The sequence below is a fragment of the Manis javanica genome, chromosome 12 (assembly GCF_040802235.1).
Source record: "Manis javanica isolate MJ-LG chromosome 12, MJ_LKY, whole genome shotgun sequence".
In the NCBI taxonomy this organism is placed as follows: domain Eukaryota; kingdom Metazoa; phylum Chordata; class Mammalia; order Pholidota; family Manidae; genus Manis; species Manis javanica.
The window spans coordinates 52,412,949-52,557,127 of record NC_133167.1 but is presented as its reverse complement, the minus strand read 5'-3'; the positions used below and the strand labels follow the sequence as shown (position 1 = coordinate 52,557,127).

The window sequence follows — 144,179 nt, the reverse complement described above, 5'->3', positions numbered from 1 at the left end:
TGTACATCTGTATAGCTGTCAGGAACTTGGTTTCAGAAGGAATCACACAATGGTACAGTTTGTAACATAGCTAAGCACGTGGCGCCATCTTCGGGGCAGCTTGTTAAAAAGTTAATAAAACCGTCAGACCGGAGAGGCAAGCTTCCGCCCTCAGAACATTGTTCTGTGCAGCATGACGCCCTGTTGTTTGATCAAGAGAAGCTGAAAAAACATTTCTGCCAACTCCAGTTGTGTGACCAAATCCTTCTCTTTCCAAGTACTATAGTTTATCACAGGATATAGGAAAGATGGTGCCTGATTTTCCTTTGAAATCATTCCAGTTTGGAAGTGTCTGTGAGCTTGTCAATGAGCTCTGCTGTGGAAAAGCCTAGAAAAGAAATTAAGGCAGCACCACTTGAGGTTTCCTACCACGGTGCTCAGATTCTCCAGGGCTTTTCCAATGTCATACATTTATATTCCTCAGTAGGTATAGCCTAATATTCATTTAGTGTATAGCCAAGTGGAATTCCTACGCATTTGTAACAGAGATAGTTTGCATAAATATAAAAATTAGAAAAAGAATTTGCCAGATTTTGTACCAAATAGTTGGTTCAGGAAATGTAGTATCATAGATTTATATGATCTCCACTTAAAAAATAAAAGGTTGTAAATGAGAAATCAATGTTGTACCCATAGCTAAGTACATAAGAAGGAATAATACAGCTCACAAGATGACTTGTTTAAAAAATCCTCTTAGCCGTGAATTATTCTTATCTGAGCAGAGTTTGGATATAAAAACATATGCATATATATGTTTATCAGGATATATTTGCCACCTTCATCACAGGACGCACTGTTTAACCTACACTGAACATTTAGCAGTTTCGTGAATAACTCCATAAACATCTTGGCTTCTAGACGGAAGCAAATGGTCTCTGCCATCTTGCAGCATCCTGCTCAAAAGTGAGCTTTCTTCCTAGACTGCTCTCATTAAAAACGCATGTCTTTTAGTTGAGGAATTTTAAGTCCCAGAGTGAAATGTGGAAGAAGTAAGACATTAAACTAAATTCCATGTCTCGATAAATGGGGGCCCAGGCTACCCCATAACTGATGGGTTTGGATTTCCTGGGTTCCAAATTGGGTTTATGGGGGATGAGGAGAAGGGTGGGACATACAGGACGTGTGGCCAGTAACTGTATCTAACAGTAATTATGTGTTTACAATGGGCTGAGTGCTTTACATGGATTATTTCATCTAATCCTCATAACCTATGGGTGCTTTTCATTATGGTGGATACTCTCATTATCATCTGTGTTCTACAGATCAGGAAGCTGAAGTTTAGAGAATTTAAAATAATTTGTCCCAGGGTCACACTGTCCAAAGCTATGGAAATACATTCTAATCCAGGCATTCTCTCACCAGAACACACCAGCTCAGCCAAAACCTCATACTGAGACAGAGACTGGGTTTAGACAGAGTAGGCGAGGACCCCCGGAAAAGGCAAAGCAGGATAAGTACAGTCAGAGCAATGTAACAATATGCAAGGAAACCCCCTACCAAAACTGCAGGTTAAACATTAAGCTCTACAGTCATTCTTCAGTGAGATCAGTTAACATTCCCCAGATAAAGGAAAGTAGCCCATGTTTTTTATTATGCTAATCATTTATAATCATGTGTAAGATTCACTTTAGCATGCTAAAAGGCCCAGGCTTATGTGCTGTTTTTCCTCCTTTAGACCTGATCAGGTGATTTGCAACTTGGGCAATTAATAATGGCAGGCAAGCCCAGCCATAAGCCAACATAGTAAAAGCAAGAAAGATTCCACCTTAGATTGCCTTTTAAACTCTTTTAGTGAACAGACAATAACTCACTCAGCCCACCTTGAGGGCAGGGCAGGCAGTCTTGATTGATGATTGATATGCTCGCAGACCAAAAAGCTGCTATTCTGGGAAAGAAATCTGCAGTAAATTTCTTATGTTAATTTTGCAGAATTATCTGGAAGACTGATGAGAAAAGAGACATAATGTCTCCTCAAGGATGAATATCCTAGGACCACTTAACAGGTCCACACCCCTAGCACTTTATCACATTATAAAACCCTTAGACAGTGCACGACCATGGACTCTCTTGTGCCCTCCTGGTGTGAGCCAGAAGCTCTGTGCTCTCGCTTTATCTCTAAATAAAAGCCTCTCCCTTACTCTGCTACTTTGAGCGTTTGTGAAATTCATTCTTAGATGCCATGAACAAGAACCCTGACATTAATACTATCTACCCCTTAATGGGAAAAATTTCCCCAAAGGGAAAAATATCATTAATCAAGAACCAAGCTAATAGTCTGAGCAAAAGCTTCACAGACTAGAGGGCTCAGAATTGAGGGCAGAGGCAGAACCTGGAGTGACTCCCTGAGGTGCAAAAGGTCCTCCCACTTCTTGATCAGTTACAGAGTCTTGGCATTTCCTGGGTGGAGAAGTCTGGGGCAGAATGCAACCAAGTAGGGGCTTGAGACTTCTGAGGATGAGTTTGGAAGACACTGTGTCTTGCAGAGATGAGAGGGTGCAGAACCAAGGAGTTCACTGTTATCTTCTTCACATTTTGTTCTAGGATAAAGCCTAGAGATAAAGAGACATGGTCCCTGAAAATAGAAACCCCTGTACGATTATGTTCACAAAACACATTTAGTACACTGAACTGGAGCAGAAATAGGTAACATACTTCACCCCACTCAGTCTGGTGGAGGTTGGTGCACAGAGCATGGAGCGGGCATAGCTGAGGCCTGCTAAGAAGCCAGCTGGCAACCCCAGGGGTTGGCCAGCACCCAGGCAGAGCCAGCCTCAGGAATGGGCCTAGAGCTTGGAGTCTGAAGCCCTGATTTCAGGCTGAGCGCTGTCACTGACAGTGATAAGGGCAATTCATATAAATTGTCTGATCTTTCATTTACTCAGGTGAAAAATGGCAGTGATAACTACTGTATGGGATTGGTGGGATATCAAAGAAACAATATGTGTGAAACAGTGTAAACTGTACTACTATTGGAGCAGTTTGTATGTGCTAGACATTGGGAATAGAAAATTAAGATAACACCCTTGCTTTCAAGGAGGAGTTTACAATCTAAAGACATAAATGCTGGTTATATTTAGTATCACAAGCCCCACCTTCTTCTAATTACCTTTCTTATCCCTCCATTTGGATATTGTCTTAGTTTGAGTTTCCTCAAAAGCAGACCCTGAGATGAGGGTTTGAGTGCAAAGAGCTTATAGAGGTACAAGGCAATACAGGTGAGGTGTGGACTGATATAGGAAAGGAAAGATCATCAACATAGGGTGTGTTAGTGAGCCAGCTACCACTTCAGGCTACCTGGAGATACTGCAAATCATGGTTCAGAGGTTTTCTACTTAAGGAATGGGAGAGCTAGAGTATTTTTGGACCAATTTTCATCTATTCTTAGTTGAAGATTTCTTTGACAGAGTGTGAATATCTTGGCACTTTTGGTTTGCCCAGAGTACAGGCAGAGTGCTCACACCAGCATCAAGAAAAGGCCTTGGGGAAACAAATGGGGACACTGACAGTGGGAAGATGGTTGGAGCACAACAAAGTCATGAAAAAGAGACAAAGATGTGGGCAGGCCACTGACAGCATCCACAGAGTTGGCGCATTGTGTCCAAGCGTGCCTGGATGGATTCACTCACTCCCCAGCACCCAAGGCAAACCACGGGAGGAGATTCTTTCAATGCTTAGCACTGTAAAGGAAGGGGACATGGAGGTTAAAGGCATGCTTACACATTCTAATGACAGCATTGACTCATGAACTATTGTGCTTCGTCAGACATTGGTAGAGCTGTGTAGGTCAACACAACTATTGCTTCACTGATGAACTTTCTGTGATGATGGAAATATTCTGTACCTATACTGTCTAATACAGTAGCCATTAGTGACATGTGCTGGCAGTAATGGGAACTGCATTTTTACTTTTACTTAATTTTAATTAATTTAAATACTTACATGTGGCTAGTGACTACCCTATTAGACAACAGAATTTCAGATTAAATTATGTTTTGTTCACAAGAAATTGGTCAGGGATCATCCTAATTTTCTTTATTAAGGGTAAAGGTAAATCAAGAATATTACATGGCTAAGTGTTAAAACATATATTCAATTGAGCTGAGTCACAACCAAATATCACCATCCTAATTAGAAATTTGGGATGCAGCAACAAATGGGAGGTCTTATCAACATTTGTTATAAAAATGTGTTATAAAATGTTTAGTGGTCAAGTTTCAGAAGTTTGACTGAATAATACAGATACAATAGCTAAGCAGCTCTGATGCATATTAATGATTCTAAATGAATGGACTGAGTTGGTATAGGAGCGATACATTTTGGGGCACATGATTTTTCTTTATAACTTTTCCCTCATGTCTCATTAAATACACCTTTTATTATTATTTTAGTTTCTATAAACACTTATGGACTCAAATCAATATAGCATATTTTACAGTTACTGATACACTCCTTCAACAGATTAATTATAGTATATTTTCCCTTTTAACTATTTGAAAGCTTTTAATAATTGTTTCTGTACATTTTTTATTTTTTTTTATTTTGGTATCATTAATATACACTTACATAAGCAGCATTGTGGTTATTAGATTCCCCCATTATCAAGTCCCCACCACATACCCCATTACAGTCACCGTCCATTAGCAAATTAAGATGCTATAGAGTCACTACTTGTCTTCTCTGTGCTATACTGCCTTCCCTGTGCCCCGCCTACATTATGTGCGCTATTCATAATGCCCCTTTTTCCCCTTATCGCTCCCTTCCCACCCATCCCCTCCAGTCCCTTTCTCTTTGGTAACTGTTAGTCCATTCTTGGGTTCTGTGAGTCTGCTGCTGTTTTGTTCCTTCAGTTTTTTCTTTGTTCTTATGCTCCACAGATGAGGGAAATCATTTGGTACTTGTCTTTCTCCACCTGGCTTATTTCACTGAGCATAATACCCTCTAGTTGCATCCATGTTGTTGCAAATGGTAGGATTTATTTTCTTCTTAGGGTTGAAAATTATTCCATTGTGTATATGTACCACATCTTCTTTATCCATTCATCTACTCTGTACATTATTAATAGCTTCCAGAATCATAATTTTTATTGCTGTATTCTGTTTTGACATGTGTTTCTGCAATGTGAATCAGCACATGTGTGACTGGATTGGGGAATGATGTTATCTTCTAGGTCACATTGGTTTACATGGGATTTTTCCCAGCATGTTAATGTTTTGTACCACTGTGTAGCAGCAGCTGAATATGAAGTGCATTAATAGAGCTGAACATCACAGGCTGGGTTGCACTGTCTGCTGGTTTATCCACAGTCCCTCTCGGCTCCATCTGGCTTCATGCTCTCTAAGAGGTGCTTATGGTTTGGTTCTCCCTGAGCTCCATGTATTTTGTCCTCATCTCTGTAACTCTGGAGCACCAGCCTTTCCACAAGCTAGCTTCATTTGGTTTTTATGCAAGTGTTTTCTAATGCAAGGTCCTAATTATACAGTAGTATTTCTTTATTTATTAGTCATGTAATAGCTTTTAATACAACCATGCTACATTTTTATTTAGGAACATTATTGCTATTTGTTAGCACATCATTATAAAGTTTCACATGTTTGAGTGGAAATCTCATGTGTTTTGAGTGGCTTGACCTTGATGCTATTTTGCCCATAAACCCTATTGTTTTTAGTGTGTGACTTTGTAAGTTCAAGCTGGTTTTTCTTTTTACAGGAATACACATGTTGCATAGAGGCAAAAATATGTGTACATTGATTCTTCAGTTGAATGAGAGAAGAGTAGCCAGAACAAATCCATAAAGAGACCTGGATTCCAAACTGCATCTAGAATGATTATCTGTGTTTGAAAGTGAATATTCATATGTGAACAATATTTCAAGAAATATGCTTTGTCTCTTTGCTTATATTACTGATTTTGCTAAGCCAGTTATACATGATGGTAACTTTGTGACAATCACTGGTCACACACAAGTCCTGGGATGCCAGAAATGATAGTGAAGGTGGTTATATGATCTTCCAAAGATCTAGGACAAAGACAAAGGGAAGTGTAGGTTTTGGTTGAATACCTAGACCTAAGGTGAAGTTCCATGTCTCTCTTAGAAAGAAGAAATGTGCTTTGGACTTTATAAACCCTATACATAATTTCTTTGAGATTTTGGTATGTGGGTTCTTTAGGTACTAAAAAGCCGGAAGAATGTGTCACACTTCCTCCTAGCCCCATCTAGTGGGCCTCTTTTCTGACTGACTATAATTCCCCTTCTTAGAAAAAGGATTAATAAAAGTCATGTCCATGCTCTGGAGTTAGAGTGCTTCTCTCCTAGACAAAGGAAGTCTGCTACTAAGTGGTACATATGGAGTTGTTCTTTATGTGTGTGTTTTCAGGAAGGCAGTGTAAAGATCAATTCATATATACCCACATCATTTTAGTGCCCTTAAAGTATTTTTTTTTTCAAAGAAAGAAATTACATCCCTTAAAATATATGTGCATTAGTAGACACACAGAAACTGAGAAGAGACTGTTGGTTACCATGGGGGAGCAGTTGGAGTGGGTGGAGAGATGGAGGGGGATAAAGGGGCACAAGAATTCTCAATCGTAATACAAGTTAATCACAGGGATGGTGGTACACATGGAGAATACAAAATGATTCTGTAACATCTTCCTATGTTGATGGATAGTAACCACTCTAGAGGGGGTGAGGATTTAATAATATGGGTACCTGCTAAACCACTGTGTTGTATATTTGAAACCAGCATAAGATTGTGTATCAATAACACTTCAATAAAAAATAAATAAAATATATGTGCATTAATTTGAGTTATACACTTGTAACTGCCTGCCATCAAAATGGGAGTTTCTCACTTCCCATATAACTCAGGATTGCTGCCCAGAAACAAACAGGAGAAGACAAGCCACATTCAAAGCTTGATGCAAAATGTTTTCCAGGTTGGCATCCGCTGCCCCAGACGACCCTTGCAGATCTGGTGTTTGGAGACTGTGCTCCTCATTACTGTATTTTGGGGAAAGCAGGCTCTGGTGCCAGACTCTCTGGGCTCTAAGCTAGGTTCTATTACTTCCAGGCTGTGTGACCTTGGTAAGTTATTTAGTATTTTTGCCTCAAATTTCTCATTTTTAAAGTAGGGATAAAATAATTCCTATTACGTGGAGCTACTGGGAGGATTAAACGTGATGCATGCAGTGTAATTAGTTTAGGGCCTAGCATATAATAAATAGTGCTTGGTGCATGTTAGGCTTCATGATGACGTTCTTTGAGTTTTTCTTTTCCAAATTATAAGTGGAATCACGACTATAAAACAGTTAGCACTGTAAAGAGGCTCCCAGCTGAAAAAGCACAGAACGCTGTCCCTGCCAGAGTCACAAGTGAGGTGATCAATCACAGTGAAGAGGTCACACTGGTCCCCAGAATTGGTTGGCTACTTCTTCTCTGGAGCAGAGTGTCTGACCGTATGGACAAGAGGATGTTTCACATGACTGGGTGGGAATTTCTATCAAAGAGAATATGGGAAGTAATTCAGCTAATAGCTGTAAGCTGTCAATATGCAATCAGGCATCACCAGTGACTTTGGCCTCTTTCATGAACAAACACTTTTATATTCTTTTTTCCATAACCTGTCTATTTTCTGCATACATTCATGCAGCAGTACACCATACAAGGACAGGATGTCTACAACTACATGTTGAGAATGGAGGCTCTGGCTTCAGAATTCCTGGCTCTTCCATGAACCAGCTGTGTGACGCTGGCAGGTTGCCAAGTGCCCTGTGTCTTGGTTTTCTCATCTATATAACAGAGATAATAATGATCCTTTCTGCACAGGTTATGAGAACTATACAATTTAATTGACATAAAATACACAGTGTCTTGTGTGTAATAACTATTCAATAAATGACAGCTATTAATTATTTTAGATTTTCATTTCATTTTTAACTATTTAAAAATAATCTACCATTTTACATGAAAGTAAATATCACCTTATATCCATAGACCCTGCTATGAGTGTTAGGTCATACATTTGAAAATTAATGGAAGTGGCAATAAAGAACCAGAGAAAAGCAAGTTTCCATTGCCATTTAGTTTGAAGAAGCTTACTGGACAGGAATCTCTGCAGCTCTTAGAAAGAGAAAGTACATAACTTGGTGGTCTTGGAAGCAAAGTAGAGAGAGAGAGAGGAAGAGGGAGTTGAGAGAGAGATAGTGAATGAAATAAAAGGTGAGTAGGTTTACTTTTGTGGAAGAGAAAGATGGATAGTTAGGGGAGAAAAACAAAAGATAGATGGTTGCGGGCTATCACAGGAACACTATTAAAACTATTAGTTATGATAGTACTTGCTGCTATAGTACAAAAAACACTGATCAGTGGCTCAACACAAAAAAAGTATTTCTTGCTCACGTCACAATCCAGGAAGTGGTTCCTGGTTTAGCAACTCGCTTCTGGTGGTGTTTTGGGATTCAAGCCTCTCCAATCTGTGGATCCACTATCTTCAACACATAGATCCCAGGGTCACACTGTGGAGACTTCTGTTCCACCCAACCAGAATAGGAAATATTGGCTTGTGTGGAATACTGGAGGTGGGAGGTTTTCATGGGTTGGGCTTGGAAGTGGTGCTTACTTTAGCTCACATTTCAGTAGGCAGAATTCAGCCTCATGGCCATCCATACCTACATCTAACTGATGCTTAAAAGGAAATGACATGGGTTTTGAAACCCATCACAGCCTCTGCCTTAAAAACACTTGTTGAGTAAAATGACAATATCACCTTTCTTAATACACACCAATACACATTCATAATCTAACTGCAAACAATAGAAAACTAAACTGTACCTAGAAATTCAGGGACAAAAGAACTGAATCTACTTCAAATTACCATAAAAATCTGTGGATTTGTTTTTATGCAAATCAAAATCATCTTCTCCAGAAATCCCGTCCTTGAGTAAGTTATAAGAAGAATAGTTAATACTGAGTTCTTAATCTGTGTGGGGCACTGTAATAAGTGTGAAAAGAGGCATTTTATATGTACTATCCACTTCATTTATCTTTACTATACTACTGTGAGGAGGGAATTATAATTTTTAGTTTATGAAGAACTGAATCCCAAGAAAGGTCCTGACTTGTCACAAAGATAGTAAGTGGTGGGGTAGAGATTCAAACACAGGTTTTACTACCAAACCTTTCAGACTCTACTGCCTCCTGGGACCTCTGATCACTTCTCAATTCAGAATTCCTTGCATATACTCACTTGGGGCTCCCACGAGGCTCTCTGCAAATTTGGGGGTATATATTGACCTATAAGTTGCATCAGTTAATTATTGCTGTGTAACTTACACAGACTCCCCAAGTGCAGGGGCTTACAGCAAGAATAACTTGTTATTTCTCATAATTCTGGATAGTTTGACTGGATGGCTCTTCTTTTCTACTTGGTATTAGCTGGACTCACTCAGGAAGCTGCACCCACCTCGTGGCTGGGCTAGCCAGAGGATGAGAAGGCCTCTCTCACATGCAGGGGCCTGGGGGGGATCAGCTGTAACACCTCAGTGCTCCTGCACATGTCCCCACTCTCATGGTTTTTTCTCCTCTGGGACTTGTCTCCACATGGCCTCTTTCTAGAGAGAGAGCCTGGACTTCCTTACTTTAATTTCAGATGCTCACCCACCTGTCTGAGCTGAAATATGGAGCCTTTCTGCTGATTTGAGTCTGAAATGATGAATAATACACTTGGAATTTAGGAAAAATAATGATTTAATATTGTCCAACAAATGAATAACCATATGAAAAGAGTCTACTGAAATAAGATCTTTGTCCATTTCATTGGCTGTCTCTAAGAAGAAAATGAAATTGCCTAGGGCACACATAATAAGTATGTTGGTTCTAATACTATCTATTCTAATACTAGGTGGATATAGGTTTAACCCTAGGCATGCAGTAGGGTATCATCATATACATATACTTCTTCACTACTTTTTATGGGGTATTGGCTAGGTGAGACACACACACACACACGCACACACACACACTACATACTTGTCAAATCAATATGTAAGATGAAAAATAAAAGAATAAAATTATACAAGCATAAAAGAATGAGACTGAATAGAAATCAGCTGTTAGGTGATCTTATCAGCAAAACACAGAGATGGTTCTAGGGAAAGTGAAATAGCTCAGTTAAATTTACCTTGCCTTTCTTTGTATTAGATATCCTGGAAGAGACACTCATGTATGGTTTGCTGAACTCAGAGTAACACCTTTTCTCTTTCATTCAGGCTTCTTTCTTTGTTAAGGTCTCTCTAAGTAGAAAATGACAAAAATTTGTGACGGTTACATGGAAAAGCAAAGGCCTGGGGCATATTGTTGGAAAGATAAAGACTGTTCACTTGGGAGTTCTCTGTTCCTTTATTACCTGAGAAAAGATGGAGTAGTAATTGACATGTGGTGCTTGACAGATGTTGACAAGGGAAAAACATGTAACTAAGCCCCTTGGAGTTTTAGCAAAGGATGATTATGATGCCTGTCTCCATGTTCCATAACCTCAAGAGTACAATCAAATTCCCCCCCTTATCCTAGGTGCCAAGCAGACATCTATGCAGATGTTATAGGACTGTATCAGCATCTGGCCAAAGAATAGAATTCTCTCATCTCACATAAAGGGCATACACAATAGAGAGCAATGAACATGGAGTGAGTGCTTTGATATATTCTATTGTTAATCTTTTGTGAAACAGATTGATTGCTGTGGAGAAAGAATTCACTCCAAATTTTTCTTTTTCACTGTCAGAGCTTGTACGTGGGCATGCACCAAAACATTCAACAATTTATTGTTTTGCTTCAAATTTGTATCCATATTTTACTTGATACATTAACTAGGATGATAGGAATATTAACAATATGCTATTAGAATAGCACTGCATAAGAATAAGAATTAGGTTTAGAAAGGAAATATTTTCTCCATATTTGCCAAACATCCAGATGAAACATTGAAAGACTGTCAGTTTGCAGATGTTCTAACTATCCAGATGTCATGGAGAGAAGATATTTGGCAACAAATGAAACTTTCTTTTTTCATGCATGTGTTACTCTAGTTCCATTTTGTATAAAACTGTAGAATAGTGGGAATTACAAGCATATTTTAATTTTAAAAAATAAAAGTAGGGCAACATGTGTAAGAACATCAATTTTATTTTTCTTTTTAGTACATCAGCAGTAGTAAACTGAGAATACCTAGGGTTTTAGTGAAAGAGATTTGTTCCTGATAAACAAAATATCAGAAGGAACTGATTTCAGTACACCCTGCATTCTTTCCCTCACTTTACATTACTCCATATGTTAAAAGTATGGCTAAATAATAATGTGAGATTTGTTTGTTTTCTCCTTGTATTTTCCAGTTTCCCCTTAACTCCATATTCACTCCAGCAGCAGGTTCTGTGGGTCATTAGCAGAGATAAATTTCATATCAAAGTGAAAAGCATGAATAGCCCTAAGACTTCCTGAATTTGTTTTCCAGCAGTGTAAAATTCAAAGAAAGAAGTCCAGTTAATATACAGAAAATAGAAACGTGCTTGTTCTTGCACACCCAAGTTTGTGGACTGATACACACACTGAAATTGAACAGTGCACTCAGAGATTATGTTATCATGACTGTATTAGTCAGCTAGGTGAGCTAACATGTACTTAGGAAACATCAAGTACAAAATCTCCTTGTAACAGCAAAGGGTTATTTCTCTCTCATATTCTGCCCTGGGTCTTCTTTACTGGAAATCCAAGCTGAAGAACCCCGTCCGGGATACTGGCTCTCTTATGGCAAATGAGAAAAATAGCAATGATGGATCACACAGTGGTTCTTAAGGCTCCTGCTTGGAAGTGGCCTGTATCACTTTTACTAACATATCATTGGACAAAGTGAGTCACATGGCCAGGCCTGATATCTTTGGTTAGGAAATATAATCCTGTCACTGGGAAGGGCTCCACTGGGAGGCAATGAATATTTTTATCTCAGTACAACTTACTGCAATTATCATATTAAACACACATAGTGCTTAATTGTGCAGATCACTGGGTTAGATGTGTCAAAATAGTTATTCATTTAGGGTACTTTACCTTTGAGAGATTATAAAAAATGAGACACAACACTAATTCAGACAGATAGAAAACACAATGAGAATAGTTGAACAGTTGTGTGTATTTCCAGATAGGTATGTGGCATTGTGCTTATAAATCAGTCATACAGAGAATAAGAATAAATCTGAATTGAGGAAATTGATCTCCATCTAGTCTAAATGGGAAAAATTTGTGGCAGAGCTTCTGTTTGAATGCGGGGAGACAATAAATAATGTGTCTATATTAATGGTAACTAGTATTTGTGTGTCCTTTTACAATTTATAAGTGTTATTTAATACTTCCAGTGACCCTCTGAGGAAGATCACAGGCTCAGGTTAAATGGTTGCTCTGTTTTCAAAGTAAGTGTCAGAATCACGATTTAAGCAAACTGCTCTTACTCTACGTGTTGTCTGCTTTACATGCTGAAAAAGATTAGTGAGGAAAATCAGTAAGTGTGCCTTGGGAGATGTGCTAAAATGGGGCTATAAACTGGAAGCAAGTAGCCATAGCTTAACGCAGTAGTCTATTGGTGGGGTTCCCTTTGGAAAGAAATGTGAAGTGAAATCACCTGGACTATACCATCTCAAGTATTTTTAAGCCCTTAACTGGTGATATGGAAAGAAGCACAAGGATTTACTTAAGAAATACTTATTGATGACCTACAAACTGGATTATAGAAGAGGAGGGGTACTGCTGACACAGATTGTGGGTATGAAAGAACTTACTTGGGCCTCAAAGTTAAATGTAAAGTCACCTTGAATATTTAATCTTATTTTCTATCTCCTACATTCAAATCCCTTAGTCTAGGAGGATATTCAGTGGGAAATGTATCCTTGGTTCTCTCTGGAGAAGGATCTTATGGCTCCTATCATTGGTGAAAAGAGGCAGAGTACCAGCCTTACTAACAAGGGTGATGCTGTCTGTTTATAGTAAGAGATGAAGGGAAGACAGTGAGATACAGCAGTGGATTTGTGTTCTGTTAGTTCAGATCTTCTGAAAAGAGGTCACTAGGATAAGGTTAGACATGCAAGAGATTTATTTGGTGAAAAACCCAGGAAGGATAAAGGGGAGGAGCAGGCAAAGGTGGAGAGTATCAGAATGTTGATGGGTGTAGCACTCCTTGATTATGCATTCTAAATTCCTACACACTCAGCTGTCACCTTGGAATGTCTGAGTGCCTTATCTAGTGGTGTTACCTGAATCTTTATTCCTCAAAAGTCTCAGCCTTTGCAATCACATATTTTTCAAACCAGGTTGCAGCACAGGTCTGTCAATTGTTATATTGGGGCAAAAAGGGATCACTCGGTGCCCTACTGGATCACCTGGGATCCACACATATTTCCTCCCTGACCCCATTACCTGAAATCAGCCCTATCTCCTACTATTTATCAAGGTAAATTACCCTGATAGTGACCTGCCACAGTGATTTTTCTTCTGGCCTGCTGGTCCATGGTGCCTTGGTAGCAGCCATAGATTATAGCTCAGTGAGACCCTTTCATATTCCCTAAAATGAGTGTTCTCTCTTTGAAGAGAAGTACCTCTAACCTTGTAAAGTTCACAGCTATGAGAAGCAAAATCCCACAGAATGTCATTGGGAGGATGAAAAGCCAATCCTACTTCCAGTTGTTAGTTCCCAGAACCATCTATTCTTCCTATTAGGAGCACAGCACCATGTAGAAGTTTCTGATTTAATGCACACACTGCATACCAATGGATAGAACACTGTTCCTTGCAGAGGACCAACCCTGAGTTGAAGCTTCATTCATGCCCTAAAAAGGTTGTGGAAGATGGAGGCGTGAGAGGTAAGACAGAGGCCTCCTCCTAAAACTGCATATAATATGAAAATATAATTAATACAACTAATCCTGAAAGAGCAACAGGAAAGAGGATGACACCAAACTGCATACACCTGAAGAAAAGAATAAACCTTACGGAACAGGGTAATGTACCAAAGCCATAGCCCGGTGGGACCCAAGCCCTTCCCCCATCCCAGCTCACCAGCAGGAGGAAGAGAAACAGAGTGGGGAGGAAGTGGAGGCCTGGGACTGCTGAATACCTAACTCCAGAGATCTGCTTTGGGAGCACAAACCTACATTTCATGGTGCTTTCATGGTACTCTTGTGATTAGGGGGTTGGAAAGCTAAGACCGGCAGAATACCTGGAGAGACTGAGATTCTAGCCACTTGTGGAAAGGCGGGATACATATCTGGCTGCTCTGGGACAAAAGAAAGGCAAGCTTTCTAACAGCAAGACTTCCTAACAGCAAGAGGGCTGCTAAAGGGGCAAAGATTGCACAGAGCTTACTGCTCAGGAGAAAGGACAGGTAGAAAAACTTGGGTGCACTCTATATAGCAGGTTGGGAACTTTCACCATCTTCAGGCACTCCAGCTCCCTGGCTGGCTACACAGCTCCAAGGACCCCCTCTGTGATACACAGCCTACTGTGCCTTTCTCCTGGCCAGCCCCAACTGGCTCGCAAACCGGCAAAACCCACCCTGGTGTTAGGCCAGCCAAAGGGAAGCCCCATCTACAGCAACTGCAAATGCAAAGCATAGAGGCATATACCTATGCGCTTGGCCCACTGGTTCTGGCAGTGGAGACAGGCACAGCAGCTGGGAAGCAGGAAACTGCTCTTTCCTTCCTCCAGGCACCAATACCACTCCCCTGCAACACCCAACATTGCCTCAGGGGCTGAGCAGCTCCAGAGAGTAGAGCTTCAGGGCACTAGAGGGTGCCATATACAAATACAAAACACTTTGAACCAAAATTATGAATACAACACCTGAGAAAGACTCAAATGAAATCAACCTTCTGAATCTTCCTGAAAGGGAGTTCAAAATAAAAATCATTAACATGCTCATGGAGGTACAGAAAAATATTCAAGATCTCAGGAATGAATTCCGGTTGGAGATTCAAATGTTATGGAACAGAATATCAGAAATGAAACATACAATGGAAGGTTTAAAAGCAGATTATATTTCGTGGAGGAGAAGAAAAATGAAATAGAAATTGGAGAAGAGTAATACAAAGAAGCTGAGGCACAGAGAGAAAGAAAAAAGGATCTCTAAGAATGAAAGAATATTGAGAGAAATGTGTGACCAATCCAAAGGGAAAAATATTCACATTACAGGGCTACCAGAAGAAGGAGAGAGAGAGAAAGGGATAGAAAGTGTCTTTGAGGAGGTAATTGCTGGAAACTTCCCCAATCTGGGGAAGGAGATAGTCTCTCAGGCCACAGATCTCCCAATACAAGGGACTCCAGGAAGACAACACCAAAACATGTAGTAATTAAGATGGCAAATCAAGGAAAAGGACAAACTATTAAAAGCAGCCAGAGAGAGAAAAAAGATCACATACAAAGGAAAGCCCATCAGGCTATCATCAGACTTCTCAGCAGAAATCTTACAGGCCAGAAGAGGGTGGTATGATATATTTAATGCAAAGTAGCAGAAGGGCCCCGATCCAAGAACACTTTACCTGGAAAGATTATCATTTAAATTTGAAGGAGAGATTAGATGATCTCCAAATAAACAAAAGCTGAGAGAATTTAGCTCCCACAAACCATCTCTACAGTGTATTTTGGAGGGAATGCTAGAGATGGAAGTGTTCCTAAGGTTTAGTAGCTGTCACCAGAGGTAATAAAACCACAGTGAAGAAAATAGAACAGTTAATTACTAAGCAAATGCAAAATTAAACCACCTACCCCCAAATTCAGTCAATGGATAAACAAAGAGTACAAAATATGATACCTAATGTATAAAGATTGGAGGAGGAAGAAAAAGGAGGAGAAAAAAGAACCTTTAGATTTTGTGTGTAATAGCATACTAAGTGAGTTAAGTTAGACTTAGATAGTAAGGAAGTTAACTTTGAACCTTTGGTAACCACACATCTAAAGCCTGCGATGGCAATAAGTACATACCTATTGATAATCACCCTAAATGTAAATAGTCAGAATGCACCAATCAAAAGACAGAGTCACTGAATGGATTAAAAAAAAAAAAGACCCATCTATATGCTGCCTACAAGAGACTCACTTCAAATCCAAAGACATGCACAGACTAAAAGTGAAGGGATGGAAAAAGATATTTCATGCAACTAATAGGGAGGAAAAAGGAGATGTTGCAGTACTTGTATCAGACAAAATAGACGTCAAAACAAAGAGAGTCACAAGAGACAAAGAAGGACATTACATAATGATAAAGGAGTCAATCCAACAAGAAGATAAACCATTACAAATATCTATACACCTAACGGAGTAGCACCTACATCTGTGAAACAAATACTAACAGAATTGAAAAGGGAAGTAGAATGCAATGCATTCATTCTAGGAATCTTCAACACTCCACTCACTCCAAAGGGCAGATCAAACAGACAGAAAATAAGTAAGGAGACAGAAGCATTGAACAACACACTAGAACAGATGGACCTAACAGATATCTACAGAACTCTACACCCAAAAGCAGCAGAATACACATTCTTCTCAGGTGCACATGGAACATTTTCAAGAAAAAAATCATATACTAGGCCTTAAAAAGAGCCTCAGTAAATTCAAAAAGATTGAAATTGTACCAACCAGTTTCTCAGACCACAAGGTATGAAACTAGAAATAAATTATGCAAAGAAAATGAAAAATCCCACAAACACATGGAGGCTTCACAACATGCTCCTAAATAACCAATGGATCAACAACCAAAAACAAACAGAGATCAAGCAATATAATGACTACAGTAATTCAACACCTCAAAATCTGTAGGACGCAGTGAAGCCCACCTAAGAAGAAAGTATATTGCAATACAGGCTTACCTCAGGAAAGAAGAACAATCCAATATGAACAGTCTAAACTCACAATTAACAAAATTAGAAAAAGAAGAACAAATGAGACCCAAAGTCAGTAGAACGAGGGACATAACAAAGATTAAAGCATAAATAAATAAAATTGAGAAAAATAAAACAATAGAATCAATGAAAGCAAGAGTTGGTTCTTCGAGAAAATAAACAAAATAGATAAATACTGAGGCAGACTTAAAAGAAAAAAAGAGAGTCTACACACATAAACAGAATCAGAAATGAGAAAGGAAAAATCACTACAAACACCACAGAAATACAAAGAATTATTAGAGGTTATTATGAAAAATTATATGCTGAGGAATGATCTCAAGATGGTGGCATGAGTAGGGTGGCGGAAATCTCCTCCCAAAATCATATATGTTTTTGAAAATACAACTATTCCTAAAAGAGATACCAGAAGATACAGTACAACAGCCAGGCTGCATCTACATCTGCAAGAACTCAGCATCTCATGGAAAAGGGTAAGATACAAATCCGTGACCTGGTGGAACCCAAGCACTCCCCCCACCCCAGCTCACCAGTGGGAGGAAAAGAATCAGAATGAGGAGGGAGTGGAAGCACAGGACTGCTAAATAACCATCCCTAGTAATCTGCACTGGGAGCACAGACACATATTGCATGGTGTACTGGATATTAGAGAAATGGAAAAGTAAAGTCTGCAATGGAGACTGTGAGTGAGTCCCAAAAGCCGGCTCCCCTGGGACAAAAGGAAAGCAGTTGTTTTTAAAAGTCTTAAAGGGACAAGGGCTCAATAGCTGGACAAAATCATCTCAGCACACTCATCCCAGTAGGCTGGGAATCTTGAGGAACTTCAGGCTGCCTAACCCCCTGGGGGGTAAAGCAGCCCCGAAGCCCCGCACAGTGATAAGCAGCCTGCCATTCATTCCCCCTGGCTAGCGTTGCAAGCAATCCTGGTGACTGGCCACAGTTGTGGAGCAGCCAGAGAACAGCCCCGCCCACAGCAACCACACAGTCTCCTTCCAGCATGCAGGTAACTGGGACAGACCCAGAGGCTGCCACCGGCATGCAACTGCCCAGTACAGAGGAAACCGGAGCAAGGTCTGGCAGGCAAGAAGGGGCGCCATTCTCGCAGAACACACCCAGCATGTTTGCTAACCCCTGCAGTGTGCTAGGCTATCCTGAGGGCTGCCCCTCCCATGGAAGCTCAGGAGATTATCCCAGAGACTGCTCCTGGTGTGCAGGTAGATGCACAGGCAGTGGAGAAGGGCAAGGTGACCAACAAGAAGGAAGGGACTTTGATGTCCCAGCTGATACACACACCACCTGCCTGCGACAACTTCTATCACCATGAAAAGGCAGAAGAATCTGGTTGAGTCAAAAATCACTCAGACAACCCCAGAGAGAGGGCCTGGTAAGATACATATAACCAATCTTCTTGAAAAAGAATTCAAAATAAAAGTCATAACCATGCTGATGGACCTGCAAAGAAATATGCAAGAACTAAGGGATGAAGTCTGGAGGGAGATAACAGAAATGAAATAATCGACAGAAGGTTTTAAAAGCAGACTGGATGACGTGCAACAGACTATTAACAGAATAGAAATCAGAGAACAGGAATACAGAGAAGCTGAGGCAGAGAGAGATAAAAGGATCTCTAGGAATGAAAGAATATTAAGAGAACTGTGTGACCAATCCAAACAGAACAATATTTGCATAATAGGGGTGCCAGAAGAAGAGAGAGGAAAAGGGATAGAAAGTGTCTTTGAAGAAATAATTGCTGAAAACTTCCCCAAGCTGGGAAAGGAAATAGTCTCTCAGACCATGGAAGCCTACAGATCTCCCAACACAAGGGACCCAAGGAGGACAACACCAAAATATATAATAATTAAAATGGCAAAGATCAAAGACAAGGACAGAGTATTAAAGGCAGCCAGAGAGAGAAAAAAGATCACATACAAAGGAAAACCCATCAGGCTATCATCAGACTTTTCAGCAGAAACCTTAAAAGACAGAAGAGAATGGCATGATATATTTAATGCAATGAAATAGAAGGCCTTGAACCAAGAATACTGTATCAAGCACAGTTATCATTTAAATTGGAAGGATGGATTAAACAATTTCCAGACAAGCAAAAGTTGAGGGAATTTGCCTCTCACAAACCACCTCTACAGGGTATTTTAGAGGGACTGCTCTAGATGGAAGTACTCATAAGGCTAAACAGATGTCACCAGAGAAAATCAAGTCACAGCAAAGAAAGCAGACCAACCAAATACTAACTAAAGGCAAAAAATAAAATCAACTATCCACAAAAGCAGTCAAAGGAAACACAAAAGAGTACAGAATAAAATACCTAACATATAAAGAATGGAGGGGGAAGAATAAGAAGGAAGAGAAATAAAGAATATTAGACTGTGTTTATAATAGCTTAATAAGAGAGTTAAGTTAGATGGTTAGATAGTAAAAAAGCTACCCTTGAACCTTTGGTAACCACGAATCCAAAGCCTGCAATGGCAAAAAGTACATATCTATCAATAATCACCCTAAATGTAAATGGACTGAATGCACCAATCAAAAGACACAGTAATAGAATGGATAAAAAGCAAGACCCATCTATATGCTATTTATGAGAGACTCACCTCAAACTCAAAGATATACACAGACTAAAAGTGAAGGGATGGAAAAAGGTATTTCATGCAAACAATAGGGAGAGAAAAGCAGGTGTTGCAGTAATTGTATCAGACAAAACAGACTTCAAAACAAAGAAAGTAACAAGAGACAAAGAAGGACATAACACAATGACAAAAGGGTCAGTACAACAAGAGGATTTAACCATTATAAATATCTATGCACCCAACACAGGAGCACCATCATATGTGAAACAAATATTAACAGAATTAAAGTAGGAAATAGAATGCAATGCATTCATTTTAGGAGACTTCAACACACCACTCACTCCAAAGGACAGATCAAATAGACAGCAAATAAGTAAGGACACAGAGGCACTGAGCAACACACTAGAACAGATGGACCTAACAGACATCTACAGAACTCTACAACCAAAAGCAGCAGATACACATTCTTCTCAAGTGCACATGGAACATTTTCCAGAATAGAGCACATACTAGGCCACAAAAAGAACCTCAGTAAATCCAAAAAGATTGAAATTCTACCAACCAACTTCTCAGATCACAAAGGTATAAAACTAGAAATAATTGTACAAAGAAAACAGAAAGGCTCACAAACACATGGAGGCTTAACAACGTGCTCCTAAATAATCAATGGATCAATGACCAAATTAAAACAGAGATCAAGCAGTATATGGAGACAAATGACAACAACAGCACAAAGTCCCAACTTCTGTGGAATGTAGAGAAGGCAGTTCTAACAGCAAAGTATATAACAATCCAGACCTATTTAAAGAAGGCAGAACGATCCCAAATGAATAGTCTAAAGTCACAATTATTGAAACTGGAAAAAGAAGAACAAATGAGGCCCAAAGTCAGCAGAAGAAGGGACATAATAAAAATGAGAGAAGAAATAAATAAAATTGAGAAGAATAAAACAATAGAAAAATCAGTGAAACTAAGAGCTGGTTCTTTGAGAAAATAAAATAGAAAAAATCCTTAGCCAGACTTATTAAGAGAAAAAGAGAATCTACACACATAAACAGAATCAGAAATGAGAAAGGAAGAATCACAACAGACCCCACAGAGATACAAAGAATTATTAGAGAATACTATGAAAATCTATATGCTAACAAGCTGGAAAACCTAGAAGAAATGGAAAACTTCCTAGGAAAACACAACCATCCAAGACAGACAAAGGAAGAAACAGAAAATCTAAACATACCAATTACCAGCAAGGAAATTGAATCGGTAATCAAAAAACTACCCTAAAAAAATTGCCAGGCCAGATGGGTTCACCACATCAGACATATAGAGAAGACATAATACCCATTCTCCTTAAAGTTTTCCAAAAAATAGAAGAAGAGGGAATACTTCCAAACTCTTTCTACGACATCTGCATCGCTCTAATAAAAAAACCAGGCAAAGACACCACCAAAAAAGAAAATTACAAACCAATATCCCTGATGAACATAGATGCAAAAATACTCAACAAAATATGGCAAACCAAATTCAAAAATACATCAAGAGGATCATATGCCATGAGCAAGTGGAATTCATCTCAGGAATGCAAGGATGGTACAACATTAGAAAATCCATTAACATCACCCACCACATCAACAAAAAGAAGGACAAAAACCACATAATCACCTCCATAGATACCAAATAAGCATTCAACAAAATTCAACATCCATTCATGATAAAAAATCTCAACAAAATGGGTATAGAGGGAAAGTACCTCAACATAATAAAGGCCATATATGACAAACCCACAGCCAACATCATACCTAACAGTGAGAAGCTGAAAGCTTTTCCTCTGACATTGGGAACAAGACAGGGATGCCGACTCTCCCCACTGTTATTCAACATAGTACTGGAGGTTCTAGCCACGGCAATCAGACAAAACAAAGAAATACAAGGCATCCAGATTAGTAAAGAAGAAGTCAAACTGTTGCTATTTGCAATGACATGATATTGTACACAAAAAACCCTTAAGACTCCACTCCAAAACTACTAGAACTAATATCTGAATTCAGCAAAGTTGCAGGATACTAAATTAATAGGAAGAAATCTGTTGCTTTCCTATACACTAATGATGAGCTAGCAGAAAGAGAAATTAGGAAAACAATTCCATTCACAATTGCATTAAAAAGAATAAAATACCTAGGAATAAACCTAACCAAGGAAGTGAAAGGCATATACTCTGAAAACTACAAGACACTCGTGAGAGAAATTAAAGGAGGTACCAATAAATGGAAACATATCCCGTGCTTAGGGATAGGAATAATTAATATTGCCAAAATGGCCATCCTGCCTAAAGCAATCTACAGATTCAATGCAATTCTTATCAAAATACCAACAGCATTCTTCAATGAACTAGAGCAAATCATTCTAAAATTCATATGGAACCACAAAAGACCCTGAATAGCCAAAGCAATCCTGAGAAGGAAGAAAAAAGCTGGGGGGATTATGCTCCCCAACTTCAAGCTCTACTACAAAGCCACAGTAATTAATACAATTTGGTACTGGCATAAGAACAGACCCATAGACCAATGAAACAGACTAGAGAGCCCTGATATAAACCCAACTATGTATGGTCATTAATATATGAAAGAGGGGCCATGAACATAGAATGGGGAAATGACAGCCTCTTCAACAGCTAGTGTTGGCAAAACTGGACAGCTACATGCAAGAGAATGAAACTGGATTATTGTTTATCCCCATACACAAAAGTAAACTCGAAATGGATCAAAAACTTGAATGTAAGTCATGAAACCATAAAACTCTTAGAAGACAACATAGGCAAAAATCTCCTGAATGTAAGTATGAGCAACTTCTTCCTGAACACATCTCCTCGAGCAAGGGAAACAAAAGCAAAAATGAACACATGGGACTATGTCAAACTAAAAAGTTTCTTTATGGCAAAGGACATCATCAACAGGACAAAAAGGCATCCTACAGTATGGGAGAATATATTCATAAATGACATATCCGATAAGGGTTAACATCCAAAATATATAAAGAACTCACATGCCTCAACACCCAAAAAGCAAATAACCCGATTAAAAAATGGGCAGAGGATATGAACAGACACTTCTTCAAAGAAGAAATTCAGATGGCCAACAGACACATGAAAAGATGCTCCACATTGCTAATCATCAGAGAAATGCAAATTACAACCACAATGAGATATCACCTCACACCAGTAAGGATGGCCAGCATCAAAAAGACTAAGAACAACAAATGCTGGCGAGGATGTGGAGAAAGGGGAACCCTCCTACACTGCTGGTGGGAATGTAAGCTAATTCAACCATTGTGGAAAGCAATATGGAGGTTCCTCAAAAAACTAAAAATAGAAATACCATTTGACTCCGGAATTCCACTCATAGGAATTTACCCAAAGAAATAATTTCTCATATTCAAAAAGATATATGCACCCCTATGTTTACTGTAGCACTATTTAAAATAGCTAAGATATGGAAGCAACCTAAGTGTCCATCAGTAGATGAATGGATAAAGAAGAGGTGGTACATATACACAATGGAATACTACTCAGCCATAAGAAACAAATTCTGCAATTTGCAACAACATGGATGGAGCTAGAGGATATTATGCTCAGTGAAATAAGCCAGGCAGATAAAGACAAGTACCAAATGATTTATCTCACTTGTGGAGCATAACAACAAAACAAAACTGAAGGGTAAAATAGCAGCAGACTCACAGACTTCAAGAAGGGATTAGTGGTTACCAAGGGGGAGGGGGGTGGGAAGGCGGGTGGGTAGGGAGGGAGAAGGGGATTGAGGGGTATTATGTTTAGTACATATAGTGTGTGGGGGGGGTCACAGGGAAGACAGTGTAGCACAGAGAAGGCAAACAGTGAGTCTGTGGCATCTTCCTACACTGATGGGACAGTGACTGCATTGGGGTATGGGTGGGGACTTGATAATATGGGTAAATGTAGTAACCACATTGTTTTTTCATGTGAAACCTTCATAAAAGTGTATATCAATAATACCTTTATAAAAAAAACAGACTTTAGAAAAAATCTGGAAACATTGTGATTCTCCAAATAATGAATCTGCTGATTGATTTTCTTTAAAAATTTGAACTATATCCTACTTTTTAACCAACTGATAATCTGAAATAGAGGACTTCTAATTTACAATGTTTTGACATAAACATTTTATTTATTTAATGTTAAAGTTGGTCATGCAGGAGTTGTTTGATTTGTGAATGAGCTTCACTATAAGGATTCTGTTATAAATGGGATTCCCTACTATACTCACACCAAAGGTGCTTTCTGTTTCAGAAACTCAACTGTACTTGGCAAAACTATATGATTGAAACCACTGAAATACATTTCTTCAACAGAAAATAATTGTAAGAGTTTCTTGCTCATCAGTTGCCACCACTACAGCTTTTCAAGGAATATGAGTCTGGCACATTAGATCTGGTGGTGATTGTTCACAAAGACAGGACACAGATATAGGATATGTGGGGGAAGTAAGGGGATCCCAAAGAGTGACTAAATGAATTTATATGTCAACTTGTAGAAAATACAATACTGAGTTTTCCAATCCAGGAACGTAGAATGGCTCTCCATTTATTTAGATCTTATACCATGCCTCTCAGCAATATTTTACAGTTTTGAATGCATAAGTCTTCAAATGCTTTCATTAGCTTAATTGTAAATATTTTATTCTTTTTGATGCTATGGTGAATTAAATTGTTTTCTTAACTTCATTTTCAGGTATTTCATTGCTACTAAATAGAAATATGACTGATTTTGTATATTGATCTTGTATTCTGCAAACTTGTTTAAATCATTTGTTAGTTCTCATATTTCTCTTATGGATTTTGACCATATCCAGGTCATCATGTCATATGAAGATATTCCTGTCCTCTGAAGATATTTGGACTGCTTCCTTTCCAATCTGTATGTTTTTGTTTTTGGCCTTAGTGCACCAGCTGGAATCTCCAATAAAATGTGGAATAGAGGTGGAAAAAAAAAAAAAAAAGAAGGTTGTTCCAGCACTTTCTGAGGCTCACCTGCTTCTAGATGGTGTGGTATCTGATAAGATTAGTGGATTTCATAGTATGTACTGTACCTCATTTACTCTGAAGTGGTTCTCCTGATTGGATATTATGTTTTCAAGGATCCATGCCTATGGATTAAGGAATTGCATGTCTCTAAATAGCAGTGCTGGCTGAGACTGCAGGCCGAAAAGGCAAACCTAAACTTGGAATAGGTATCGTCATCACTGTGAACCACAGTCCTTTCTAGGGCAGAAGGAGCCCAATCTAGCCAACTTGCCATGAAGTGACCAGTTAGCCTCATTGAGAAATAGTATCATTCCAGGGGCTCAGTGTTGAAATTCAGAGGCAGCAGTAGTTACATTGACTTTTAAATGGAAGTCCATGCTGGTAGGCTCATAAACAGCCTCTATCACTATGACTGTGGCCACTCCATTCATGTATCCACATTTCGGTTCTGGGAGAGCCAATGACAAAGGATGGCTAACATCAATCAGGCAAGTCACTGCATCAGCTTAGTTGTTTGATGCCTCTTTAGTGGTCGATGCTTTCTAGTGGTCATTAACATGTAATACAAAAATTCCATACTGGCCCCTCCCTATGTCCATTTATATGCCACTCCTCACACTTGCCTCTCATTTTCTAGTCCTTTTCCTTTCGAGCCCTTGACAATTGGCTACTGCCCAGGAATCTCTCTCTGTCCTCACCTCGGGCCACTTCCTCTTGCACATCAAAAGATTTTTCCTCTCCACTGTCTTTTAAGGCCGCCCCATCACTGCCCATTTCCAGCTTGCCCCCATATCAAACTATGTCATACTTTGGCTCCATGCTACATGGTTCCCTCAGTCCTGGGCCTATCTATAGTATATATGCCCGAAGCATGAAACATGTCTTGAGAGGTTTTTTAAAATGATCCTGCTCATGTTGTACCATCTAAGTTATGCATTTTCTGTTTTTGTCCTCAACTTTTACATTTATTGATGCCTCAACAACTAGACTCATATATTCTAACCAATAAACAAGACAAATACATATTCCAAGGTGCCAAACTTGGCAATATTCAGGAATATCTTATCTACATGTATATTTGCATCTATTCTAAGCTTTTAAAAAAGTAAGTATATACAAGTCCAATCCTTGACTGCATAAATATCTTTCTCATTGTTTTCCTATAACAACTTCCATCCAGAAAAGCAAGTAACTGAAATCATATTCTCCAGTTAGTAAAGGGATGTCATTGTCATGCTTTTAATTATACAACAAACCATGACTGGACAATCAACAATTTCTGTGATACAGGAATGTTTTTAAGAATTAGAGCTGTTGAAACATGGCTGTACGCAGTTACCTTCATGTAATTCAGACTGTTGTTTGCAAGAGCAATTTCTGGATTGTCCCTGAATGCAGTAACAGGAAGAAGTAGAAATTAAGGGAGGCAAATTTTGATTTAATAGAAATAAAAGTTTTGTAGCAAAGCTATACAAAACTGGAATGGTTGTATTTGAAGGTAGTGAGTGGTCAAGGAAGGGTTAAACATTGGTGTGTCTAACAGACTATTGAATAAGTTTTAGGAAAATTTTAGAGAGAATTCATGGACTAGGTAGGGAGAATTAGAAGAATCACCTCTGAAACAATCTAAATATGCAGCACAACATAGTGAAAAGAGCATAGGCTTAAGCCAAAACCTAGTAGCAATGTCAACTTTGTCAAATGATGTCATTTTCTCCCCTATAAATGGGAATAATAATATGACTTGTCTTGAAGGGTTTTGTGAAGCTCTAATATAATAAGAATATGTGTCTAATAAAATATCTAGCGCATAGCTGTATTCAACGAAATTTCTTATTATGCCCTGATTTTATGTAGTTAAACTTTATGAAACTGGTTTTTTTTACCTTTTTCATCTATAAAAATGAACTTTTTAATCTATAGAAGTGGTTACATGTGATTTAACCTGATATTATTAACAAAACTAGATACAATTAAATTCCATTTCCTAAGATGTCTAAGATTCTAAGATTCAGATTTAGGATCTGATATTTATAGTCTTTGATTTATAAAGATTCTTTATTGCTTTATCAAAAAAGAAAAAAGAAACTTAGCTTCGTGATTTAAAGGTGAGAAGGTTTTTTTTGTTTCCATGCAGTTCCAAACGGTTAGGCTGACCTCTAATCTAGGGCTTATATCTTAAGTGCAAAATTGTTGGATTAGGTAGAAATCTCAAACCCCTGTGGTCTGGAAGCCCATGTCATAAGCTCATGGGGGGGCATGTATGCATAGAGAAGTCATTATATATTCCATACCTCGGTCATATACTCTGACAATTAAAGCAGATTGCCAAGGAGAAATTAGGCAACCATGTTAACTCATGCTGTCCTTGTCACCTTGTTCTCTGGAAGTAGCTAAGAATGAGGGTGGTGGGGAGAATGAATTGATATTTCTGTAAATCAGTGAATCTCTCAATTGTGGCACAGTTTCAGCAAATGTTGGAATGTTAGTATTTGTATTCCACCATAGTTTAAAATTGCAGTTTTCTATTATAAATACTTTCTGCTACTGAAGTCATGTGGGTACACTTGGAGTATATGCATAGATGTATTTTAAAGCAATCTATTTCCTGACATAAGTGTTTTAGTACTTTAATTATAACTCATCAAGAAAAACCATATATTTACCTGTCTGTTGATCACAATTTCTAAATTGAGGAAGAAAAAATGTGAATGCCAGCTGTACTTAAAAGAAATAACAATAATTTACTTATCCAAGAAAATTACAGAGTATACATAATAAGCTTTGGTGGATAATGCTCAGTAAACCAATTGGATATATCAGTTACATGATTATTCTAGAAGTTACACTTCTAACTACTCATATTAAAACAAACAAACCAAAAGGTTCCCACTACCTTGATTTTTGCATATATAGAGAGAGTGAGAGAGAGAGAGACAGATGGTAACAAATCACAATATACATCATTGGAATGTCAAAATGAAAATGGGTTTGTTTTTACATGATAAATACTTAGGTACAGGTCTGAACCCTAGAAAGAGTTTCTGTTTCCAGCAGAGGGGAGCAGATCAAGCTTGAAACAATGTTTAAAAATTGCCCAGAGATCAAAGTAGAGTCTCACAAAGTCCTATGAATCAACGTCAGGGTCATAGCCTAGGAATAGGAGAGGGAAAACCACGCCAGGAAACCAAAACCAGAGCAGCCACTTGTCAGTCTAGGAACATGGCAGATGGTTGAAGTCAGAAGTCATATTAGCAACTAAAAGAACCAAGGTCCAAACCACAAGGCAGAAATTATGAGAATAACATAACTGGGCTAAAACCCCTGCTGGGAATGGAAGCCGAGCAGAGGTTCCTAGTAAGAACTCAAAGGGCAGTTGCTGATAAACAGACTTTTTTTGTTTCCTGCCCTTTAAAAAAGGCAACAGGAGATAGTTGATGTCTGTGCCTCTCTGGCATGGTCAGATTAGAGGCAAGTGTGGGCTGACTGAGAGTTTGTACCTGTCCAACAAGATCAGGAGACTTTCTGATTCTCTAGAGGTCAGAATGTGAGGGTGAAGACAAATCAGAGGAAATGAGACTGAACAGTCTTGAACTAACTCATCTTGGTCAAGAAACTTTTTCTGCAGGATTTCCTTATTTCAGGACAGGAGAAAGAGAACCAGGGATTTGAATTGCTATGCACAGTTACGTGCTGACTTCCTCCTCCCCCCCTTCCTTCTTCTTTCTCTTCCTCAGCCACTTCCTCCCCCTCCCCTTCTTCTAAACAACACTTCCTGTATTGTCTAGTTAGTGGCATTAAGGACTGGAATCAGTTCTCTCTTCAAGGAAGGGAGAGTATTGGGCCTGTTTATCCCCTTGATTCAAACCAATGGGAGAGAAACAAGTGAAGGAAAAAAATTGTTTAATTGGGTAGTTTGTAGTTTTGAAAAACCCTGTAATCCATGTCTGTATTACATTAAGAACACTTAGTTTTCCTTAGCCCCCCATCTTCATGATTTTCCACTCCTATCCTTACCATTTGCAGAGTTTAAGCCACAAACGGAGAGGCATCTAAGCCCGTGGCCTTCCGGGATACTAACAACATGCATGCTCTGAGATCCAGCCAGTGGGCTCCCAACATATCAACAAGTGGCACTTCTAACATTTCCCCTCAGTGATGGTATTAAGCTAATGATTGTCTCCATCAGGAAGCTTTTTTAAGATGATATCAAAATTTTCCTCTTCCTAACTCCTCTTACTGCTCACTCCCATGGTTATCTCTTTGTGCACTGGAAAACAATACCAACCCCCTCCTTGGTGTGCTATTTCTAGGCCTATTTAGTCAGTCTATGTAATCAGATGGTTTATATTTAGCTCCTCTTAAGCTGCTTCCATTAGTCATTCAAACTCAGTGTCTTAGTCATTTGATTGTTGGTGGGTTGGTTGACTGATTTTCAGTGTATGATCCTTGGCTAAGAATGAACATAGCATTTCCAGGGACAGCTCATAAGGGTGGGGTCAGACACTTCAGTCTATAGACTGAAATTATTTTACATATTACTTGGAAATTAATCTCAGTTTTCATTCTTTTTCAACCCCTAGCTCCTTTAGCCTTGCATAGTTTTGACTTCTTCCTATCAATGATACCTTCCCATCTGGGAGAATAGTTTATATGGTATGCTGCTATCCCAAAAACTTAGCCCATGTCTGAAAGTCAAGACATACTTGATAAATGAATGAGTAAATGAAATGTTTTAAACATTACTGGTAAGAATTGTTGCTGAATTTTTTTTTTCTGGATTTACGAGATGCTTCTATTTTTCTCCTAATTTTTTCTTTAATACCTCTTAGTGTTCTACTTCAATTTATGTATGTTATTAATTAGACTATTAGAGTATAATCTCATGTACAAGCATTTATGTGCATATTTCTGAATAAAATTTATGGAGCCACATGACTGGACGTGATTCTTCACAGAGGATTTCTGGCCTAGTAAGTGACTTAGAAATTGTCTAGGCAGGTTCCAACCTTTTTTAGACCTGAAACCTGACACCTGACAAGAGGGTAAGGCTTTTCAGATTACAGGAGATCTAATTTAAAAGTTTTCTACCATAGTTTTCTCTTTTGTTCACATTTTATTCTTTGTGCTGGATATGACACCATGACTTGTAATGGTTAACTCTTTCATATCTCTCAATAATACATTTTTTTCTTCTATTTGAAAATGTAGCTCCTGTTTATAAAGGGCAATTCTCCGTCTGACTCAAATTCTGCAAACTGCTGACTCTCTGGCAACCCACTGCTGATTCCCGAGGTTTCCCAGTTGAAACTCATAATTCTAGAGTTTGAAGTTGACTTCTTAAGAGTTTTGAGACCCATTATAGGTCAATAATCAGCACCTGTTTGTGGTCATTACTGTGGTCTCTTTTCTGCAAATAACTATTTTCCTTGGTGTATTTGCCGTTTTACTTCTGCATGGAATTTTGAGGGTGGTCACATGGTGGCGCTGTAGTTAATCGCTTGGTTTTCTTGTGCATTTTTTTTCTATTGCCGCCTTTGTTTTTTAATTGAAGTTACATGAAATATATGCATTTTTAAAATTCTGCTGCAAGTGAAATGATATAATGACTCTTGACTTCTAGATTAATTTTAAATACTAGAAACACTGTAAAAACAGACACTTGCTAATAACCATCATTATCGTAATAGCTCCAAGCATAATTTACCAACATTAACCAAGTGATTAAAATCCATCATGAGTTTAATTTGAAAAGATTTAAGTTCCTTTGTAATAAGTGGCTAATGATATTAGCTTCATCATGTGAGACCAAAACTTATCATTATATGCCTCTATTTCTATTGTTTGATAGAAACCCACTTTTGTTAACATAGGCCATTCTATGTCTATTGTTTACCAAGCACATGGGGTTCCCTATGTTAATACTGAATTGGGCCATATGGTGTACCACGTACAGGCAATCACTTCTCTTTTATGGTCCTGCTTTTTGATAATTTATTATTTGACAAGTCAAGTGACCTTAACAGAAGTTAAGATTGATTACCACGGTCAGTAAAACCTGTAGAGAAGGGGAAATGTTCTAGTTTTATGACTTATTTTTATCAAAATTAGATATCATACTGTAATGATCAGATTTTTTGATATATTTTCATAACTTTGTAATAATGCCTTTTAAAAGTCTCTAATCTAAATTTTAGTAATAATTGTCCAGAAATAGACTGTTCCAACTGACAAAAAACAAAGAAAAATATTCAATGCTAATTTTTTTTTCCCACAAGGAACCTGCCTCTGGACCTAAAATGTGCTCACCTCCTCAGGATTCTCTTTGGTGAATCAGGAACATAGTCTGGACCTTGAATAGTACACTGTCTAGCAGATACCCTACAAGGATAATGATCTTACTTCCAAAATTCTTTAAGAAAATCAGAAGAGGGAAAAAAACTCACAACCACCACCCAAACAAACAAAGAGACTGTGGCAAACATGGAAGGAAAAAAAAACATATTTCTTAACGGGTCCTGGCTCCTTTCCCAAAGTTTTCCCCAACGGAAGCAACCAAGTAAATATCTCTCACTGACTGATGGTAGAGATCAGCCTTTCAGGGCTCACTAATGAATTTTGATCTTTATGACTATGTTAGCTGTTTACTTCTCAAAACAGGTCAACATTGTTATTCCCATTTTTCATAGAGCCAGAGATCCAAGATGGAAAATGAACATGCCCAAGATTGTTTAGTGAGTGGGTAGAAGGCATGTCAGTTGGCCAATAAAATACTAATGTGAATAGTAAATACTTGCTCTCTAATCAGTTTCTTTCAACTGTTTCAAAACTAGTTGTTTGGGATGCTAGCTGTGAGTAAGCCAGAAGGTTTGGAGAGCTAGGGATAGTTAAAAAAAATTTTTCCCAAGGAAAATCAGATAACTTAAAACTCATACATAGAATGTACTATAATATTTTAATGCAGTAAAAATCACAAATCTTGAGTCAAATTATGAGATTTGGTAGTTTCACTGAGTTTAAGCTATTGTTTCATTCATTCACTCTCTCAATTTATTTAAAATACCTGTGGAGGAACTATTCTATATGTTTATAGAATATTAGGCATTCTAGAAAGTTAAGTATTGCCAGGGTGAACCCTCTAATGATTTATAATACTGTAATTCCTTCCCTAAGTATCTGTGTTACATCCCTGAATAACATCTTTAGTTAAGAATAAAGGCAAAATATGTAATTTAGCAGCAGCTATTAGAATGGAAGCAACAATAAGAGAGAATCTAGACAAGGAAACTGAATCCCAGAAAAGTAAAATTACTTATTCAGTATCTCATATCTAGGCCATGGCAAAGAGAAGTTGAATACAAGTGTTTCAGAGTTCACCCCATTATACAATACTGTTTCCCAAAGACCTTTTAAATATCTCCTCTGTATATACAAAAAATGAACTTTTACTTCCAAACCTCATACACTTCATACATAGAGTGTATGCTGAGATAGATTTTTTTTATCTGAGGCATTAAGTAATAGAATTTAATAGTGATTTATGTTTGTATTAATGTCCATCTCAATATAAACTATACAGTGAAATTTCATATGACTTAATGACATAAAAAATGTACTCTCTGGGTTTTACGGAGCTTCAATGATGACCCTAATGCTTTCATGGACTGAAAATTTTCCCTTTTCAAATACAGGAGATGTATTATTCCTAATAAAATCATGTTTTAAAAAGTGCTTTGGGTGTCACTGCTATTGTTTGAAAATTCATTGCTCTAGTTATTTTAGCACCTTTTGGTCAAAAAAGTTTACAAGTTCCACACTTGAAGTTTTGTAGTTTTCTTTCTTGCTTGCTAAGGTGTCTTAAATAATTATTTTGATGTTTTTAAATAGTTTAAATAATGGATGATGATTATGTAAAAATAGTACTAATACAAAACCCAGAGTCTGCGCCTCAAAATGGAGGCTCATGAGAGACAGACAGGTGTCCAGCTGCTGGCCCATCGAAGCTTGCGTGTAATGGTCTGACCACTTATCTGCTTAATTTCCTGCTAGCCAGACATGATCACATCAATTTCCTTTACAAGCAACTATTACACAGTTACAACTTCAGGGGTAAGCGAAGTCATTTTAGACTCTGAACATATCAGGACCATGAGTTCATTGAACGTTTCCACCAGGCAGGAATAACACCTACCCTGTTTGGAAAGGTTAACTGTAAAGAGTGTGGAGCATGCAGACTGTGGAAGGTTATCTTACAAAACCTCAGAAATCTCAGAAATTAAACCATGTTTTTCGTTTTGTTTTATTTGGGTGTTTCATAGAGAGAAATTTTGCCAAGGAAAGAGGATTTAAGAAAAAAAATTTTAATTTCCAAAAAAAAAGGTTAACCCTTGTTTTTATGGCCATACATCTTCCCCCAGCCAGGGGTAAACATTATACCTCTATATTCATTCATTTCTTTTTCTTTTAACAATTCATTGCTTTTCTTGATTATTTTGCTTTATCTCGAGAGAAATTGCTACTTAAAATTGCCTGGATTTGAACATTGTATAAATGGATTCATATGCTCTCTTCTGTGATTTGTTCCCTTCACTCTGCATTAAGTTTCTAGGTTCATCCATGCTGACATATGAAGTGTGGGTCTTCCCTTTGCACCGTAGTATAATTCTCCATTGTATGACCAGTAAAATTCCTTTTCTACTCTATGACTAACTCTATATTCAAGTTGTTTCTAGCATTTTGTTTCTGTGAGCAAATCTTCTATACAGCATTCTTATAAATGTCTCCAGGTGCACACATGCAGCAGGTCTTCTAGGTTATAGGCCTAAGAATGAAATTGCTGGGGAAGAGATATTTTTTCCCAAAGTAATTGTTCCAATTACCTACTCACAGGTAATGGTTGAGAGCTTTGTTGCTCCAACTTTGCCAAAACTTGGTATTTTCCAACTTCAAAAATTTTTGACCAAACTTAAGAGTAAAGAATGGTATTTTCCTTGTGGTTTTAATTTGCATGTCTTTGATTTCTAACAAGATTACTTACGTTTTTTTGACCACTTTCCTATTGCATTATTCATCTTTTGCTATTGATTATAGATTTTCATTAAATATTCTGGATTGTAACCCTCTGTATTTTTCTTTTACTTAATGGTATGCATTATGAATAGATGCTCTTAATTTTAATACACTTAAAATGATCAATCAGATCCTTTATAATTTGTTCTCTTTCTATCAAAGAAATTTTTTCTTATTTGGAACTTAAAGATAAATTCTCTTTCCTTTTAAAGTTGCCGTTCTCACTTTCACTTCTAAGTTCTTAATTCACTTGGAATTGATTTTCAGGTATTATGTGAAGAAGGGGTCCATTTTTAAATCTCTATGGATAGCTAAATGTCCCATTTCATTCTACAACTTTGTGTCTTTTTGATATTTAAAAAATAACCTATAGGGTGAGAAACTAAAATAAATCTGATTTGTAGGAATTCAGCTTTTTCAAAGCTGGCAAATTTAGGGATAAAAGAAGCTAGGTAAAAGAAAAAAATGCCTTTATTGAATAATTCCTCATTTCCTCACTAACCTATATTACCAATTTGGTCATATATTGGATGTCCTTGTATGTGTGAATCTGTTTCTGGGTATTCTAAACTATTTCATCCACTTGCTTTAAAAAATATTGACTAGTTACTGTATAACAGGTAGTGCTCTGCATTCTGGGAACACAGCAGTGAACAATAACAAAAGAAATTCCTGCCTTTGTGTACTGTAAGCTATAGTGGGGAGACAGATAAATAAAGAGATGTACAAGTAAAATTTATACTATGTCAGAAGGTTATAAATAGCTATGAAGACACTAAAATAGAGAAGAGGAATGACAAGAGTGGTGGGGGTCGGGAAAGCAGACATGGCTAATTTATGTAAAAGCACTTAACGCTAAGATGGCATTTGAGCAGAAATCTGAAAGCGGTGAATTCAGGGACTGAGCTCTGTTACTGGCCATTATGATGATGATGTGCCATTAGCTCTTGGCCTATTTATCCATATCTGTGTTCATACTACACTGTCTGAATTTCTATAGCTTTGTAATAAATTCTGATGTTTACCTTGAGTCTGCTGTCTGTGAGTTCCTCTTCCACTAAGCTTGGTCTCTCCTTGACAGACCATTTACCCTCTCATTTAAATATGAGAATAAATTTGTCAACTCCTGCAACAAAACAAACAGGAACAAGAAAACTTGTTTGAATTTTAATTGTATCCACCTTGAATCTATAGATTAATTTGGGGAAGACTGACATCTTTATACCATTGAGTACCCCTAATCATGAATATGATACATCTTTCTATTTATTTGGCTCTTCTTTTATGACCTTCAACTTATTTTATAATTTTTTCCATAAAGGTTTTGCACATCTTTTCTTAGATTTATGCTAGATATTTTATAATTTTTGAGTAGTAAGTTAAAAATAACATAAAGTTTACCATTTTAACCATCTTTTAAGCATACAATTTGGCAGCATTAAGTATATTCACAATGTTATGCAGCTCTCACTACCTAGCTTCTTTTATCCCTATCTCAATGTTATCCACTATCCATTTCCAGAACTTTTTCATCATCCCTAAAAGAAACTCCATACTCATTTGATAATAACGCTCTATTGCCCCACCCCCAGACCCTGATAACCTCTAATAAATTTTCTGTCTCATGAATTTGCCTATTCTTGATACCTTATATAAGTGGAATCATACAATGTTTGTCCTTTTGTGTCTGGCTTATTTCATTTAGCCTATTTTCAAGGTTCATTCATTTGTAGCAGGTATCAGAATTTCATTCCTCTTTAAGGCTCAGTAACATTCCATTGAATGCATACACAACTTTTTTAAATGATCCATTCATCTGTCAATGGACTTTTCTGGGTTATTTCTATCTTTTGGATATTACAAATAAAGCTGCTATGAACTTTGTTTCCAGTATCTATTTGGAGTCTTTGCTTCCAGTTCATTTGGTTATATACCAGGAATGAAACTGCTGAGTCGTATGATAATATGTTTAAAGTTTTGAGGAACCACCAAACTGTTTTCCATAGCAGCTGAACTATTTCACATTTTCACTAGCAATGCAAGCAAGTCCCAGTCTCTCCACATTCTTCTCAATACTTGTTACTTTCTGGTTTTGTTATTGTTGTGGTGGTTTTGTTTTGTTTTTGATAATAGCCTCCCCAATGGGTGTTAAATGGTATCTTATTGTGATTTTGCTTTGCATTTCCCTAATGACTAGTGATGTTGAGCATCTTTTCATGTGGTTATTGGCCGCTTCTATATCTTGTTTGGAGAAATGGATATTCAAACCCTTTGTCCATTTTGTTAATTGGATTGATTTTGTTGTTGTTCTTGTTGTGATTGAATTATAGGAGTTCTTTACATATTCTAAGTATTAATCCCTTATTAAATGAGATATGTGATTTGGAAATATTTTTCCCATTCTATGGATTATCTTTTTTTTCACTCTTTTGATATCATCCTTTCATGCACACAAGGTTTTAGTTCTGACGAAATCTAATTTATCTATTCCCCGTCTGTTGACTATGCTTTTGGTGTCATAGCCAAGTAATCACTGACAAATAAAGTGTCATGAAGATTTTCTCCTCTTTTTTCTCAGAGTTTTGGTGTTTTTAGCTGAAAGAAAAATCTAGTTTAGATTTTTGATCCATTTTGAGCTAATTTTTATATATGGTATAAGGTAAAATTGGTATTTTAAAAAAAATAAAGCATTTTCTAACTGTAGTTAATATATGTATGCCAAGAAACACATTTTACTTTATTTCCCATATAACACATGGAAAAGTACAAAATCAATGTATATAGCTCAACAAATTTTCACAAAGTGAACACATCTGTGTAACCAACATCTAGATCAAGAAACAAGCTATTTAATAAGCACTCCAGAAGCCCTTCCCATGCCTTCTTTCAAAGATTACTAATACTACATATTATTTTAGATAGCTTTTTAAACTTAGAAAAATGTAATCACTTATATACTCTATAATCTGAGTTTTTTATGCTCAAAAATGTTTGTTAAGATTCATTCAATTGTTGCTTGCAGTTGTAGTACACTCCTAATAACTCTACAGTCTTTCTTTGTGTAAATATCAAACACTTTATATATCCATTTTACTGTTGGTGGGCATTTAGGTAGTTTCCAGTTTGGAGCTGTTGCACATAGTGCTGCTATGAATATTTATGTGTGTGTCCTTCAGTGAACATATATACTCATTTCGGTAGGTATATACCTAGAAGTGGAATAAATAGTCACAGTTATATATATGATCAGCATTACTATATATTACCAAAAGTTCCCAAAGGAATTGCCTGGCACACAGTTTTACTCCTTAAAAGAGTACAAAAAATAACTCCCTAGTGATAATTTCAGATTCTATAATAAGTAATTGGAGATAGGTAGGGAGTAGCATATTTCTGAACCAGGGGTCTTTCTAACTAATCTTACTCATAGCTGCTTGTAGAATCAGATGCCTGCCTATGATTAAAGCTCTGACATTTTCCTTTTTCGTTTTTGGGATTTGTGGGGGGGATGTGTGCTTCTGGAAATCTCCCTATCTGAGACTCTGACACTATTTAGGGAGATACGTAGGAAGGAAGGCCCATTCCTTAATTATAGAAACTTTCATGGGCTATGCGTACTGTCTCATGCCTTATTGCTAATGAAAAAAAGAATGTCTCAAATTTAAATTCTTTGCATTGTAGAATGAACATAATAGCTTTCTCTGCCAAGTTGTGTGGTAGAATTTAAAGCTTCATCCTTAGCATTTATGCCGTATGTAAAAATTACACTCTTTTCCCTAAAACATTATGCCACATTTTTGTTCATTTTTGCAGAGTACTAGGGTAGTCTGCATTTTTCTTTTCCATTTCTTCCTGACCCAAAGTTGGCATCTAAATGCCTTCTCTGATCCCCTTATCACTGCCACAATGCTTTCTTCCACCAGGATGTCGCAACTTTGACTTCTCTTGCCTCACTGCAGCCTGTGATTTGGCTGTGCTGGATCAGCAGTGACATTACCACCACTTTTGCTTCGGTGCCTGAAATCTTTGGTTATCAATGGAAGCATTGTGAGAAACTATACAGGGTCAAGACCCATTTAGCTCAGAGAGTTTGTATAGTATGTGGGTTGAGGATTCTCAAAGACCATGCTTCCTAGGATGTAAAGAGAACCTCAGATATTATGCTCAGTACTGCTATAAAACAATCAGTTTTATTACTCCTTGAGGGTTGGAGTAGAGAAGGAACTGATACAAAAACAAAAATAAATGACAAATACATTCTCTTTAATGATGTGTTACATCAGATAAAATTATCTGAGAACTAATTGTTCTTCATCTTGGCAGGCCAGTGAGTTTCAAATACACCTATTGAAATGATAGGAACGGAACAGCCCTGAAAGTATTAGAAGCTGCTTTTGATCAGTGGAATGTATTTGTTTCTTGTCCAGTTCTGAATGGGTAAGACAGATATAAAACTTGCAGACAACACTATCTTCAGAAACTGACCAGAATCCTAATTCTATAAAACTTCAGAGGCACCTTTTAATCTGAACTTTGACAAATAAGTCATTTTATAACTTTATCAGATCATTGTTCAGAGACTTTTCCCCATGGTTTTATAAAATACTAGACAATGGGTCTTATTATGGATAGATAACAAGCTACCTATATGTTTATATATGGAAGCCTGACACAAGACCCACCTGCTCTGAAATGCATCCTTTACCACTGGCCAAAAAGGGCCTGAAATTCCCAGCTTTTGAGACATTTCTTTGGTTTAAGATTTAATCTCCAAGAAGTTTCCACTAAAGGAGGTTGGCAGAAAGGAGAAGGCATCAGACCTAGCTGTCTCATGTCAAATTTACTAATCAGCACATGTCAGTGTAATGGGTTTGGGTAGAGGTGGCTTGGTTTTAGTTTTGTGTAATTTATTGGAATCACTAGTTGTCATCTTAGAAGCCAGAGAAGAATAATAAATAACAGAATAGGTTAGATGTAGTTCTTCCATCTGTTTAGAAATTTGTTCCACTTCTCCTTAGGGTAGTACTTACCCTAGAAATACAATCTTAAAGCAGGAAGAAATGTGGCACCCACAGAATAGAACCCAAGATGTGTCAGGGTCAGGAAGCAGGTGAGGACACATTTGCTGGGAAGGAGTGATAGAAGGCAATTAAAATCAACATTATAATAGTTTCAGGAAAGAATCCATAGAGAGAAGCACAGTGCCTGGATTTGGACAGGGTTGTGGTACATCAGACAAAATGCTAACATTGGCTTCTTTATATTGTTGCTAAATTGTCTTCCACGTCCAACCAACTTTAAGGTGAAACCTTATGAATGCCTTAGTGTACTGTGTGTTGAGTAATTGTGGGAACAATGAACTCATCATTTTTCTGAAGAGGCTTTTTATTGGTGCACTGCCCCAAATACTTAGAAAACAAATGTTCTAGTTTAGTATTTAGAGCCTGATCAAACTTTTGGAACATCTATAAAAAGTATAGCTACTTTTAAGACACTATTTTTCCCCTCTCTACTTTTACTCAAAAGTATTGATTAAACTTGCAAGGCAGATACAGAGGTGTGCTTTATGTAATGACTCTGAATTTGAATGCTGAGTTCAATATTTAAGTCTGTAAAGTGGGTTACTGGAACTCTCCAAGCCTTAACATATTACTGGGGTGGATTTACACTTATGTATAAGCTTCTGAGGCAAGAAAACATGTGGAGGCAAAAACGGGGTGTTGCCATCCAGAGCGCTGTCGTCATGATGCTTTGCCTCCTTGCTAGATACAGTACGGTTCTAATCTGTTGGCCATGGCATGCCTCATGTTGCATTTGAAGGGGTTGTTTTTTCCTGAGAGGGAAGGACAATCTTATTTTCCTGGGCAGAAGTTACAAATCTTGTTTTTTCTTACTACATTTTGCAATTATATTTCAATCTTTATACAAAGGGATTTTATAAGAGTCTCAATTAAATATATATAAGGAAAAAGTTTCATCTAACTCCATGACTCCTAAAAGATAAGAAGTATCTATGTAACTCATAATTTTGCTTCTTTCAAATAACTATAGTCACAACTGCATCTAGCTCTTTGGAAAAAGCCACTAAATAAATCTAATAAAGTTTAAAGTGCCTTACCATTCCATTTTATGCAGGGTTTATAAAGGAGCTTTAAACATTTCTGATGGACTATTCTGTACTTACAAATCTACCTTCCCCCCAAAAACTTTTTAGGAACTATAGTAAATCCATTCCAGGGAAAACTCAGATATTTAAATGAGATGTCTTTGGTTGAAAAAATGCATGTCAAATTTGATAATATCAGAGGTGGAAATTAATAAACAGAAATTTCTGTAGCCTAATAAACATATAATAGTTAAAGCAGCAAACAATTTCAGTAATCTCCTAAATTCCTATTTTACCTTTTTCAGTATATCTGTGAACATATCTGTCTAGCATAACTGGGTATAGGGAAGGAAACAGAAGCAAAAGTTCAGGACCTTTCCTAAGTTCTAAGTACTGACACTACTGTTTTTCTTTAAGCCTATGTACAAGACACACTGATTTTAAAAGTGAAGACTCGAAAATAGAAGGCACCATAAGATCCTCTTCTGGCCTGGGTATTTGATTGTGCATTTATATAAGAGAAAAAATTATCATGGACCTCGTTGAAGATGTATTTCCCTGTGGGTATGTTAACTATAAAGTTTCTGTCACCTATGATTGCTGGCAAATAGCGGTCTTGCCTTAGATTCATTACAGTGGTGTACATGTCATTTTGTAGTCATCCCCACATTACAGAATAACGGCTATTATTGAAAGAATGTGGCCAAACATCCATCTGTCATGACTTTCAGGGGCAGAAGGTGAAGTATGTGACATTGTTGCATGACATAGGTCAAATGACTTCCACAGAGTAAATGATGACAATAGAGCTCAGACTTTGGCTCTATCTTTTCACTATTCTACCTGAAGTCACATTTTCACTCTATAACTCTGGACTCACAGTATTTTACATTTCCAGAAAGATGCATGAAATGAAAAATTTAGGGCTCCCTGTACTCCCAGAGCTGATAATATGGCTCTGAAAAAGAGTCATTTATAATTTGACCCTGAGAACTGCATGGAGATTGGTCAAAGAAGGTTAATATAATATAATCTACCACTCATAGCATATCTGATCTCTTCTTAAATGATCTCCATTTCCAGTCTGTAAAATCCTACAGGAGAATTTGCTGCATAAGTTTACAATGTTATGCCTCTTTTAGTTTTATTAAGACTATCCCCTTTAGGCACCAAGGAAGACTCATTAATTCTCAAACTCCAGGAGAGAATGAACAAGTCCTATTTCAATCTGTTATTATACTTCATTATATCAGAGACTTCAATAATCTCATCTTTAAGTTCATGTTTTTGCTGTAAATAGTCCCCCTATTTATGGAGCTCCATACTCCACTGAGAGTTGAATGAACTCCCCTTTAGCACCTCTCTGACTCTGCATCAACCCAGAACACTGTGCCGATGACAGTTTAATCAGCCAAATAAGTTTAATGTATGTGAAACATATATAACAGCTTTCTTCAAAAAACTTTATAGGTGCCCCTATTTGGAAGGGGGGTGTTTACAGGGGAATGAGAGGGAAATGGAATGTAACATTTGGAGAGAAGAAGAGAGGAAGGAGGGACTTGGGAAGCCAGGTGGGAGAAAAGCAAGAACAGATAGGGAGAGAATGGCAAGCAGGACTGGGTGTGTGGTAGAGAAAGAAAAGCACAAGAAGTTAAAGACTGGGAAAATGGGGAGAACCAAGTTGTGTTCCTAAGGGCTGCAAGTGAAAGTAGAGAAAAAACACAAGCGTTTTCACTCATTCTTCTCTCAAAGGTGGAGTATATTTCACACAATACTAACTGCTGCCCCATCTTGGCTGAGTTCAGAGGTATTCATCTCCAAAATGTGTCATGGAACTTCCTGGATGAAGAGCACAACCTCTATCATGACAGTCTCTTGCTCTCAGCTTCCACTAGAGTTTTAATAAGGACGAGTGAGGGTGAGTGCGTGTGTGAGACCTACATTTTTAACTGTTTGAGGGCCAAACAATGGAATAGGAAACATCAGATTCTCCCAAAAAATACTGTCCAGTGAAAGATTTGGTACACTGGGTTTGGACTATAACAGCTCAAGTTTACTGAGCCCTGTGATTCAGGTATTATGCTTTCCTCTTCACAGAGATGATCTCAGTCATTAAATAAGATACACAGTTTTACAGACCTCAATTCTACAGATCAAGAAACTGAGGCTTAAAGAGTTTAAGTAACATTTCCCAGCTAGTAAGTGCTGGAGCCAGATTTTTGTATCTTTAAATGCAAACTCAATAAAGCGTACGTATTTGACTGATTTCTATCTAAGCCCTAGTACATAATCAAGAAAGAAGGCACAGGCAACATATGTTTGACAATTTTGTAATCAATTTTGACCATCTGTTCATTATTAGAAAGGGTATGGATTCTTTTTAATTACTCAGTGACCATGCCTACTGACACATTAACATCTTAATGAAACCAGTGGATTCCCTGACCCTTCTTGAGCAGAGTATTTACTATCTTTAGGAAGTCATTGGAGAATTAAAGAAGCCGTGTTATCTCTAACAAGAGCTTCTGAAAAAAGGGCCAGTTGAGATCAATACTTACAGGCCTAGTTCATTACACCCCTCATTTTATAACATCTCTAATGTCGTCATCTCAGGACAATTGACAACTCCATTCTTCATTGTAAAACTGTCCCTTTTCTCACTCACTTCATGAAGCCTGGCTGGGCATAGTGCTCCCATTGAATTCAAGAGAGACTTAATGCTGAGATCATTCTGAAGGGTGCAGAGTAAGGTTATAAGCTGGAACAACTCAATAAGCAGGAAGAGTTTGAATTTTGACTGGGAAAGTCTGCCATATTCTCTCATACTCAAACCTCTGCATAACACTTGTACACTGAAAACAATCTGTGCATGTTTTAAATTTATGATAGTAATGGTGTGTTCAATCTTTGCAAAGGAAAAAGAGAGAAAAAATTTTAAATGTCCAATGTTTTGCCATTGACAAAAAACTTTAAGTGCCACCATGAGGGGCATTATGTTAAGTGAAATAAGCCAGACAGAGAAAGACAAATAATGCATGCTATCACTGACATGTGGAATCTAAAACAAGTCACTAATAGAAACAGAGTAGAAAAGTCGTTGCCAAGGGCTCGACTAGGGAAGAGAAGTGGGGGCAATAGAGAGAGGTTGGTTAGAGTCCAAACTTTCAGCTACAAGATGAAAAAGGTTTGAGGATCTAATGTAAAACATGGTGACTGCAGTTGACAACAATGTTTTGTATAATTGAAATTTGGTGAGTAGAATTTAAATATTCTTATTATATATATGTATATGGTAATGGACATGTTAATTAACTAGATGGTGGGGATCCTTTCACAATGTATATCAAGTTACTATGCTGGACACTTTAAATATCTTACATTTTATTTTTCAATTGTACCTCAATAAAGCTGAGAAAAAAATAAAGTGCCATTACATCAATGTTGAAGTTTTTGAATCTGAATTTTCTCCTTGGGTCTGAAAAACTTTTAATGGCAAGAACACAGAATTGAGCAAGAAATAATCAAATAATCAAGGTGTTAACTCCCACAAAGTAGATTTGTCAGACCACCTTTCCTCTCTTGGCCCAATTCTGTTCATCTGTAGTACCAAGGATGCATTTATTCATTCATTTAATACAAATTTATTGAGTGCTTATTATGAACCAAGCCCTGTGCTAGATTTGGGATAGCAAGACTGTAAGAAATAGTCGTTTCTGTCTAGAAGCTTATATACTTGACTCTTGAACAACATGGGTTCGAACCAATGTGGGTCCCCTCATGTGCAGATTTTTTTCATTAAGTATACTGGAAATATTTTTTGGAGATTTGTGACAATTTGAAAAAACATTCTTTTCTCTAGTTTAGTTTATTGCAAGAGTACCGTATATAATATATGTAACATACAAAATATGTTATCAGTAAGGGTTCCTATCAACAGTAGGCTACTAGTTAAGTTTTGGGGTAATCAAAAGTTATATAGAGATTGTCCACCATGTGGGGGATCAGTGTCCCTATCTCCAAGTTATTCAAGGGTCAACTGTAGTTTACTTGGGAAAAAAGACAAGTAACTGTAGTTCTATAATTCTAGTGGTGAGTGCAATGATGGAAGTATACACAATATTTTATGGCAACACCTAAGAAAGGAACCCAGCCGAGGCATGGCTGGGAATATTCAAGCTTCCAGAGGAGATGAGTAAGACCTAACACAAGTCCTGGAAGGATGAAAACAGGTTTTCTAGGTAAAGAGAGGTGGGAAGGATGGAGCAAGGGCATTTCAAGGGTAAGGAACAATGTACAGACCTGAGGAGATGAGATCTGAGAGGAACAGTGATGACACACCTACAAGGAGCTCAGGTGGTGGGAGCTTCACAGTGTGCAGGCTGTGAATGTGTCCACCTACGTGTGCACCTTGGGGTGATCAAGGGAAGTGGGGAAAGATGGAGCTGCAAAGCTAATCAGGGACCAGTGGGTGAAGAACCTTGGTTTCCATGACTGTCTGACCCAACAGCAATGAGGAACTGGGACGGAGTTTTAAGGCAAGACTAACATAATTAGATGAATATTTTTAAAGGGCATTCTGGATAAAGGGTAGAGAATAATTTGTGGCAAGCAAACCTGGAGGCAAGCGGGTTGCACAGGAGGCTGTTGTATTGATCTGCGCTAGTGGTTCTCCAACTTGAATGAGCAATAGAAACACTTGAAGGGCTTGTTAAAATACTGATTGCAGGGCCATAGCTCCAGAGTTTCTGAATGGGTAAGTCTTTAGTATGACCTGAGAATGTGCATTTCTAACACGTTTTCAAGTGTTGCTAATTCTGCTCATCCAGGGACCACACTTTGAGGACCATTATTTGAGGCAATGTCCATTGCTAATTGTAAAATTCTGTGATTTTTCCTTACTAAAAACCAGTTTTTCTTTCAAAAATACATATTTTGGGAATAGTAATTCACATTCATTCTATCCAAAAGCATTTTTTAATAATATGAATATGGGCCTACTGATAAATCAAATTCCCTACTAGAATTTGTTGTTCTAAGGATCATTCTTACTCGTTTCCATTTTGTTTCTCCTATTTTTCTCAAGCTGAATTTTATTTGATACATCAGAGAAAAATATCATGGTACATCCAGTAATCTGCAACAGGATTAAAAAGCTGAAATGCCACTTCAGTTGACTAAATCCTTTGTCTGACTGAAATACAATAGACCAATTGAAAGTTGTTATATTTGGGCTCTGATTTTAGAAATGAAACCTTATAGAGGAAAAAAAGTGTATCTGCTTTAAAAGGATTAAAAAACTCACTCTTATTTTGAGGCTGGAAAAATAAAGAGGTTATAACTGTAAATTGCATACAAACTGGTAATCACAAATTTTTTTTCTTATCAAGTATCTAGGAAAGAACATTATATCAAAGAGGAACAATGACTCTTCAGAAAAAAAAAAAGGAACTCTGTTACTTTAGAAAAAGGCTTGCATGTCCCTAAGTCTCAGTATAACTGAAACAAAAAAGTTCTATGTTAAATTTTTCATCTAAAAGACAGTGAATTTGTAAAATGGCCAGGCTGCTTCTACTTAATAGTGGACTATTCATACTGCAGAATTATTTCAGCAACACACTGAGTCTTAGTGTTGAAACATATACCCATCTCATAAGGAAGATATGGTCAAAATAGTCAACATGCAATGATTTACTACATCATCTCTTAGGAGTTTACTTTCAGTGTGATTCTACATGAATTCTCTTTCTCTCATTAAGTAATACCTGAGGTGTGACCTCACCAATTCTTTTCTCTCTCAGAATCAGATGTGTTCTTCAGACAGTCTCTCCTCATTACACTTATCCAGAGTGTTCCAGTTAGTTTATTAACATCAATGCCCCTTGAAAATGCAAGAATGCCTCCATATTACTGAAAAATGTTAATCACCCAAATCTTAATAGAAAGCTAAGTGCAGCCAGAACAACTGATACAAGGGACAAATGAAACTGATGGCTTCATTTCAGGCTTTTTCTCTTTGCTGAGTAACTCTGTTGGTGAACTCACAACTGGGTTCACTATAAAGGACTGCAGCATCCCAAGTGGTGCGCCACAGTTGTAATTGCAGGACTCTGTGGCGCAGACTGCAGGAGATGAGCTCTTTAGAAACAAAGATCTGCATTGCCCGACAGTTTCTCTTCACTATAGAACAAAGAGCAGCAGCATAAATGAGTTACCACATAAACAAATTGGGCAATCACTAACACACAACGGAGTGTGTGTTCCTCAGCCAACATATACACCTCTGTGTATGCTGAACTTCTCTCCAGTATCTCCATCCTGTTCCTCGTGAAGATGAGCTTTGCTTCTCTGTACTCTCCTGGCCTCCAGTAGGTGGGCAAGGGCTGATTGGGTAACAGTAATTAATAATTGTTCCCCTCATCTTTCACCACATGCTCCCATCCCAGTCTCTTTTGCAACTACAGCAAGAGGTCAACACAGGCAATGACCTTGAATCAGAAGGTTAAGGCTTTGTTTCTATCCTAGTAGGAGAAGGACAGTAAAGCAAATTGTTCTTTAGGGTTCAAATACCAAAATGCTAGATACTGATTTTGTCTTTAAAGTCCTCTTTTGGTCCAACAGTAAATTAAGTTGGATTTTAGGCTAACTGACTTCTTGACTTCCAGATGTATATGAAAACAAATTACATACAGGGCTAGCAGCCAACTCTATTGGCAAAGTGATCAGAGGAGTACTGCAATTACGCAAATGACCAAAAGAAAAAAGAAGAGCACAACAAGATCTTATTTGCCTAATTTAGGTGGAGGAATTTTACCCCTTTTGCTATTTGCTGCTCTGGCTACACTCTCAGACTGGTTTAGTCTGTGTGGGCTGGATGGTGAAGAACAATGTTGAGGGCCTACAGGGATCAGGGTTCCAGAATGGACTTTCAGAAGATCATGAAATGGATTAAAAGCTTTTTCACACAAGCAAAAATTTAAACTGGTATTTATAAGCTAACATTGATCAAGGTTGGGGAAAAGCTACAAAGGAAACTTGTAAAGAATGACATTTAAATTAAGATTCTTTCATCTTTCCTCAACTCTTTTTATTGTATGTGAATCAAAGTCTTAAATTAAAACAACTTCTTTCATATCAGAAATTTGGTTGTGAATACGGAGCTTCCTAACCTGGAGGGTAACAGCTGACAAATGGGCTTGGTGGGATAAAAAGCCCAAGAAAATGATGGGCAGCTCTTCCTTAGGAATCTGTAGGGTGGAGAGAGCCCTGAAAATATGCCTTTACAGCTAAAACTGCCTGCCCTATACTACTGTGTAGACAATGGTTTGGCAACTTGGGAGTTTGAGGGCAGAGGAGAAACTTCAGTGTGGACCAAGTGTGGCTGATCAAAAGGGGTGACAGCAAGTGCTGTCTCTGCCATCGTAACAAAAAGAATCGCAGCATTATCTCCTCAAGTCAGTGGGACAAAGACCAGCGAGAGGGCTAAGCCCCTTGATTGCTATTAAACATTAGAATCATTGACTGGCAAGATCTCTTTAATAGTGACCGCTGTTATTTCCCAGGACCAACTGCCCTGGCTTTCTGCTTACCACGTGCTCGGGGCCTGTACAGAAAAGGGTCTGAGGCCAGGGGTCTCAGCTGGGAAACCCACACATCACCAGCTCTGACATGTGTGTCGCATGAGGCTACGGCCAGGGCAAGAATGGATGTGGGCTTTACCTCTCCTGGGAAACAAGGCGCTGGCTATGCTTCCCAGCCTCCATGGGAGGAAAGGACAGAGGCCCTGGCACTTTGAAACCTTAATCCTTCCCACTTGTTTACTTGACTCCAAGTTGCTGGGTAAAGTAGGTGCCCTGTGGAATTGCCTGCAAAGACTCCATCCCAGGAGCGGAGAGGAGCCGGAGGAGGCCACCAGCTTCAGCCTGCAGAGGACACGCAAGCCTTTTCTGTGTGTCTCCCATATAATAATATGGCAGGTCCTGTGGCAAAAAATTCCTCTAACTGTTCCACAACATGTCATGCCTGGGTGGGACTTTTGCCTAGCAGACAGTAACTGGAAATGAATTAACAGTAATTAACAAGAAGTGTTTCTGAAAGGGTTATCATAATATCACCCTGTGGCAAGTATAACATAGAAGCAAAGTACACAGAAAGTAAGGCTTACTCTTAATTTAACTACTAGCACTAGAGGCCACAGTGAAGGGACTTCCTACACTATGTTTATTTCAAGTGCTTGGTTGACAATGAACAATAAAAGGCCAACATAGGTAAGAATCAGTGTTTTTTTCCAGATATGTGCACAAGTATGGATTTGGGAGAACAGCCATTTGAGAGCTGAAGAGTCAGTATTTTCCTTGCTCTGTAGGTAAGCATAACCTACAGGTTAGCATCAGAGTTAAAAGGGAGAGAGGAGTTAATTTAGGTGGCTGTAAAGGTCCTCACTTCTTGAGGACAAGGTTTAATCAGTACCTTTCATAAGGTCTTATTTCTTGTCATTTTAAATCTTATTTTTACGTTTGCATGTTTGTTTCCTTTCCACTGGCCTCAACTCTGGAGCACTTTAAATCCAAGGTGAGAAAAAAGTAACTGTTGTAGATGTTACTAAACACAGTACTTCTAAACAACGTATTTGTCCTCTCTTATCTATAATAACTAAGGAGCACTTACTTTGTGTTCATGAAACACAGCACCATAAACATAAAATGGCATCTCCTTTATTACTTACTTTAGTTACTGCTAGTGGTTAATGTGCCAAGTGTTTAATTCTCTGCTTTCTCACAACTCTGAGGTTGGGTGCTGTTACTGCTATCCTACTTTAGAGAAGAAATGAAGGCAAGAAAAATTAAGGCCAGAGCTAATAAGGGATGGGGAGAGAATTAAAATTTGAATTTAGTTAGATATATGTATTTGAGTGTTATGACTTAAAAAACTGTTTTCCCTTCCGAAAGTTTTCATAGGTGATAAGTGTTAGCTTTCTTCTTATACTCAACCCCTTCTCTTTTCTATCCCTCTCCCCTAATAAAAAAGCCTGTGTTTACCAAGAAATGATATTTTAAATCAGAATCCATCTTACTTTTCAAATCATAGTTAATGATACCACCAGACTCTGTGAATAACTTTGCTGCACCTTTTGGTGTGACATAAATACTTTAATTATACTATTTATACAATAAGGTTGCCCAATGTAAACGGATCTGGTACCATATGGAGGAACAGTCTGCATGTGACATTAAACTTGCAGAGGTGGCAACTATACCACACTTGGAGAATGAGTCACAACTTAATGGGAAGGGCAGGAATGAAGGTGTTTTTATGTTGCATTCATTGTTCAACTAATTCCTCTTTTTTGATGTTTTCAGTGAAGCCAGGGCCACCCAGAAAGAGGAAGAGATAAAGCTTCTTAAAAGTGGGCCATAGATTTTATGTCTGCCAAATACATATAATGACACCTTTTCAATTGGCTATCTAATTGATCACTAAACTGTTTAGAGTGGGAGAAGATGTGAATATCTCTATTTAGGGGATAAGATAATTCAGGACTAATAGAGTTAAATAACTTGTCTTAAATTCTGTGAGGAGGCAAAAAACCAAAATGTCATTATTCATACTCTAAGCTTCGCCCTTATCAAACATTTCTAGGCAGCACCATAAAAATATCTTCCGATGGATTTTGAAACTACTAGGTTTCTTACTCTTCTAGCAAAAGTGAAGTTTTTACGCTCTAAAAAATCAAAGTCTCTTAGTTTAAATGGATAATTGGAAGATTGCTGCAGGCATCAACAGGCTCTTTTGTATTAAAAAATAGCTCCATACAAATAGTAAATAATTGGAGAGTTGAGGGGAGGCACTGTAGATCTGGTTTTTATTATTGCAGCTCGTGCCATGTTTCTATGTGAAAGAATATTGTAGTATTTCTCAAGTAAAAAAGAAATTCTTCAAAACAAAATCTTCCTTGTGTCTGTGCTGATCTTTAATAATAGGCATATGTGGTTGATGGCAGGAGGCCCTCAGGCTTTTACTGCTACCTAATCCCATAGGATTTGTCATGTTTTATTGGCTTTTCATTGGTTAGTCATTGTATGGCTTGGCACCATAGTGAAATTTCACATTTTTAGAAATAATAGGATGTGAACAAAGACCAAGTTTTTCTTTCTATTCTGTTATTCAATTTGCTCTGAGTACCTTAGGAAAAAAAAACCCTACATAGAACAAAGCAGCAGTAGACTCATAGTCACTGAGAAGTGACTAGTGGTTTCCAAGGAAGCAGGGTGGGGTGGAGGAGGGGTATGAAGGGGCACAATAATTTGCAATCACAATATAGGTTGATCACAGGGACTGCTGAACCACTGTGATGTACATTTGAAACCAACATAAGATTGCATATTAATGATACTTTAATTTAAAAACCATACATATTCATTCAATTACATATTCTCTCCTATACTAGTTCAGTTTCTTGGTCAGGGATATTATTATGTTCATGACTTAGATTTGAGGACTCTGGGGTAGGAGGAGAGATGTCACTGAAATCTCTAAAGGGAATAAGGATGGATTAGAAGCTTGCAGAAGAGAAGGAACAGAGGTGTTCATTAGAATGGGAATCAGATAACTGATTAGAATGATTTAGTAAGTCTGTAACATACTGAGGCTAGCTGCATGTGTGCATGTGTCTGTCACATGGCCTATTCTTTAGCGTGTAGGCTGTAGGCACTGAAACATTGGTACAGACAATGTACTTAGTACAATATAGGCTCTTAATAAAAGTTAGGAATCCCAACTTAGATTTATTTTAAAATAAAGTTGTTGTTTTTTTCCAGGTAGTCGGTTGATTTATTCTTTCCTCCACCTCAAAGAAAGGACCATAAAGAAAATATTCCACTCTTCTCTTACCTTCCCAAAGAAAACTTTTAAGAATAATAGTCCTTTGTTTTCTAGTTCTCTCTGACTTTAGGCAAGAACATTTCTCTTTCAATTTTATAATTAAAAAATGTTTGAATTTAGCACCTACTATGTACCAAACAATGTATAATTAGACTCTGGAAACAGAGAAAAATGTGCCCTGATATCTGAAAACCTACCATCTCAATAGTGGAAAAGATAGTTTGCTTTTAATATTTTAGATCATTAAAATTTAAGCATTATAAATTTTAGATTTAAATCTTTTGTTACCTTTGCATATTTTGAAGTTTTCTAGAAAAGGGATAAATGATATCTGAAGAATCCAGTGCTCCTATTTCTGATTTTGTCAATAACCAACTACAGTTTTGGTATCAATTATTTCTTCTTAGTTATTATTTATTGATTAGTTTTTCCTGGGCTCTGAACAAAAATGAATGTGACTTGTTGTAGAACTCAGTGTTTTAATTCCTGTGGTTTGTAACAAAGTAGCTCCAATACTAACCACAAGAAGCTGCAGCATCCTCCCTTAACTGGGAAGCAGCAAACATTAAATTCCCAGGAGTGAGCTTTTGAACATTTTACAAATGTCCAATATTTCATCAAGCTCTTCTGAATCCCAGCTATCCTTGTCAGCTATGAAACTATTGTCTGAGAACCCCAAGAGAGATGTAGTTTCCATCTCAACTTAGCCAGCTATTGCCAGAGCCTGGGAAGCAAGACAAATGTTTCTCAGCAGGTTCACCTTGAGGGTTTTGAGAAAAGAGAACGTGCTGATTTATATATAAATCATGATTTCCTAGAAATCCTGGCTCATTTCAGGCTATGTGCCTAAACAGTTGTTGAGTGGGCTTTTTTTGTGGGAAAGCATTAGGAAGGAGACTGGCATACATGGTTAAATTCCCTAATAGAACCAGATAGAAATTTAGACAGGTGAGGAAACAAAGAATTTCATTGTTGATGTGCTGATGCTGAAATGTATGCATTTAGTGCAGGTCTTCATTTGGTCTAAATTAATTTTCAGCACTCTGTCTAGGAGCCTTAATTTTTAGAACTATCTTTCAAAAACAAAGCAGAGACTAAATACCGCCACTTCTAGAAACCACAAGGAAAACATTTCTAGTCGTATGTTATGTGTTCTCTTCAGCTTGCTAATTGCATTTTAATTTGTGACTGAATTTGTCATGGACTGATTTCTGTATCCATGTACAAGAATTACTGGGTTTTTAAAAGTTTATGGATATTTTATCTTTTCCCCAAAGGAATTTAAGGCAGCTTATAAAATATGCTAATAAAGTTTTTCTATTTCAGGGCTGTGTCCCCAAGTGCCAGAAGTCCTTAGGATTTATTTTTAAATAATTACACAAAATGTGAAGTAACCTGAAGTAACAGATAAGCAGCAAAAATAAATTTTACTTTCTGTGCTGACTGTGCCCTGTTTTACCATCACAGTAATAAGCAAGAGGAGTCTGTCACCTGAAACTGGGCACATCTACCAGGCCAGCCAAAGTCAGTACAAGACTCCCAGGAGTGTTGTCAGAACGCCCAGGATTTCACCACCCCTGGGTGTTCACAGGGAAAGGAGGACACTGAAAGGTATGCAGCCAAATAGTAATTGTTAGATGTCATCTGCTGGGAAATAAGATAATTAAGTAATTGCTTTCAAGCCACAACTTACATATACTATAGCCTCTCTGGAAAATAACCCTTTAAGTGGACCAAGCCCATACTTGAGAGCATATGACTTTTTAGGATTCTGCAGTGTTTAGCATTTGAGACTGTAGTTTGGATACATTTCAAAGAAGCACAGCCAGAACTTGGCATTACTCAGAGTCTGACCAGCCAACCCAGACCCCTTTAGAAGGTGATTTTCCAGTCTGAATTTTTCAGCGCCTTGCTTCCCCACCTCCTATTTCCTTCTCCATTATGTTGTTTACATTCATGGCTTATTAGTGGTGCCAGCAGAAATGTTGGCTGAAAAAGTCAGGAAAAGCTCAATTAGTCCAAATTGAAGGTCACTAGGCATATAGATGGAAGATTTGAGGGGGAAGGAATTATGGTTTTATAGGAATTTTTTTAAATGCTTTCAGATTTTATTAATGTATATCTTTGGATCTTATTTATCAAAGAAGGATATTTCTGTGCTCTTCTCAACTTACAAAATGCTCAGGTGAATCCATTTTTTATGAGCATAGGCAGATACCCACTTTTCCCATAGTACCATCACTGATCTACACTTCTCCAAAGAGTTCCTCCACTTGCTTCTTTCCCAGTGACTTCTCAGCCCTCTGTGTCTGACTTCCTCTTTCATCATTGCATGCCTCAGCTCTCCCCAGGGTCACCAGTGATGTATTGATTGCTGAATCCAGCAGATGCTTTCAGTCCTCATCTTGCTGAGCCTCTGCTACATTGGTGCTGCGGGTGATTCCTTACTTCTTGAAACCCTCTTTCCCCCTAGTATTATTGAACCAGGAAACCTCTAAAACCTCCCAAGCAAGATTATGTACCCTTCCTTAGTGATCCTATAACGCTATTTCCACAAATGATACTGTGCTTTACTATATTACAAAATTATTAATTTTTAATGTGTCTGTTTCTACCACTTAATTATGGACTCTAAAGTCAGACTGCTGTGTATTAGTGTATTCTATGTGGCTTCCACCGTACCTTGCACATAATGGCCACTTAGCAAATGTTTGTTGACTGCAGGAAGGTTAAGTGTTGATTAGATATTGAAGTGTGCCTTACCTAAGACTCTCTCAGTACCAGTATTTCAATTTATCATTTTTAGATCTTTCAGTTCTTTATGATTCTTTCCAAGTGCTATCTATTTAAGATTCCTTAACCATTACTGCTCATTTAAAAAACTTTATACTAATCATTCCTGTAAATTTTAACTCTTAACTCTTCCTTTACATAGAGTTCTTTCAACGATTTTTTAGTTACACTTTTATAGAAAGTTGTATGTTCTCTTGCCAGCACCCTGGAAACTCCTGAGGAATAAAAAAAAGGAAAGCAAGCTCAACACACACCTCTAGTTCATGGACATGCCAAATTCCTTTTGGGATGATAAGTTGCTAAGCACCAAAGTACTTTTAACTCGTCATCCCCAGTGAATGAGAGGAAGAGGTGGTGTGGAAAGAACATCCTGTTTTGCAGAACCTCAATGACTAAAGTGTTGTCATTTCACCTTATTTTTTTTCCTCTTTAGTGCATCTGTTAATCTTATGCTGCCCCCAATACTACACAGTTAACTTAGGTCACTAAAATCCAGTTTATGCAAAGAAACAGGAACATAAGAAAAGCAAGGCAGTTTAAGTGACTCCTTGTTTCACAGCCCTGAGAAGTAACAGTAGCACACAGAACAGCCCTGGGTCTTCCACGCATCATCTTCCGGGTCCTGGAGATCCTTGCATGGTGGGATGCCAATCCTGATGACTCTTCATTTGCTCTCCTATCTAAATCACTGTATTACCAGAGACAATTTATTTCTATTTTTAAATGATACTTAGTTTGAAAACATCAACTAAGGAAGCAAATTTTCATTGATTACAATATGACATTCTATAAAAAGAGAGTTTTACTAGCAACCTGAATGCCTACTATGTATCACGCATGTAGTAATCACTTTATAAATGTTCTCTCACTTAACGTGCACAATAGCATTTTGAAATAAGATCCACTATCCCATGTTTAATATGTGGAAACCAAGGCTCAGAGGGCAAAAGTAACTGGCTTGAGATTAAACAGAGGGTAAGTACCTGAATTTAGATAAAACTTAAGTCTGTTTTTGTCTCAAGTACTCTAGAACTCCTTATTCTTTTTGCTAAAATATAGTTTGTTTAATTTGACTTTTACCACCATTTTGGACATTTTTAGTTTAATAAACTATACATTGAAAGTGTTCGGTGTGTTATTTCAAATTTTTGATTGAAGGGTACATTTATTACTATCAGAGTTTCAAATGTAAGAACTTGATAAATGTCAGCAATAATTAAATATAATATTTGTTATTTGTTTTAAGATATAAACAGATGGAGTTTTTTATGCACAAGAAAAGATGAGCAATATCTCTTGATTTCATGGGTCATATAACCTGTTTGAGTAAGTCAGTTCCTATGTTTGTTATGACAGTTTAGCAAGTTGATAGTCCTTATCTTTATGGCTCTTCAGCTGAACTTGATTTAGATCTATGAAATAAAAGGATTGGAAAGTACTAACCTCACACAGCTTACTTGTGAAACATATTATCAAACACATGAGAAAAATTACTTAGAGAAAACATGACATTGATCTTTAAGACCATTTAAAAATTCTATAGAATTTCAAAGTCTGCAGGATCCATATCTCTTCAAAAACTCACTCAGAGGAAGCAAGTCTTGAATTAGGAGACAAATATTGTTAACTAGGAACTCCAACCTGAAGGTTCCAAATCCTTGAATCTTCCTAATAAAAGAAACATGCCCTCTTAACATGAAATAGCTTTTTTGCTTTTTCCTCTTCTAATAAGGGAGATGATTTAAATTTGCTTAAAAAATGTTTTGGATTTTAGTAATTTTAATAAAAACATTTGACTAAATCCCTTCTTTGCCATTTTTTCAAGTTCATCTTGAGTATATAAGATTATCTTCTGAAATATTAGATTAAAATGTGATTATGTTTTCCTGCATATCATAATCTTTTAAAATTTTGGTTAGAAAAGATGAGAAATGAGCTTGTCTTTTCCTTATTAAAAATAAAAGATTTTTTTATTATGAGGCCATACCATTGTCACAACTTTCCAGAATTAAGTCAAGATTATATTTCAAATTGCAAAGAAAACATATCAGTGTAATACTTAGATCCAATCAAGTAGGCAGATAAAACTTTATGGGATATAACTATAGCAAGTTGTATAGTGCAAGAACAACTTTCGAGTTCACTTCAACCTAGCTGTGCTATATAAAAAGACAAAGGAGTCACTGAGAACTTAGCTGGGTTTCAAGCTCATAAAGCTGGCTCTCAATAGCGTGAGTCACTCAGAGATAAAGGCATCCAGTGATTTACTTGAATCATGCATTGCTGGCCTGAAAAAGATTCGGGAAATTAGCAGTGTCCTCACTTTTTGATGGCATGGCAAAAGAAAGGCTAATTCATGAAAAGGAGAACCCTCTTTCATTTGAGACTGGATTTCCTTCTAGCTCAAACACAAATGGCATTACTAATAACAAAGCAACAGGGTAGGAGGCTAGATGGAGATTGTGTGCCTTTAAGAACAGACTATCATTTTTTGAGCATAACTAAAGGGTAATCTGGGTAATTCTTAGTGTACAAATGGCCTCATTTGACAGACTATCCTTTCTTTTTTAAAGGGAGAGAGAGAACATCAATAAGAGTCCATTAATTTCCTAAGCAGCTGTGCTTTACAATGAACTTGACAGTTTCCATTTCTTTCCTGCGAATGATTTCTTGGCCTGGTTAGAATGTATGATTCAGGTGTGCGCAGATTCTTTGTAGAGTTTTAGGATGATGAAGTATGCTTACAATGAGGAAGATGAAGTATGCTTACAGTGAGGAAGTACATTATCCACCATCTTTTCTCTTTAAAGATGTTGGCAGTCTAGCTATAACCTGGCATAAATGAGGAACTGGGACATGCTAAATTGATCACAAACTCATCATCATGACACCAGATGGTATTTGTGACTTCTCCTCAATGTTGGCACTGCTTTCTGAATTCAGGAAAGTAGTCAGGGCACATGAGAATGGCACTTCGTGGTTCAGCCGGGCCCATGCATGGTTCTCTCACCAGTGGAGAAATGATATACACTGTATGCTGTATACAATGTATACCTCCTCAATGATGGAAGGAAAGAAATAGGAAATGTTGTTTTAATTCCAAGAAATTGTTAATTCCAGACTTCAAGGAAAGACCAGAGGTGATCAGTCATCTTCTCTGACCTGAATGCATGTATTTATCAGGTTATATCTGTACTGGCTGCAGACATGCCATTCGACTTCTTTGCCTGGTTCCCTATGCAGAAAGCACCAACCTGGTGTTGACAGCTGTTCTTGCCCCCCAGGTTGCTTTCTGGCTGAAAGTTGAAGGTGTTTCACTGGGTACTTAAAAGCAGCTCTTCTTTTTATCTTCTGGCTACCAATCTTCACAACATGTACGGCAATTGTTATTTCTCCTCCTCCATGTACTTACCCAAGGATTTGATTTCCAAATCTGGCCTTGGTTTCTCTCCCGCCTCAAACATCTCTCTCTAACTGGCATAGCCTCCTGATACTTGGATTAGAGGTGAACTCATTTTACAATCTGGTTTCTGCTAGTGTGCTCATATCATTCTTAGTTTAATAATAAACCTCTTCTGTTGTTGCTCTTAGCATAATTTGCAAATTACTTGCCAGAGCCGCCCTTACTGAATGTCTGTGACCTTATTGTCAAGAAAGGCTTGACGAGCAGAAGCTGCTGCCTGGGGGCTGGGATGTACTACCTCCTGCGCTTTCTCTCCAAACCTAAGCATTCTATCCAAACAAAAACTGGACTCAGTGAACATGTGACCCAAAGCTAGCTTGAAATGAAACTCTCCCAAAGATGAAAAACTTTACACATTAACTCCTGGTTTCACTCCATCTACTTGCAGTGCCTAAGACCACAAAGAGGGCCTTTTAAAAAGAACCAAAATAAACAGAGATGGCTCAAGCTATGGACTAAGGCAAACAAGCAACCAGGAGCCACAGATAGCATCAGATTAATTGCTGCTGAGTTCTGACAAAATGTAAGAAACTAAGACAATAGCTTAGTATTGTTTAAGTCAGTGACCCCACAGCCTTGCTAGTCTCCCTAGGGGATTTAGGGTATTTCAGTGTAAAGGGAATCAGTATTTGGATTCCAACCAGGCTGTCTATGACCAGAAGGAGCAGAAGAAGCTTATGTCTTCACTACAAAAAGACCTTGACAACAGAATGGGTCCTCTGTTACAAAGGTGTGGGATTCATCTTGATGTTTTTCTTACATCCATGCTTCTGGCTTTCCTACCAATAGTTTACTTAAACTATAATGTAAGACCGACCGAAAGGGGCACATAGTCAGATATTAACCTGAAGGCTTGCTTTCTTTCCCTGAGGAGATGAATTAACAATAAATCGTAACATGAATAGAGACTGAAAAACACCAGCTAATCACTGAGGTGGCTTTCCTTAAAAGGGCAGATATAAAGGGAAAATCCTCGTTTTTCAAAGTGGAGATGCTACCCAGGAAAGGGGAGACATTGGGAAGAGGGAAGTAGTGGAAAGATGGTGGTTCTGGCTCTGGGAGCTGGTAGTAAGGGCGAAGCAGATCAGATGGCTGTGGGTGAGAACTGAGGAGGCAGCTATAGATCCTTTGGGCTTTGGCCAGGCAGGCCATGAAAACACATGATGCCTATGAAGGGGATACCTTTCCCCAAAAACCTCCATGGCAGCCTCTGCTACAGGTCTAGTTGTGGCCATGGAAACAGTGGATTTGCCTCTGCCCTGTTCTGGGTCAAAGTTAAAAGATGGTGATTGGTGACACGTGCAGCACTTCCCCTTTCTTAACCCCATGTCTCCCCTGAGGGAGATCCCCAGCACCCAGCAGTCATGCAACATCCAAAGCAGCATCCAGCAGAGCAAGTACAATACTACCTTAAGTTGTCATGCTTAACACTTGGGGGTGACCAAGACTTGAAAGGGCTGTAACTCACAGGCCTGGCCTGCTCAGCTGGAAGAATCCATGGGGATAGCCTCACACACCAATGGGGGTGCCAAAGTACTTCCTATTACCTTCTTGAATATTTGCTTCCTTGGAGTAGAACCCCATCCTGGCCCCTGTGGTTGCTACAGACTCCAGGGTTTGCACTCAGCTTTGTATCACTTACTTACAACTCTCCAAGACAGATTCTTAAGCCACCAGCATCATTCTCCATTGTCAAGGCTTTGAGAGAGACCAAACCAGGCAATATTCCCCTTCCCCTGACTCCACCACTTCCCTAAGTATAGAGAACCCCTGGATTATAAGCAAGAAGGAACAGGAGCCTTGGATGAGGCATAGAAAGGACTTTTCTTGCAGGTGGAAGGTACATAAAGGACATTAGTTGTACACAGGGGTGATTAACTGATGGGGCCCTCAGGATATGGAACTTTTAATGCTAAAACCGGGTAAGTCCTGGGTGAACCAAAGTGAATTGGTCACCCTCTTGCACATAAAACTATATAGGAAATCACCTCATTTTCCATATATGTAATAAAATTTTAATTTGGAACTTGATTCAAATAGAGGCTGAAAACTCATGCTTGACAAATTATTGTAATAGGAATATTGGTGGAACACAATCAATTTAAGAGGAATAAAATAAAGTCTTCCATAAACACATACATATTAATACAGGTCTTCCAATTTACCACTGTCCTTAAGTTGTACTTAAAAGTGGGATTCAAGGCCTTCAACTGGATAGTACTATTAAAATAATTGTAATAATTATAACCAGGATTTATATAGTTCTATGTAACTTGGAAAAAACTTTAAATCCATTTTCTTATTTGGTCTTTACCCCAGTCTTGGTAATGTTACCTCCATTTACATTTTGTTGATGCAGAAAGTGAGGTTTAAAGAAGTTCAATAACTGGCAAACGGCCATCCAGCTAATAAATAACAGAGTAGGATCTCAAATGCAGGTCTGATTGACTTCAAAGTCTATGCTTTTAAATTCGTAAGCAATATACCAGTCAAAGGGAATAGTATAGTAAAGGTCCTGAGGGAGGTTAGTGAGAGCTTGACATTGTCAAGAAATGTAGAATGTGGTAAGCCATAAAGTTACAGAGTTTTGTGGGGTCCAGAAGGCAGTATGCCATGAGGGCCTTATTAAAGGGTTTGAACTCTAAAATAAGAGAATGGGATGATATTGAAACAGGTGAGTGAAGTGATTGTGGGGTAAAACTGCAACATTTCCAGAATCTCTCACCTGGCTTTAGTGCATCTCGATATCAATAGGTGTTTCCAAGGGGTGGAGAAAAGTAGACTTTTCCATATCAATAGGTAACTACAAGGGAGAGAGCATAACTGGACCCGACTGGGTGGGGTCCCTTTTCCTAGCAGCAGAAGTGGATGACTGCAAGCAACAGATGGGTTTCTCCCACTTTATTTCTCCCTTTGACTGATTTCACTTTCAAAGGTATTTTGCCCCAGGATTTTCCCCCCAGAGTTACAGTGATCAAACTTGCATTTAGGAAAGTTTCTGCTGTTGCTTTGTGAAAAATGAATCTGGGGAAGTCCGATAGGAAGCTCTTGAGGTTGTTCGAGCAGGCAAAGATGGTATCTTGGACTAGGACTGTGGCAGTGAAGGTGGAGACAAATAGATGGAAGGGAGAAATATTTAGAAGGTAGAATGAGTAGACTTGATTGGATTTGATGAGTAGGGGGTTGGAGATATCAAAGAAAACCTCAGACATACAAGGCCCCCGGGAGGACCAGCAGGACAGCTATCAGAATGCTGATCTTTCCAGGCATTACAATTCCAGAGTAACTCACGGACCTATAAGAACAGCCTGCTGTACATAGTGCTCAGGTATAGAATACCCATGAATGGAAACCACAAAGCAAAAATATCCTCTCCACCAGTGCAGGCCTCTCTCTGAACTTATTTTCAGAGCAGTCAGCTGAGAATTAGCCCTTGGAACCAGTTAAAATCTTGAAACCAACTAGTCTAGTGCTATTTACTGGAAATATGTTTTTTTAATTATCAGAATTCAATAATCTGATTATCAATCATCTACCAAACAATAATCTATTAAAACTGGAGCAAAAAAAAAAAAAAATACAGCTGGGGTGAGAACAAAAACTGCAGAAAAGTAAAACGGGTTTTGTCATTTTCCCTCAGAACGTTTTCTGGCTTTGGCCAGTAGAAGTGAATTAATATATGAATTTGTTTCTACCTCCATATTTTTTTACTTATGAAATTTGTTCCTTCCCACTTCCCCTATGGTAAGTTGAATAGTGTCCCCATGAATTCATCTCCACCTAGAACTTCAGAATGTGACTTCATTTGGAAACAGGGTCTTAGGGGATGTAATTAGTTAAGGATGTATTTGGAAATCAAAATAAAGCCATCCTGGATTTAGAGTGGGGCCTAAATCCAAGGACTAATGTCCTTGTAAGAATAGTAGGGGACACAGAGACAAAGAGGAAGATCATATGAAGATGGAAGCAGGGATTCATTCCATAGCCACAAGCCAAGGATTGGCTAAGCTACCAGAAGCTGGAAGAGGCATAAAAGATTTTCCTCCTAGAGCTTTCAAAGAGAGCAGAGCCCTGCTGACATTGATTTCAGATTTCTCACCTCCAGAACATGAGAGAATATATTTCTGTTGTTTTAAGCCACCAAGTTTGTGGTAATTTGTTATGGCAGCCCTAGGAAATTAATATACCCACTGAATAAATGTTGAACCAAATGGTTTGTTACTGTCTGTGCTTTGGTCCAGCCTTTTTCTGTGGTTTCTGGCAGGAGCAATAGGGAGTATGTGATGCACTTTACATTAGGAAAGGAGAAGAGATTTGGATGGGAAAATGAGTCAGACTCAGTCATGCTGACTGTCAGTTGTCTGTGACAATTCTAAGTGGAGATGTTGAACTGTCAATGGACAACTGTTTCAGATTTCAGAATCTTGGTTTGGCCTGGTTATATATGCTGGAAGTTGTTATGTGCACAAGCGGTACATCACCCATAGGAGCCATTGAGATTGCCTAGGTAGTGAGAGTTATGAAAGAGAAAAAAAGAAACACTTAGAACATTTCCCCAGGAGTTCCATCATTTAAACACAGGGTAGACAAGAAGAGAAGCTAAAGGAGGCTGCAAGCAAACAGTAGAGAAAACAAAGAAATCCCAGGAGAGGAGGGTGGCTTATCAGCCAGGAAAGTCGGCTTGCTCATGCTGAATGCCTAGATATCAAACATGGCACAGATTGAACATGGCCGTTGGCATGACAATACAAAGGTGATTTGTGGCTTCTGCGAGAGTGGTTTAGGCAGAATGGGATATAGATTGGGGCAGTTTGAGAAGTAAATACATATTTGAAATACTTTAATATATTTTCTAAAAGGAAGAAAGTGAATGGGAAATAAGGAAATCAAGAACACAAGTTTCACAAAGGTTGGCTTTGAAGAAGAGCAGGGTATGCAAAGACTGTACATGAGTGCAGGTGTGTGTGTTTTAAGGTGAAATCCTGTTGAAAGGGAAAGCTAAGGGGGAGAATTGTTTGAAGGGAATGAATTTAAGGAAACGGTGGGAAGGGGCTAGAGATAATCAATAGTGCAAAGTTCCAAGGAAGGCAGTTGGATGTCGAATTCACAGGACACATGAATGGAGGGCTCCTTCTTCCATCATGACATCAGGAAGGTGAAGACAAGGGGGAGTAGCGGTGGTTGGGCAGGTATAGATTTTGTGATGAGAGCCGCAGAATGAGTTGGCATCTAATGTACATCTTTGCTCAGTAAGCTAAAAGGCCATGTCTTAATTTTTTTCAAGTTCACACTATGCTGAGATCCCCTTCAATGTCTACACTTAAACCAAATAAGTGATATTTTAGTATTGTGATTTCTCTAAAACTTCAAACTAAATAATTCTGTATTTGACTAAAGTGTCGGGACACTATGTCACTCTTATAAAATGAAAACTCTGGCAATTACTTTTGGCTATGGATATCTCCAGAAAGTGGCACACATAGAACTAACAATATTTTGCTATTTTTACTGAGACAAATTATAATACTTTCCAAAAGGAAAAAAATTATGGCATATTCATATGAAAAAAATTGCTTTGGGGACTTCCTAATGGATTCAACCAAACTTTTAAAAATATAAGCAGTCTTATAATAGCATAACTGCTGTTTTGTGATGATCTTCTAAGTAAATTGAGTAAACACTGGAATGTGGAGCTGCTCTTACAACCACATGCATTATACAACAAGTAGATAAATGTACACAGGAATGTCAAGAAGTGATTTGGTAGGTGGGGAGGTAATAAAACCACTTAATATGAGTTCTGTTGCTGCTGTTATCAGACACATGATAAGCTGATTTAGCAGCTGGCTATTTATTTAACCTTTGAGTTTTCTGGCTCCTGGCATGTAGAAATTCTAATATGGTGCCTGAGCAACACTAAGTAATAACCCAAATACTACTCTGAAAATGTATGTGGTCTATGTATATCTCTTTATTTACTTATTTGATTTAAGTCAGTCTAAATCAAAACTGGGAGAGGAGCCTTCTCTGCCTCCCTGGTGTACAGTCCTGCTAATATTCCCATTTACAGAGTTAAATAGAACTCAGCATATCATTTTAAAGTAGCAGGACTTGGGTTAAATTTTTATAATTAAGGGCTTTCTGAAAATATGGGTTTCTATCTGTATCTGCAAGATTTTAAAGGCTCATGAAAGTCAATTCTCCCAGAACAAAATGAGATATAAAACAGCTGTTAGTTACCCTACCCAGCCTGAAAAGTTTTCAATTTTTAAAATTATTAGAATCAAATCTTTAGTATACATTATTAAATGTGTTTATTAGTAGACAAAATCATGTTTATTACTAAATTGAATAATAATATCTGTCCTATCTAGATCATGGATGACTGTGAAGATTGAAAAAAAGAAAGGATGGTATGAAAGGTTAACAGCAGCATCTCAAAACACCATGAGGTAGGAGCAGCTTGATGGCGTACTGTTAACTACTTCACAAGCTATATGAGTGGGTTTCAAAAGCAGAATGCAAAACATAAAATGATAATACAAACATTAGGTGATTTTCTGTTACCTTTCCTTTTGTACAGAAGCTAGCTGGTCTGATGAACATATTTGGATTCAGTTGAGTGTTTTATTTAGCATCTTCTAAGTACAAGCCAGTGTGGGTAAAATTGCAGTATTTCCAGAATCTCTCTCCTGGCCTTAGTGCATCTCCATATCAACAGGTGTTTCTAAGGGATGGAGGGAATCCACCTCCATATCAACAGGTGATTACAAGGTGGGTGGAGGGCAAGCACACACCTGGATGGGAGAGGTTTGGTGGGGCCTTAGAAGCTGGGTCAGGAGACAAGGGGTGGCAGGGGTAGACGGTTGCTTATAAGCTGTATATGGGTTTCTCCCACTTTATTTCTCCCTTTGACTGATACCAGTTTTGAAGGTTTATTTGCTCTGGGCTGGGAACACATTTTCACCCTGGAGTTACACCAGTATGATAGGCATTGAAAGTCAGACCAATTCCCTTGGCTCACAGCAACATTTTCAATTCAACGGTTCAGCTGTATTAATAACCACCCTGGAAAACATGTAAGAGTTCTCCTGCTGCTGAAGACCAAAATTATTTTTTTCCATTTTCCTCTTTAATTCTTTTACATGACAAGGGAAAGAAAATATTAGGGTCTGTCTAGATCTAACAAATGGATCATTTTGTTTTGTTAGCATGAACATTAAGTAAAAGCTACAGCTATAATGGTAGAGACCAGATTCCAGAATCAGCAGATCTGCTTTCAAACTCTTAAGTTGAGTTATTTTATATCATCATGTCAGACTTTGATCATACTTTAAATTGGATTAAGAATAGTATCTGTCTCAGAGGAGTGTGATGAAGATTAAAGGGGATAATACATAAAAAGCACTTGGCATAGTAGACTCACATGCTAATTATTTTTAAATAGTAATTACATTATTTCTGAACTAGGTGCTAAAGAGGATACACAGATTGTATATTGAGATCCCTAATTCCAAGTGTAAAATCCTTCTAAAGGAATAAACTATATGACAATAATGTGGTTTATAGTAAGAGACAGGGAGGAACTCTGTTATTTAGAATTCCATCTATACAGAATATATCTGAGAGGTGGGAATTGAAAAATGCACCAGTGTCACTCAGTTAAGCATCACAAAGTACATATATACCCTTTACAAATAATGGCATATTATTATAATATTCTATAGCTGCAATCATTATTTTTTTCTTGTAGCTCTAATTATTGAATTTTCATTGGGAGAGTCATATTATCCACGTTCATGTGCAGTGTGCAAAGCTGTTCCAACTTAGTTCTATTCTAGAAGTTACATTCTTAAAGTTCACTCCTTCTGTCAGGATGCAGGAGACATACAGAGAGATTCACAGACTTCAAGTCCACACAGATAGAGCAGCCATTTCCAGACAATCACTGCCTCCCCACCCACTTCAGTAGAGAACAGTGAAGGAAAGCAAACTCCTCCCTGATTAAGACACCTTTTAAAGTCTGACACTGAGCAGTTGTAGACTGAGGTAGACAATGTCCTGGAAAACAGCAACAGAGACTCTGACAGAAGAAAATAACATAAGTTAATGAACATACAGAGTTTTTAATAGTTCTCCAAATGTGGTAGATCCTTATTGAAAGTTAGCTTTTTATTACTATTTTTCCAATAAAAACATAACCTGAACACACAAAAGAGTTTCACTGGAACTTGGACAGTTTAAAGAATGTGTAGAATAGTTTACAAACTTAGAAATTCAGACCAATAAAAGCATATAAGGATGTTTTGTTTGTTTAAAAGAATCAATTCCTTAGTAGATAAGGGAACTCATTATCCTTTTGAAGACCTCTTGCAGTTGATCTCATGTTTAAGTAAAACTCTGTAGTAATCTGCATACCTAATTATTTCTTAGTTTTAAATTTGTTATCTTCATAAAGTTCCCATCTAAAACCCTTCTAGGTTTTATTACATCTGATAGTATTTGGATCATCTGTAGCTAGCTGTTCAAGTTCTGGGGCCCACCCAGAGTGGGCAGATCAGACAGGCATGCCACCTCACATAAAGTCGCCCCAAGATGTTTGCTGGGGCATGCTTATTATCAGTCATACATTTCACTCCAAGTTGAGACTTCCTAAGCCCTTATTCAAAGCTCATTTATATTTTTTAAATTCAATAACAAACATTTACTGAATTTCAAATATCTACAAGGCTATGAATGTGTTTCTGGACAGCCAGAGTAAGGTCAACTTCATGCCCATAAATTAAATGGCAAATATTGGAAGGGAAGCAATGAACACCTTCAAGCCTCTGAACACTTCAAGGTCTGAGGGAGATTGAAAAGACAGTACAACTTCCCATTAGAGATAATTTTCTGGTTTTGAATATATAATATATTTAAATATAATATCAATTATATGATTCCTAGGTTTGTAAATTACTCAGTGAGGAGGAAATGCTGCTTTCCTATTTCCTACCACTTGATTTACTTAAACTTTGCAAACATTCATGTACATTCTCAGCTAGTACATTGATTTTGAAGACTTTAGAAAGTTAATAACTCAGGGTAATCTGACTTAAACACAATGGCAACCTGTGTAGGTGGCTATTGTGTGTCATACTGTGCCTGTTGTGTATATTTTTTCTAATTAGTCATACATCCTGAATTGGATAAGGATGTCTGTAGGAAGAAATAAAAATTACACTAGGACTGCTCTTAGCCTAACCTATGGTGAACTTGAATGAGTAAAACACTCTCAAAGAGAAAACTGGTTACTGTGTAAGCTGGGTGTATTCATTACTTTCAAGGCTACAGGATACATTTAGCAGCAGGGAGAAAACAGTTTATCAAATATATCCTGAGTAAGACCCTTGGGGGGTTGGTTGTTTATCAGGCTCAATTTCTTGGCTTCTAAGATCTGTTACTTAGAAAGAGAGTAGTCCAAAAGCTGAAATTAATAAAAAACACAAATTCTTGAATTCTTGCTGATGAAGGGATGGAAAATAATTTAATTTAGATTTTAGTAAACCGTCTAGGATAATTTTTAGATAAATTATAAGGCCATCAAGTTGTACTTAATTTGACCTGATAAAATTTAATTAATCTCAGATAAAGCAGCTCTTCCTCATTAGATTTTATATGAAAAAATTAAAACACAACAAGTTAACAAGGTAAAGTGATCTCAAGATAATAAAAACCAGGGAAATTATATGTTGTACTTAAGGAGTGGTCCAGAAAGGGTACTAACAACTAAACAAATGAAATTCAGTGTGGCAATGATAGAAAGAAAGGTAGTCAAAGAAAACAACACTGTGCTTATAAGCATCTGGTCAGTGTCTGAGACTTTAGAGAGGAATAGAGAATAAAATCAAAGTGTTGGAAGAAACTCTGGGTTATTTACAATCACTCCATTATAGAGGAGGACACTGAGGCCTCACATAGTACAGTGACTTATCCAAGGACACAAAGCATGACAATATTGTAACTGGGCATATGTTGATTTTCTTCTTCATTGTTAGGTAATTACTATTAAGCACTGTCTCCCTTGTTGGATATGGAAGGAGAAAGTGTCTAATAGCATAAATATCTAAAATCATTATGCAGAGTGTCAATAAAGTTAAACATAATAGGTAGGCATAACTGTCTTTTAAAATAGACTCCTCATACTAATAATGTCAGAACTGATAATGTGTGAGGGATATTGTCTATGCAATCCAGAGCCAAAAATTTAGCAATTCCCCACAATATCTTGGAGGGGAATATCTAATGTTTAAATAGAAAGGTGATAAAATATAATCCAGCTCCAACAATAAATTATTTAGGTATTTTTAAATGTGTTGGGGGATAAAGAAGATATACAGATGGCATAAAAGCATATGAAAAGAGATGCACAATATCATTTGACATGAATTAAAAATCAAAATAATGAGATTCTACTACACATCTATGAGAATGGCTAAAATCCAAAAAGTCCACGATATAAATTGCTGTTGAAGATGTATGAAAAGGAGCTCTCGTTGACATTGGTAGGAATACCAAATGGAAGGCAGTTTCTTATAAAGCTAAACATAGGCTGATTATATGATCCAGCAATTATGCTCCTACATGTATACCCAACTGATCTGAAAACATATGTCCACCAAAAACTCTTCAAATATGTGAATATTTGGAACAGTTTTATTCATAATTACAAAAACTGGAAGCAACCAAGATATTCTTCAGTAGGTGAATGGATAAATAACAGTAGCACATACATATAATGTAATATTATACAGTAATAAAAAGAATCTATCAAGCAACAAAAAGACATGGATGAATCTTCAATACAGATTGCTATGTCAAAGCAGGCAGCATGAAAGCCTAACTACTGCATGATTCCACTTATATGACATTCTGGAAAAGACAAAATAATAGAGGTAGTTAAAAATATCAGTAGTTGCTAGGGGTTGAAGGGGAGAGAGACTGAACAGGTAAAGCACTGGGGATGTTTTAGTGTGATGCAACTACTCTGTATATCTGTTTATATTCACATCACTATACAACTGCCAAAATCAGTCAAAATTTAAAGTACGAACAGTGAACCCTAATGTTTGCAAATTACAGAAAAGTCACTTAGGGGTCAGGATGGAATGCACAGTTTTACAAAAGAATGTAACTATTACAAATGTGTAACAACCATAAATTTGTATTACAAACAACCTCACTGAAGGGAATGAGAGGAAAAATTACCTAAGTAATGTTGGAAATATAAGACTAAAAACAGGCAAAAGAAACTCTACATAAGCACTGCACTGCAGTTGATGAAGTTGTTTTACAGTGGGGTACATGTTAACAATTTTAGTATCATTATATATAAACTGGAATTGAACAATGGAGTAAATGGATGGTGGATAATAGAACCCAGATTTCTCATAGTTGGGATGAGAGGTTACAGATAAGCAAGGGGAGGAGGCTAGAATAATCTGTGTGGTAATGGATTAGAGTTGGAGACATGAGTATGAACTCATGTTTAGCATAACATAGCTGCAGATGGTTACATATATAAATATTTATAGATATGTGTATATGCATGGGCTGGTATTCATAGAAATGTCTCCTTACTCTGTCAGCTGAGAGGGCCTAGAAGCGATGACACTCCAGCATGGGCACCAAACACCCAGACCTTGGTTTCTCATGCCATTCTCCAATAGAAGGAATGAGAGATTCTTGGAAAAATGTCTGATTCTAGGATTGGGGCAAGAAAAATACAAGACTAGAGCATCTTGGATGCCTGAAAGTAAGGAAGAGCTCAGGGAAAAAAAAAAAAACTAGAAAAAAAGCCCCACAATGATGGAGGTACATCAAAGGGACACAGACTGAAAAGCAACACAGACTGAAAACTGAAAGAGCTCCTGATGTTGAAAACTGGAACGATCTCAACAACAAAATAGTGTTGGATTATAATGTAAACTGTAAATATCCATGACTACACACTGATACAAGTATATGATTAAATAAATAAACAAATGGGGGAGAAGAGATGAATTTCTCTTGCAGAAAAATTCCAAATAATGTATGCAGATATTCTTCCCTCCAGGAAGTAGAGCAAAACTCCACACTTCTTAAATGTGAGCAGTGCAGGACTTCCTTTCCAAAGAGTATACAGTAGAATTGGAAAGGAGGAGAACAATTTCACAATGCAGACATGTTAACAACATCTCAGCCAGGAGATCAAGTTGAAATTCAACAGTGATTTCCACACACTGTCGTGTTAATAGCATATACTCTAGATATGATGTGATAAAAATGTCATTTTACCTTGGTGGTGCTTTTCCCCAATACATATAACCTTAATAAATTCATGAGAAAATCATCAATTGAGGGACCTTATAAAAAATATCTGACCAGTACTGCTCTAAATGATACGTTATCAAAACCAAGGAAACTCTGAGAAACCGTCACAGCCAAGAGGAACCTAAGGAGATACAATGACTAAATGAAATGTGGTACCTTGGATGGAATCCTGAAACAGAAAAAGGACATTAGGTAAAAACTGAAGAAATCTGAATAAAGTATAAACTTCAATTAATAAAAATATGTCAATATTGGTTCATTAATTATAACAAATGAACCATACTAATGTAAGATATTAATAGTAGGGAAATTAGATGTGGGTATATGGAAACTATACTATCTTTGCAATTTTTCTCTAAAATTGTTCTAAAAACAAATAAAAAGTTTATTTAAAAAAATGTGTTGAGTAGAGTTTAGCAGAATAATACTGAGTCAAGCATGTGTTCTCAGGAGAAATAATGAGCTAGTTGTTCCACAATGTCCAGAATCACAGGACTTGCCATCATGATCTTGACAAAAAATATTAAGCATTTCTTTAGAGGTGGAAGTGTTAGGCAGAAAAGTAGACGTGAGTGAGGTGGAGATAGGACAAAGGCAGTAAAGCACACTAAATAAAGCTCAAAGAGTTAACCAGATAAAACCAGAGAGCCAGAAAGAACTCAAAGTTAATGAGTTAATTAGTTGAAGTTCCAAAGGCCAGGAGCAACTTAGAATGTCTGGATATTTCCCAGATAGAGGAACTATCTGAGTGCAGCCCTTGTCTTAATTGTATGAATTAGATCATACCAGTTGTAAAATCTACTTAGCCTGATAAAAGGCCCAGTTTATTCTTTAACTTAACCTGTGTGTTGTTTTATTCCCTCTTCTTTCAGCACGTTAATCAAGTCACTTTGTAACCAGGGCAAAAGACAAACCTTGGAAGTGTCAACAAACCTATGTGGACAAAGAATGGTGAGATTTGGATCCAACACAGTCACCTAAATAATCCTGTTCTTAAAACAAACCTTAAGTGGAATTATGAATCACCTGTATACATCCTGCCTTATGCTGACCGTTACCGAAAAAGCCCTATAAAATCACAGACCCTGAATCCTTAAGTGCACCTTCTCTCTGAGGTTGCCCGCATTCGCCCTTCTTGGAGTGCATCCCTCTCTCTATCCTACTTCAGATAAATAGGGAAGAGCTACTGAGAGCTTTGATTTGAGCTTGACAGGACTGCAGATATACACGATCATGCTCCTTAGCAGTCTTCCTGAAAATTTCCTTTCTTCACCTTTGGAAAATTCCCAGAACATAATCTCACTCCATCCAGTGCTCTGTGGCTCTCCCAAATCCTGGGATGGTAGGGACTCAGTTCCCACACTGTGAAGATCCAAGCGGACACTGGATGCCAGGTGACACTGGCTTTACGAGTTAGCAAAGGATTATGCCCCATGCTGAGCAATTCAATGAGCTTACCTTTCCTACCTCCATTTTTCTTTCCTTTCTGCTTTATTCAAGTAAACCTGCCTCTGTCTACCTAGACTTTAGCCCACTTCTCCCTTGGAAGTGTATTCAAATAAACCCTTAACTCTACTTCGCTACTGTGTCTCTGCCCTTCAGTTCTTTGTTGTGGCAGGGACAAGAACCGAGAAGAATAAACTCAACCTCCAACATACTGATAAGAATTCAGTAGGAACACAATATTTTTTTAAAAAATCGAATTGGAAAACATTATATTTTACTTTTTTGGAATATATTTATATCATAAAAAAGTAATAAATTTTTAATGCTTACTTTAAATTTTTTCAGGTTTCCATTTCATATTGATAACAAGCTTGCAACTAGGGGCAGTTTAAAGCAGAAAAATCTTGATGCACTCTAAAATGCTAAAAACTAATCTAAGGTCTCTGTCTTTGGGGTTTTTCCATGCTAAAATGCTTTCTGAAATACATGCACTTTCATATATTCAATTGTTCAGGGTCAGGTCATCCAGTTTGTAAATTCTTCATTTTGCCTCTCTTCTCCATCCCTCTGCCAATTTCTCTCATTAGATGGAAAAATATTTTTACAGGGTGGAAAGAAAAGTACAGAATATCAAAAGATTGTCCAAAGTGCACTTTTTTAGATTATCTGCATAATGATTTGATTCCTGTATGTTACTTGTCTCCTACTTAAGCTCAGCCATATTTTATATTTTCAGATGTCTGGAATTGAGAATAAAGCTCATTGGAAGAAAGCAGCCCTGGCAAGTAAACTGTGGATGATCAAGGCTCTCCTGTCCTGCGTTTCATTTGGACAGAGTCACAGGCTGGCTCTCGGCGTTGGGGATATATGCACCCCCAAAGATCTGCCTTAACTGTGTGCTCAGAATTGAGGCCAACTTCCAGTATGACCTGGTCATCAGTTTGCTAATATCCAATAAAATACCTATCACTTTAGAGGAGGGTGAGTCATCAGTAACATTTCCTCCCACACCTGGATTCTGCTTAGAGTCTTGGCCCCAACACACTCCCTTTGTAAACTCTTGCAAGAGTGTGAGAATTGGTGGCAAAGTCTTGGGCCGAATAATGAATTTACAATGTGTTTGAAAGCAAGAGAAACAAAGAGGTTTTACAAAAGTTGGGCCACTCTGTAACTGGAGTTCTCGTCAAATTCCAGCAAACCTAAACTAAGTAGCACACATACTAATTTTCCTGCAGTTTCAATATTCTCAATCATCAAGCAACATACTTCCTGCTGAGTGTGCAACACAACCTAATTATATTTTACTTTCTGTTCTATATGTATTTACTTATGCATATTCTATATGACAGTTTCTCAAATACACCATTCTTAAAAAGCTTGCACTAGCTGCTCACAGCTCACTTTCTCAGCATCTTACTAGACCATGAAACACACTCCAAGGTCACTGGGAAGTTTGCTTGTGTGTGGGTGTGTGTTGGGAGGGAACAGTTTACTGGATTCATAGGTCAAGGGAAAGGAAAGGCTAAGAGAATTGCAGACCATTTGGTTAAAAGTGGTGGCAGTTGCTAGAGTAGGGTGTCTGAAATGACACACCTAACTACCCAGCTAAGTCAGAAAAGTTATGATGAAGGGCAGGATAATGTAGCCAGATGGCCAAGGGGGTCCACAGAGAAGACTGTCTGTGCTTTCCCTCTGTAGAGAGCATGGTCTGAGAAAGGTGACAAGTAGTTTCTCTGGTGGAGATCACCCCAATGATGGCATGGAGTCTGGATACGTTGGAGGGTGAGGGGGTAAAGGAGGTGGAGCAAATAGGAACCATGCACAGTCATGCCTCTGCTCCATGATTTTTTACTTGGTTTGACACTTGCATTTAAAAGAGGAAGAAAAATTTAAAGTAATAATTTAAAAAATTGATATATATATATATATTATTTTGCTAGAGCTGCCATAATAAAGCATCACAAACTAGGTGGCTTAGAACAAGAGATATTTATTCTCACTGTTCTGAAGGCCAGAAGTGTGAAGTCAAGGTGTCAGCAAGCCCACGCGTCCTCTGAAGGTGCTGTGGAAGGGCCTGTTCCAGGTCTCTCTCCTAGCTCTGGTAGTTCCATGGCTTCTGGTCATGTAACTTTCATCTCCACATGCTGTTCCCCTGTGTGCCTGTCTCTGTGCCTAAATTCCCCTTTTTATAAGGTTCTGGTCATATTAGATTAGGGGCCCTTCACCCTACTGCGTGTAGTATGACCTCATCTTAACTAATCACATCTACAACAACCCTATCTCCAGATAAGGTCACATTCTGAGGTACTAGAGGTTAGGATTCTATATGAGTTTGGGGCTGAGGCACAATTCAACCCATAACAGCACTGTACTATGTATAGGGACTTGACAACTCTATGAGAAAGCTGTTCTTGCAGCTGATAGGTCTCTGCACTGGAAGCCTTTCCTCTTTAATTTGTGAAATAATTGAACTGATCTTCCAGCCCAGCATATATTGAAATCATGACAATGGCATGGACTTGGACTGCATTAATTGCAAATATTTTCAAAAGTTGTCTTTTTAAAAATATCTTACTTATCAAAGTGCTCATCTTCTTACTTGAATGTGCCCACCATTTCCTTTAGTGTATTTCCAGAATGTTCCCTGAATAATGCTCCATCCTGATTTTCCCTCTAACATGGTGAAATCCCTGAGAGAGGTCACTGGAAGAGGCTGTGTGTATGGTAATTTTATAGTTAGTTAAGGTATTTAGAATTATCTTCCTTTTCTTTGGTGTTTTGATCCTTGCTAAATCTCTGCATTTCTTAAAACTTGAGTACAGATTTTAGTTGTTTGGTGTAAGACAGAAAATATTTCAGAATCAATCCTTCTTTAAATTAAAAGTCCAAAAACTGCTACCACATCTAATAGACTCCAAATGTTTGATTCTATACAAGTTTTAATAGTACCGGGTTATTTTTATTCTAAAAATGAATCCATAAAAAGTTTCCCCTAGTGAACATTCTTATTGTTAATTAACAATAGAATGTAGCACACAATAAGGGAAAAGTAGGGGCTGGGCAAAAGGATTTAACTGTTACTTTTTAAAGTAAATAGAACCTCAATAAGAAGTGAATGTGCTTTTTATTTTTTTAAACCTCACAATGAACCCAGAATTCTATATTTTACCTCACTGACAGAAAGAGTCTGAGAACTCTGATATTCTCCAGATAACATAACAAATGCAGTGATAATTCTAAGCCTTAGACATTCAGCGTAATTGAGATTTTATAACAAGGTATTCCGGCAGAAGAGAGAAGACTCTAATTAACAAAGCATCCATATTAACCTTTACAGTACTGTTCTTTTGGATGCCATGAGATTTTTTAAACAGATTCATCATTTGTTTAGACCACTTCAGTTCTATGACTTGATGTATTTCCAAAACTGGCTTCAAGGCCTCACTTATTTATTCTCCAAATGAGCTTAGTAGGGAAGAAACTTAACTGCATTGTGGAAAGTCATTTGTAGTTTGCAAATCTCCTCTGTCTCCTTTTCCATAAGAAACTATTTAGTATGTAAGGTTTGTTTTTCAATAATATATATTAAAGCATTTGCCACCGAGGCTACATTTCCCTTTGGAGGTTCTGAAAATGCAGTAGCTGTGTGGATTAAAATGGTGCACGATGATGTAGCCTGGATTTCCACTTTCCTGAGTTTTGCAGTTGAGTCTGAGCAACGAACAGGGAGGAGAGCAATGAAGCACAGTAAGCCTGGAGAGGGCATATGAGGTCTGGTCTGACCCTGGATGCCCAGAGTTTGGAGGGACATGAGGTGATGTCCTGTTCCATTCAAGGTTGCTGGGAAGACTGGCATCTACCTACATTAGATAAAGATTTGAGGGCCTGGATTATGCCAGAACATTTGCCCAGGGTATTCCCTTTACATTCTGAGATGAGATAAATAGAACTCCAAGTCAACCTGAATCACACCGTTCATCAGAGGAAAGCAAGGATTTGGTAGCTTCTAGGAATTTCAGTGTTACTATTGGGAAGTCACCAAGCTTGGTGCCCTCACACTTGGAATCAGTCTGAATACTCCTTCCTCACGCTGTCAACTTGGCCAAGGAATGACTGAGCTCAAGTCACTAAATAACAAGTTTGCCAAATATATTAATTGCCTTTCAGCTATTTGTTCCTTAGGAGCCCTTAATTTCTGAAATCACTATAACTTCAAAATCTAGAAACAATTACACACAGTTTTACTTTTGCTTCTATCTTCATCACAGGGATAAGAAAGTACATATATTTGGAAGTATTCCCTCCATGGCATTTGCTGCTTAGATCTCACTGTAGCAAAGAATATAGGCAGAAGGAAGTATAAAGAAAGAGAACAAGATTATTAGGTATTAGCCTTCCCTGATTGTTTCTTATGAATCAGACCTTGAGTTAATTATTGCACATGTACTATTTTAGTTAGGCCTCACAACAGTCCACGGAGGTATGTTTGAGAGGTGAAGTGTCTTTTAGATCATACAGTTCTCCAGTGGCAGAATGGCATTCAAAGCTGGACTACCTGATTACAGAGTCAAATTCTTAACATCTGTGCTATATTGGCTGCCATATTTTGTCTCCCCTGTTCCCCTTGGCATGGAGATAGAAGCATGGGTGGGTTGGAGGAGGGAATGAATGGTCACAAACCAATGAAGAAAGTAAAAACTGATTAGAATGTGTGTACCTTCTATTTATTAGTTGTAAATAAATAGCTCACTACCATGGTTCATGAGTGCATAATTACTAGCATGGCTGAATCTAACCAGGATAATGTAGTTTTGATAAATGAAAGTGTGGAGAGATCTCAGGCCAGTTTCTGGCTCAAGACACATCCTGAGTAACCTCAAACACTTGGTCAGCTTCCTTTCTGCACATTCCCAGTCTGAAGCCTTTTACACAGACTGGTTTATTAGCATCTGCCCATTGACTGTAGTCTGGTGCTGTGTTCTGCCTGAAAGCATCCACAACTGATTTTCTACCCTGAAATCTGAGGTCATGAGTACATGAGTTGGTACAGAACTCAGGTGGTGAACTCTGACTCAGTCTGGTTCTAGGAACACAAACAATTTGGAAGCTGAATACTGACCACTATACCACAAGTGGGAAATGAAATTTGGATACCTTGAGATTTAGAATTCTCTACTCCCTCAAAGAAGAGGGATTTTTATATGTGCTTTTTAGAATTACACTTTCATTAAAGAGTGACATAAAAATAATTTTTTAAACACAGAATAATGAAAAGGAAACTATAAAACAAGTTCTATTACCCAAAGATTAACACTGCAACAGGTTTTTTAACATCCAGTCTTTTTCTATTTTTACTAAGAGGGATGTGTATGTCAATTTCACATAACAAAATATTAATATTTGTACCATATATCTAGGCCCAAAATAAATATTTGTTGAGTAAATTAAAAAATAACATTAGATTCTAGGATCTATTTTTTTAATGAATAATTATAGTGTTATCCCCATAATGAGATACAAATTTCATAATATGATTATTGAGTTTGAATCAAAACACCATCCTGAGAGTAATTTGGCACCAACTCCACATTTTTTAAATAATATTAATGTGATCAATTCAGTCAGGTGTCATTTCTAATTGTTCTCCATCTGTTAACTCATTTAACATTCAAAACAGCACTAAGATTATCTACTTCTTACAGAGGAAGAAATTAAGGTGGTTTTCCCCTGGCCAAATAGTAAGTGGCAGAACTGGAAGATAAACCAAGGCAGTCTGAGTCCAAAGTCTTTGAGTTTTATTATTACACTTAAAGAGGGCAATCTTCTACTTTTATACCATGATTCTCCTTTTTGAATTTTTCTTTTTTTTTTTGCATTTTTCATTTTAGTTATTATTAGTCAGTTTGAGTATACTTTCAAGCAATCTTTCAATAAGTTATATGACTGATATATATATATATTTGCAAGTCATGTTACATTTAATATATTTTTGACTGCAAGAGAAAATATGACTCATACTGGCTTAAACTAATCATTCTCAAACTTTAGTCTGCATCAGAATCATTTAAGGAGCTTCTTAAAGCACAGATTGCTGACTCCCAACCCATTTCTGATTCCACAGTCTGACAAAGGGATCTAGAATTTGCATTCCTAATAAATTCCCAGGTGAAGCTGATGCTCCTGGTCTAGGACCATACTTTGAGAAAATTTACTGGCCTTGGAAATCAAGATTTAGGCCTTAGGTTTGCTTAATCTGATTTCTCCAGTTCTGTTTCTCTGTATCTTTCTTAGCAGTCATCTCTTCTGTGTGCCTGCCTAATCCTCAAACAGTAGCAAGATGACTATAGCTGTTTTATGCCTTGAATCTATGCATAAAAATATCTAAGAAAAGAGAACTTAGCTCTTATAAATTTTCTAAGAGCAAGGACATTCTTTTACCAAAGTGTTCATTTAGTTTGGTCTTGATCCTAATTAGACCACCTCTTCACTCTTGAACAAATTTTACTGGTTAGGGGATCACTGTTTGCTGATTGGCTTAGACCTAGACCTGTGCTTCTGAACCAAAGTCAAGAAGCATGGCATGCTTCTAAGATTATTCAAAGACTACCCTGGAACTTCAGGAACTGTAGTCTTTAGGTGGAAGAAGAGAACTTTGCTATTTTGCCTTCCTTTCCATTGTTTTGATTCAAAGCACATAAAAAGAAGACATTTTTTAAAACTCTACTTTCATGAGAAATCCTCAGAATCTATTTTTGGAAAATTGCAGAGTAAAAAATTTTACCTTCCCAACTCAATTTTAAAGCTAATATTTTTTTTATCTATTACTAACAATATAGCAATATTTATATTGATAGAATAAGTGTACATATTTTTAAACAATGCCTTTAACACCTAATACTGAACAAGATTTTTCTCCTAAATAAATAGGTTCCTATTTGTACCCAAAGTCTCATTGTAGTTATCAAGAGGATGTCATTACAGAGTACCTGAGAAGTAGCAAGAATTTCACATGTATTATCTAATTTTATCTACTTGACAACCCTATTAATAATTAGGCAATATTATTATCTATGTTTTATAGATAAGGATCACACAATGTTTATATTATATTATATAACAAAACATGTTGTCTAATCTAATTTAAATGAATATAATAATGTATTTTTCTTGATAACTATATAATAGATACCCCTGTAAAATTATGCTACTTACATGTTTCAGAAATTATCTTTTTGTAGTATATATCAAAAGTAATAACTAATGTTCAGGGAGCTATGCTGATGTATGTGGTTGTTTTCATATCTAATTTAATTAAATTTAAGTGAATATTTAGGTGTTTATTATGCATAAGACTTCATGTATTAAAAATACACACAGTACATCTATATGTATTTATTATTTGTGTGTATATATGTGTGTATGCATTTATATACATGCAGTGAAGAGAGAGAGAAAGGATAATCTCTATAAAGCTCTTAATATAGTGTCTGGCCCATATTAGGTACCCTATAAGAATGTTCGCTTTTATTGGTATTTTTATTTAACTCAGTATAACAGGTATTTATTGAGGAACTGTAAGTTGAGGAACTCAACTTCTCAAAGCTGAGAAGCATTGTTGAAGGGAATGAATGCATATTCATATACACAGATATTAAACAACATATATTACTAGCCCCTTTAACATAGGTTGTCCTTAATATACACATTGAGTGGTAATTTCTCAAGCAAATTAGTCATGTAACTTGTTTCTTGATAACAGCACGGGGAGTTAAGACTGCCAAAATCAACAATGTGTTTCAAAGGCTTCCAGGTTCTCTGTAACAAAGGCTGACTAAGCCATGACTCATAATCTGGAAACTTCTATTTGAGGGCTTTATTATCTCTCTTGATATCTGGGGTGTGGGAAAGACTGGTCGCAGTGGGCAGCAGGCAGGGGAGGAGTTCCGTTCTGTTTCTAATGCCACAAAGGGAGTGAGAACCATATAATCAAGTTCCCTGCAGTAGTTTTTTTCTTCTTCAAGGGAGCCCCCAAGATGTGTATACAGTGATCTGAAAACACATGCAGGACAATGGAGCTGTGCTGGAATCCAGGATCTCCTCCAGGGAGTGTGGTGACTCAGTCATGCCTCATCACCCAGAAGTGCTAGACTGTAACTTGCATTTAACCACTTCCATCGCTTGCTGCTTCAATCTGTGTGTTTCATGTATGTGGGGGTGGGTAGGCAGAGGGAGTATGTTTCTAAGGCTCAGTGTTGAACCTGCATATAATGTAATTGAAAGAGAATGGTTTTCCAGTTGCCCAGAGAGGGTTTAAATTGTGACTGTCATGTACTTGTGTGGCCTAGGGAAAGCCTTAATATTTCTACAGCATAGTTTCCTATCTTTTAAAAGAGTGATATCTACCTAGTGGATTTGTTGTGAAAATAAATTAAATTGCATATGAAAATCAGAGCCCTCACAACTGGCACATAGTTGGCACTCAAAAAAGTGAAGAGTTAAAGAAAAAAACCTAGTGAGTTGGTGTTATGCTAAATGCCCATTATATTTAGGATAATCATATAACAATTTTTATTTCAACGACATTTTTAAGAGTGAAAGGGTCACTATTAATAATTAGCTCAGGATAGTAGGACAAATAAGGACTGTCCTGAGATAATCTGAAGATATACTCAACTTCAATTATAATCATGTTGCTTTGTTGATGGGGTAGAGGGAGGAGGCAGAAACTCCTTATTTTACAATTTAATAGTCACTTAAATTTTTATTGTTATTGGCATGAAAGGCCCAAGGTTCCTTTCAGATACTTCATGGTTATTTATAGTTGGATCATGCAAATGAGTTTGTGTTAAGAGGTAGAATAAAAAAAGGAAAGTGTATGACCCAGAGTCTCCCTCTATTCTACTTACTTTTCCTAAGATGAAGGAAACCTAGGTCTCCTTCTTGTCCAAGCAACCGCCGCAGTGCTTAGAACCCACAAAAAGAGCACCCACCCTCCATCACAGAAGTGTCCCTGGGGTTGGTAGGTTAAAGGGAGGAAGAAGACATTTCATAAATTTTGCTTTGGAATCTTACAATTTAAATTTGTCATAATCTGGAAAGCATTTCCTCCTTTCTGTTATTTAATCTGAAATATACTTTGATGATATACTCGATGACAAGACACTGACTAAATTTTGTGGTAATGACACATGTTTATACATCCTGCTTTAAATTCCTATTTGATATAGAACAAATAGTCTTGCTATTCACTTGAGGAAAGACACTCTTTTAAAAGAAATGAAGATTGAAAGGAGAAGTATGACCATTTTAAATACTTTTACAACTCGTAAAATTCCAAGTTTTACACATGAAAGATATATGATATATAAAACACATACATGAAAAATCTGACATTGTCTATTTTTTATTTCGAAGACTGATTTTAGCTTTTGCTATTAAATGTTTTCTAAGAAACCTAAGGCAGACATTCTGAACCCTGATCTAAGAAATTGTCTAGACTCTACCACTTACATATTGTGAAAGAGGTCTACAAGTAGTTAACTCCAGACCTTCTATGCCAAAGACTGAATGCTGCCTCACTGACACATGGCAAGTTTCCCCTCACAAAAGTTCACCTGGGCATGTCCTCTTTCTGTTCATTCATTCAGTCATACAAATTTATTTTGTTCCTATTAAGTGCCAAGGTCAAGGCCAGATGCTGAGGATTCAAGCATGGTCACTGACATCCCAGGCTTAAAGCCCAGTGAGGTAGATAATATTGCTTATTATTTAAGAATTGTAGTTACTATAAAATGAAATAGCATTAATACAGAGGAAGCTCAAGGAACTATGGGAGACTATAATGATCTAGGAGGCAGGGAAGGCTCTCTGAATATGAGATTTTTTTAAACTAAATAGGGTGAGCAGGAATGTCCATTTTATAATGGAAATGATGTCAAAGGCAGGAGGAATAATCTGTGAGGGGTGAGAAGAGAGAGCTTGGTGTGATGCTCTAAAAACTGACTAGTATGCCCAAAATAAAAATACTTAGTCAATATGAAGCTGGAGAGGTGAACAGGGGCCAAATTATGGATGCTTTGCAAGTTTATATTTGTAGTTCAGACTTTATTTAGTAGGTAGCTGGGAAGTCATTGAGAAGGTTAACATGATCAAATATGCATGATATAGAGATAATTCTGACTGCAGGAGACCAATTAGAGAATGATAGAATAGTCAAGATCAAAATAGCAATTTCTACAAAGATATTGTCGGTGGACTTAGAGAAATTCATGAAAAAGTGTTAATAGGACTTGGTGATTAACTGAATATGGAGACTAAACTACAAGTGTCTAGGTTTTTGGCTTAGGAACTTGAGTAGATAGTGATGCCCTTAAATGATATAGAGAATATTTAAGGAGAAGTGAGTTAGCAGTGATATTGATAGTGATGCTGAGTTCCATTTTGGACAAGCTGAGTTTGAAATATCTGATATGTTCAAGTAGAAACATCAAATAGAAAGTTGATTGCAGAGGTTAGGAATTCAGGAGAGTGTGGTGAGCCATATTTAGAGACTTCGGGCTCATTAGCATATACACGGTCTTTGACACTCTGAAAGTACATGAGACACCCTAAAGAAAGTGGGTAGAATGAGAGGAAAGGAGAGTCAAGATCAGACTTCTAACAAACATCAACATGTAAAGGAGGAGGAGGGCTTCTCTGTTCTCTGGCAAGAAAATGAGGTCTTGAAAGGCTTCAGGAAACAGGCAGCATGTGACCACAACCTAACTTGTGATGATAAGATAAACTGTCTGATACTGTGTTCTAGGTTAGAATGTCATTCAATATCTAAATATAGTTTAAAAGCCAGCTTCCAATTCAAGAAAAACATCTCGAGTTTCTCTCGATGTGAAGAGGACTTAAAAGTCTGTCTCACTAATGTTGTCACAGTTTCTTAGCTTTTCCTTCCCTTCTTTGGTAATGCTCTATCCATGACATGCTTCCCTGGTAACATGCCAGGCATGAAAAGCTTGAAAACTGCCCTCATTTTATTCTTAGATAATATTCTCACTCATATTATAGAAAAAGGAAGTTTTATGATAGGGGCAGTTGGAAAATAAAGTATCTGCTTACTCTAGCCGCATGCTATAATTAGAAAGGCCAGAAATACTCTGAAGAGTAATCCAACACTCATTTTTCTCAAGAATCTCATAAAACTTAATTAAGGAATGCAAAGGTCCTGATAATTTTTTAAAATATATACTGATGTCCACAATGAAACAGATGTTCTTCTTTTCCTCTCTGTATTTCTAGTCTGTATCACATCCACTTACATATGCTGTCTCTTCATTCTAAGGGATAAATCTCAGAATCATGGCATATTAAATCTGAGAAGATCTCAGATAGCCTCTAAGCCCAGCCCTCTTTATAGATAAGGAAAGTGAGGTGCAGATATTATGGCACTTAGAATTCACATTTGCATGTAAATATATATTTAAATAATAATGTTTACATTCAAGGTAATATCAATTGATTATACTGGTTAAGATCCAGGTGCTTGGAAATGACTGGTTTTGAATCCAGTTCCACACAGGCCTTGGGCAAATTACTTAGCCTCTCAGTTCCTTAGTTTCTGTATCTGTGAAATCAGTTAATTATAATTTCTACTCATGGGTATTGGTAGAAAATTCTCCATAGATTTCTCATTTTTTTGACCAGAGACACTCACTACCTTTGTTCTGGACTATCTTTTCCAAGATTTTTATAGACAACCTTGAAAGAAAGAGATAATGTCTACCTCCAGAGCAAAGGGCAGGTTTGCTTACTGTCCATCAAATAAAGAGGTCTCTTTCTGGAGCAAGAGCATGGAATGCTTACTGCTCACTATAAAATATTTGGGTTCCCTAACTTCAGGATTCCTCTCCTATAACATGACCCACTGGTATGTAGGTATCACCTGGCCCTCAGAACCTTGGTATAAATGCTGATATTCTGGCTGTTAATATTGATGTGAAAAATAAAAACTTTTCTCTCTGATCCAAAAATCTCATGTCTTCTGTCAAAGTCCATGAAGCTGTGCTAGGCTAACATATTAGTTTCCAAGTAGGATAAAATCTCAGGCCCTTCACAGTTCTTGACAAAAATTTCTATAAGAATTGAATAAAGCAAATAAACATAAAGCACTTAGAAAAAGTGTCTTGCACATAAAGACTAAAAAGAGTGAGCAAACATTGGTTGTTAATAATATTATACAATTAAACTTGCCAAATGCCTATGGTTTATAAGTGGCATATCCAGGACTAGAATCCAGATCTGTAAAAACTCTATCTATTGTTCTTTTTGCCTCTCCATTCTACTAACCACTTCCATCCTAATATTATATTCTTCACATATTTAACTTATAATTAATGCTGAAAATAATGTAATTTAAGAGTAAGGTTTAAGAACTTTTATACCAACTTATTTGGTGAACATTTTAAAATTATTATGAGAGAGGTAATAAATCTGTTGATCACAGGCCCATATATAAAGCACTAAAGTATTATTCTAATAGAAGAGTAGTCCAAACCATGGCAAGCTCTGATACACAGAAAATTTTGCTCACAAATGCATTATAAGAAAAATATTATAAAGTTTGGAAATTCTCTAATGATAATCAACAAGTATGTCTATCTTTATCCTGAAAATCCACTGCTGCTTTTTGATAAAGGCTGAAAGTAAATTTCTAAAAGGTATATGTCACAGACAGAATCTCTGAAAACAATGGCTTCCCAGTACTAATCATTGGATTTAAAAATATTTCCCTAATATATTTTCTACAAGTTATGGTTTAAGATTTGGTACCTGGATTAGCAGTGGAATAAAAACAACTAATATTAATCATATACTTGTTCTATAGCTGACCCATACTTAGTATTTTGCATGTTTTCTTTCATTGAATCCTCACAACCCCATGAGGTAGAAATAATTAGTAACTTAGTTTATTGAGAAATGATAGATAGAGCACTTAGGTACCTTATCGAAGTTTACACAGCTGGTAAGATCTAATAAAACAAAGCAACCTAAAGTCTAATGACTAGTGACATTGCTCCACTAAATCCTAGTTATACTGCCATAAATCTTTGGCTGCATTTACCAAGTAAATGAATATGGTGAGATGAAACACTAAAATTAAGAAACTTGACTTTTCACCAAAATATAAAACAATTCAATAGTACTCATTATAGACCTATAATTACAACTCATAACTTAGTCCTGCCCATTCAATAAGCTACTCATGGACAGCCTGGTCCTAACTGTAAGCTCTTGAGTGGAATGTGAAAGTTTTGAAGAAAAACAATGATCTAATACAATCTTAATAGTAACACAATTTCATAATCAGACTTGTTCCAGCGACCTTTAAAGACTGCACTTTTACTGTAAATATAAATATTAATATAAATATTAATTACTGTAAATATAAATATAAATATAAATAATTATTATATTAATAATATTAATATAAAAATAAATATAAATAAATATAAAGATAATAAAGATAATCAACTCTTACATATTTCTTTATTTCCCTCACTCTAACTCTCCCTGCTTCACTACTCATACACTAAAATATCATTTTTGAACAAGTTAAAATCAGTGTGCAGTATGAGTAATGTTTGAGTTAACAATGTTTCTAAAAAATTCAAAATTTTCTCCATTATTGTCAACTCATTGTTAGTTATTTCTTTTTCGGATTTCTTAGTTCATCAGCTCTTTAAAAACACTGCGGCCTTTTTTCCCTTATGTGTCTTCTATCTTATTTCCAAAACTCTGTTTTCTGTCTTTAAGTCTGTCACATAGTAGCTCTGTATTTTTAAAAGAACATTTCACCTGTTCTTTTTCTTTTCTACAGTTCACTTTATACTTTTGAAAATCAGCATGAACTTCTCATTCTTGGTCAACACTTACAGTAAGAGCTTCCCCTGAAGCAAAGTGGAAGTAACTAGAACAACGACATGCCAAGTGATCAGGATGAGGTGCTAAACATGACCTGATGCCCAGCTGGAGTGCTTGGCCACCTACTTTATATAATTGTAGGTAATTTTTATGTAATTTTAGGGATTTCAAAATTCTACATGTCTCTGGATCTTTTGAACATTAATTTGCCATAATCCTTGTTCATCATCAGTTTAGAGAGGCAGGGCCTTGTCTTTAGTTGGCTGTTGGTAAAACACCATAATCATGGATTACTGTTAGAAGAACTACTTATCAATTTGGGCTCTGAGGACAGGGTATTTCCCTATGCAGTGAGGAAACAGGGATAAAGCAGAGCATGTCAGGAGAGAAAACAGTGGCAGAACACAGGAGGGCGTCGTGCTAGAGAGGTCTAGAGTTCTGCAGGGTATGGGATACTTGGAGGACATTTGTCTCCCAATGTGTCCAACAAAAGGCAAGCAGTGAGGGGATGATAAAAATGGCAAGATGCAGACTCTGCCTTTAAAGCATTTCCCATCTAGCTGGGGATATTAAGCCCACACAATCTAGATAGAACACCGTATATAGTTATTATATTATGTTGTATAGACAAGACTGTTAAGAAGGGAGACATTAAATACATCAGGATTACTACTAACAGCATTACCTAGAGATGGCAATGAAGAATTAAAGAGAAGAGAGTGAAGAGTGAGGAGAATGGTCAGAGGAGGAAAAAGCAGTGTATCAACAGTGCACTTCACTGAAAGAGAGATCGTGTGGAAGCAGTTACCAAAAGATTAGGCAAAAATACATTTTTCAGCACAATGTGGCTTTGAGCTGGGGACATCTTAGAAGAGAGACTTGGAGGCCACGATGGCCATGACTCACACAAAAGTCTGTAATTCTATTTCTGTATTTGTAAAAAAAAAAAAAAAATCAAACAGGCCTTGCTTGCCATCCTGTTCCATTAGGTTATATCAGTATTGACTAAAAGCATCTATTAAGTGCCAATTTTGACATGGTATTAAGGACTGAATTAATAGAACACCATAAACCCTGTTCTTACCCTGTAGATCATTATAAAATTCTACCCTAAGGAAATGCTGATAATAGGAGTATCATCAGCACGTTCTTTGCAAGATGACGGAAAACGAGCGGCCGATGCTGGGACACCTGTGTTTCCGGTGACTTTTTTCCTTTCTTGCTCACCATTCTCTTCTCAAAGTCTTATTTCTTCTCAAACTTCCTGCGTGAATCTTGGCTGAAAGTTTAGCAAGCTGTATGTAAGAGGTGGTAAAAGACTGGCAGTTAGGGATGCGGGAAATCCAGAGTTGGGCTTTTTTGAATCCTGAAGAGAGAGTGCTTGAAGGAGTAAAGGCCAATTCACAGATAATTGCCAATGGCATTTGTGTTACAACAGGACCAGAGTTTTCCATGTGAAATAACTCACTTGTTCAGAAGGAATATTCAAGAAACAAAGAAGAACTAAAGGATTTAGGGAATTTACACTTATTCCCGACACTTCAAATGGCCTTATTTCTCTCTCAGAGACGTCATTACCATCACCAGCACCATCATGGTGAGGACTCTTCTCTTAATCAAAAACAAAATTGGCCTGAAATCATGGAGGGAAAATAATAAAAACCAGAGCTAGCTACTCTCAATTTTTACTTCTTATTTTGCTGCTTAATGTAGAATTTTGGATAACCTCTGGATTTAGGGCAGTAAAGAATCATCTGGTTCAGTGAAGTCTGCAACAAGGACAGGCTTGACTCGGAAATGAAGTATTGGCTCACAGGGAGTCATCTACAGTTTTAACTCTGAAGGTAAATGAGGCATACTTCTGTTTCTTGTTTATTACCTGGTTTTTTTCTTATTAAAAACAGATGTTGAATAAGAATTTATTTATTATGAAAGCTTTGGTATTATTAATATAACTGAACAAAACTTGGAATTTTATGAAAACAAATACCTTTTCATCAGTTGTTGCTTAAAATATGCATTCATTTAATGCTTACTTTGGAAAATTTGGGATCTTGTTCAATATTTTCCTTTAGGATACTTTGAAGAAAATATTGTATGAATCCATGAAAGGTATTAACATAGCTAATACCTTGGCTCTTTTGTGAATATTTATTATGTCTTAGGAACACTTAAATTTTATGAATGTTCATCCTGTTTGAAATTTTTTTCCCCATTTTATTTTTTAAGTAGAGATTTCTGTAATTTTTGAAAAGCTTTAGACTACAAAGATGAGAGAACCATATCAAGGGTGAAGGACAGCCAGATGAAGTATGAGAAGAGATTCAGCAGATATTTTCTCTGGACTTTAAAGTGATGATAAGCTAGACAGTTCTGGGAACTTGGCTAGAACTCTGACGTATGGTTTTTGGTTGACTGATACGCCAAGGAAATGGCTGTCCTTCACAGTCAGAAGTGAACATTGGATGTGAAAAGTAAATAAAGTCTGAAAGAGCAGCTTGTACTGTAGCATATAATATTCTTTCTCTGTGAGCACCCCTACCCCCCAGCTTGTTTATAAAAATTCAGCTTGTCTTATAAAGGCCTAAGTATGGTGAAGCATCAGGAGGAGGGAATAATGGGGTGTCTGAGCACAGGAAAAGAGAAAAGAAAGGTGATATCTGAATTGGAGGTTGGCTCAAAGTTGGAAGCAGAAGTGTGATTTGTCAGTTAACTACTTGGGAAAAGTGGTATAATCTGTGGGACTAAAAAAAGTAGAACTGAAATCTAGTGCTTTGGATCCAAACTGTGTACACTGTTGGCTTCCCCATTATCAGCTCTGTGTTCCCAGCCTGGCTAGGAAGAGGGTCCATTGCTCACCCACCATGGGGTAGCTCAAATCCTGAGGCCGTGACTGTCTCGGAACACTGTATATCTCTAAACTCTTTGCTCAGATTGTTTTTATGGTCCCTGGGAGGATGACACAGCCATTTCTGTTTTAAGTTTAGCTGTTCTAGGATAACTATGAACTGCCAATTATTGTCATAAACTGTTGATAAAACCTAGTAAAGAATTCCTTTGGGCAGAACTTTTGAAAAACCAGATTCTAATGCCAGCCTCATAACTAATGGATATGTGATACATTAGATCATAGCTTATGAGCATCTCATTTGCCTCTTTTAACAAATAGGTCAATCTGTACTGATGTCCTGTTATTAAGATTAAATGAGACTAAATATATACAACACTCTGAGGGGAACAAGGCACAAGATGTGTATCTGAGCTGCAGAATTTATTTTATGTTTCACATGGTAAGAAACTTAGCCAAGGTACATGTGTGTAAATTCTGAAGCATATCCCATCATAAAAGTAAATCTTGAAGGTTAAGTGTCTGAATTTAATTGCAGGAGGCATGGGGAAGGGAGGAGTCCAAGAAAGGGGAAAGGGGATCAAGTAAACTGAGGGGACAGTAAAAAAGATAAAGGATTCTTCTTATGTGAGTCTCTTCAACATTACCTTGATTTGTATTTCTGTTTTCTACATTGAAATAAAATGGATATTTAAGGGGAATTTTCTTTTTTATGACATGATTATTTACATCAGAAGATATTATTACACCTTCTTTCTTATTTACTTACAAACTCCCTGAAAACAGAAGCCATGTCTGATATTTTCTACCTACAAAAGACATGGTATAAAGCTTTGCACACATAAATAGTCAAAAAAAAAATCTAATGAGGGATTACAATCTATTGATTTCCCAGCTATTTTATGGAGATAAAGCTCTATCCAGATGTTGTGAATGACAGTTTTTGACATCAGATAATAAAAGGAACTGGATAAATGGTTCAGAGGGGCATGGCTTCCATTTTCAGAGAAGTGCTTTGAAGGCAAACATTTTAATAAGTGCCTAAAATTCATCATTTACATCTGGCCATCAAACAAGTTTCTGTGAATTTTTTTTTAAACATCATTCACAAAGTATATGTTGTTCAACAGTGAAGCCAAGGTTTCATCATCTGTAGGACCAAATGCCAGTTTTCAAAAGTGTTTTTGAAATACAGTCTGTCATGTAATTATAGATGTAAAATTGTACCTTCTAGTGCAAAGACAACTGTTGAAAGAAAAGCAGCTGCTTTGTTTGTCTAAAATGTCAGTGTCATTATTTTTATGGGATGCTTTTGAGAAACACTAATTTGTGAAAGAAAAGCAGTCCAGAAGACAAATTTGACAGTTTAAATTCTCATGCCCAAATTGTTCTGAGGATTATAATTAATTGAAAGATAATGAAAGGCTGAACACTGCTTTAACTTCTTTACAGAGCCAGTGAAGTGATTTTGAATTAAATTCTCAAAATGTGAAAGAAGATGTACTATGCTTTAGACAGAAAAGCACAGGGTGTTTGAGAGATTATGAAATGCTGATGGGCAGCCCAAGAGCATTCTAGTGTAGTTTCAACTGTTTCTAGCCTTTCAGAAGAAGTAAAATCACTTCTCGCACTGATAAGCGCATACTTGTATATGGCATTCTGTTTTTGAGGCAGACTTAAATAGTATGTTAGTTTTTAGTATTGTCTAGAAAGTGATGCCAATGAAAACTGCCAATTTGGCCTCATAAAGAAATCAAAAACTAATCTTGTCTCAAAGACAATTGTTTGGGGTAGGCTTAATAACTAAACCAAATTGTGGGTAGACCTTAAGAAATAGAATCTTTCATTTACACATGGAAGAGTTTCAGGAATACAAATGCAGCTGTAGTTAAAAATCAAGGAAAAATTGTAAACTTCAGGACCCAAATCCTTTATACTACCAGGATAATTTATTTTTGAGGGTTGTTGTGGGGAGAGGTTTTTTTTGGTTTTACTCTTTTCTTATTATTGGCCCTTGCCTTTCATCCCATTGATGCCAATTAAAAAAAATGTAGCATTATCTTCAGGGACGTTTAACTTTGGAGAGAAATTAAAGCTAAATTATGTGGTTCCAGATGGAAGTAGGGAGAAAGTAGTAGTGAAAATATTTTCAGTAGGAAATAAGTGGGGAAAACCAACTTGAACCTGAGAAATATCCCTGAGTGCAGGCCTTGGTAAAGCCATAGAAATATTCCAATGAGAGGAGATGGGAAGGTCCACATGGCTACCACCTGACAGATTAGGGGGTAGGCACCAAGCAGGAGGGATGTCTTGGTCTCACTCACAGAGCTTCTGTGCAAGAAAATTTCATAACTCAGAGTAAAGGAAAATTAACACTTGAATAAACTTAGTACCTAGCAAAAAGTACGTGCTGAGGAATGATTCAGTGAATGAACAGAGACCTTTTTCTCATGGGAGTTCAGTTCTCTTCTATCAAGACAATTTTATATAGTCAATCCAGGTATAGAATGTGACTTTGTCTTTACTGACTTACTGTAGGCTATTTCATATAGTCTGGGAATTCATCTAGTATGGGTAACTCTGCAAAGGGAAACCATTTTGAGTTTTAAATAACTGATTTAAAAACAGTGATTTTATAAATATTAATAACCATAACAACTGTCATTTGAATACTAGGTCTCATATACTCTGCTAAGCCTTGTACAATCTCTTTCTGTGCACACAGAGAACCAATGATTGTCAGTTTTAGCATCCACATTTTACACAAGATACAGAGGCTCAGAATGTTGTTATGTGTTGAAAATTACACAACTAGTAAGGGGCAGAGCCCAGATTCACTCTCAGGGAGTCTGACTCCAAGACACAAATTCTCAAACCCTAAATTGTCTCATGAACATAATTGATGGATATTTTGATTTTTTCGAGACACAAACCCATTTCAGAATATAGATTCCCCCTGAGACTCAATATATTATGTATATTAACATATAATTTCCAGGCCATGTAGACATACATACTCTCAACTCCCACTCCCATTATGAATCCAATATTTACTCTAAAAAATACCAGACATTTAAAGTCAGAAAATCTACAAAATCATATAAAGAAACAGGAAGAAAATGAAAATTGCAATTAAAGAATGTCTAAAGGGCTTACCACAGAAATAAATATTAAGAGGAAAAAGTGGGGCACTGAATATTTGAGAGCAGTTATATGTAAGAAATAGCATAGAGTTTACTACACCAAACTTCAATACTGACAACGTGAAATCATAAAAGCTTCCTCTCCCAGGAGCCTTTCCCTTCCCTCCTCATCCTAATCACCCCTCCCCTTAATCTCTCAGATACTCATTTAGTGCATACTACATGCCAGGCAATATTTTAGATGTTTGTGAGAATAAAAAATCACCATCCTCAAGGAATTTATAATCTAATGGATGCTATGGAAAAAAATAGGGCAGGATTGGTGATTTAAGAATGACAGAGGCAGAAAATGTTCATTTATAATATAAGTTGGTCACGGGGATAGTAGTACAGCATGGAGAAAATAGCCAGTGATTGTGTAACATCTTCCAATGTTGACAGATAGTAACAGCACTAGTGGGAATGAGGATTTAATAATATGGGAAACTGATGAACCACTGTGCTGTGTATTTGAAACCAATATAAGACTGTATATCAATTACACTTCAATTAAAAAAAAATAGAATGACAGACGCAGTTCAGATTGGGATGGTCAAGAGAGTCCTCACTGAGAAAAACATATTTAAGCAAAGATATGAAGGAGGTGAAGGAGTTAGTCTTGTGACTTTTGGGGGAAAAGACCATTCTAGACATAGGGTAAAGTCAGTGCATAGGCCCAAAGCAGGGGTGCACTTAATGTGCTTGAAGCAAGCAAGAGGGCTATATGCCTAAATGGACTGAATGAAGGGGGAGAACCAGGAGACAAGACCAGAAAGGTAATGGGGGCAAAAATTATAGGGCCAAGTTGATCCTATGAAATCTTTCATGTTTACATTAAGAAAAATAGTAGCCAATGTCAGATTTTGAGAGTAACACAATCTGACATAGGACTTAAATTAATTACTCTGGATGCTGTATTGATAGACTATAGTAGGCAGGGGCAGAGGCAAAGAAATCGGAGAAGGGCTTTTCAGCAATCTGCATAAAGAGTGATAGATTATAAGTAGCACTGAGTAGCTGAATTCTTAATGTATTTTGCAATGTAAACATTTAATGACAAATATTTCCCTTCATCTCACAAATTAATGTGTTTTATTTTCATACAATTCAAAGTATTTTCTAATTTCCTTACGATTTCCTCTTTTTTGAACCATAGGCTAATTAGAAATAGTTTTATTTTCTAATATCTGGGGATTTTCTAGCTATCTTTGCTTTAGTGATTTCTAGCCTAATTCTGTTAAAGTCTGAAACATACTTTATATTATTTCACTTCATTTACATGTATTAATGTACTAAGGTTTGTTGTATGGCCCAGGAGGTGGTCTACCTCAGTTGGATGTTCCAACTGAACTGGAAAAATGTCCTCTACAGTTAGGAGTGGAGTGCTAAGTATAAATAAGGTGGAGTTATCAAGAATGTTCAGGTCTTTTATATCTTTACTGATTTTCTATTTGTCTATTAACTACTGAGAGAAGTATTAAGGTCTTCAACCATAACTGTGAATTTGTCTTTAATTTCTTTCAATTTTTGCTGTATGCATTTTGCAGCTCTGTTGCTAGATTCATTCACATGTAGGATTATGTTTCCTTGGAGAATTATCCCTTTAATATCAGGTAATATTCTTCTTTATCCCTGGTGACATTCCTTATTCTAAAGTCTACTGTATCCATTATAAGATATAGCTATTCTAGCTTTTTTTAAATTAGTCTTTTCTTAGTATATCATTTTTCATCTGTCTACTTCTAACTTGCTATGTACTATATTTAAAATAGGTTTTTTGTAGAAACATACAGTTTGATCTTATTTTCTTATCCAATTTGACAATCTAAGACTTTTATTTCATGTATTTATATTGTTTACATTTAACGTAATTATTCTATGTCAACATCAAATTCTATCACCTTGCTGTTTTCTTATCTTGCTGTTTTCTCATGTTCTATCTGTTCTGTTTCTTTTTTCATTTTTTTCCCTACTTTTGAATTATGCTGAGTATTTTTAAAATTTTAGTTTATTTATTATACCTTTATACCTTTCTATAAAACTTTTTGTGGTTGCTGTAGGTTTTTAAATATACATATTAATTAATCAAGACCTACTTTAAAATGATACTATATCACTTCATATGTAGTATAAGTACTTAATATAAAATAGTATTTGCCCAATTCCTCCCTCCCATCTGCTGTTGTTAAACATTTTCATTTATATTTGTGATAAATATATAATACATTATTACTATTTTTACTTTAGATAGTTATAATTTGAAACAGTTAAAATAAGAGAATTAATTTTATATTACCTTGCTTTATTCCCTTTCCAGCGCCCTTCATTTTTTAATGTGGATTCAACTTTATGGTTGGTCTCACAATCCTTCCTGGAGAACTTCCTGATTTCTGAATATATTTTGAAGGTGGAGCCAATGAGATTTCCAGATGTATTTGATATAGCCCTTGAGAGAGAGCAAAGCCAAAAATGATCCTAAGGTTTATAATAGAGATATTGATAAATCACAATAGCGATAGCAAATAATTAAAAAGAAGAGAGTACATTTGGGAAGAAACAGATACTAGCATTAAAAAAAAATTCAGCTCTAAAAGAATACTACAGCTTGATACACCAAATGTATTTTGTAATCTGCATACCTGCCATGGATTATTTTCTACCCCTCTAAGTTCCAGTTTCAATGATCTGTCGAAGTCTTGCAGGGTGGGAAGAGGCATAGATCCGATGTGTGTGACTCCTATATCTACAAATACCTACCTGATCTTCTCATCAGCCCCAGTGCAAAACTCAGTCCCTTCAGTGGTTTCAACAAGTTTTGTCCCCCCACATTTACCAGGTTTCTTTTGTTTTTTACTTCCTCATGTGGTCTTGGTTCCCTCCTTATGAACTTGCTTCCTGTGAATTTTGAATTCTTCTCCTTCTTTTATATAGAATTTAAGTATCTCCTACACTCAGTGTTATTTACACAAAACCCCTTAAGGAGGTCATCAGAATAAAGAAGGCTTCAGGATCTGCCCTTCCTAGCAGTTTCGGTTTATAAAGGTACCCCACTATCACAGGTAAAGTTCCTTCAGGATTTGCATACAGGAGTTTTATTGGAAATGCTCCTAAAATCAGCATCTGTGCAGGAGCAAGGGAAGCAGATCAAGCCGAAGAAGAAGTTGAAATGAGATACAGTTTGAAACAGTGGGCTCAGGCAAGGCCACAAATATCTCTCAAGGATGAGATGATCCTACAGAGATGTCCCACATTAAGGAACACATCCTACAATAATCAATCATTGGTTTAAAAGTGGGGAGGGAGATACTTTGCAATGCATTGAATACGAACAATATAAATAAGCAGCTCCCTAATTAAAGGTGGTTTGTACTTGAATGGCTCCAGCTGCTCTCTGAGATCAGACCTCACACACTGACTTTAAGTAATGGACAAGATCCCTCACCAGGGCTTCTACTTTCAGTGGGTTTCAGATCAGAGCAGGAGGTTGAAAACCACTCCCTGGGACATTCTTTGCAGAGAAGTTGATTTAATTGGAAAGTTATTAAACCATCAACATCAACTGCAACTCCCCAAGTCTCAGTTAAGGCTTCTAGTTCAACTCCACACTTTGGCTGTGTTCCATAACTAAAGCATCCTTACCCCTATTTCTGATCTTCCTGAAAAAAAAGGTTTTACTAACAAGGATAATTTAGATCCCCCATGAATTCTAAGGCTTCTCTAATAATGCCTTACTGTATATTGCTCTTGTAATAACATGCTTTAACTGAATCTGATTTTCCAAACTGTTCAATAGCACCTTGTCATGTGGCTCATTGCACAAGAGTCTCTAGTATTAACACATCTCCAGAGAACTCTTCTTGCTGTTGGTGCATGGAGGAGAAGTGGATTACGAGTCCCAGCAGCACTCCACATTATCAAGGACACTTTCTGATGTTGTCAAGTATTTCATCACAGAGGTGAAGCTCTGGCAGAACTGAGATCATGTGTGCTACCTAATGCCAAGCCTATAAACTTTCTTTTAATCTCCTTCACATCTCTGCCTCTGAAGCCTGCCACTACTGCAACATGGCATGCTCTCTTTAAACTCAAAACCCTTCTGTCTGTTCCCTGAAACTGAACTGGGTAAGAATACATGCAGTGTATGGTCAACAGGTGAGCAGCCTTCCTGGGGACTCTGATGCTTGCCTGATGCCTACTTCAGCACTAGACGTCCTCTATCTGAGGGACTTTGTCTCAACAAATGGAACTTGGAAGGAGCCTTTGATCAGGCAAAAGCAGATGGCCATATACACTCTTGCCACTCCAAAGAGAAGGTTATATTTCAGAGCCTGTCAAGATAAAACTCTAAAAAAAAAAAAAGGAACAAAACAAAAACAAAAACAAAACCTCACCTGCAACTTGGGATGGTTTGGGCTTATATAATGATATGATACCTTGACTTTTGCTTAAAATACTCAATCTTAAACAGTGTATTCCTTTGCAAAAGCTGAAAAGTTGACCTAAGAGTAGATCTCTACCTTGGGTTCCCTGTGAGTTTGCTGTGGACCTATTCCTCTAAGATTCTCAGAAGGGCAATTGTTCAATTGAAAATGGAGATTCTGTGAGGCACATCCTGAGTATCAGTAGAAGGCTTTTTGAAAGGGTCCTTGAATGGTCACCTAAATCTCTCCATCTTAAGAAAGGGTTTTTTACAGTCATACATTTTGCTTCATATTTACTCTAAGACCATGTTTCCTGACAGCACCGTGGATTTGATCTTGCCCTGAGGCACTTACTTTTGAGAGTCTTTGGGAAGAGACTAGGAAGAAAAAACAGTTTTATTTTTGAACCTAGCAATCAAGGGCCATTTTTATTTGTTTTACACACTGCTTGCAAATGGAATAATTTCTTCTTTAGCTCACATCTCTTTATTTTTATTTTATGACATTCAGCTAAAAGAAATTACATCACTTTGAACATTTAGCCTAGAAATACCCTTAGCCAGATAAGTTCACTAGGTACATTTCTATTTTCTGCAGGTGACAGTTTTCTCAAACTTCCACCACTGGAAATCCAAAATCTTCTATCTTTAAGCCCCCAAAAATATTCCACTCACTATTCCTCAAGTCTTCACTGACAGCCTTTTTGAGGCTCACTGGTCCTGGTAACACCCTACTTCCAGATAACAAAATCTCTTACTCTTGCTATATAGTAATTCCATCCAAAACCTACTGGTATAAAACAACATTCATTTTGTTTTGCTTGTGATTTTGTCTGACAGTAATTTGGGGAAGAGCTTAGCTGGAGTCTAAACCTAAGTACCTGGAGTCTCTTATGAAGCTGTCATCAAAGGTTGGTCAGGACTGTAGACATCTGAAGGCTCAGTTGGGTTGGATGTCCAAGAAGACTCACTCTCATGGCTGGTGGTTGAAGCAAGCTGTCATTTGGGGTCAACCAGAGCACAGACAGGTAGCCTCTACATATGGTTAGCTTCCTACATTTAGCAGCTTCAGGTAGTTGGACTTCTTACGTGGCAACTCAGGACCTCGACTGTGAATTTTCTCATGAGCAAGTGAAATCAGCGTCACCTTTTATGACCTGGTCTTGAAAATCACATAGCATCATTTCTCCTGTACTTTATTAGTCAAAGTAGTTACATGACCCCTAGGGAATGTATATACACCACTCAGCATGAAGAGTGTCTAAGAATTTTGCAGCCATTTTTTAAAACCCACCACAAAGGGCCTGGCTGCCTTGCTTTCTCTGGTATAACAAGTCCTTATGATAATGGCAGACACAGAGGATGCTCCATAAGTGTTTTTTGAAATAACAGAATTTGGTAGAGAAAGAAAAGGAATTCTGTGGTTAATTCTCAAACTAGTCATGTACCATGTGAGGTCTCTAGCCCTGAGATATTCAAGAAGAGAAGAGATACCACAATTGGCTACCTTCGGTGATGTCAGCACTCAATTTGTCTAAGCAAAGGTCTGCCTCTTGATTCTTCTTTTGGCCCTTTTAATTTTTTTATTATTATAGTCCCAAGGGAGACTTCTACATTACCAGAACCTTTACTTGCATTTTTTAATAAAAGGCATTTTCCCAACTCTAAGAATGTGTGGAGTTCTGATAACTTTGAAGCAGCCTCAAGTAACATGGCAAGGAATGCTCTCCAAGTACTCTAATCTAGGGAGTAACTTTGCCACATAGATATCTAGCTGAATGTCCTCTGTGCCATATTCATTTGGGTATATAGTAGGATGTTTTCATTTTCTTGTGCCACAAGATACAGAGAAATTCCAAATGTGGATGAGAGGAGCTATAAGAATATTATATACCAAAACCAACATAGTCTGAGCTAGGATGAGTTTCAGTAAATGCACTTTTTTACACATCATACAAAATTATAAGTAGGACACAAGACTTAAAAACCTTTGTAATGTCCCCTAACATCCCTACCTAACAGGTTACCATATTTATAAGTGGAAATGTCTTCTGAGCAATGTCAGGTATCTTGTTTAAATCCTATGAAACAAAACAATTTCTGGGATGCATGTATAGTGATGCCAGGAAATCCATCTGCCAGACAGAATTTCATCCTTTAAATACCTTGTTATGGCAGCACAAAAGAACACAATGGGTTTTGTTTAGAATGTCACCCTTCCATCTCTGGACTAAAAGGATTAGGTCTAAATTGCACTTCATTACATAAGACTGAATGAAAATGTTTGCTTCTTTTGTTCTTAAAAGTATTTAATGATGCTTTATAAATAGCCAAAAAGAAAATTATTTGGACTAAGGAAATCCATTCTGAGGGTCACAAACAGTAGATCTGCCAGGCGTTCTATGTTTTTATTTATTTAACACACAAAAGTCAGGGGCTTTTCAAGGACAATCCTATGTTGGACATGGCAGGGGGTCAAAGAGAGGCCATATAGTGTGATGGTTAAATGTAAAGATTTTGGTCAGTCAGATTTGGTTTTAGCCTCTGATTAACAAGTATAGCTAGGAAATTTACTTAACTTCTCTGTGGCTTTCCTCATTTGTAACATGCTGATAAAAGTATTCACCTTTCAGGGTTGGTTTAAGGGTTAAATGAGGTAACACATGCAATTCACTTACCAGTGCTTGGTGCAGAGTAGGTGCACAGTTAACAAGTCAGATAAGAGTGAGCAATTTTCAATAGGTACTGTGCATGAGAGTGTGGCAGGGGTTAGGGGGTGCAGAGGGGTGTGGGAGGGGAAATAGAAAATGGTGAGAGAAAGAGGAGTAAGAAGGAGAGACAGAAATGGAGGGATAGAGAGTGAGGGACATGGAGAGAGAATCTTTTGGGAAGGGATTTAGAAAGCATTGGAGACATAGTAAGAGTGTGATGGTTATGTGTTAATGTTAATTTATCTGATGAAGAGATTTTAAGTTTTAAAAATGCTAGAATGGAACAGGAATGGAATATCAGGAAGCACAAAGATATTTGTGTTACTTTGAGAAAGTCGCTTGCCTTCTGTACATAGGACAAAGTCGAAGGTCTGAAACACTTCCTTGCTCTACCTTCTGTTTCCATTTCAATCTTATTTTCTCACCCCCCTGTGATTCTATGCACCCACTATCAGAGGCCTGTCCTTTGACTGAGACTCAGCTGCTTTCCAAGTGAGACATTGGAAAGGCACCAGGCCATTACAGTGTCACTGCGAACAATGTGGAGGTATTTTCATGCTATTATGAGAGGAAATTCCAGTGTGATATACAAATAAAAGAACTTTCCAAAGAAACAAGAATTGGGGAAGGAGTGAAGGAAAGATTTTGAGGTGGACAAAGCCTTCCTTCCAGTTTCAAATGAACTGGTGAGGTCATCCCTGTTTAATCAATTCCTATTTTTAAACCATTTGGAAGAAACAGGTTCTGCAATATACCATAGTAGCAGTAATCTTGCCATTATTAATTAGAACAATAAATACCATTGTTTCTATAATGGTTTCGTTTAAAAAAATAATATTCAGGTTTAGTCATGTATATAAAGAAATAGGGTATCAATAGCCCATTTCTAATTTTGTTTTAATGATTTTTCAAAGAAATATATTTTTATTTTACCTTACACAATTCTATTCAAAACCATTTCTGTTAACACCCTTCAAATAACCTTTTAGAATATTTCTTATGAATCTATGAACCTCAATAAAATGTTTCCTGTTTTTCATTTCCCCAAGGCTAAAGTGACACAATCATTAGCTTTTGAGAGGGTTAAATAATAACTCCCAATGCTTAGGTCTGTGAAAGAATGGAAAACAAACATAGCTGGAAGCATTGTAACAGTTGAAAGGATTCCCATACTTCGGTTTCTTTCTTATTTTTCTTTTCCCTAAAAGAACACAGAGGATGTTTTTAAAAGAAAAACTAATATTTCAAATAAACTTTTTCTCTACTTATAGTGCTGAATAAATTCTTTCTGTCTCTAAATGTTAACAAGACCATACTTTTTAGTGGGAAACCTACTTAATCCTGTATTGTGGTAGTTACAATGTGCCAGGGAACACTGTAGGTACAGGGGTATACCAGTAAACAAAACAAGTTAAATCCCTGACATTGCAGAGCTTGTAGTCTAGTGGTGGAGAGAACGAAAATGGCCAATATGAATATAGAATGTGTTAATAAATGATAAAGTTAAGACAGGAAGGGGATAGGGAGTACATTAGGGTTTGGCAGGGTTTGTAGTTTTAGATAGGGTGGCCAGAGAAGGGTTTTTGAAAAGTTGGAGTTTAAAGAAAGATGTGAGGTAAGTAGAGGAGGAAATCATGTTTTAAGGCCCAGTTAGCAGGCCTAGCTGAGTCAAGTAAGGGGACAGTAGTAAGAAATGAGATGAAAGAGGGGCCAGTCTGAAGTCTATTTTAAGGGCTGACTTTTAGTCATCAGGTTAAATGGTACTGAAGTATGAGACAGGAAGTCACTACAGGTGAGCTCACATCTGTTTGTCTCTCAGGATTCGTTCGCCACCATTCTCCATCCTGTCCTCTGGCCCAGGGAAGCTGAGCTATATTTTCCTCCTCTTCCTCCTGACCCATCACTGTTCTTCCTTTTGGCAACAATCCTCTTTTCATTATCCAAGTGTTCCCTCTGTCAGAGACCCAGAGACCCAGTCACTTGTGTTTCTCTGGATCAGAGCTCTCAAGAGTGGCCCTAAACCCGCCCATGTCAGTGCTGGGAACCAACTAAAATGCAGACTCCTTGGCCTCACTCAGATATTCAATCAGTGTCTCTGGGATTGGGGCTCAAGAATCTGCATGTTTAATGAATTTTCCAGATCAGTTTTCTTACTGTGAGGGTTGAAAATTAGAATTGTAGATTATAGAACCAGCACCTCTCTGATAGGCTTCCAAGCAATTTCTTATACCCAGAGTTTTTCTTTGACCCAAAAATAAGAACTAAGAAATATTTGGTTTGGCTTTATTATATTTTGACTGACTATACTGTCCTAAATTTTTATTCAACACTTATGAAATATTTTGTTTTATGAAATGAAATACTGATTGTGTCAGTGCATAGTATCCACAGGTATCATTTTGCTCAATCTTCATCAATTTGTGTCTTATGAGATTTGATGTCTTGTTTGCAAATTGATAAATTGTGGAAGGGTTATCTATGACTACTATATATTTTTGTATAAAAGCACTAATTTCATTTTTATTTAAATGCTAATATTTCCCACAATGAATCATTTTCCAACATTATACTTGAATTAGCAATAAGAGTACTCAGCAATTACTGATAATCGCCATATGTCATGCTGTTTTGTGCTGTTCAAGTTAGTGCACTGAACTTTGAGAACTTTTTCGAAATTAGGGAAGGGAAATGATGGTGACTTAGATTGTCATAGAATTTGTGATTGGAAACTTTTGTCCTCAGTCACTTATGTAGCAGTGCTTTTGTATTAATGTCCAATCTTCTGTAAAGAGAGATGTTAGACTGATGTTTTCCATAGTATTTCTGTCACAATCTCCAGAGTTCAGCATTTTAAAACAAATACTATCTTTCCAGTTTTTTTTCAGATTTCAGAGGTTAATTTCCCCTGGGCCAGAATCTGCAATCTGAAGATACTGAGGCAAACAAGACAGTCAGAAATAAAGAAGGGATGCACTGCCATGTACCAAGCAGGTAATAGTTAATATCTACCTGAGTAGTGAATCCAATATCTCCACGGAAGATTGATTCATTTGGTGTCTTACTGGCACTGAATTATTTCTTAGCAGTGAGAGTGTGGTATTTTGTTTGAGGGAGCTGCATAATGGACTTGGCAGAGACCTAAGGTTTAAACCTGCCTTTTAAACTGGATAGGATCAGATGGAGTCTTTATGGCCCACTCTGGCTGGACTGTTTACAGTGAATACTCAAAAGCATGCATTTCCTCTCAAATATTAGGATTTGCAGCTGCTGGTTAAAAATACATCCAAAGGGGTGCCAAAAGCTGAAGCAAAAGATTCAGACATTTTAGGAATATAAGAAGAAAGGCTTGTGAATCTTTTACTAATGGAGTTCATGTAATAAAGTATCTTATAAGAAAATATTCTTGCAGAATTTCTGCTTCTCCATGCCTTTGATTATATTGTTTAAGTCAATGTGTATAACATGAGTGAATTTTTCATAAAGATATTTCCCACTTTTCAAAATAATTTACATTTTCTTTTATAGTGAAAGGCATATAAAAGTTTTAAGTGTTAGATGTATTAAGTGGTTAGATGTATTAAGTGGTAAATGAAGATTCACCTATTAAAAAAAGAAAGAAAAGTAATTTTGTGTTATATCCCTCTAGGGCATTTTTATACATTACTTTAGATTTTAACATAAGGGTTATATAGGATTTTAGAAACCCTAAACCTGAAAAGGGCCTTGAAAGTTATATTTAGTTTTGGAATACTAATAAGAACAACAATGATGTTAATAATATACCTAACCTTTGAGCGTTTACCATCTGCTGGGCTCTGTTTTAAGAAGCTTTACAAGTGTTATCTTGGTCAATCCTCACAACAACCCTACGATGTAAATATTATTCAATTCATTTCACAGATAAAGGAACTAAGACACAAAATGTTTAACAAAACTGCCTGAGGTCATAGAGCCAGCAAGTGGAAGAGTCAATACTAAAGCTGAAGAAACATTTGTAAAGTTACCCCAGCCAGTTCTATCCATGGAAAGTGTACACAGCTGTCGAGAGTGTGATCTGAAGGTGCCAGAAGGTCTACCCAAATACATTACCTTTCACAGTTTAAAACACTGCTTCAAATTCCCACCAACATAGAAAGTGCTTAATGTGAAGATAATGCCTCCAGAAGGCTAAAATTTTTAAATGTTACCTAGGAAACTATAAATGTAAACCTAGAAAGAATTGCCTGTTAATGATAGCAGGACAAGGTCGGCACATTTTAGTGAGATTTGGGTGATAAAAGGAGAAAAAATGAAAACAAAAGATGTGTTGAAGGTAAACACCATAATACACACTCTTGTTCAATCCTGGCAAAGTGCAGGAGTGAGGAAGACAAAATTCATCCAGTCTGGCTTTGGTTGGAGATGGAAACTACCCATCTGAAGCTTTCTTCTCATTTGGGACATATAACCATACTAGATAGTTAAAACTACCATTTGCAATGGTAAAATTTTACAGCAAAAATTTATCTGTGTGTAACATATTTTCCTTACCACTTGCCTTTTTGAACAAAGATTCTTAAATAGAGGTCCCTCATATGGACCCCTATTGATATATGAAATTTCTAATTTGTATGTGAGAATGCACACCATCCCAAGGTTGTCCAAAGATTTCACTGAACTCTCATAATTGTATATAAGCCCCCACAAAACAGTTAAATTAGCACAGAATCTGCCCAGTCCAAATGAACTTCTTTATCACCAAAATTAGTTCCTGCTGGAGATGGTCCTTAATAGAAAGAGAATATAACACACAAATGCTTTTAATTATGTATCCTAATGAGCATCCAGGGCAACAATCAAGCCGGTATCTTAGAAAGCAAAATATGGTATGGAAAATGACCAAGGCCAGGATAACATTATATACCACTGGTTGGCTAGAATCATCTTGCACCTTTTGTACTGTGTTTCTGCAAAAGCAGATGCAAGGACATATTCAGGATTGGGGTTTTAAACAAACAATATGCAACAAGTGAGTGAGACAGGTATGTCAATAAAAGTTCTTGGGAAAGGGTTAGGTAATTGAATGGGCAGTCAATTAATTATAAATGCTTTTCAAAATGAACAAACTGATCTGACTTTCTTGGTGAGCTATTACCAGGTTCTTTTGAATCCTTTAAACATTTTCTCTACTCTGTTTTTAACAACAAATGTGGGCCAATTGCTGTGAGTTAATTGAAAAGGATTGTTTTCTAGTTGCCAAGAAACGGCTGCTTTCTTACATTATGCAGGCCATTATGTGCTCAGATCAAGCTTCCTGATTTTTCTTTGAGGGTTTAAGAATATAGGCTGCTGTGATTTAGTTGTCCCCTGAGGAGAGGAGCGCAAATCGAGAAGGCTTTCAGAGGTGTTGTTTCATTTCAATTTACCAGGTAAGATTTGGATTTGAAAGTGCTGTCTTCTTCCTAATGCTCAGCTTTTCCTAAGTAACTTAAATGTTTTTATCTTGAGTGAGTGAGCTGATCTAAAATGATGATTCTTATTTGGGATATTTCCATGTAAAATCATGTTAAGTTGATTTTCTGTCCTCTAAAGGTTCTGAGAAAAGAAAAAAAAAAAAGAGAGATAATAATGGATGTCTGTGAGAGTGGCTACAGAGCTTGTTTCTTGATTTCAGAATAATAAATACATGTAAACCAAGACTGTGTTTACAGTTGAAATACTCATTATTGCTATAAAAGAAAATACTTCTACTTGGAGAAGAGATTTTAAATCTTTTTTGACTGGTTCTAACTGAGAAATGGAATTTATATTTAACTTCAAAAGGAAAACTTGCTGACTTTAGGTATAACTTGGTTAATTATCTCTCTTAAAAAGATCTGAACATATTTTATTGATCTCATCTTTGTTGGCTTTTTTCTTCATGATTTTGTCTTTAAGATGAAGATAAAATCAGGGTCCTTGTACTCAACACAGCTTACATCTAGGTGTGAATCAAACAGAAGTTACAGTTCCTCCTCAGGAAGGAAAATAGCATTTCTTGATTCAAAGTTAGTTTTTCCCAGGCTCACGAATGCAGTGCCCACTGTGGTTCACAATGTAGGGCAACTGCTTGAAAAAACACTGTGAGCTGTATTTGTTAGGTCAGATCATTTTCTCAGTCTTAAGGAGCTCATACTTTCATAGGCTTTGATTGAACTCTGCTATCCTTATGAATTTATGCTTATAACATCGCACAGTTCACACAGACTATACATTGAAAACAAATGTCCAATACATACAAGTATCAAATCATTATGTTTGTTGTACACCTGAAACTAGTATAATGTTGTGTGACAATTATACCTGAATAAAAAACAAATAAAATTAAAAATTAAAAAAAAAACAAGTGTTATCCAATTGGCAGAGGAACCTAGTTGAGTGCTGTTAATGGCCTTTTCTTTCAAAGTCATATTGTACCTCATCTCCTCCATGGCTCTGGGTTTCCTAGGAATATATTTTCTTTACAAGGAAGATCATCAAAAATGGATACAAGTTTGGTCAAATATTTGTTGTCTCAATAGGTAAATTTCCATTTGTTCAGAATTTGAAGAAACCTGAATATAACTTTGGCCTGTGTAAGATGAACCCTAGTTGGTGGTGGAAAGAAATCATTGTAGCATGCCTTTACATGATAATATGATTTGGGTTTTCCAGAAGTGAACCAATGCTCTGGCAAGAAAACTATTATGTGGAATAATAGCGATGAAGTGATAGTTGAATATGACATGCATTCCATCCATTTATTTTTAACTTGTCTACTGAAGTCTCCTTTCTTGAATTCCTATACATCTTTTAATTAACTAATCACAGTAAATCACAAATTCATTACACTGAATTTTTTCTTTAGTAGCAAAATTGAAGTAGGTTGTGTAAATAAATGCATGGTTTGTAGTTACATATACGTGGTGTGACAGCATTTTTGTTGGAACTATGCATTTGTTTCCAATTAAGATGTATGTAATTCAACAATTCTGTCTCCTAGTTGATACTCCTTTCTTCATTGTTAAAAAGTGCTCTTTTCCCTGAATATATACTTTTGATGTTATTGGTACTATAGTGTATAAAATATGGAGGCTGGTAAAATTTTTACTTAGTCATTTTTGAAATTATTGGAGCAAGGTGACAGGTGAATATGTGGGATGGTGAACTGGAGAAAAAGTAAGACATACAATATCTTACAGGAAGATTTCTTCCCATTTCCAGCATATCAAATCTTCTTTGTCAGTATAACAGAGATTAATAAACTAACTATAGAGGAAATATTTAATACAAGCGTAACAAACTCTTGACTTTATTTTTGGTATATGTTAAATTAAAGATTAAACAAATATTAACTGATTTGTTTCTCTGTTGATTAAGAATTTTGCAAAAAGAATGGCAACCACATAGATTGGGATGGAAATCAGTCTGTAAAATTTATGTTTAACCTTAATTAAGAAGAGTTGAATTTCATAATAGTTTATAGATCACAGTGACTAAAATACCACAAAACGATAGACTTTTAAGGGCAGTTATTGATTATTGAATCTAATGACTTTGAAACTTTATTTTGAGGAATCCTAGAGATTCCCAAAAGCATTATAACAAGGATGAGTGTGTGAACATCATAACAAGTGGGGGAATGGTTAGCTGGTGGTGTAAGGGAAATTGTGTTTGACCAATCAGCCCATGCTTTTTAAGTTTGTGTGCAAAACCACAGATAGTCGAAGAGTATTTGTCAAACCTTTTGTAGCAATCAAGATACACTGTATTTATGACATGACTCTGATGTATAATCCATGAAACCCAGTCAAGTATAAGATTAAGTTGAAGTAACTCATTTAGAGTGAACTCTAAAGGTTTGTGACAGTTAATTTTTCTTTTTTGCAGGCACAACATTTCTTTAATTGTTCTAGAACTATTTCAGGGATCCTTACTAAATTGCTTATCAACTTTTTAACATCCACCCATTCTTTTTTTGAAAATTGGGTTATTTATTTTATGGTATAACTCATCATTTCAAAGGTTTCTAAAGCATTGTTCCTTTGATTGCTAATTGAATCATACTATTTTAGTATGAAATTTCCCTGGCTTTAGGAATTCAGAATAATATATTAATTAATAAAGCATTCTCCTTATTACCTAAAGATTGTCTCTATACTAGAAGGTTGTTTGCCTGAATGCAGAAGACACACATAAAATATTTTAGTAATTTTAATTGTCCTATTGCTTCTGTATACACAATTAGCAGCACCAAACTTTATCTTGCTCTGATAAGCCATGAGAGACATTCCTTTCTTTTGTCCTTAATTATTATGTTAAACTGGGATTTTTAACTCCTCAACTGCAATGACATGATTTTTTAATCATTTTTATTAAGTTCCTTTGTCCATGTTTGCTTATAAAGCATTTCTAAAACCTAAGAATGCTGTCTCTTCTCTCCCTTCTTTTTGAGCAGTTGTCAATTTGGCAATGTCTGAAGGTATTTTTTGGTCCTGATAGCAGAGGGGGCAGGGTACTCCTGGCATCAAGTGTGTAGAGGACAAGGATGCTGCCTAACACTGCACAATACACAGGACACGCCCCACAACAGAGAAGTATCAGATTCCAGAAGTTAACAATGCTGAGATTGAGAAACCCTGCTTTAAAGGTTTCACATGCCTTGTCATGGCTAAATGCATGATGATGGGTTAGAATTTCTATGTTCAGAACAATCTGAGATCTCATGACAAAGAATATTTGTCAAACCCTTTGTAGCAATCAAGATACACTGTACTTATAGTATTACTCTGATCTATAACCCAAGAAACCCAGTCAAGTATAAGATTAAGTTGAAGTATCTCATTTAGAGTGAACTAGTCCTTCTATTTACAATATTGGCCTTCGGATCACACCTAATTTTTAGTGGAACTTTCTAGAATCTCTATTTAAAATAGAAATCACGATGTGACTGGATTGTCAAGTTTTCCCTTATTACCAGTGCCAAAATGACAATGGTCACTTTATCTTTAAGCTCATGTTATGCGTTTATTACTAAATAGTGCTTTGTCTTTATGACTTGCAGAACATTTCCCTCCTTGCTTCTACTTGTGGATAAAGAAGGACCCATTAAGCAAGAAAATAAAGTCATCTGTTTAATTGCTGTGGTCCTGATTTCATGTTCAAAGTCACTCTTCAATAATCATTCATTCATTCTATAAATATTTATGGAGTACCAGAAACAGTCATTCATGTTATTCATTTATTCATGTTCCAGAAACAGTTTTATGTTGGATATTCAGCAGTAAGACACAAATCCTGCATTTCTAGTGATTATGGTCTAGTGGATCACAAGATCCCAAATCCCCTTTCCTTCAACCATTTTTTATCTTAGTCTATACTATGTTAGAAACAAAACAGTAGCAACAGAGTCTGGTGCTTCTAAATGGTTGCAAAAGTTTGTTCATACTTTTCTTTTTTCATGTAAGCCTGTTATTTCTTGGGGCTTGCCAGGAACCTTTTCTTGATTTTCATTAATTTATGAACTTCATTTTCTGGCAGATGTCTCTGTTTTTACCTCGCTTGCTATGCATTCTAGAACACTGACTTTGAAGTAATTTGAAAGAAGGGACATGGAATATCTGATGAATTGAAATAATGTTAGTAAGACTAGTCAAGTTGGCATTTAGGGGGAAAAAGACAAGGTGGAAAATTGTGAGAAAAGAGGCCAGTCACACCTGAAATTTATTTTATTTGCTATGCCAAGAAAAAAGGAGAAAAGGAAAGAAAAGAAAGGAAAAAGGAAAAAAAAAGAGAGAAAGAGCAGTAATATATCTTTCCAGTCTATACCGTGGAGTGATTCTTTTCCTCTGGTGGCTGTCTCTGGTAAATTCTTTAGAAATTCTTACCTATTTTATAATTTATTCCTCAAGAGTCATTTATGAGGTTATTGGTTTCTTCTTTAGGTAGGGAATGAGAAGTGTAAATGTGGCAACGTATTTTAATTTCAGTGTTCTGATCTAGATATTCTTTCAATTTTACTTTGTAGTTTCTTTCCTCCCCTAATGCTTATTTTCTTTGTATGTACAGAATTGTTTCTTATTATATATGGGAGTTAAATGTTGAACTGATAGATTAAAATGTGAAAAAAGTATTTAATACTCTAAAATTCTCAGACTTTATAATCTTACGAGTTTTAAGTAATCATCAGCTTGTTAAGATTGCATTTACCAAAACCTATGATTCCCATCTTCCTCTTCTTTTCCATGTAAAAACAAATTGAAATCTTATCCAATTAGGGGGTTATTGGTATAAATAAATTATACAAAAGAAAATATAAATGTGGCTATAAAAATGTTCAAAAGTTATGTGAGTATATTTTCTGGAGTTTACTGACAATGAGAGAAATTCTAACATGGCTTACTACTGTTTTCTAGAGATGAATTTGAAAAATAAGTTGTATCATAAAAGTCTTAGTGGTGCTGACATAGTGCAGTGAAATTGCCTTTGTTGTGTGAGCAGAATAGTCTTTTCTTCTTTGTTCAAGCCCATGCTTTGCCATCTATTAGTGATCTGAATTCAGCCAGTATACCTAGGCTCCAAGAACCTAGATTGCTTCAATCATGAACTGAGTAAAGATACTTATTTCATAGTATCATTATGGAAATTAAGAGAAAATACAGTTCAGTACCTGTCACAGTTAAATTATGTAATAATATATTCCTGTTTATAACTTCAGTCCTAGATTATAATTTCATTTCATATTATATTTTCATTTTCATTTTCATTTCATACTATATACTCTCATTCATTTCATATTATATACTATAATTCACTTCATAGAAAAAATTCAAAGAAACCTTAAAGATCATCTTGTGTGTTACATATCTTATGCTTGAATTGTTTATATAATGTCCCCCTGGTCACTAACTTATGCTTTAATAGCACTAAAAAATGTTACCTACTAAAGTGACAGACATTTATAAAAGTATGTTGAAACACATAAAATTGCCATTTTTAAAGGTCAAACTGTTCAATATTGGCAAATTGCATATGATTCAGCCTAAATTATATAATATAAAAAACGTCTTATTTCCCAGAACGTAATTTTATACGATAAAAGTCTGACAATTTGATAATGCTAGAACGTAAATACAGTTCTATTAGCTACTTAAGAAAACATTATAAAAAGACACTATTAGAAAAACAATATGTTCATTAAGAGCCTTAAGGAGGGGGTGACAACTAGTCTGTGGGTCAAATCCAGCCTGCCACATGTTTTTGTACAACCCATGGGGTCAGAATTGTTTTTACGTTTTAAACAGTTGAAAAAAATATCCAAAGAAAGATAGTACTTTGTGGCTCATGAAATTTTATGAAATTCAAATTTCAGTGTTCATATATAAAGTTATTCGTAACAAACCACCTTCACTCATTAACTTATTTGTCTTTGGCTGCTTTTGTTCTGTAAATAGAGTTGAGTAGCTACAACGTAGACTTTATGGCTTATAAAGCCTGAAATATTTATTACCTAGTGCTTTACAGAAAAGGTTTGACAACCCCTGGGTTAGTTTGACTACAAACTGCCTACATTCAAATGCCAATACAACCTCTTCTAGGATCTGTGATTTAGGTAAGTCTCTTAACCTTTGTTAACCTTAGTTTACACATTTTAAAATAGGCATATTAATAGTACTTAGCTCATAGGATAAGTATGAGTGCTTGGTACATTGTAAATACTCTGTAAATGTTATTATAATTATTAATATTATTTCAGGGTGCCATTGTAAATGTAAAAAAAATACAGAAGCTTGAAAATCTCAGATGGGCAATAATCACTGCATCACCATATCGTGACAAAACAATTACTGGCATTCTGTGGACTTAGTAGTAAAATGCAACTACTTGCTCATATAAATTATTTTAATATTTACAGCTCATTCATAACATGTGGACCATTTCAAGTTAAAAGTATTTAAGTCCCTAAATTTGCAAGTGCTAAGCTTCAGAGTAGGCGCTGTTTTCTCCTTGGGACAATGAACATCTGCTGAAACAATTTGTCCAGCAGAGCATGTGCTTCTGCTGGCCTTTTTTTAAGAAATGGAAAAAGTATCATTGTTTAACTTAAACTTTTCTCATCTTCTAAACCAAGAAACAGTTTCTCTTGGGACTTAGATGTTTCTAGGATTTGGAAAAGTAAAGGGGCCTGAGCTTTTTATTTATTTTTCCCTGTTTTCATGTAAGGGTAAGTAGAATTTTACTTAGAGTGCTATGTTCTTTTTTTTCCTTCTTATTTCAGTATTTGAAAAACCATAGGCATCTCTAGATGATTTAAGATTTCTGTAGTGAACTGAGCTCTACAGCATTTTCTAAGTCTGAGAAACAGTGGGAGGTGGGGTAGTGATTATATGCCACAGAAAAAGGGATCAAGTTTTAAAATTATAAAGGTTTTTAAGAAATAGCTCAGATCTATTACTTTTTGCATACAAGATCAGAGGGGTCTGGAGGGAAGATGATCCACAATCTTGAAAATAAAATAAAATGCTCCCAAAGCTAAAATTCAATAGCAACCTAGAGATAATGAATGGTTTAAGTAGAATGCTGATAAACTTCAAGTCTAACACTTATCAGTCAGGTTACCTCTCCAGCTTTTCAACATTGGTTTCCCCAGGGAAAGTTAGAGAGGACACTTCAAGCACTCAGTTTTACAATGTGAACTTAAGTCAGTGAATAGTTACTATTAGAGTTCTCTGAGTAAACCAGCTTGAATTAAAGGTGCTTCTTTTGTTTCCTTACTTTAAAGTAGAGCTTCTGGTCCTTGGGGATTACACCAAGAGCAGTGAGTCGTATCTGAAATGAGGAAGGGAAAGTCTTGTCAAATTTCATGTTGATTCATAAGAGTAAGCATAAAGGATTATTCACAGTATTTCAGTATGGCAGGGAGGCACCAGGCGAGTCCAGGGTATCAGGATTTGAGTTTCGTAGAGCTTTGTATGAAAAATTGAAGAATTTTGCTGTTTTCAAATACAATATATTTTATATGTAAATTATCACTGATTTTTCTGTTTTCTAATTATTTTTGCTTATAAAATGGTCAAGTATGTGCATAAAAAGAAAATGTTCAGTTACCAAGTCAAAATATTTTGCCACCTGCTATGTATTTTGCCAGCCAGTTAAAATCTTTAGCATTCTTTGGTACAAAGCCTTTAGATGCTTGTAGGGTAGAGGGAAATTTTCCTGTTAGAATCTTTTGGATGACAGTCAAACACTTCTGTAATTTCCTTCACCATTTTTAGCTACTTTTGCCATCACTTACTTCAAGAATGCCTCTGGAATGTCAAGAAGATGCCAGATATTATTTTGAATGTTGTATTTTAATGTAATATCAAGATAAATTTGTTCCTAGAGACTTCAGATGTAAAGGTAGAGTGCTTCTTATCTTTTAGCAAAATGGAAAACTTTAATTAAGGACAGAATGGAGCTTTTGGTCAGTCTCCTACCTGTGAAAGATTAGAAAGGAATGTTTATCCTCTGGCTACAGGCAGTAACAGATTTGGGGTGGGGGTGAAGGAGGCAGGAATTGGGTAGAAGGAAAACCAGAAGCTAGATTGACCACTTAAGTTATCAGAAGGTGCAAATATTTGATACATCACTTCATTGGATTTGTTTTGTCCTGGATATTGACATTTGAGTCCTTCTCATTTAAAGCTTTTAGAATAATGAATCTAGCAATATTCTGGAATAAACTTTTGTTATTTCCCAGTAGAATTAAGTGTACAATTAGAAATTCTATCATTGCTAGCTACTCAAATTCCCAGAAACAAGCATGTGAGGTTTGTTGTGCTGGCACCAATAGGGAAAGAATGATAGAACAGGGAGAGACCTCATGAGATCATCAAGTCCATACTAAAATCATTCAAAATAGATGGTTCTCTAGTCAAAGGTTCAAAGGGATTTGTTACACTGACAAGTGCTATATGACTAGACCCATAACAATAAAAAAGGCTTGCTTGACTTTCTGATTAAGAATCATTTCAGTATCAAACAAAGGATGAATTCTTTCCTAAGAGGCTTATGACTAATTCAGGTTTCTACAAGCATTCCAGGAACAAGATTCTTTTTAGTTACCAAGATCATAAGTGTGATTTTGGCCCAGAGGCTTAAAAACCAAAGCACATATGCTGTGTCTCACTTGTTCTGTGGGCCATTTCTCTTTTCATTCCTATGCTCTAGATTGTTTTTTCTTATCCTTGTTATATTGGGAAACAAGTACAAGTATTTTTAGCTGACTTACCCAAATTAATGTCTTACAGGGCTAACATATTTGAACTAAGCCAACACAAAAACTAAGCAAACTAAACAACCACAAAAAGTAACTAACAGAGAAGACTCTCCCTTGCTCTGTATTGTCTAGATCCTATCTCTTTATTTTTGGTTTTGTGACCTTGGGCAAGTAATTTAAATTCTCTGGGTCTCAGTTTCCTTTTCTACATAGATCAAGAAAGTGAGCCTAGATGACTGAAAAGTCTCTCTTCGCTCCAACAATCTATAACCCAGTCTATCATAAAGCAAAATTGTGACCTTTACCAGGAAGAAAGGCAGTGGGAGGAAAACATGTAAGGAATTTTTTTTCATTTCTCCCACTCCTACAGTTGCTGCAAATGGCTGAAGTCGGTGACTCAAAATTTTATTAGGTATGTTAATTGTTTGAGTAAAGTTTTATGCAAAATTTATGTATTTGAAATTTAAGGGAAGAGAGATTCCAAACTGCAATCTTTTATTTTTCCCATTTTTGACCAGTTCAAGACTTGAAACCTGTTCTACTTTAGAAAAACAAAACAAAACCAAGTAACATATCATGTGTTAGCTTCTCAGGAAACAACATCTAATTGAAGTTAGTATGAACATTAGTATTTACTTCTTCCTTCTAATTAATTAAATATATCTTTTCATTGTCTGCCCCAGTTTTTGCAATAAAGGTAATAACTCCTACAAATGTCCAATATTTTTAACACTCCTATGTTGAAATCCTCCAAATAAGTTCAAAATGCTCACACTCCAGGGAGAAAATGTTGCTAAAGATTTAATTTTGATGATTCCACTCCATACACACAAGCAAAAATAATATATTCTCTTAGAGTCCAACTCTATGGTTTTGAGGGTAGGGAGAGGAGAAGAATCTTTTATTGATAAACCCCCTATTGCTAATCTTGAGATTTCCTCAAATGGCAGAGAGAACTATGGCTATGAAAACTATTGAAGAGAGAATAATACTATCCCATTTTAGTTAGACAGTGTCATTAAAAGACTGGGAAAATGAGCTAACAATAAAGGAATAGTTGTGTTTCATTTCCTGCATTTTTATGTTTAAAAGGCAAATATTTTGTATACTTCCCATTTGATGGAGCTATTGCAAAAATTTCCTGTCATCTCAAATCTTAAAAATAGTGAGTTTCAGAAATTGGATTAAAGACGGTGGTGTGAGAGGTGAGACAGAGGCTTCCTCCTAAAACTGCATATAATACAAAAATATAATTAATACAACTAATCCTGAAAGAGCAACAGGAAAGAGGATGACACCAAATGGCAAACACCTGAAGAAAAGAATAAACCTCACAGAATAGGGTAACATACCAAAGCTGTGGCTGGGCAGGACCCAAGCCCCTCCCCCACCCCAGCTCACAGGTGGGAGGAAGAGAAATGGAGCGGGGAAGGAGTGGAGGCCTGGGACTGCTGAATGCCTAACTCCGGAGATCTTCTCTGGGAGCACAAACCTACATTTCATGGTGCTTGCATGGTACTCTTGTGATTAGGGAGTCGGAAACCTAAGACAGGTAGAATTCCTGGAGAGACTGAGATTCCAGCTGCTCGTGGAAAGCAGGGATCCATATCCGGCTGCTCTGGGACAAAAGAAAGGCGGGAAGACTGAGAGACATCCTAATAAGGAAGCCCTTAGCAAGAGGGAGGCTGCTAAAGGCGCAAGGATTGCACAGAGCTTACTGCTCAGGAGAAAGGACAGGTAGACAAAATTGTCTGGGTGCACTCTGCCCATCAGTTTGGGAGCTTTCATGATCTCCAGGTGCTCCAGCTCCCTGGCTGGCTACACAGCTCCAAGGACCCCTTCTGTGATACGCAGCCTACTGCGCCTTTCTACTGGCCAGCCCCACCTGGCTTGCAAACCAAACCCTATCCTGGCATGAGGCCAGCCAGAGTGAAAAATCTGTCTACAGCAACTACAAACACAAAGCATAGAGGCTTATACTGGTGTGCTCGGCCCACTGGTTGAGGCACTGGAGACAGGCAAAGCAACCAATGAGCAGGAAACAGCTCTTTCCTCCCCCCAGGCAGCAATATCACTCCCTTGCAACCCTGGATATTGCTTCCCAGGCTGAGAAGCTCCAGAGAGTAGAACTTCCTGACACTAGAGGATGCCAAATACAAATATTAAACTCCAAAGGAAACAGGTTCAAAGTAAAATTATTAATACAACTTCTGAGAAAGAGTTAAATGACATCAACCTCATGAATCTTCCTGAAATGCAATTTAAAATAAAAATCATTAATGTGCTCATGGAAGTACAGAAAGATATTCAAGAACTCAAGAATGAATTCCAGTTGGAGATCTAATCATTGAAGAGCACAATGGAGGGTATTAAAAGCAGATTAGATATGGTAGAGGAGACCATAAATGAAATAGAAACTACAGAAGAGGAATACAAAGAAGCTGAGGCACAGAGAGAAAAAAGGATATCTAATAATGAAAGAATATTGAGAGAACTGTGTGACCAATCCAAACAGAACAATATTTGCATTATAGGGGTACCAGAAGAAGAAGAGGATAGAAAAAGGGATAGAAAGTGTCTTTGAGGAGGTAACTGCTGGAAACTTCCCCAATCTGGGGAAGGAAATAGTTCCTCAGTCCATGGAGGTACACAGATCTCCCAACACAAGAGACCCAAGGAAGACAACACCAAGACATATAGTAATTCAAATGGCAAAGACAAAGGATAAGGACAGACTATTAAAAACAGCCAGAGAGACAAGATCACATACAAAAGAAAGCCCATCGGGCTATCATCAGACTTCGCAGCAGAAACTTTACAGGCCAGTAGGGCATGGCATGATGTATTTAATGCAATGAAGCAGAAGGGCCTCGATACCAAGAATACTTTATCTGGCAAGATTATCATTTAAATTTGAAGGAGGGATTAAACAACTTTTACAGATAAGCAAAATCTGAGAGAATTTAGCTCCCACAAACCACCTATACAGTGTATTTTGGAGAGACTGCTATAGATGGGAGTGTTCCTAAGGTTTAATAGCTGTCAACAGAGGTAATAAAACCACAGTAAAGAAAGTAGAACAGCTAATTACTAAGCAAATGCAAAATTAAATTAACTATCCACAAAGTTAATCAAGGGATAGACAAAGAGAACAGAATATGATACCTAATATATAAAGAATAGAGGAGGAAGAAAAAGGAGGAGAAAAAAAATAAAAAGGAACCTTTAGATTGTGTTTGTAATAGTATATTAAGTGAGTTAAGTTAGACTCTTAGACAGTAAAGAAGTTAACCCTTAAACCTTTGGTAACCACAAATCTAAAGCCTGCAGAGGCAATAAGTACATACCTATGGATAGTTACCCTAAATGTAAATGGACTGAATGCACCAATCAAAAGACACAGAGTCACTGAATGGATAAAGAAACAAGACCAACCTATATGCTGCCTACAAGAGGCTCACTTTAAACCCAAAGACATGCACAGTCTAAAAATGAAGGGAACGAAAAAGATATTTCATGCAACTAATAGGGAGAAAAAAGCAGGAATTGCAGTACTTGTATCAGACAAAATAGACTTCAAAACAAAGAAAGTCACAAGAGACAAAGAAGGACATTACATAATGATAAAAGGGTCAATCCAACAAAAAGATATAACCGTTATAAATATCGATGCACCCAACACAGGAGCACCTACATACGTGAAACAAATACTAACAGAATTAAAAGGGGAAATAGAATGCAATGCATTCAGTCTAGGAAACTTTAACACCCCACTAACTCTGAAGGACAGATCAACAGATAGAAAATAAGTAAGGAGACAGAGGCACTGAACAACACATTAGAACAGATGGAACTAACAGACATCTACAGAACTCTATACCCAAAAGCAGCAGAATACACATTGTTCTCAAGTGCACATGGAACATTTTCAAGAATAGATCATATACTAGACCACAAAAAGAGCCTCAGTAAATTCAGAAAGATTGAAATTGTACCAACCACTTTCTGAGACCACAAAGGTATGAAACTAGAATTAAATTATGCAAAGAAAATGAAAAATTCCACAAACACATGGAGGCTTCACAACATGCTCCTAAATAACCAATGGATCAATGATGAAATAAAAACAGAGATCAAGCAATATAATGGAGACGAATGACAACAATAATGCAGCAACACAAAATCTGTGGGACACAGCCAAGGCCGTGCTAAGAGAAAGTATATTGCAATACAAGCCTACCTTAGGAAAGAAGAACAATCCCATAAAAGCAGTCTAAACTCACAATTACACAAACTAGAAAAAGAAGAACAAATGAGGCCCAAAGTCAGTAGAAGGAGGGACATAATAAAGCTTAGAGCAGACATAAATAAAATTGAGAAGAATAAAATAGAAAGAATCAATGAAAGCAGAGCTGGCTCTTTGAGAAAATAAACAAAATAGATAAATCCTAGGCAAACTTATCAAGAAAAAAAAGGGGTTTACTCACATAAACAGAATAAGAAATGAGAAAGGAAAAATCACTATGGCACCTCAGAAATAAAAAGAATTATTAGAGAATACTATGAAAAATTATATGGTAACAAATTGGATAACCTAGAAGTGGACAACTTTCTAGAAAAATACAACTTCCAAGGCTGACCCATAAAGAAACAGAAAATCTGAACAGACCAATTAGCAGCCATGAAACTGAACTGGTAATAAAAAACCTATCTAAGAACAAAACTTATGGACCAGATGGCTTCACCACTGAATTTTATCAAACATTTAGTGAAGACCAAAGGACCCATGCTCCTTAAGTTTTCCAAAGAGTAGAAGAAGAAGGAATACTTCCAAACTCATTCTATCAGGCCAGCATCACTAATATCAAAACCAGGCAAAAATGCCACAAAAAAAGAAAATTACAGACCAATATCCCTGATGAACATAGATGCAAAAATACTCAACAAAATATGAGCAAACTGAATTCAAAAATTCATCGAAAAGATCATCCATCATGATCAAGTAGGATTTATTCCAGGCAAGGATGCTACAACATTTGAAAATTCATCAACACCATCCACCACATCAACAAAAAGGACAAAAACCACATGATCATCTCCATAGATGCTGAAAAATCATTTGACAAAATTTAACATCCATTCATGATAAAAATTCTCAAAAAAATGGGTATAAAGAGAAAGTACCTCAACATAATAGAGGCCATATATGACTAACCCAGAGGCAACATCATACTTAACAGTGAGAAGCTGAAAGCTTTTCCTTTAAGATTGGGAACAAGACAAGGATGCCCACTTTCCCCACCTCTATTCAACATAGTACTGGAGGTCCTAGCCACGGCAATCAGACAACACAAAGAAATAAAAGGTATCCAGATTGGCAAGGAAGAAGTTAAACTGTCACTGTTTGCAGATGACATGATATTGTACATAAAAAACCCTAAAGAGTCCACTCTGAAACTATTGGATCTAATGTCTGAATTCAGCAAAGTTGCAGGATACAAGATTAATACGCAGAAATCTCTTGCATTCCTATACACTAACAATGAACTAGCAGAGGGTGAAATCTTGAAAACAATCCCATTCACAGTTGTATAAAAAAAAAATACCTAGGAATAAATATAACCAAGGAAGTGAAAGACCTATACTCTCAAAACTACAAGACACTCATGAAAGAAATTAAAGAAGATACCAGTAAATGGAAACATTTCCCGTGCTTAGGAATCGGAAGAATTAATACTGTCAAAATGGCTATCCTGCCTAAAGCAATATACAGATTCAATGCAATTCCTATCAAAATACCAATAGCATTCTTCAACGAACTAGAGAAAATCGTTCTAAAATTCATATAGAACCACAAAAGACCCTGAATAGCCAAAGCAATCCTGAGAAGGAAGAATAAGGCAGGGGTGATTATGCTCCCCAACTTCAAGCTCTACTACAAAGCCACAGTAATCAAGACAATTTGATAATGGCACAAAAACAGACCCATAGACCAATGGAACAGACTAGAGAGCCCTGATATAAACCCAACCATGTATGGTCATTAATATATGAAAGAGGAGCCATGAACATAGAACGGGGAAATGACAGCCTCTTTAACAGCTGGTGTTGGCAAAACTGGACAGCTGCATGCAAGAGAATGAAACTGGATTATTGTTTAACCCCATACACAAAAGTAAACTTGAAATGGATCAAAGACCTGAATGTAAGTCATGAAACCATAAAACTCTTAGAAGACAACATAGGCAAAAATCTCCTGAATATAAGCATGAGCAACTTGTTGCTGAACGCATCTCCTTGAGCAAGGGAAACAAAAGCAGAAATGAATGCATGGGACTACATCAAACTAAAAAGTTTCTGTACAGCAAAGAACACCATCAGCAGAACAAAAAGGCATCCTACAGTATGGGAGAATATATTTGTCAATGACATTTCTGACAAGGGGTTAACATTCAAAATATATAAAGGACTTACACACCTCAACACCCAAAAAGCAAATAACCTGATTAACAAATGCACAGAGGATATGAAGAGACAGTTCTCCAAAGAAGAAATTAAGATGGCCAACAGACACATGAAAAGATGCTTCACATCAGTAATCATCAGGGAAATGCAAATTAAAACCACATGAAATATCACCACACACCAGTAAGGATGGCCAGCACTGAAAAGACTAAGAACAACAAATGCTGGCGAGGATGCGGAGAAAGGGGAACCCTCCTGCACTGCTTGTGGGAATGTAAGCTAGTTCAACCACTGTGGAAAGCATTATGGAAGTTCCTCAAAAACTAAAAATAGAAATACCATTTGACCTGGGAATCCCACTCCTTGGAATTTACCCAAAGAAAAAAATTTCTCAGATTCCAAAAGACATATGCACCCCTATGTTTATCGCAGCACTATTTACAGTAGCCAAGAAATGGAAACAACCTAAGTGTCCATCAGTAGATGAATGGATTAAGAAGATGTGGTACATATACACAATGGAATACTATTCAGCTATAAGAAACAAATCCTACCATTTGCAACAACATTGATGAGCTGGAGGACATTATGCTCAGTGAAATAAGCCAGGTGGAGAAAGACAAGTGCCAAATCATTTCCCTCATTTGTGGAGTATAAGGACAAAGGAAAACTGAAGGAACAAAACAGCAGCAGACTCAGAGACGCCAAGAAGGGACTAGTGGTTACCAAAGGGGAGGAGTGTGGAAGGATGGGTGGGGAGGAAAGAAGAAGGGGATGGGGAGGGTATTATGTTTAGTACACATGGTGTGGGGGATCACAGGGAAAACAGTGTAGCACAGAGAAGGCAAACAGTGAATCTGTGGTATCTTACTACCCTGATGGACAGTCACTGCATTGGGGTATGGGTTGGGACTTGATAATATGAGTAAATGTAGTAACCACACTGTTTTTTCATGTGAAACCTTCATAGGAGTGTATATCAATAATACCTTAATAAAAAATAAAAAAAATAGTGAGTTTCACTTAAAAGTAGTATGTGCAAGTCCTTAAGAGGCACTTTATGTCAAAGTGCCAATGTAGACATGGTTTCATGGGAAGATCTAAGAGCATATCTTTTCTATTAGAAGCTATTAGGAACCAGCCTTGGTGACAGGTTAAATCTTTCAAAGATAAAAAAGTACTTCATTTTAGCTGTCACTACTTAGTATGTCAGGCTGATGAAGGTTAGGGTAGCTCAATGACAGACACCACTGAGCATGATGAACTACTGCAAACAATTGTATGTGGACAGGTAAAAGCTGCAAGAAGAGCTGGGTGACAAATTACAATTCTCACTTTTGCATTTTTCTAATGCTGAAAAGAGTAAATAACTTTCATTAAATTTTACCACAGAATCTATAAAACCTGATTTATAAGAAAGTTAAAAAACATATCCATATCTAATAATCTCTAAGAACCTGAATAATGTAAATAGTTTTATACCTTTTATTGGTCAAGTATACAAATTCAGAGGACAGTCCAAACCAAGTGTCTGTGACTCTTGAGCTTAAAAACCCATATTGTTCAGTTTTCATAGTACATTGTATTGGATTTTATTTGAAAATTAAGTGTATGCTACAGATTGCATTGATCACAACAGGGGGAGAAAACAGTCTGTTTTTCATTAGAGTTCCCAGTGGTAACCACAGTGAGAACCAGTAAGTTTGTAGATACAATATTTAACTCCATGAAAATCACAAATGAAGTATATAATTTTTAAAAGATTAACCCATGAGGATAATTTCTAGGTACAGTGTTTATTTTCTAAGCTGTCCTGCTTCAAGGAGGCCTCTCTGAAGAATAATTTCAAATAAACACAAACTTTAGATTTTTATGTTTTCATTTTTTTATTAGGTTGTCATTGATATACACTCTTATGAAGGTTTCACAAGAAAAACAATGTGGTTATTACATTCAGCCTTATTATTGAGTCCCCCCCACACCCCATTGCAGTCACTGTCCATCAGTGTAGTAAGATGCCATTAGAGTTCCTATTTGTCTTCTCTGAGCTACACTGTCTTTCCCATGTCTCCACACATACCATGCGTGCCCACACATGCACCAATCATGATACCCCCACAATCCCCTTCTCCCTCCCTCCCCACCTGCTCTCTCCGACCCTTCCCCTTTGGTAACTGCTAGTCCCTTCTTGGAGTCTGTGAGTCTGATGCTATTTTGATGAGCACAAACTTTAAAACATGAGATTAGACATTCAGTATTTTTCTTTAAAATATATTTCACTGGCTTAGATACTCCAGGGAAGAAGTCGCTACTTTTATACTAGAATTTAGGCATTTTCATTAGTTCAGAAGTATTAAATTGAAAAACCTATACCTTGCCTAACCATTAATAATAGTCATAATCTAACATAAAAAAAAGTCATACGATAAAAATTGTCTACTCTGGACAATAACACCTTTTTATGTTCCAATACTTAGCTCTTCCACCTAATTGGGACGTCTCATACATGATACAGATAATAGCTCTTTTAATACTCTAAGCCATTTAGATGTATGTCCAAGATAACCTACATTCACAAATAGAAGAGTGCTTTCATTTTTACATAGAAATGAAGAATGAGGAAATTCAGAAGTTGGATTTCTGAAAAGATAATTTAAAGACTCTTCAGATATTTTCCCACGTGTTGGCTGCCTGGCGGCCTCAGTCACCCGGTTTGCTCAGGGTTGCCTTGCCCTATGGTGGTTGCCCGGCTTTTGCCCTTCCCTGGGTCTCACCACAGCGTGAAACGTAATTTTCTTATTTCTCATGCTGACACCCCACCCCCAACTTTCCAGATGTGGTTAATATCTGGGGGTTTGTCCTCCCCACTTTCTTTATTCTCAGTTCCTACTACTGCTGGATTCTCTATTTCATATCTGTCCTCTTACAGCCATCCTCTAATGTGAACCACAAAACACATTCACACCAGGCAGCTGGGTTAAAGATATTGGTGTATATCTTGGGATACAAAGACATCATATCACAGCACAGTCTGGCAAATAACATTTAACGTGAATGCCAGACATTCCTGTTCTTCGGCAGTGCGCTCCACAAGGCAGCACTCTTCCTCAGGACTTAGCTCCTGAGGTCTTTCTAGACTGTCTTTCCTACTTCTTGTTATCCCCATTGCTTTTGCTCATTTTGTAACACCTGATTCATCCACCTCTGGTGGAAGCAAAACATTCTTCTCACTTTATTAAGTAGGCAGTATTTTCTTTGTCCAATTTTTAGTTTATTTTAGACAAGGTCTACATTCTAAATAAAGGCCATTCAGCTAACAGAATATTAGGTGAAGGGCCCTGGGAAGAACCCAGGATTCATTTTCACATTCTCCCTATCCCTTTCTGACCATATCCAAGTCCCAAGCCCTGTTGATTCAACTTGAAACACCTCTTTGCTTTCCTGCCACCCTAGTCCAAACTAGCACTGTCTTCTCACCAGGGTTGGTGTACAGCCTCCTAACCTATTGTTGGGAGGGAAGACTTATCTTCTACCAGTTTACATCTAAGTAATGGTGGGGGCCTGTGAATTAATTGAAAATAAATCAAGAGAAGAAAAATTTACTTCCACAATAAATGTGGGAGTACCCAATAAGAACTGACTCTCTGGGAGCAGTTTATATACCAGTTACTGAAGGCTGGTGGGGGGTAAGTGTGACTTCATGGCTTCAAAGGATGGAAGGTTCTGATGAGGATTGTTGACACAATATTTTGGAATTTCCCAGAGCCCAACGTCAGTTGCCACCCTGACTGAAGAGGGGGTTTGTGGAGGCTGACTCTGATAAAGCCTTGCTTTAGTCAGATATAGGAAGTTAAGATGAGATTTCTTCCTCAGATGTTTTCACTTTGAAGTAATCTTTGTGCCACTGCAATGGGTGTTGGTCCCTAGACAACCTCTCTATAGAAGTTCTTGTTCCCTCTAATCTGTTCTCCACCCTGCAGCCAGATGATACTTTTAAAACACCTGATTAAGATATTCCTTTTCTTTAAAACACTTCAGTGGCTTTTCATTACCAAGGATTATGATTTATAATCCTAGATTTACTACTTACCCACTAAACCTTAAAGAACAAAAGAATAAAATGGTATAAATGTAGCCTAAATGGCCAGCATTGATTTATAAGGAAGGAAAGGTAAGGCAAGGTAGATGAATTATGATAAACAAAAAAATCAGACTTAAGTCCATCCCACATTTTGTATTTGTTTCTCAGATTTTACTTCTAAAATCAGTGCTTTGGGCAAAGGGCCAGGTACCAAGTCTTTTTCTCTTCCTTCCACTTTTAATTAACATTTCATTCCTTCAGGGCCTACTGAAATGCTTGGCTAAGTAGGTTCATAAGCTTATGAGTGTTAATAAGTCAATGTACTATGCATTTCCACATACAGTGTTTCTGTTTTAATAAAGTCCTTCACGACTTTTCCACAGGATGACCTATGAAAGGTATTTCAGACCCTGAAGCAACAAGCTGAGAGGAAAATTTGAGCAAATGAGCATTTGAATACATCTCTTAAACCCCAGGCTCTTGCTCTGCCTGTGAATAGAACTGGCCCTGAAGGGAAGAATTCCATTGCCTTTGTATAATCTGCACCACTTAGGAGAGGCTTTCATACTACTCTATATAACCCTATCATGTAGCACAACTTCAATATCAGCAGTAATATTTTGCTATCCATCTGTGGTTCCTACTTGAATTGCCCATATGTTTTTTTTAATAAAATAGCTTTATTTAGATACAGTAAGTTATATCTAAATTCATCCATTTAAAGTATACAGTTCAGTAATTTTTAGTAAATTCTCAGAGTTGTGCAACCATCATCACTATCTAATTGTCAAACATTCTCATCATTTCACAGAGAGAAACCCTATACACATCTGTGGTCATTCCCCATTCCCACCCCCACTGCCCCAGCCCAGCACTAGGTAGCAATCTATTTTCTGGCTCAATGGGCTTGCCTATTCTGAACTTTTCATACAAATGGAACTATACAATATGTGACCTTTTGTGACTGGCTTCTTTTCACCAGCATAATGTTTTCAAGATTCATCAACATTGTAGCATGTGTAATACTTCATTCCTTTTAATTGCCAAATAATATTCCATTATATGGATCTACCACCATTTGTTTATTTATTCATCAGTTAGTGGATGTTTGGGTTGTTTCCACTTTTTGTCAATTATGAATAATGCTGCTAGCATGCAAGTTTTGTATAGAAATATATTCTCAATTCTCTTAGATATATATCCAAGAAAATGTTGCCTGACCCAAAGTTACAATGACTTACCTTTGTTTTCTTTTTTAAGAGTTTTATAATTTTAGCTTTTGACTTTAGATCTAGGATCCATTTTGTATTAATTTTTGTATATGGTGTAAAATTGTTGTCTAACTGCTTTCCTTTTCATGTAGATATCAAGTTATCCCAGCACAATTTGTTGAAATTGAATACGGTTTTAAATCACACATTAGGAAGCTATTAGAGTAGCAGTTATATTAGCTCTCTGTCATTGAGTGTTCTTCTAAGTAAATTCAACTCTGAGAGGCTTCAGGTATTAGTATTTGGTTCTATAGGTTTGTAGGTTTGTATGAACAGTATATTTCTTATTGCTTCTGAATATTTTGTGAATTTAGTTCTGTTGAATATCTTGTGTTTGGATGTATTTCCCTTACCCAAAGTAAATATATCATATGTTGTATTTAAGGTTAAAATGGGTAAGAACTGTTAGAAGTGATTAATCTTGGCTTACTAAGAGCTAGAAATCTATCCATTTATTTCCTCAAGAACAAATTTGTGAGCACATATTAACACCTAATAGTGTAATGAATAAAACATAGTTCTTTGTCCTCAAGGAATGTATTAAAGGGAGAAGAAAAAAAAGTACATGAGTAGATATTTAATATGTGAGATGTTGATATATGGTAAGAATAAATTAAAACAGAGTAACAGCGTACAGGGTGATGTAGAAAAGGCTTGCTAGTTTACATAGAGTAGCTGGTGCTCTTTGATTAGACAACATTTAGTCAGAAACTAAAGGAAAATTGCAGGGAACTATCTCTGCAGAGGCACTAAAGAAGATTATTCCATATAGCGGAAATGGCAAATGCAGTGATCTGAGATGGAAAATGCTTGGTTCAGCTCAGATTTTCCTTCTTTCTCTGAATTTATAGTGCAAACATCATAATTACTGTATCCATCCCAATTCTACCAGTTTCTTTTCTACAAATACTTTGCTATAATGGATTATCCATTGTACCATAACTAAGAAAATTCAGTTTAGATTGTGCTTCAAAATTAGATAAGTTTGCAACTAAGACAAAAACAACAAAATATCAAAACATTTTACAACATTACATTTTGCTTTCTTCAAGAAGTACTATTTCTGATGTTGCAACTTCAATCCATTCAACAAAACTTAACTGAATGCTTATGATGATATTTCCCAAATCATAATTTGTAGACCATATTTGTAGTTCACTTGGGACTGGACAATGGTTTGTGCAAGTAAAGATAGTCTTCACTGATTTATGTTAACTACATTTTGTATTCTGACAATATAGAATGTATCGAATGCCACTGGGATGACTTAATTCCAAGGAGCTTCATGTTAAGGAATTTGGATGGCTTACAGTCTACTTTGAGCATCATCTGCTGTGACACATTGGGTGTGTGTCATGGGGTCAGTTCATCACTTATGCCACATTTGGCTATGGTAATTCAGTGACTCATTAGGGAATGTTAGAAAAATCAGATATTGTTGCCTATCTACTATGTTCCCACTGAATATCAATATCCAAAGAGAAGATATACTTGCTGTGAAAATTTCAATGCATTTTACAGCCATTACTTTTCTTAAAAATGTCAATTTGGAGTAATGTCCTGAAAATCAGTGCCCAGTCTTTCTCAATTCCTCCTCACTCATGTTTGTGATCTCTATTTCAGATTACTTTAGGCAGTTGGCAATCTTAAGTGGCCTGTACATGTGAAAAATTTAATACCTTGAATATTTAAATTTGGAGTATTTCAGAATATACTCAAGTAAATTAAAATGCAGTTATGGAATGCCGCCTTGCCTTTTCACTAAATATATTCAATTCCTATCCATTGCCTAAGGTAAATTAATCCTTTCTGCCCTTGAATGCACATTAAAAGTCTTATAACTTGCCTAGCACTTTTATGTATTATATATCTTGACTGCCATGACCTGGGAGCATATCCTAGCGCTATAGAGGGTTCTCAATAAATATTTATCAATGCATTGTTATTAAGGCTTAAAAGTATTAGGGAGATAATACTTCCCATGGAGTTGAATCCCAACTTTTCTTCTATTTTCTTGTTTTAGTTTTATTTTATTTGTACGGCTTTGGTTTAAAAAAATTAGGAGAGGATGAATGGTAAGAAAAGTTTCAAGTGTGTTATTCCTTTAGGGATATTTTTCTTTGGTTTTACTTGCCCTGTGGTCGGAAATAGATTTCAACTTTAAAAAAGGTTGTACTGAGTCTTGATGGCTACTTCCTTTAAATGTGGCTAGAATGATGGTCTTTAAAGGGTGTTACCAGATTAAATCTCTGCCAACTAAGGAAGGTGGAGCTGTGGGGGAATGAGGCTTTGTTTAATCAGGTTGTATAATGTTTTGCTGAGACATGTTGGGAAAAGCAGTCCATGGTAATGTGGACTTAATATGAAATCACAGTCTGAAGCACACCTTATAAAATTTAGAGATCTCTTGCTATTCTCTTGGGAATTTGTATACCAGAAATGTTAGGGAAAATTAATTAACTCCATTAAACACACACACACACACACACACACACACACACACACACACACACACACACACACAACACCCCTTCCCTAATATTTTTGGGACTGGAAAGAGATTACAGAGGCCCACATACAATATATCAAATTATAAATTTTGGTAAATATCTTTGAATGAAGTGTGTTCTATTCTCTTACCTTAAAAAATATACACCTTCAGGCAAAATTTTCAAATTTAAAATTCTTTGATACATTGGAGCTTCATGTCTAAAAAGTGGAGTCACTGGGAGAGCCTGCTCCAAAGCCCACAGCTCAGGCCTTCTTCCCGTCACTTCCCCAGCTCTATCTCACAAGGTGAGAGGTCTCAAGAGTGTGCAATGTGGCCATATCTTCCCACAGATCCATATCAGATCCCTTGCATACAGGTGCCCTTGGGCAGCCTTCATGCCTTTGGCTGTTTAATACAGATGGAAAAATCTGTGCCTTGTAACAGATAAGGGAAGAAATCGAAGCAGGCTGATGTCCATTTGGATGGAGAATTCTGGAAATCCAGGTAACCAGAGAAGGGGCATAGCTCAGGCTCTGGATAGGTACAACCCTTCAGTTCTTGGAGACTTTGTCTTGCATAAAGAGATGTAGTCAGGGAAGGCAATGAGATTCTCTGAAGCATCAGGTCCAGAACAGAACTCCCTTCTTGCCTGGGTCAAAGAGCCATACTCTGTGTGTGTATGCCAAGCATTGCTGCCTATTTATCATTTAAATATAAAATTTAATATGTAATCACACACCCATTATCATATCTAAGAGAGGTGTAACCTTATGGATGATCCAAAGGGATGAACAATATGACACATTTGTCACTGGGTGCACTTCAACTGTCAGTTGACTGTGGAGATCTAAATACTTCAAATACATGATGCGTTATAAAGAATCTGAAGCCCCTCTCAGAAAGGCTTGGAAAGCTGTCAAGTTTGCCTCATCTATGTACTGAAGGATCAACTTCATCTCACTCCTTACCACACTGCATTGCACTGTGGGAAAATGAGAAGCATTACCTTCTGCTGAGCAGTGCCTAGCAGGGGACTGACACGGGAGCTTCTTTCAACTAGGTGCCTCACCTCATTGGTGGCTTCACATCCTCTTCCTCTGAGAGCTCCTGCTCTTCTTGTATGCACTTTGGAAGGGATAATGATACTGAAAAGAGATAATCAACAAAATGAAGCATGTGAATAAGAAAGTTTTTATGTGTGAATGTGGCTTCAACTTTTTAAAAGGGTAATGTTTCAGCTAGTGTCTGTATTTCAGAAGTGATGCCAAAGACGAGTATAGGTAATAGAAGTCATCAAAATAAATAAGATGCCACAAAGTATTTCTTAAGACAATGAATCAGATGTTTGAGCAAATATTGCAAATATATGTATGTGAACTACTGAGGTTTCGTGCTGTATTTAATAGTCTTGGATAACTTGAACTTGTGAATATAATCTGTTGGTGATCTGATTTGCCAGAATTTGTACCGAGACACTATGTTTCACTGATAAATGTGGATTTCCTTATTACCTACCATGTTCTCAAATATTTTATGAAGAAGAAAGTGGGTAATTGGCCTACATAAACAAACAGAAAGGGAGCAAGAGTGCAGGCTCCCTGAGGACAAGGACATCTTTCTGACTCACCACCCTGCTACCAGAACCTGGAATCCAGCATGGCCCATAGTAGGGTCTTCAGTAAGTGTTTGTTGGCTAACAAAACAATAAGTGAGTTAATTGAGTAATTTATAACAAATACTGGCACTGGCCCAGGGATTAATGTTTTAGTTGATTACTGTTTTGTATATTGTATGGCTTTAAATATTGTCATAGGTAAAGAAAATGAGATCAACCTGCCCAAGATAACATTGCTTGTGAAATGATGGACTCACCCTACCAACTACTGTCATTTTATTATTTCTATTCCCTCATAATATTTATACATATCACATATTTAAATCTTGTTAGCTTTAATTAATGTATCAAGAGTATGATCTGTATATACCATCAGTAAGTTCCTTTCAAGGCTATGAGCATAGTTTGAAATAGGTAAATGTGTGATCTAAAATGGCAAAAATTCTGTTTACCACATGAACCTGGTTCCTCTGTGTTTTGTGCTGGTCTCAGACTATCAATAACTAATGTGGTTGAACTGGCCTTTGCAGTTCTTATGATTGCAAAGTGCCCTTCAGCAATAACCATCAGGAAACTGAAAATATAGAGGTTTATTACTTACAAGACCTGGAAATTACACATACCTGGGGTCACAACGAGGCCACGGGGAGGGAGAAAAAGAAGGGAGGGAGGAAGGGAGAGGTGAGAGAGAGACAGAGAGACAGAGAGACAGAGAGAAAGCAGAGACCACAAACACTGGGGCCATGAGTTCTATTTTTACTGGTTCAAGGGTGGGGGCCTAGGGCTTACACATGCTCACTCCTTATTTGTGAATTTAAAACGTAAGAATGGGAATTTAAAGTGCAAGAAAGAGAAAAGACAAGTGGCTCAATGGGTCAATTATCTATCAAAAGCAACCAAGATTTCTAAATCAGACGAGCCTTAGGGGAAGGTGTCCTGGCTATTTATCTAGTCTATGGCTGGCAACGTAAGATAGCATTTTTGAAGTGGATGCCTCAGTAATCAAAGTATAAATCAGGCACTTACTTGCATTACAAGATAAAAAGACTCAGGACTGTCAGGGCTTCCCTACACTGCACCTCAGTGAGAGGCAGAATTCCCAAGCAGACTCTGGCCTCCTTCTGGTAGCAGTAAACAATCAGGGACCTGTGATGGCCACACACAGCAAGAAGGACAAAGTGTCACCTGTTCACCAGAATCTTTCTTTCCAACTCGTTCTGACTTCCTGGACTCCTGGTTTTGGTTACCTGGAATAATGGCCTTTGCCAGCTATGCTTGGCCTTACCTGACTTCCTGGACTCCAGCCTGAAGTATAATAACTTTGCCCCTCCCACCTGTCCACCTCCCAAGACCTTCCTGAAGCTCTTGAAGTATGGTATTTGCCAGAACCTACCTGGCTAGTCAGACTCTTTTGCATGTTCTCCTGGCCTGTATAACCTCATAACCATTAAGCAGTGAACTGCAGAAAACTCTTAGAAGTTCTGAAAAATAATTAGAAAATAAATTAGCTCTTATTCTAAACTGCCTCCTCTGTTACTATATTCTAACACTTACATGGGTTTTCCCTCTATTCTAATAGGCCTGACAGATGAAATTTCAAGAATATAGTGAGCATTGGGTGACCATTATCTGCAGGTATCTGACCTTTGCAAAAGGATTGTAGAGTGTGTTTGGTGTTTGTGTGTACTGAATCAACTTTGGTTGTTTTGCTAAGGTGTTGTTAAATGTTAGCTTGAACTAATAAGAAATAGTCTCATGAAAAATAAGGTGAAATCTAAACCATAAATATGGATGAAAACCAAACAAACTCACATCAGATATTGTTCCTACCATTAACAACAAGTATCTTTACAGGGGATGACATAGTGACACGGTTTAGAGACAGCAGCATAAAAAAGGTGTCCTGTGTTTTCAGTGTCTTTGGAGAGTTGTTTTAATTGTCAAGGACAGAGATGGAAAGGGGGAGAAAGAGAATGTTAACTGGCTTTACCTAACAAAAACATGAGCTAATGTTACATATGCTGTTACTGCAAAATGATGAGTATTCAAAATTAACTCATTTTTGTATGCAAATTGTTTCAATCATTAAAACCATTCCAAAGTCCTCATGGGAAAGGAAAAGTGTTGTCTAGTTTCTAACCTGTGAAACTGAACAACAGGCAGATAAAATCTTGAAAGTTGTTCAACTGAACTAATTTGTTTTAAACACCTGATATTAAATATTTGAGTAAAATTTTGCTTACTAAGACTTGGAATAGTAGAAAATGTTAATTTCAGAATGTGTCAGACACAAAATGTGCTTGCACGTTCTAACCAGATTGGTTTATACAGAAAAAAGATACTTTCAGAGTAAGTCAGAGCTAAAGCTGTTGGCATCTGGGAGTTTTGTGAGTTCACGTGAAGGCAGGATGGCTCCTAAAATGAGCAGGGCACTAGGAACAAGAATCAAACTTAACTAACTACTGTGTCTAGCTCTGCCAATAACTAGTCTGGTGAGCCCAGGCAGGTCATTTGACTTCCTTTGGCCTGAATTTTTTTTTCACTAGAAATGGTCTGGGCTCTGATTTCTATGGTCAAACTATGAAATCATGTGATTTTTCTAGAAGTTTCTTTCATGATACAAATTGCTTTTTTATTTATGTCTGGGCTCATACTAAAGGTATTACTGGACCTTATCCAACCATAGCTTTGCAAACAGTATGGCCACAGAAAAGTTACTTGCGTCACTTGAACATTTATTCACACTCAAACAATACCTGGCAAATAAAGAAAGGTTCCTGAATTGTGATTGGCACAATGATACATGGTCAGCTGTACTGAGAATTTAAGCAAACTAGATACACTGTCAGGCTGCAGAATGAAGGTAAGGGCTAATATGCAAGGTGAGGGCTTACCTGCATTTGTGAACCAAACCAGTGTTGTAAATAGTAGGTATAAGCCCATCTGTATAACATTGTTTCTTTATGCATGTATCCAGTTTTGTTATTTTAGCAGTTTCCATACTCTTCTACCATTGGCTTTTCCACTAAAATACACACATACTCAGCAACTTTTTCTACCTCTCCCTGGCTATTCTATTGCATCTACAACCACAGTCCACCCTTTATTCTTGTTTCAGTGACATGACCAACCTTCTACCTTGGCTTGCTCTCTTCTCTCCCACACCTTAAATATAGTTGTAATGTAAGATACATTCCTAGACCCTTTGGCTTTCTGTGTTGGATCTCACTCCCTTAGAGTTTTCTTGAGTAACTGTCACAAATATATAGACAGCTCCATAATTCACATTTTTACTTTTGATCAGTTTTGTAAAGTTTAAAACTAGCTATCCACTGATACATTCATATTCATTAGGTTATTCACTAGACAGCACATATTTTGAAAGGACTATTTTTCAGACAGTGGAGTATTTGAGGGATTGTTCTTTAAATATGTCATTTCTAGAGAAATATGTGATGTCTCAATACTTCTGGATATTTAAAAGCATTCTCTGTTTTTTTATCGGACTAAGTTGTATGTCCTACTTTTTAAATTTATGACTCATTTTTTTATGACTTGGATATTATTTAGAAGAAACAATTTAAGAGTAAGACCACATTTTTAGAATATAATTTTCAACTCAGAGAATGTTGTTCTTGTATGTAAAATACAAGATGCAGATGTACTACTATTACATGAAACATGTTTCTAATCGAATTAATCATCTTCCTCTTCTCTTATCCAGGACTCTACACCACTTTCCATGTCACCTGCCCAAATCAACTCTCCCTTCTCTGTTTCTTTCTTTGGTCACCCATCCTTAAAACAGAGAAACCCATGGTTCTTCCCTTTCCCTCTTCACCTGAACTCTTAACCTGTCAGACCTTAGAAAGATTTTTGCTTCACATTACTTTTCAAAAGCACCCCTCTGCAATCTCTGCCCCTCCCCAAGTGAGAACACCCTGCATCTGTGATATTGCGGCAGGTTGCTAGCTGCAGTCTCGGTCCCTGACTCCCTTCTGAATCCCTTCTGATACCTGCCAGCTTAATATTTGTAAAGCATTTTATACCACACCGTCCTGTCATGAGTAGCTCTCCAGTAACTATGGAATGTAGACCAATCTTATGCATTCAAGATGCACTGCAACTATCTGAGCTCTTCAAGAAAAGGTAAACTGCTAGGTTTTGGGAAAAAAAGGGATTATTTCAAACTGAGAATTTTAATGTAAGGGGAGTTCTGATTCTTAGTGCAGTTTGTTTCTTTGTTTAACCTCCTGTCTGTGGATCTATTGCAAAATCAGCTTTCTTGGCAAACAGAAGTAAGAATCAATAACTGTGCAAATAAACTTTAATAACAAATACACTGACAACAGGAATAAGAAGGACAGAAAGCAGAGGTATTTGGCTTCCTGTCTGAGTGAGCTTACTAGACAATATGAGGATGATTTGGCAGCCAAAAGAGGTAATATCTTAAATGAGAGCAGTTAATATCAAGGTCAGACTTGAAGTAAAGCAATAATTTAAAGTATATGTTTAGCTCTATTAGATAGACTTAGGGGTTAAGGCAAGAAAACTGTAATTATTTAAAATATTTGATATTGCTCCTTAAATTGTAATAAAATACACATTTTAAGAAGGTATTGCCCTTATTACAGTTCTTTCTAAATATACAATTTACATTAAACTTAATCTAAATAGAAAGCAAAAATATGGCCTCAGGAGACTTTTCAAGAGCTGAAAATATAAGAAAATGAAGATTTTCGAATACAATACCTTTATGTTATGGAGTAGAACTGGTAACTCAATACAACTATTTGAACCACATTCTGGAAGTTATGAAACAAAGTGAAATGTAGAATGGAATTTGAGTGCTCGGAATTAAACTGCCCAGGTTTAAATCCTGGTTATGCCCTTATTAGCTGGGTGTCTGGACAAGTCACTTAATCTTTCTCTTTCAGTTTCTTTAACTATAAACTATGAAGAGCAGTACTATCTGTCTCATAGGGTTGTGCAGAGCAGTAAATGAGATACTGCATGTAAAGTGTGTACAGTGCTTAGAAAAGGCATCAAGTATGCATCTGAGTACTTAGTAACACCCTTGCATAGTAGACCAAATGTATCTATTTTACAGATGATGAAACCAAGCCATAGAGAAATTGAGAGTTGCAAGCCCAAAATCTTTGCTCTGTTTCCATGCTGCCTCCCTGCTTTTTTATTGCTGGAAATATGATAATGGGTAATACACTGGAGTGTCTTCAAGCATAACATTTTAAATAAGGAGAAAAGAAGTAAATCTACAATTCTGTACTGGTGCTCCAGAAAGACTGGTAAAAGGGCATTTAACCCAGCCTGAAAGGCCTGGGGATGGCTTCTATGGTTTACAGCTAACCCAGGTCTCAAAGTATGGGTACGAATTAGATAATGAGCTTTGGTAGGATATACAGTACCCTCAACAGAGGTAACGGCAGGCAAAGGAGTGGAGACTGTGCCCTGCATGCAAAGGTACAAGGCTGGGAAAGAGGACACAGATCATTCCGTATTTACAATAGGTCATTGAGGCCAGAATGTGGAATTCGGGTTAGGGCAGGGGCCTGATTTTAAGGGGATGAAATTGAAGCAGTTCTCTTCTTCTGGCTGTGAAACTACATGTCAAGAAGAGGCAGCACAAAGGCTTGTACGTGACAAATGTCCATGACAAATGTCCACACAGGTCCTGAACAATTGGTATCTTCAAATGTTCAGGCTGGTACTTATTTACTTCGCTGCCTGGATTAAAATCCTCTTAAATACATAAATGTATGCTCAGGCCAGGGAAGGTCAGATGTGGCCATTGGTAGTATAATCTTGATAGGGGAAATAACCTCATTAACAATTGAGAGAAATCACCTCTACTTTTCCTCTTCCAAGTATTCTTGCCTAAGGAAACTTATCTATATCAGAATTATATGTTCAAATGTTTTGTTTCTAATGGAAAAGTATCTTTCTGACTTCCTGCTTTACAAATATTATTTTCACAGTTTTAATCTAACCATTCTCAGGAATAGATCAACTGTAGAGCTGGTTACTCTTGATGCCCTACCCATGGGCTACAAAGTAGTGTTGGCTTAAGGCTTCTTTAAACTCCAATCCTAACAATAGATTATCTCATAGTGGGTTTTAATAGTGCAGGTTGATTAATAAAAACATTTAGTAAGAAGTGATCAAAATATAAGCTAGTTGGGCACCTTAGGAAATTTTCAACACATTATCTTCTTTACTCTGAAAGACAGCTTTGTCCATCTAATTCCTCCCCGGATAGTTTTAGAAAAGTTATTCGTGTGGCGCCACCATGTTAAGAAGCCACATACCTTAACAATGCTAATATCAGTGACAGTGGAATGCCTTGTATTACAGTCTTTAATTTAGTTTAATCAGTAAAGTTTTACAAACTGCCAGGCACTGTATTAAAGCACTGGGGATGCTATGAGTAAGATACAAATCTGCCATTAAATAAGTCATTTAATATGTGTATAAAAATATAAAATATCCATCATGTAATATGATAAGTACTAAAATAGAAGTATGCATCAAATCCACATCAGATTTGAGAATCAAGAGAGCATCCCCAGGCCTAGAGGATAAAATAATAATTAAGCAATTTGGTAATACTTTTTTCCTGCAGTCACTGGATGTGGGAGGGTTGAATCATTTTATATAGGTCAGAAAAACACCTGATTAGCACTAACTTGTTTAGTGTTTGATCCCAATTCAAATGAATGATAATGTACCGGAATTGTTAGCTCCTTTATCTTTTAAAACACCCCAGTCTCCCTTATATGTGTTTAAAAATGCAAATTATGTAATATGCACCTGCTTAACCAGAAATGTTCCTTCGGTGATGTAATATATCATAAAACTCTTTAAAGTCAAGTATCTAAAGTATGGTAGTATTTCTAAGAACACTTAATGTGGATATCATAATTTACATAAATTACATATTTTTTTGAGACTGAAAGAGACAAAAGATATTTGTCTAAAATTGTGAAGCAATTTTTTGTTGTCTTTGAAGCAGAAATGTTTTAATATGAATCTGTGAGCGACTTGTTACTGTAATCTGAATTCTTCACTATGGATAAATCACAATTTTTAATTGAAACAGTCTTCACAGTGAAATAATATAGAGGAATGTCTTTTGTTTAGCTTGGGTCAGAACTGGTATCTCCCAATTTACAGAGAATTTCAGGTTTAGTGTTCTACTTTTTACTGGCTGCTGTTGTCAACAGTGCTGTTACTGTCACTTCTTGAACTTATTTCTTTTTTTTAATTCTTAACTTCTTTATCCCCCAATAATCATATGGCAGTGATACTGGTTTTATAGTAAACTAGTGGGACTGTTAGATATGGGATTTATATTTCATTAAAAAAAATTAGTACCTTTCTATTTTTCAGGTGTAGCAGTTGACAAAAGAAATGGTACTGGTTCATGTACTTGAAATATACTGTTAAAATATGCCAAATGAGTTTCAAACAAAATTCCTGTTTATGGTAGAATTAACTGCAATAAATGGTAATAAATAATGATATTTCCAAATCTACCGATGTTAGAAACAATTTTCACCCATTATAATATTGGAAAGGTATCCTGATATTTGAAGGCAGATAATACCCATTTGCATATGAGTATTTGAACATCTTCATGTTTATAATCATACTGCCTTTCACTTACAGATGGAAATGCTTCTTTTTTCCCCCGGTTTTATTGAGATATAATTGACAAATAACATTGTGTAAGTTTAAGGTGTACAACCGTGATTTGATACACTTCCATGTTGCTGAATGATTCCCACCCTGCAAAATGATTAACACCTATAGTGTTAGCTGACACTTCTCAAGTCATCTAATTACTATTTTTTTTGTGTGTTGAGAACATTTAAAATCTACTCTCTTAGCAACTTTCAAGCATAGAATACAGAATTATCAGCTGTAAAAACCATGTTGTGCATCAGATCCCTAGGATGTACTCATCTTTAACTGGAAGTTTGTACCCTCTGACAAATACTTATAGTTTTTAAAGTGCTTTCCCATGTGTTTGATTCTCCCAAATCTCCTTATAATATGTAATACATATGTATTACATATATAACAATATATGATAATGATAGGTGGAGAGAAGTGTGGTTCAATCATCTTTTTTAAACAGAGAAAATGTAAAAAGTTTAAATATTCTACAATAGCAGTCAGCAAACCATGGCTCAGAGGCCAGACTTGACCCACTTTCCTGTTTTTGAAAATAAAGTTTTATTAGAAGATAGTCATGCTCATTCATTTACATATTGCCTATGGCTGCTTTTATGTTATAATTGCAGAACTGAATAGTGACAGACACCATTAGTCTCACAAGCCTAAAACATTTACTCTCTGGACTCTTAATGAAAAAAAGTTCTAACTCTGTTCAATATATAACAGTTTGCCCTTAGGAACCATATTTAAATAATCAGTTTAAAACTGATTTTTCTCACTTTGTTGTCAAAATTAATAATGTGTGATATACTACATGTACATTTTCTGAGAAATCTGTACAAGAGGTGACATATAGAATTTCACAGCATTTAATGTTAATATTTTATAAGAATGCATATCAAAATATGCATATTGATAATAATCAGGGGAATTCTGATTTACTGATAATGATGTGACTAGAATAAAATCAAAGTACAAAAAAAAAGTCTGCTCATAATGAAACGAATACAACTCTGGTTTAGTATGGCATGCAATTCCATTCATATCAGTATTTCATCTTAGCTTGCACTTAGCTAGCCCTTAATAGAAGCAATTACCAAATCTTACAGCTTTAATAAAGCACTAAGGCTGATTTAACTTTACTTTCGTACATTGTTTCCTATGAGGGGGTTTTACACTTACCACAAATATCTGGCTTTTTCTTTAGAAATATCTTCAGACAAAGATGTGCTATATTTCTGTGATACGTAATATAAAATTGCACCAATGATAATAGATTCTCACTATTTGAATATGCAAATGACTAAATATAGGTTTTTTGGAAGGCATACCTAACTTCAAATTATTGCCTGATAAATGAAACACAAAAGTTAGAGATTAAAAAAAAATGAAACTACATTTTTTTCTGTCAAAATGCTTTGCATTTAGTTATTTTGAGGTATTTGACCTTTTAAAAAATAGTGGAATCTTTTCCATAAAGACCCCAAACTTAGTATCTTTCTAGAAAGGAATACAAAACCAATTTCAAGTGTCTTTTCTTGGCAGTACTATACATACTGTGGACCTTAACAATTGCAATTATATTCAAGTGCTTATAGGTGGCATCTATTCAAAAAACTTATTCCATAATATATCTTCTGAGTATTTCCTTTATATACTCATTTTTCCTTATAACTTACAGCTAATCAAACCAAATAAAAACATTGATCATCTGCTTAATTCAAGGCATGAATATAATTTGAAAGAAATCTTACTTTAAATACTCCATTAGTTTGGTGCTAGATACTCTTCCCTCTAGGACTAGTCAATAGGGACAAAGTTGAATGGAGCCAAGATAAAAAATGCTAGTCGACTCATCCAGTTCCTAATTCCGCTGATACCTCAGTGATTCTGATGGCTTTCCTACGGGTTCCCTTTAGGAAGGAACATAATGTCACAGTAGACATAAAAACTCAATTGCTAAGTACTCCATAAATGTTAGTTTCTTTTCTTTCATATCTTACTACTTTGCCCTTCCCCTCTCCCTCAGGCTTTCCTAAGTCAAAATGACTTTTCTCACTCTTGCCAGACTTTTTTTTTTTAATGACAGTGCTCTTAAAGCTGATCATTATTAGTTCTGCAGGAGGAGAGAAAGTGTGACAGGAATCTCTTACTGTTCGTTCTCCAGGCAAAAAAGCTCCCCCTTGACTGATTTCAGACTTCATTCACTTTCTGACTTTTTTTTAAGTAGTATTTTAATCACTTCCCTGTACCACTAAGATAATAATTACTTTATACTGCAGTGCCTCATTACAGTCCTTGTTTAGTTTCTGGGTATCAGAAACAAAATCTTAATATGCAAATCCTATTTGGGTCAAGTAAATCTCCATGTACAAAAAGTACAATGCAGCTATTTGTTTAATGAATAAAAATGTGCATGAACTGAATAATTCTTAATTTAAGTAATTTAAATTTTATATAACCTGTTAATAATAAGGTCACTGTGGTAAAAAACAATTACATTTCCAGTAAGTTGTATAAATGCATTTATTTGCAAAGTTTAATTTAACAATAAATATTTCCAAAATTATATATATATATGTGTATATATATATGCACACACATATATGTATATATATATATACACACACACAGACATATATACACACATACATACACAGATGAATTGGGTTTTTCATTGTTGAGATTTTCATGTTATAAGTCTGTTTGGTAAAATGGAAAATTTTGGTAAAAAGATTAGTAGTATCAAAAGTTGTTTTGATCTAGCCAAACTGACAGCTAAGGGCACTGTTATACTGACATCTGAATCAAATTTATCTGATGGGGAAACCAGGAATTCTAAAGAAATTATAGACATTGGTAGTTACATTTAAGTACTCTGCAGTTAAAAGCAGCAATGGTTTATTTAACACAGTGCTCAGAATCAAGTGGAACTTACCGTTCTGGTATTTTGCCTGACTTTTTTCCATTTATAAATTAATCAGTACCCTGTAGAACTAGTTTTTAAATACAACCAAAATGAAATTTCCTAATTTCACCAATATATTAACTGGAAGTATAGCACTCTTTAATGGTATCTGACACTGGATTTGTATATTTCTTCACAAATTCTCTTATATGAACACTGGCCAAAGCAAATATCTGAATGATATTTATACCAGATTGTTGCTATGTGGGAACACTATGTTACGCTTCTTGCTTCCTTGAAGGAATACAGACGATCAGAAGTTGTGAATGTTGAATGTGAACTTTGGTTTCTTTTTTCTTTTTTTAAATGTTACCTCAAAGTAGAATTTTCAAAATTGAAATTTACCAATAACAAAAAGTACTCACAAGCCAGACTCTAAATAAAAAAATTTATTCAAATCTTTAATCAGTCTTTGATATTAATTTTTAAAGAAACACCAACCAATTGTTTTTCTAATAAAGAGTCTCAAAGTATTGACAAAAAACACCACTAGGAATGAATCTTTATTTCATTTGTTTTGAGAGCTACTTGCATTATGAGGCTTTGTAGTTTATATGAATAGTCTTTGAAGATAAAGTTCATTGTTTTTAAGGTTGAGAGAAGAGATTTGCTCAAGCCTGAACATAAAGAGGACAGCAGAGCCAAGGCAAAGATTTCTGCTATAAAGTACCTCCAGAATTCCTCCATTGAGCTACAGGAGAACTGTGGAAAGGCTAAGCAGGCAGGACCTCTCACCTTCCCCTGACACACTGCAATTTCTTTACAAGAGTTGCTCCACTTGCATCTCTAAAATCTATTTGAAATTAAAGGTATGAATGAGTTTGAAAAAAAAAACTCTGCTCCTAAAAAAAAAAATTTGAAAACCACTTGTACCATGGGAAAAAAGGAAAGGGAACACATCATGGGGATCCAAATCTGAAGAGCTATCACTGTTAGTAGCTATCATAAGAAATACCCAGAAATTACATTTCAAAATAAGGGAAAAGGGGTCCTGAATGTAGTTTTTGTGTAAGTAAAACCTTGTTTTGCTATTATTTCTCTTTTTTCTTGTATTTTGGTTATTGACTTAATGTTTCCAGAAATTTGAATCATACAAAAATAAACAATGAATAAACAAAGTTTGCTAGATAAACTTCCAATGTGTTTCAGAATACAAGGACAGGTGGAACATACAGAAAAGCATAAGAATAAACTAACAGAAAGCAGAACAGTGGAACGCTAAATGGACATACTGACAAGAGTACCATATGGACTAAAAGACTCAAAGCTTTCTGTAAAGTGCTCAAGAGTAGAAGTTAAAAGAGGGCATTCTTCACATAGAGAACAACAGAGATAAAGAGGTGGGGAGGCCATACTTTTGAAGAGAAAGAAGACAAATCCAAATAGAACTATTTGTGACGGTGGGATATAAGCTAAGCTTGAACTGGTAAAATGGGGTTATACTGAAGGAACACTTTTAAAGCAATAGATGACCTTGAATTTAGAGTATGCAAAGGACATTATGACAAGTGCTTTAGTGCTGGCAAGCTGGCAGTGTGTGCTGAATATTCAAGGGACTTCTATCTTAAATTACTGGTGATAGAAAATATTTAGATGGTACTTCAACAGATGCTAAATTGTTTATAAAATAATATGTGTAAGACATACATGGACATTTTCTACAGTTCTCACAATCGTGTTGGCAAAAAATAAAAGCTTAGGAAGCATACACTATGACTCAATCCATCTCTTTCATATCAGATTTATACAATTTTTAATTTTTATCAACCCTTTTTAAAGAATTTAGAAGAAATTTCAATGGTAAGCAATGTTGATTTGAGAAATAATATTTGAAATAAAATAGTCTCTCAGGGTAGTGTAGAAATATTTGGCTACATTAGAAAAATAATGGATATTACTAGATAATTAAAATTGAGGAAATAACTTTCCTTATGAAAATTTGAATTAAATGACCCTGTTTTTTTCCTTTTATAGCTTTTATTTCTATTTCTTCACTATGCAAGATGTGGAGACAAAATTTTACCTAGCGTAAATAAATAATAGAAGGAAGAAATTAGTGGGTAGGAAATACCCTTTTGAGGTCAATGGATGGTTCTTAGAAACTTGATTTTATGATTATTTATTTTTAGGGGAAAGCAGATAAACCATTTTTTAAAGTAACATTGTGTTATATAGGTTTAAATAGATCTTAAACAATTATTCTACAAAAAAATTTTTTAACTTCTAAATATATTTCTTCAATCTCCAGTGTCTTCATACCATCCAGTTGAAATGTAAGATGTTTCCTTCTTTCTTTTTCTTTTTAAAAGTTCACCGTGAAGGTGGGTAGACTACATGCATGCATGCATGTGTTATGGTTCTCCTTTCTAAAATCAGATACAGACAAAATTATTTTTCTAGGGAGCAAAATTTTTCCTTGGAAGTTATCTGGTTTTGCTGAATGATACAATGATATCCTTGTTTAAAGGTGTACATGAGAAGTGTGTCAAAAGTTATCTTTGGTTGAGAATAGTGATAATTGGACAGTATTCTAAAATGAATGACTTCTAAAACTGCATGTTTTTATTTTTCTTAGAATTCAAGCTTGGAAACCAAGCTGAGTTGCATTTAAGTAAGATTGTGTCAGGAAAAGGAGGGGAGAAGAATGATGAGATGGTTAGTTTCAGATCAGAGCATAATTTTGAAGAGTACTGATAAGCCAGATAACAATGTCAACTATAAGTTTCTTGATAGGTGTTCTTCATTGCCCAGCTCTCGAAATCGATTGCAAAATTGATTTCCCCTCCTTTCATATGGTGCAGCTGAGTCTGCCTGGAGGGTGGGCATTGAAGAAAGAGCAGAGGCTTCTTGATCTAACACCTCTGGATCACTCACAAGCATAAGCAAGCACACACATTCACAGACATGTGCATATACTTGTAGACCTGTGCACACATGTGCACAAGTGTAATCACCATGTAAAAATGTTCCTATCTGTCAACTTAAGCCACTTCCCCATTGACCAGGAAAGGTCAGTTCATATAAAAGTTATTCGTTCTTAAATCACTGTTGTTATACTCATGGTAAAAAACAGAATTTTAAGAGCATTCACAAATTTGGCTCTCTAATAAGCCTTTGAAAATGGATGGAAAATGCCAACTTTTGTTACTTCCAGGGCTACACATTCTGTGAATATAATTATTTAGAAATTTCCCATTGTTTTTCTTTTTTCTTTTGCCTGAGGCTGTACTTTTGTTGATGCTAAGAATCAAAACCAGGTATTTATGTAGATAAAGGACTTCATTCTAATCAGTATTCAAAAACACCATGTAGAAGTTGTTGAATTACTGCTTTTCATGGCAGTGGTATTATGAATATAATGTGTCTTATGATGGTATTATGAATATAAAGTGCCTACTCTCCAAGCCCTTTGATACATGAATAATTTTAACACAGTTATCTCCATTGTATGGCCTTATTGTTAGTGCTTTACCAAGTATAAAAATATCTGTCTATAGCATATCTTTATTTGTCCTATAATAACTAATAATTTTCTGAGCTTGAGAGATCTTAGAGATCATCCAATCCAACTAAACTACATAGAAGATACTGTATATTATGTATTTCACAAAAAATATTTTTTCTGGAGTACTGCACAGATATAAAACTGTGAATTCTGAAAACAGATTTCAAACTAAAGAAGTCAGAGACCTTTTGAAAATACTAATTAGAATTTGTGAGTTGATACTTAGAAATGAACAATATGTATTGCTGACTTGTTCAATGAGAGGGCTAATAAAACTGCATTAGGAAGGATGCTTTTGACTGTAAGTAACAGAAAATGCAACAAGAACTGGCTTACATTACTCTATTAACATTACCCAATATTAAAATGTTTTGAGTTTAAGGTGGTTCTGAGTTGGCTAATTCAGCAGCAGCTCAGTTACTTCACCAATGACTTAGAATCTATTTAAGTATTTTATCATCCTGGGTCATCAGATTCAATACAGCACATCCAGTTAAATTTGAATTTTAGTTAAACAGTGTGTGTCCCATGCAATATTATTCATTATCTGAAATTTAAAATTTAACTGGATTACTGAATTACTATTTCCAAAATCTGGGAAACTTACCAGTATTTTGGTTTTTCTTTGTAGGCTAGCTTCACTCATTGTTACAAAATAGCTGCCATATTTCTTAGCGTTATGTACAGATGCCAATATCCAGTGGCATAAAAATGATTCTGTTGGTAAGGAAGAATGTGGAGGAGTGGTCATTTGGTAGATAATCAACAATATAGGTCAGCAAGGCAAATCTGAATTTTTGTTGGCTAAAATCTAATTTCCTCTAACATTAAGTAGTTAGTACTATAATAATATGTAATTTAGTTTGTCTTCTTCAGGAATGGGATTTTTCAAATTAAAAAGTACTTTTTTATTTTTGAAGCCCCTAACTTTCTTAGAACTGGGAAAGCTCTTATCACTGACTCTGAAATAACTAAAATAATTTTTATTGAGTATTCTGAACAAAGAGAAGAATATTGCACAATACCCCTTCCCCACATTAGTCCTGGGGCACATGTTGGGAGCCCTCTATATTCATGGTTGCGGATCCTTTCCTCCTGCCCTATGTCAGCTGTTCACATTACTCATGGCAAAATTGCACCTGTGTTCCCTTCTTCTTTACACACTCCCACCTTTTAAAACTTATCATATCCTTACTGCTCTAGTTGTACATAAGTGATAATGGTTTTATATGGGATAAACTAATCTGTGTTAATATTTACTTTGCTAATGTGTTGAACCTCTGAGGTAATTCAAGGCTTCAACCATTTCAAAAGTTCAACCCTTTAAAAAGCTCTTCAGGAATGCTGCTAGTTCAGGTACCTTAGTGACAGAGCACTTCTGGCTTCTCTGTACACTCACTGAGGCAGGCAGCTATAGGAGAGGTTGGTCTTCATGGCTCCACAGCTGGGAGTCTGTTTATTATGTCAGCCTGGTCTCTCATCTTATGCCATCTTCTCATTCACTCATCAAACTCACATTGCAATACAGCTAGTTTCTCTACCTCATTTCCTGTCTCATCTTCAGTGATTCATAGGTGACTTCAGTATTTATAGAGATGCCCCACCCAACCCTCTAGAATCATCATTGCTTGACCTCCTGTGCTGTACAGGCCTTTAACTCCTTTGGACTTAAGTCATCTACCACCAGGGCCACACCCCAGTGCTTCCTAGTCATCCCCAGCAATGCCTCGCCTCACCTCTCTTTATTATACTTCACAATCATACTGTCTTCATCTGAGTTCCTGCTCCTTTCAACTACCCTCTTCCTTACTTCTTTTAAACTAACTCCATGACTTCAGAAGGAATCCCAAACATCAGGAGAATAACAAAGATTCAAGTCTCCGAGCCTGTAACCCTACTTTCCCTCTTGCCCTACTTCTCCCATCTAGCTAGCATTCTTTGGTTTATCTCCTCCACTAATCCCCTGACTTTTATCATACTCAACATCTGAGCTCCTCTCCTGGAATTCAATACCTACCTAAATAGAGTTATATCATTAC

At 36.7% G+C, this 144,179-nt stretch overlaps 1 long non-coding RNA gene across 1 annotated transcript; it reads right to left on the bottom strand.

Moving 5' to 3' along the window:
* Positions 1–28,408: 28,408 nt before the first annotated feature.
* Positions 28,409–127,413, bottom strand: LOC140845045 (uncharacterized). The gene is made up of 5 exons (XR_012123668.1): positions 126,504–127,413; positions 110,561–110,614; positions 95,960–96,057; positions 92,955–93,104; positions 28,409–34,806 (listed from the first exon to the last, which is right to left on the bottom strand). It is a non-coding gene; the product is annotated as an uncharacterized lncRNA (long non-coding RNA).
* Between the last annotated feature and the right edge of the window lie 16,766 nt (positions 127,414–144,179).